The sequence below is a fragment of the Myotis daubentonii genome, chromosome 1, assembly GCF_963259705.1.
Source record: "Myotis daubentonii chromosome 1, mMyoDau2.1, whole genome shotgun sequence".
NCBI classification, from domain to species: Eukaryota; Metazoa; Chordata; class Mammalia; order Chiroptera; family Vespertilionidae; genus Myotis; species Myotis daubentonii.
The window spans coordinates 35,627,289-35,771,467 of NC_081840.1; the positions used below are offsets into that span (position 1 = coordinate 35,627,289).

General features: G+C 39.4%; 4 protein-coding genes across 15 annotated transcripts; 3 read left to right on the forward strand and 1 right to left on the reverse strand.

Moving 5' to 3' along the window:
• The first annotated feature begins 11,806 nt into the window (after positions 1–11,806).
• LOC132229916 (nuclear pore glycoprotein p62-like) lies at positions 11,807–12,273 on the forward strand. The gene is given in 2 exon segments (XM_059686983.1): positions 11,807–12,056; positions 12,059–12,273. Coding segments are annotated over 2 exon segments (354 nt in total). The 3' UTR covers positions 12,163–12,273.
• Positions 12,274–17,793: 5,520 nt separating this feature from the next.
• LOC132233894 (peptidyl-prolyl cis-trans isomerase E-like) lies at positions 17,794–18,783 on the forward strand. The gene has a single exon (XM_059695101.1). The coding sequence runs from the start codon at positions 17,816–17,818 to the stop codon at positions 18,719–18,721; it is 906 nt and encodes a 301-aa protein (XP_059551084.1). The 5' UTR covers positions 17,794–17,815; the 3' UTR covers positions 18,722–18,783.
• Positions 18,784–40,299: 21,516 nt separating this feature from the next.
• AP5M1 (adaptor related protein complex 5 subunit mu 1) lies at positions 40,300–66,910 on the reverse strand. 8 transcript variants are annotated; one of them, XM_059695109.1, is made up of 10 exons: positions 66,769–66,910; positions 62,009–62,654; positions 55,004–55,231; positions 53,547–53,686; positions 52,545–52,630; positions 52,333–52,451; positions 49,348–49,444; positions 47,076–47,154; positions 45,148–45,198; positions 40,303–45,011 (listed from the first exon to the last, which is right to left on the reverse strand). In XM_059695109.1, exons 1-9 carry the CDS (start codon positions 66,840–66,842, stop codon positions 45,171–45,173), a joined length of 1,497 nt encoding a protein of 498 aa, XP_059551092.1. In that variant the 5' UTR covers positions 66,843–66,910; the 3' UTR covers positions 40,303–45,011; positions 45,148–45,170. The 8 variants fall into 8 exon arrangements, 7 of the variants coding, with proteins under 7 accessions (XP_059551092.1, XP_059551091.1, XP_059551090.1 ...); XM_059695108.1 differs by having other exon boundaries at positions 40,303–45,033; XR_009452852.1 differs by lacking the exon at positions 49,348–49,444 and having other exon boundaries at positions 40,300–45,033.
• Positions 66,911–67,385: 475 nt separating this feature from the next.
• EXOC5 (exocyst complex component 5) lies at positions 67,386–108,003 on the forward strand. 5 transcript variants are annotated; one of them, XM_059695102.1, is made up of 18 exons: positions 67,386–67,526; positions 75,968–76,062; positions 76,665–76,812; positions 78,548–78,742; positions 79,547–79,611; positions 82,463–82,491; positions 84,362–84,471; positions 86,084–86,128; positions 86,238–86,378; positions 87,673–87,755; positions 89,210–89,419; positions 90,952–91,099; positions 96,540–96,648; positions 98,637–98,757; positions 100,415–100,501; positions 106,051–106,159; positions 106,357–106,572; positions 107,202–108,003. In XM_059695102.1, exons 1-18 carry the CDS (start codon positions 67,500–67,502, stop codon positions 107,388–107,390), a joined length of 2,127 nt encoding a protein of 708 aa, XP_059551085.1. In that variant the 5' UTR covers positions 67,386–67,499; the 3' UTR covers positions 107,391–108,003. The 5 variants fall into 5 exon arrangements, with proteins under 5 accessions (XP_059551085.1, XP_059551088.1, XP_059551086.1 ...); XM_059695105.1 differs by lacking the exon at positions 106,357–106,572; XM_059695103.1 differs by lacking the exon at positions 86,238–86,378.
• The last annotated feature ends 36,176 nt before the right edge of the window (positions 108,004–144,179 follow it).

The window sequence follows — 144,179 nt, forward strand, 5'->3', positions numbered from 1 at the left end:
GGCACGGTTTTAAGAGGCCTAATGAGGCATCTATAATATGCGAGTAAGTAGTTTGAAAGGTAAATCGAGGAAAGGCATGCAGCGATTCCTGTTCCCAGGGCTCTGGTCAGAAAGCCTGTGTTGTCTGCATCTACTAAGCAGTTCGCTAGTTTGTCCCATTCTATCTAATAATAGACAAACAGCGTAATTGACCGTACCTTCGCTACGCCCCCCATTGGCTAATCAGTGCGATATGCAAATTAACTGCCAACAAAGATGGTGGTTAATTTGCATATGTAGGCTCCAAGCGGCGGAGTGAAGACTGAAGGTGAGCCAGAGCCGCGAAGACGGAAGGCGGCTCCGGCCGGGGCTGCAAAGACGGAGGACGGAAGGCGGCTTGGGCCGAACCGAAGGCCAGGGTCCCGGGTGCCGGAGGAAAACTGGTGCCGGCAGCCAGGAGAAGGGAAGGCCTATTGCACGAATCTCTTCGTGCAACAGGCCTCTAGTCATCCAATAAAAGCTGAAAGATAAAGAAGCAAAAACAAAACAAAACAAAACAAAAAAGCTAAAAACAACAACAACAAAAAAGACCAAGAAAGCAGAAAACTTACCACCACCATAGTTGTTTTTCTTCACATTTTGAATTCTCTCCTTAAACTGCCTTGGTCTTTTTCCAGCTTTCCGAATCCTCAGGTAGTTGCTTTTTATCCTTTGTCCAGAGTTTTTATTTATATTCAGTGGGAGAGATCAAGTTAAACATATAGTGTGATTATATGTATATGTAAAAACATATGATTACTTTTTTTTTTAAAGACCAGAAGGTCAAAATTATTATCTTGGCTCTTTTGGACTGGTGAGATTATGTGTTTTCCCTCTGTTTTCTATTTTCTAAATGTTTCATAGCACACCTTCCTCAACCCTTCAGATTTGATCATTTTTCTTCTGAATCTTTGGTTAGCTGAGTCTTTTCTAAAGGATCATGTCGTTCACAACCATTAAAAACCATTAAACTCTGTACCAGCCAGATTGCTTTCAGCTGCAAGAAACAGAAATTACCAACTCTGTGGCTTAAATAATAATGAAATATATTTCCTCACATAATGAAAAATCCACAGGAAGGTAGCTGCAGGGTTGGTTGACTCTGCAGCTCTATCTTATCACCTGCCATCCTGATGTTCGGCTGTGGCCTCCGACTGGTTTCCTTTGTGGTTGCACAATGGCTACGGCAGCTCCAGGAATCACTTCTAGACACAACATGGAGAGCTTAAAATGAGCCATCTCTTCCTTTGAATTAGTATTTGGTTTGATTGTAAATGACAGAAACTCAAAATAAGAGTAGCTTAAGTGTGGTATATTTTTTGTTCTTCCATACATGTTCTTCATTCCCAAGGTCATTCATGATCTCATGTGGTTATTTCACCTCCAGCTATCACATCCACATTTCACACAGCAGAATAAAGAAGAGGAGAAAGAGAAGGTAAAGGCACTTGTCAGTTATCTAATGAGGAATATTCCAGGGAGTTGATACACTGCATGTCTGCTTTTCTCCTATTGGTCAGAAGTTATCAGGCCTAAATGGGCTACAAAAGAGGCTGAGAAATGTATTCTTCATTCTGGATTATCCATGTACACAGGTGAACTTTCTACTACTATGGACTAAGTGGAGCATAGTGGAGAGCAACAAGCAGTCACTGCCACATTCTTGTTCCTCTCAACAGACTTTCTTGGAAGCCACCACCAGATTTTCCTTCATGTTTTATTGGCCAGAAGAGTATTGCATGCTCATGCCTAAGCCAAAATCCTGGCAAAGGAATGGTACCCCCATAATTAGCTTATGTCAATCAAGATTCACCATCTAGGCTTGGGGTTAGGGCCATCCTTCCGGGAAAAAGGCAGATGGCAAACAGATACCTGAGCAAAGTCAGAGTTCTTAGGAAGGAGGAAGGGGTGCAGGAAAAGGAGGGCCCAGAGTGGAAGTGGTAGGTATACTCTCTCTATGGAGTGCAATAGCGTCCATGTCCCTGATCTCATTTTAGGTGCTATTGAAATGTTTATCTGTTACAGCTCCTGTCACTGTCCCCATTTCTCCACGGCTGCTTATGTTGAGGATGAGAGAAAGGAGTGGAACAAACCCCAATAAAATTCAGTTATGCTAGTGGCTCCCCCAATATGTATACTCCCCTTCTACCTATGAGTGCATTTGAATTAAGTTCTGAATGTTGAAGTTATATTTATTCAGAAGTACAGATCAGCGTCTCCAAAAAAAAAAAAAATATGTGTTCCTATCTTATGGTTGACTAGGAGGATCCCTAAAGAGAATAAAACAGAGCAAATAAATTGGCATTTAGAATTTAGGACATTTTGTTAGTCACCTGCACTCTCAAACATTTTTGGGAGGAAGGAAGCCAACATATAAAAAAGGATGAAAAAATTAGATGGAAGAAAATGGTGATGAATGAAATAGGTGAAAGAGAAACACAGGGCATGTATGTGAGTGGGAGGGAAGAAGCTGTGTGATTTTGTCACAAGTGTGTTGCTATGGTAATGAAGCAAAATTAGGCTGATATTACTCTGTTGGTTTTGTTTTGAATAAGGGTCCAAATATGTGCAAGCAATGATAAATATAACTGCCAGAAAGATGGTGCATTCCATCTGCACCACCCATATATTCTCTTCTTGTAGTCAAATTACCAAAAGAAAATCAGGTTTTTAAAAAATTAATTCAGATAAGATTTAAATGTGCATACAGCCTGGTCATTCAGGTAGATCACTCTCTTTCTTGGACAACTCATACAGTCTATCTCCAGTGTTGCTACCATATAATTCACCATGTAAAGTTTTCCCTTTCTAAACACACTTTCCAGATTACCTTGAGCAGAATTGTGGGGATTCCTAATTGTGGTTGGTTTAAGTCACAGGTGTTTACAAAGTCTTGGTAAACTTACTTCCTCAGATGGTTGTTCATGTTCACTATATGTAGATATCACTAGCTTAACTCTAGGAGTTACTGAACAACCATATTTTTTGTTATCACCATATTCTTCAATGATCTCTGTTGGATTGGGCATTTTAGCAGACAGAATTAAAAGGTTTCAGTCTATTTATTAAAATACAGAATAGAAACTTAACTTGAAATTATTATTTGCTGGATAAATATTTATTGAATACTTACTGGGGGGAAAAAAGTGGAGTAACTCATCAAGTCCAAGAATTACAGATTTCTTTAACAGCATGGAGGAGCATTTTAAAATTGTGGTAACCTTCACTGGCATCTCCTGAATTTTTTAAGGGGAGAGGAGAGGCTGTGGCTCAAGAACTCAACCTTGGGCCACTTTAAAACTACTTGCTTTGGGACGACGCAGAGGTGGTTGTGGACAAGTCAGCTGAGCATCACCTGATCTAAGACATGTCAGGAAGATGTGAATATTCAGGTCTCAGTCCAAGGGAGCACTCAGGAGGGCCATGGCCCTAGGGCTGGTCAGTATCATCTGTGAGTTTCTCGTGATCCTACACAGACCCCCAATCAGACCAAATATGTGACCCTTGTGGTCCAGACTGGATAGGGAAGGAAGTAAAGTTGGGAGGAGGCTGGTACAACACAGAAATGAGCAAGGGACTGCAGGCTGGAGTCCTGGATGAAGGTGAAGATTAGATTAAGTGTGTGTATGAGATTGAGAGTGGTGGAGATAAATGTGGGGTGAGAGAAGGCTGTGATGGGAGAATGGAGTTTCTGAGGTGGAGGAATTCCAGAAGGATACGTTTTCAGGATGTGTTCATGAGAATGAGTTCTTGTTCAGAAGATAATGGATGAAGGGTTGCTAAGGACATTTGTGTCTTTGCATAGCACTGTTACGTACTTTGGGACCCAATCCTTCCATGTAAATGATCCCAGTAGCGGCTGCCAATCAATGCAGACCACCCTCTTGGCCACAGAGTTGGGCATATCATCTAAGCCAATAAGAATTCTTCCACAGGATTTTTCAATACTTCGTTAGGCAAATGGGTGGCAGAGGGAAGAAGGGAGTTCCTCTCTTGGGCACAGAACAGTGAGTATGTGATCCTGGGACATTGCTTCTGTTCACTCCCAAATCTGTGTCTCTGCCTCTAATCTCTCCTTTAGCTTCTAGAATCCCTTTTGACAGCTCCATCTGAATGTCTCATTAACCCACAGCCCAGACAGAATTCTTTTTTCCCAACCCAAATTGATCTCCATCCTTTGGTGTTGTCTGTGGCATCAGCCATCTACACTAGAAGTCATACTTAACATCTCCCTCTTCCTCACCCTCAAACACAATCAATCACTAAAACCTGTTGATTCAACTTTATGAATATTTACAAATTTCTTCCCTTTTCTCTATTTCTACTGCTGTGGCCGTGGTACAGATCTTTACCACAAGCTCTTAACTGGTCTTGCCACCAGTCTTAAAAATCTTCAATCTGTTTCTTCCTGTTCCTACCCGCACTCACCCTGAATAGAATGAGCTTTCTCCTTCAGCACTTCAGGGCTTGCTCCTGCTCTCTCTGCAGTCTTTTCTCTGGACATAGCCCTGCTTTCCAGCCACGCTGAACAGCTTACGGTTGCCTGAACCGTCCATATGTTTTTCCCTGCTCTAGGCTTTAGCTCAAAAGCTGCTTACTTTGCCTCAAATACACGTTTTTCTTCGAGAGCTAACTCCTGTTCATGCTTTCAGATGGGACTTGAGTGTTGCCCCTCCGGGTATCCTTTGGTGACATTTTCACCATTGCCCGCCTGGTTGAGATCATCCTAACATGCTCTCACAGATGTTAGATGAGGACTCGCTGCCCTGTGTTGCGAAAACCAATCTGTGTGTCTCTTCCCCACTAAGCTGCAACTCTTTGAGGGGAAAGCTTGAGTTGTATTCAAGCCTGTTTTCCATTTCTTGGCTGGGAGTCTGACACAAAGTAGACCTTTAATAAATACCTATGGACAAATAAATGAGTGAGTGAGTGAATCCAGGGAAAATACTTTGCTAGCTTTAGTTCTCTGATTCTGCGGACCCATTCTCTTTTTGAGCCATGGTAGTTCTATGAAGCACTGCTAAATCACGTCTTGTCTGAACACTGTATCTTCATTAACATTTATTTATGTTGCCATCGAACTGGAAAAATAGTCCGATGTCTTCATTTGTACAGATGAAGAAACTAAGGCCCAGAAAGGCGCAATGCACTCAAAGGCACACAGCTGGGCCAAGCTGAGAGGCGCCTGGCCCCCCTGTCCTGGACCCAGTACTTCCTTCTCAACAACTAAGCTGCCTGCCTAGAGCAGCTGAAATGTCAAATACTTTTGATCTTGTGTTTTTGAGGAACGTGTTCAGTGCTTGTAGCCTCAGGAAAGGAACACTCCCACCTGCAGACGGTTCTCAGTAGATACTTTGCTCCTGTCTAATTTTATTCCCTATTTCAGGCCAGAGAGTTACACCGAATACCTTACAATGTGGTTGCTCCCGGCCTCCTCCACACACTTTAGAGGAAGGAAACTCAGCTTCTCCTCTTCTCTGTCTGGGAGCCGAACGTGGGCTCTGAGATAGGACTGGCTTGGTTGGGTAACGCACCTCCCTGCTAGGTTTTTAGAGAAACCATTCACAAGTAAGTCACGAAACAAAAGCATTTGGTGCTAGAGGTGGTAGGATGGGTGTTCAGAAAGTGAAGTGCAAAGCTGAGAGATGTTTCCATGATCGTATTTCATGATAACTTAGGCTTCTTTTTCAAACCAAATCTGGTTTTAGTGCTTGCTTCAATTCCCTTCTTGCTTCCATTCTCTGTCTCTGCCCTGTCTGCTAAAATGATCTCTCCTGATTTTTCTTCAGTTTAGTTCTCTGATCACTGTACTTATTGCTTGTGGAATTTTCACACATTTAGCAAGTCAGCTTGACTGAGGTTTTCTTCAGTTATATGACATAACAGTTAACTATTTGAGTCATTTGAATTGCTGGATTCAAAATACTGTTGGGCTTTTTACATTAATTTTTAAATGAAGATGTTTTATAGATGGTTAGTCTGTCAAATTATTGCCTTTTGTAATTTCTAGGATGTTTCTTCTTGCAAGTGATTGTTTTGGATGTTTGCCCTCCCCCAAAAAGAAAATCGACAGAAAAAGCCATAAGCCTGAACACTAAGTGGCAAACTGATGATGAACTTTCCAATTAGCAAGGCTTTTAGAGGTTCTACTTAGAACCATAGATTGCATGCTGTGTGTGTGTGTGTGTGTGTGTGTGTGTGTGTATGCATACATATGTACTCATCCATATGTATTTGTATACACATGTATAAGTATCGCCACCATGCATGCTTGTTGGGGTGTCATATCAAAGCACCCTCAGAAACATCCTGGACTAATGACAGGAACAACTTCAAGCTCTGAGGAAATTCCTAGGAAGCTTTTTTGTGTCAAGTATTTATCACAGAATTTTAGCTTTTTGTAAAAGAGGGCACTCTAAATATTTCCTAATGAAACCTTTGAAACAATGTCCTGTCCACTTACAGTTGAGAAGTAATAAAAATTCTAGGTCATGAACCTGAGCTTTATGATTACACAATAGAGAAGAAACAATTCTGGAACCTGAATTCCATGGCGGCGTTGCCTGCCAGGGGGAGTCTGAGCATCCTCACAGATTCCTGTCCCTCTGCCCATCCTTCCCTGCAGCCTCCAAAAAAGCCTGCCAAGCAGCCGCCAGCTTCCGGTAGGGGTTGCTGTTGTGTAATACAAGGCCCATTGTTCTCACTAGAATTTGGTTATCTTTTCAGATCATTTCCAACCTTTGCCCTTTCCCAGGATTTAATCTGTTTAAATTGATATTGGTTATTTGCTCTTGAGTTTACTGTGAATTTAATCTTACGTTACTGTTTAATACATTAAAGTACTATTTTGGTTGTTGCCGCTGCACTGATTAGCATTAATTTTCCCCAGAATGTGTTCAGAATATCAGTGAGTTTGTTTTGGAGAATGAATGATAATTTCATTGTTTTAAAAACACTAAAGTATTTAATTACTTCATTAAAATGCATGAAGTGAATTTTGATGAGATCAGTTCTGAAATCAACTAAGATTTTCAGAGAAACTACAACACTGGCTTTAATATACAAATTTTGCCTTTAAAATTTTATTTTTCTGCTGGTAGAGAGGCATTATATTTGCATTTTTGAGCCTGAATAATTCTAATTCCATTTTTATTGTACAAACCCAAGAGGAACATTTACTTTGTTTTCACTGATTAGTTATACAATCATTCTTTTCAGATACTGCATGGACCATGAACCATAATATTATATTCCTTGCTAATACATTTTGGCAAAAGTATTTACATGAAAACACAATACATAAATGTAATGACTTTCTCAAATGAGTACATTGTTGCCATGAAGCAATCACCTTTATTTTAATACAAGTAAAATTCATTAAAATTTTCTCAATTAGCAAAGCGACTTTTCCAAATGAGCTAGTGAAGGAAAAACATTGTCTGTTTTATCCTAACCCAGCTGATTTGCCTTTATTAGCAGATGCCTATTTATGGAAGAGAAAAAAAAGAAAAGTGTTTAATTTTAATAAACTTGATGCAATGCTGACTCCTAGGGGATTAGGTATGGTTCTGATATACTTAGTTTCTTTTTGGTTGATTTCAAAGTAAAAGTTAGATTTGAAAGCAAAATCCTTTGAAACAAAGATACTACCTTCAAGACTCTCTCATGTTGAAAGGAGGAACTTGGAGACCCAAATGAATAAATCCTATGAATTGCAAAACTTACTTTTAACAAAAAAATATTTTATTTTTCCCTTTCACTAAAATGCTTAAATCCCATCATAAGTTTAATAACCAGATTCTGGCATTTGACACAGACAGTTGAGTTGAGCCGTGTATCTGTAAGTACAAATGTAGCTTTTAGGGGGAAAATACAATCACCTTTGAATTCACGTTTATGTAGTATAGATTTCAGATTAATTTATCTTAACTGTCCCTTTCTGAAGCAATTTTTTAAAAATTTCTAGTGTTGGTTATTCATTTTACGTGTAGAGTGAAAACATATTCTCCCCAATCCCCTTTATATAGGTTTTAAAAATGACACTAACTATGCACACACTGAATGACTCAGAGTATGGGATTTAAAATCTGTTAGTTATTCCTAATAAAAATGCAAAGACTAAGTAAGAGTGCTAACTATCCTATATATTTGTGGGATTCCTGTTCTTAAAATACTTAATAGCACTGAATCTCCTTTTTGGAAGGAATACCCATTTAGCATTTTTCGGATGGATTATAAAATGTTAGTTAAATAACATTGATAAGGGGGAAAGGTTAAGACAGAAAATTCTAATTTCTAGTCCTGTTTTTCTAGGACAAGGGACAACTAATATAGTCTCTGTCTAGTAGTAAGGTGTTAAAATAGTTTACATTAACCCTGAGATAATATCTTTCTCTTTCCCTGGTATTAAGTTAGGGGAGGAGGGTAAAGTCTTAAAATAATCATAACGATAAATTAGGGGTATGTGACATTGTCTAATACAAGGACAAATACTGGTTATAGGGCTGAGGCAGGGACGAATTAAGGCTCCTTGGAAAAATGGCTGGTTATAGGGCTGAGGAGGCAGGGACGAATTAAGATGAGCCTGGAACATCTGGTCATGCCTGAGAGTAAGGAAGTGCTCAAAAAACAAAAACACAAAAAATTAGGCATGTTAAAGAGAAATAGGAGTCAACCTAAAAGAACTACCAATTGACAAACCTGGGACAATTTGGGTAACAAAATAAATAAAATAGTTATAGATTATAATCCAAAGTATAAAATAAATAGCCAGGAATCCACAATTGAACAAACAAGTAATATATAGGGCAGAAGAGGTAAATCTTTTCTAAGGAAAAATTCACAATAATTTATGTAGCTATTCAGCATTTGAAGGTTTAAAATCTGTTAGTTATCCTATCTAATAATAGACAAGATTGAAATTAACCATACCTCCGCTACGCTTCCCATTGGCTAATCAGCGAGATATGCAAATTAACCACCAATGAAGATGATGGCCGGCAGCCACGCAGCTGAAGTGAGCAGGAGGCTTCCTGCCTGCTGCGGCCAGGCTCTGACCTCCACTCTAAGCAACAAAGTTGCAATTATAGAAGCTAAACAAACCCCAGATACCTGCTTTCAGCAGGCCGTGGCCTCGGAGCTAGAGCGGCAACAAAGTTTCAATTATAGTGTTGGGGTCCAGCCCCAGCAGGTCAAGGGGTTCCCAAAGGTGTGGATAGAGTTGGCGAAGAATGAAGGAATGATACGGAGACAGTGTTCAGTTGATCAGCAGCCTAGCCAGGATGTCTAGCCCGGATCTCCAGCCAAGTTCTGTCTAGGAACTCCAGCCAGGTTCTCCAGATTCTACAGCCAGGTTCGGTCGCCAGGTTCTGTCCTCTATTGTCTTGTTACATCTGTATTTATACCAGTGTGTGCCCGTGGTATCGATGTTGAACAGGTGTCTGTTGTCATCAACTTTGACCTTCCTGTGGACAAGGATGGGAACCCAGACAACAAGACTTACCAGCACCGGATCGGGCGCACTGGCCGCTTTGGCAAGAGGGGCCTGGCAGTGACCATGGTCGACAGCAAGCACAGCATGAACATCCTCAGCAGAATCCAGGAGCATTTTAATAAGAAAATAGAAAGACTGGACACGGATGATTTGGATGAGATTGAGAAAATAGCCCACTGAGAAGCTCCTGCAGGTCCTGTGCAGGAAACCCGTGCTTTCACAGCACAGGCCTGGACGTCACCGAAGGACAAAGGCACAAGTGGACAGGAACCACCTGCCTTATTTTAAACTACATTTGGAGCCGAAGCCGGTTTGGCTCAGTGGACAGAGCGTCGGCCTGCGGACTGAAAGGTCCCCCGGGTTCGATTCCGTTCAAGGGCATGTACCTTGGTTGCGGGCACATCCCCCGTGGGAGACGTGTAGGAGGCAGCTGATCGATGTTTCTCTCTCATCGATGTTTCTAACTATCTCTCTCCCTTCCTCTCTGTAAAAAGTCAATAAAATTTATTTTTAAAAAACAAACAAACAAATAAATAAATAAAATAAACTACGTTTGGCCTTGACAAAAATTATGCAAATGATTGAGAAAGGTAGAGGAAAATTTTGCACTTGAGAAATGTAGTCCTTTTCCCCCATTTTTTTAAGCCAAGGTTTCTCCCATCTTTATTATAGTCATCTGGTTGCTATTGGTATTCACTGGCTCCAGGATTTCATTCCTATTATCTGGCTAGGGATGTTGGGACCTGCATCCAGCCCCTGCAGAAGTGGGAGAGGTAGAGTGTGGGAGAGGCTCACCACGTGGATGGAGTGACGGGAGTGGCAGCAGAGGCCTGTGAGCTGTCCTTGACTGAGACCAGTCACAAATGTCTCCTGTCTTTGGAGCCATCTTCTCCTAAAATCCAGAGACATTCCAGTTAATCTATTTAACCTCTTCTCTCTGTGCCAGAGCATATCCCTGTTTCTCCCTGGGTGAGCATCTTGGATACTTTGTGAACCTGATTGGGAAGAAACATGGATGTCAGTGAATTTTCAGAAGGATTTGTCTGGCAGGGGCTATGATTCCTTTGAGAAACCCGGCCTGACTTCTCTTGCCATTTGCTCTGTCTGCTTGTGCACGCAGTAATCATTCATGGCAGCCAGGAGACACTGGGCAATTGTCTGACACATGCCCGGCCAAGTGAGATGGCTCTGATCCGTGGGGGGTCCACACTATGCCTGGAGGTGAGCAGCACAGTTTGGAAAGGAAGTTATGACCAAGTGAAAACTTGGGATTATTCTGTTCATCTGTAATAGTGGATCTATTGGTCACTTTACTTCATACACAGTGTGAATGTGGATGGATAAACTAGAGCTGTGCCCATCATTCATTATGTTAAGAAATTTTAAAATAATTATGAAACATTTTTCTTATCTTGATTTGTCTTTATTTGTATTGTTCTGGTTATTAGACTGATATGTGCACATTAAAAAATATATTTGGGTGTGTAACTATGAAGTGCAAGTACTCTCTATCCTCACCTCTCTGGGGTCACCATGGCTAGCAGCTTGGTGAACACTCAATATATTGCCTTCTGTTTGCATATATTGACCCACTTTGCTTTTAAAAAATGTGAACATTCTACTCCCACTCTTGGGCAACTCACCATTTCACTTACCAGCATATTTTGTTGATTTTATTTTTTTGTCTTTGTGACTCTCTTACCAGCATATTGTAGACATGTGACATGTCTAGCACATGTAGATCAGTCTCGCTGGTGACAGTGGCATCATTCCAGCATGTATCTGCTTAGCATTTATTTCATGGCTCTTCTAGTGAAGGCATACGGGGGTTCCTCCGCAGGCTAGCCGGCCCCCAGGGCAGAAATCTCCCATGTCCGGCTGTCCCAAACACTGTGGGTCCCCTTTTCCCCTTGTCCTTCTGGCGTGGACAAGGATTTCAGGGATCACGATGCCCTAACTTATGCCCTGAGAGAAACATCTGGTTGAAGGACCATACCTGCAGGTTTCAGAATGAGTCAACACAAACAGTGGCCATTGTTGGAAATTGTTGGAGGGGGATAGGGGGTGTGTTTTTGTACAACTAACTATACTTTACAAGATTGAGAATTCAAGTCTCCATCAATTTCCTGAGTGTTGTCACAAGTTATCCAAGGACGGCTATTAGCAAGGAGGTGGGTATGGTTCAGAGTAGTCAATTGGTGCCACTTCTTGGGATCCATGTCACAGTGGCATCAATAGGACAGATGTGCTTCCCACTCAGCGTCTGCCCAGCTGGCCCACTCACTGGGCAGGGGCATGGGCTCTGGCATGGGATCTGAGTTCGTCAAGGAGCACAACGGGACCGTCTGCCTGCAGCACACCGACCAGGAGCGCGAGAAGACCTACAAGGTGGCCGAGAACATCGACGCACAGCGGAAGCACATGGCCCAGGACCTCAAGGACATCATCGAGCACCTGAACAGGTCCGGGGGCCCCGCCGACACCAGAGACCCGCTACAGCAGATCTGCAAGATCCTCAACGCACACATGGACTCCCTGCAGTGAATCACCAGAACTCGGCCCTGCTGCAGAGGAAGGGGGAGGAGGTGACCAAGGTGTCCGAGGGGCGGCACAAGGAGCAGGAGTGCAGCTTCCGGATCACTTTCCACTGAGCCCTTGGATGGCCGCAGGGCCCGGGTTCCCAGTGTGTTCAGTGGGGGAGTGTGCGGTTACTGTCTAGGTTTTGTGTGCAATGAAATACTGTTTGATTCTCTGTTTCTTTCAAACAGCCTTTTTTTGTACAATAAAGTTTAATCACAATTATAAAAATGTGGCATTGGGTCTTTGCTATTACCATATGTATAATCCAGCCCAACAGGACCGGCCCGCTCCCCCCGCCATCCTGGCCTGGCCCAACCAGAGCTTACAGACACCAGGGTACAAGGGTGACCCACAGGGTCTGGCAGGAACAGAAGATGAGGCAGGGTTCCAGGCACGGAGTCCCCAGGACTGGGAGGCACAAGGCCTCCCTCCCCAGGGGGAGAACATGGCCACTGCCCCTAGAGACTCCTAAACTGGGGAGGGGTGCACACAGGGCACAAAAGGGAAGTCCCCATAAAACAAAGTAAGAGAGCTGTGCAGCCCCCAGGAACAGGATCTATACAGGCTGGCACCCCAGGTTTCCACAGGAAACAGCTGCTGGCAGCTACAAAACATTTACAGCTTCTTCTCCACAAAGAAAAAAATTAGGGGGTGGGCAGCAGGGGTGACAGGGAAGGCAGACGCTTCCTTAAATGTGTCGGGAATATTTCATTTTTCTTACTCAGAATAGCAACACTTCAGGTGACTCGATCTTACACATTTACCTTAATATCATCCCTTTTTATCAGGACATACACTTTGCTAGATTCCCCATGAGTTTCAGGTACAAGAGAGGCTTGAAGGAGCTGCTTGCACTGCTATCCTGCCCAGGGCTACTATCCGATTGATGTCGCTGTGAGTGATTGTGGCTGAAGTGATTTCTCCTCAACCACCTGGCTCACCTGAACAGTGTGAACCAGGTCACAAACCCTGCGTGCTCTCTTGTGCTTAAATAAATTCTGAATATTCTGAACTCTTGGCAGGATGGAATGGGACTGGCCCAGGGTTTGTCCAGAACACCCATCCTCAGCAAGGAAATGGTACCTGTTTCAGGCAGTTTGTGGTTTCCACATTATGCTGTGATGATTGGCTTAGGTTCTATTTCACCAATCAGAACACCGCTGGCTCTGGATTATGGTATTTTGGTAAAAATGCTTTTTTCCTATTGTACCATTGATTGTGTTGGTTCTATTCACTGCCTGCCATGATTTGAAAGCAGTGTTGTGATCTGTCAGCATGTAAGTGCCAGATCAAGGTGGAAACCCATTGCTTCTGTCTCCTGGCCGGTTTGCAAAATGCTCATATTTGTAGACCCGGGGGAAGGTCCCAGGGCTGAAATCCTACCTCTGTAGGTGGAGGGCAGAGAAAGACCCGAGGGAGCGGCAAGCCCTCTAGTGCGGTCATGGGCATGGAAACTTGCCCATGACAGGAAACTTGCCCATGACAGGAAACTTGCAAGGTGCTTCCTGTGACTGCAAGATGAGAGGGATCCCCACACACCTACAGACACCAAAGAATGCCACCGGGTGGAGGGGAGAGAGTCCTGGGACGAGTCCCTGAAGGCCACCCTAGGGGGAATCACATGTGCTGAGCAGATGGGGAACCAGTGCTTACCCGGAGGCTGGGAGGCTGTACTGACTGGTCAGGATGAAAGTTGCTAAGGATTGGTCCCTCCGAGGGCTCACGGGAAGTGATCTCTGCTCTGGCCCGGGCCCAGCTGCCGTCACGTTATGGAGCAGTCTCTCAGCACGCTGTGTCTTGCGTTGTCCCCACGCGATGCAAACATCAGCATTTAGAATGCACAGGTGGCTCCCTAGCCCTCTCCACCTGGGCAGAAAGAACTGCCTTGAACCCTAGTTAAAGCTGAAGAGGACTTGGAGTCCCCGGGTGACTTCCCTAAAGCTCTGCCTGGGATGGGGTTCAACCAGATCCCTCTGTGACTAGCTGGTTATCTCGTGAATGAGCTGTGTTAGGCTCAGTGTAAGGGGGGCTGGCTGAGCTGACAGTGCCGGGATAGTACCTAAACTTCCGTGCTGGAAAGTCACCTGGAGACGTATGGGGATATCTGGGCTGTAAAAACATAGACATAGACTGAAAATAGAGCCCGCACAGTGGTAGCCGTCCTGAAATATTCGCTCTCATTCTTGCCAAGTAGGAGGCATTGGGCACTGTGGCAGATATAATAATAAAGACCCCAACACTGAAAAAAAAAACAAAAAACAAAACAAAACAAAAAAAACATAGACGTAGTCCATGAAATCGCTACCGAGACCCAAGTTACTTTGACGTGCTACATACTAGCCACCCAAGTGAAGCAGCAATTCTCCATAGCCAGCTGTTGCTTTAAATCATCCGTGCACATGCGACTCACGGACCTGAGGTCGGCTTGGTCTGATCAGTTGTTGTCTGTGTTTATTTGCTCAGTTCCTGATTAGCCCAGTGCTGTCCGGTGACCCAGTCCTTGTTCATAGCTCCCAGGCCGAGTGGGGACCCCTAGGGGCCTAGTGCTGGAGACTGACAGCCCAGGCAGCGGTTTTATCGTTCGAGGGAAGTTGGGTCAGTTGGAGGGGTGGGAGGTAAAGGACGGGGACCTATAATGGAAGAGCTGGGGTGAGCACAGGCCCAGCTGGGTTTGAAGCAGCCTATCCCCATGCTTGAAGCCACTTGTCTGCACCCTCAGTCTGAGCAGACATCAGGGTCCGACAGGCTTCTTTCCCGGGCTCTGAAGAGGCTCGGGGTGGGGCGGGGAAGCCGGGACACCACACCGGCGGCGTGTGTGGCCCAGAGGGGAGCCCAGCTGCTCGCTTGCCCTGGCCCCAGTCTCCTGGTGCCCTTGGCTGGCCTCCTCTTGCTGGGGCCACGCTCAGTGGGAAAGCTCAGATGTGCTAAGATGCCCGAGGGCCGGGAGGGGAGCAGAGAGCGACCTGCCATGTGGCCCAGTGTGCAGAGCCGCCAGAGGTTGCCCCACTGAGACTGGGTGACCTCTGAGCATGGAATTTACCCAGAGGGACCTGCCCAACGCAGTGCTGGCTGCCTCCCAGAGCCTTCTCAGTGGGCCAGAGCCCGAGGGCAAATCGGAGCCTGAGGCTCCACCCTGGAGCACCAGCTTCCCCGGCCCCTCATCGTAGGCCATTTAGTTCAACAAGGCTGCTCCTCTGTAGTATCTCCTTCACTAGCCAGGACAGGAGCGCCCCAGCTACGATGGGGGTACGTGAAGTGCGCCCCTTACATCATGAGCAGCCAGAGCCTGCCTCCTCCTGCTGCCCCTGTGTGGCCACACTGCCTCCTTCTCACAACTCAACTTCAGTTCCCCTTTTCCCTGCGAATGGGGGGAGGTCTGCACGCCTTTCCTGGAAGGATCCGTTCAGCTGTGGAGATTAAGGTCCGATGGTCAGGGTGCCAGGATCTCCAGGGTGGGGTCAGGACCCCAATGTTCAACTTCCACAGTCTGCTGCTGTGATGCCCCATGGCCACCAGGTGGTGACAGAGGGCACCCAAAATACACATATTCTGTACCAACTGATGGACGGAGAGGGTGGTGCTGCAGGGCTCAACCACAGTGTCGAACACTTTGGGTGAAGAAAACCACATTGTGGGTGGTCCTGCGGCGGTCGGGAGACTCTTCAGAGATCATGCTGATGAGCAAGGTGCCCGTGCCAGAGCCCATGCCCCTGCCCAGTGAGTGGGCCAGCTGGGCAGATGCTGAGTGGGAAACACATGTGTCCTATTGATGCCACTGTGACATGGATCCCAAGAAGTGGCACCAATTGACTACTCTGAACCATAACCACCTCCTTGCTAATGGCCGTCCTTGGATAACTTGTGACAACACTCAGGAAATTGATGGAGACTTGAATTCTCAATCTTGTAAAGTATAGTTAGTTGTACAAAAACACTCCCCTCTGCTCCCCCCAATTTCCAACAATGGCCACTGTTTGTGTTGACTCATTCTGAAACCTGCAGGTATGGTCCACCAACCAGATATTTCTCTCAGGGCATAAGTTAGGGCATAGTAATCCCTGAAATCCTTGTCCACGCAGAAGGACAAGGGGAAAAGGGGACTCACAGTGTTTGGGACAGCCGGACATGGGAGATTTCTGCCCTGGGAGCCAGCTAGCCTGCGGAGGTGAATCGGATGTCACCCTCATCTTCTTGATGAGTTTCACCTGCTCACGCAGGAAGTGGCTCTCCAGGAAGTCACAGAGACAGGGCTACTGCCGGTGTAATCAGTTAAAAAGAGGTCGTGCTGGAGTATGGTGGGCTTATTCCAACATGGCTGGTGTTGTTTTATAAAAGGGGGGGGGGGTTGGTTCACAGATCCACTCAGGGAGAACATCATGTGAACATGGACCGAGATCGGGGTGATGCCCCAGGAGCTGGGGACACGGAGCCCACTCTTCCTCGCAGCCTGCAGAAGGCGCCAACATGGCTGAGGCCTTGACCCAATGTCCAGCAACAGGCCAGCGCCCTCCTAGGCCAAAACACCTCGCCTCGCACCTTCTGCTCTTGCGGCAATGGCCCTCGTTCACCTTTTTTGAAGTCATTTCTTTTTTTCCTTTTCTTTTTTGATGCGTCACCTTAATCTTTATTCACAACTGCAGAAATGGGAGACTCTAAAGATAGATATTGCTTAAATGATTCACAGACAGAAGTGGTTTAATTTTCATTATTTTTCATTCTTAACACTTCCTTTCCATGACTGATATTAGCTGGGTAGGTCTTTTCAGTGAATCAAAGCAGAGAAATACAGTACCTGCAGTACCTACAGTACAATCAATAGGATAACTTTGTGAAAAATATCTCACAGTTTCCTTCTCTACTTAATATAAGCATGCAAAATGCATGCAAAATGGAGCTGTTGTGTTTAAACTTTATCCTTTATCCCTGCAGACACTGACTTTATAATTCTTACTTCAGCAGACCAAAAAATGACAGCTTTAAGTTACTGACTGAAAAGAAAAAAATGCTCTGCCGGAAGCCGGACCACCCTTGTTGCTTGACACAGTCGCTGCAGGGAAGAAACATCTGCACAGCTTAGGATTCAAGGGACCTCGAGTCTATGGCATACTGTTCTTAGTATGTTTGCTCCCCTTCTTGGCGCTATGTGTGTTAACCAAGTTTACCTCTCCAAGAGAAAGGTTGTTTCCCAGGGTGGGGATTTTTATCAGTAAAACCCCTTAAGTGCCAGGTGGGTAGTTAATCACTTTAACTATGAACAATCACCTTTAAGCTACATAATCTTTACTCCCTGGAATGGAGATAGCAAACGCCCTAACCTTTGGAAAAGAATGGATAGGATTAAGATCAACTGGTATAAATACAGATGTAGCAGGAGAAATAAACACAGAACCTGGCTGGAGATCCTGGCTAGTCTGCTGATCAACTGAACACTGTCTCCGTGTCATTCCTTCTTCGCCGACTCCGTCCACACCTTTGGGAACCCCGGGACCTGCTCGAGTTGAACCCCAGTAATTGGTGACCAATGTGGGGCAAAAACCCAAGACCCTGAGATTAAGAGTCCCATGCTCTACGGTTGAAAGCTGTTTACTACTTGGAATCAGGGAAGTGCCACGGGGCTGTGTGGGCTTTGCTGTATTTAAGAAAAAAATTTTAAAAAAAATAAGCTTAGACCTGGAAAGGGGGAGGGCAGGGCGCCAGCTTCCAGAGGGAGAGCTGGGGAGCAAGATGGCCGCTACCCAGCGTGTGCTGTACGTGGATGGACTTGCAGAGGAGGTGGATGACAAAGTTCTTCATGCAGCTTTTATTCCTTTTGGAGATATCACAGATATTCAGGTTCCTCTGGATTATGACACAGGAAAGCACCGAGGATTTGCTTTTGTTGAATTTGAGTTGGCAGAGGATGCTGCAGCAGCCATCGACAACATGAATGAATCTGAACTCTTTGGACAGACGATTCGCGTCAATTTGGCCAAACCAATGAGGATCAAGGAAGGCTCTTCCAGACCAGTTTGGTCAGATGATGACTGGTTGAAGAAGTTCTCTGGGAAGACTCTGGAAGAGAATAGAGAGGAAGAGGGGTCGGAGCCCCCCAGAGCAGAAGCACAGGGGGGAGAGCTCACTGCCAAAAAGGCCCGGTGGAACCCGCAGGTGTACCTGGACATCAAGATTGGGAACAGGCCAGCCGGCCGCATCCAGATACTCCTGCGCTCAGACGTCGTTCCCATGACGGCAGAGAATTTCCGTTGCCTGTTCACCCACGAGAAGGGCTTTGGCTTCAAGGGGAGCAGCTTCCACCGCATCATCCCCCAGTTCATGTGCCAGGGCGGCGATTTCACCAACCACAATGGCACCGGGGGCAAGTCCATCTACGGGAGGAGGTTCGATGATGAGAACTTCATCCTCAAGCACACAGGACCAGGCCTGCTCTCCATGGCCAACTCCGGCCCGAACACCAACGGCTCCCAGTTCTTCCTGACGTGTGACAAGACGGACTGGCTGGACAGCAAGCATGTGGTGTTTGGGGAGGTCACGGAAGGCCTAGATGTCTTGCGGCAGATCGAGGCGCAGGGCAGCAAGGACGGGAAGCCGAAGGAGAAGGTGATCATCTCCGACTGTGGGGAGTACATGTGAAAGGCGCCTCCTCTGCACCGCCCCGTGCAGCCAGGATCTGGCAGCCCCGGGGACCAGCACCTGTTAACGCCAGAAGACCTACAAGCTGGCTAAGAACATCGACGCACATGGCCCAGGACCTCAAGGACATCATCGAGCACCTGAACAGGTCCGGGGGCCCCGCCGACACCAGAGACCCCCTACAGCAGATCTGCAAGATCCTCAACGCACACATGGACTCCCTGCAGTGAACCGACCAGAACTGGGCCCTGCTGCAGAGGAAGGGGGAGGAGGTGACCAAGGTGTGCGAGGGGCGGCACAAGAAGCAGGAGCGCAGCTTCCGCATCACTTTCCGCTGAGCCCTTGGCTGGCCGCAGGGCCCGGGTTCCAGTGTGTTCAGTGGGGGAGTGTGCGGTTACTGTCTAGCTTTGTTTGCAATGAAATACTGTTTGATTCTCTGTTTCTTTCAAAGAGCTTTTTTTTTTGTACAATAAAGTTTAATCACAATTATAAAAATGTGGCATTGGGTCTTTGCTATTAACATATGTACAATCCAGCCCAACAGGACCAGCCCGCTCCCCCCGCCATCCTGGCCTGGCCCAACCAGAGCTTACACACACCAGGGTAGAAGGGTGACCCACAGGGTCTGGCAGGAACAGAAGATGAGGCAGGGTTCCAGGCACAGAGTCCCCAGGACTGAGAGGTACAGGGCCCCCCTCCCCAGGGGGAGAACATGGCCACTGCCCCTAGAGACTCCTAAACTGGGGAGGGGTGCACGCAGGGCACAAAAGGGAAGTCCCCATAAAACAAAGTAAGAGAGCTGTGCAGCCCCCAGGAACAGGATCTATACAGGCTGGCACCCCAGGTTTCCACAGGAAACAGCTGCTGGCAGCTACAAAACATTTACAGCTTCTTCTCCACAAAGAAAAAAATTAGGGGGTGGGCAGCAGGGGTGACAGGGAAGGCAGACGCTTCCTTAAATGTGTCGGGAATATTTCATTTTTCTTACTCAGAATAGCAACACTTAAGGTGACTCGATCTTACACATTTACCTTAATATCATCCCTTTTTATCAGGACATACACTTTGCTAGATTCCCCATGAGTTTCAGGTACAAGAGAGGCTTGAAGGAGCTGCTTGCACTGCTATCCTGCCCAGGCCTACTATCTGATTGATGTCGCTGTGAGTGATTGTGGCTGAAGTGATTTCTCCTCAACCACCTGGCTCACCTGAACAGTGTGAACCAGGTCACAAACCCTGCGTGCTCTCTTGTGCTTAAATAAATTCTGAATATTCTGAACTCTTGGCAGGATCTTCGTTCCTTTCTCTCTGACTATGGAATGGGACTGGCCCAGGGTTTGTCCAGAACACCCACCCTCAGGAAGGAAATGGTACCTGTTTCAGGCAGTTTGTGGTTTCCACATGATGCTGTGATGATTGGCTTAGGTTCTATTTCACCAATCAGAACACCACTGGCTCTGGATTATGGTATTTTGGTAAAAATGCTTTTTTCCTATTGTACCATTGATTGCATTGGTTCTATTCACTGCCTGCCATGATTTGAAAGCACTGTTGTGATCTGTCAGCATGTAAGTGCCAGATCAAGGTGGAAACCCATTGCTTCTGTCTGCTGGCCGGTTTGCAAAATGTTCATATTTGTAGACCCCGGGGAAAGTCCCAGGGCTGAAATCCTACCTCTGTAGGTGGAGGGCAGAGAAAGACTCGAGGGGGCGGCAGGCCCTCTAGTGCGGTCATGGGCAGTTCATGACAGGAAACTAGCAAGGTGCTTCCTGTGACTGCAAGATGAGAGGGATCCCCACACACTTCCAGACACCAAAGAATGCCACAGGGTGGAGGGGAGAGTCCCAGGACGAGTCCCTGAAGGCCACCCTAGGGGGAATCACATGTGCTGAGCAGATGGGGAACCGGTGCTTACCAGGAGGTTGGGAGGTGGTACTGACTGGTCAGGATGAAAGTTGCTGAGGATCGGTCCCTCCGAGGGCTCACGGGAAGTGATCTCTGCTCTGACCCGGGCCCAGCTGCCAGTTAATTTGCAATTGCCCTGATTAGCCAATGGGAAGGGTAGCGGTCGTACAGCTAATTACCATGTTTCTCTTTTATTAGGATGGTTAACATGATGGATGTGTCTGATCATGTGAAATATAAGCTAGAACTGTGATTCTGACTTAATCTAAACTGGCATCTGATTACTTTTGTCCTGAGGACTCCCTTTGCCTCTCAAATATTTAGGATCCTCAGTTTATTGACTCCCAAGTTTTTTCTTAATTGGCTTCCTCCCTCCACCCCTTTTTGTGTGTGTGATGGAGGAAGGACCTCCCCCAAAAGTTACATGAGAAAGGGTTCATAGGAAGCAAATCTGTGGGATGCTGAATCTCTGAAAATGTCTCACTTACATGATATTTTGACTGAGCCTAGAATTACAGAATGGAAATTATTTTCCCTCAGTTTTATAGGCAATACTCCATTCTCTTCTAGCTTCTTGTGTTCTCCTGAGAAGTTTCATCTGATTCTCAGTCTTGATTGTTTATATCTTATCTATTTTCTTCCATTGGAAACATTGTGAATCTTTCCACTATTCTCTGAGTTCTGAAAGCTCGTATTTATAAGCCTATTATAAGTCCATTTTTATTAATTGTAATGGAGCTTTTCAATGTGGAAAGTCATGTTCTTCACTGAATTTCTCACTTAACATTTTCATGAGTGTTTGTCTTGGTGATTTCTACCTTTCCATTTTCCCTGTCATCCTATTATTCAGGTATTGGATCACCTGTATTTCTCTAATTTTCTTATGACTACTCATATTTTCTATTTGTGTTTTTTAAAAAAATCTAATTTCTGGGAGAGTTTCTCAATTTCTCTTCTAATTCATATATTGAATGTCTAGTATTATACTTTTAATTTCCAATGATTCTTTTTTAAACTTTTCTGAATGTTCCTTTTTAATAGAACCTCCAGTTTCAGGGATACAATATCGTCTCATTTCTCTGAATATTTTAATGATAACTTTAAAAAAGTTTCCGTCTCCTTCTATCGTCTTTGTTTCCTCTAAGGTGCAACTCATCATTTTTTTCCCCCTTTTGTTCATCTTGTCTTTTATGTTGGAGATTTTCCTCAGATATCTAAGGATTCTTATCTGCTTAGTAATAATTAAGTGGATCACTTGCCCAGCTGGTGTTGCTCAATGGTTGAGCATTGACCCATGAACCAGGAGATCATGGTTCCATTCCCAGTCAGGGCATATGCCCAAGTTGCAGGCTCTGTCCTCAGTGTGGGACATGCAGGAGGTAGCTGATCAATGATTCTCTCTCATCATTGATGTTTCTATCCCTCTCTCTGAGATAAAATAAATAAATAAAAAGAAATAGTGGATCACCTAAAAGCTCAGTGCAGTTTCTTTGTTAGCCTGGGAGGCTTGATAATTATGGGTCTCACTGTAGAGTGGGTGGGTGTCTGTCGATGAGAATTTCCACCTCACATCAGTATTCCTAGGTCACTTATCTTGGTGGGGTCACATTTCAAAAGAAGAAATTTTTCCGCTCTTGTGTGGGTGGTATGAACCTCACTATCTGCTTTCTTGGAGCCAAGTTGGGGAAGAGCACTGGCAGTGGTTTCAACATTTAGTATGTGTACATATTTTACTTAATCCTCTTCTTTTCAATATAGTGCCCACACTATTAACTGTTCCTAGAGCCCCCAGGCCAGAGCCCCCTCCCCCCTTTTTTCAGCTTTCTAAGGGAATCAGGCCCCAGTTGTCTGCCAGATAGAAGAAGTGAATGCTGGTTTTTTGCTTTCCCCACCAGAGTCTCTGGTTTATTAAGTAAGATACCTGTTGTCCTGCTTGCCAGCTTCCAACATTTTATTGCTCTCATTTCCTTCGAAACTTGCGCATCTTTAAAATAAAAAAATACCTTTTTGTTTTTTGTTTTATAAGGGTGTCAGAGGAAATGTGTAGGTTTAATCTGTTATCTTTAGGTGGAAGTTCAACATGCTTTTATTGAGCACCTGCCTGGACTAGATTGTGTTGGAACAGTGGGGAATACACAGAAATTCTGTTGTGTAATGTAATTGAATCATTGTCAGGTCTCAGTTATGACCTGAAAATGTAGACCTAACCTTAGGAAGCACTGAGTAATTCAAGATGCTGATTTCCTCATGATTGAGAGCCACATTAAATGTGGGAAGTATGCTGATGGGTGCAATAATTATGACAGAATGAGCAAGAAAACTTTTATATAAATACTTTATGTATTCAGATTTCTACACGCTGTTGTATTTTTTCATTCTTTTTTTTTTATTTTTTATTGTTAGACCAGAGGAAATTAATGAAGAAGGTGGAAAAAAGAATGACTTCACCACCTCCACCCCTGAGCAATGTCCAAGACAGTTTTGGATAAATAATTCCCCAGAATTCAAATATATTAAAATGGAAGCCACACAATCAAATGTCCATAGGAGCCACACTGGTACTATATTCAGTCACAGTACAGAGAAATAATAGTACATAATAAGAATATATGGCAAGAAGCCTTTGGCCTCAGAGTGGGGTGACTGTAGAATGCTTAGGAGCTGTAAAGAGAGTGCCCTGTGGAAGTGAGTCCTTGTTGTAGAACTTCAGCCTGACGTTGCCTTGTGGAAATGAGTAACGCAAGTTTTCCATGGAAACCAGAAACCTATATTTTAATATAACATATGAAAATGAGAAAGTAGAAGATGGGAATTAAAAAATATTAATATGAAATAATCCAATTTAAAGTTTTATTTATTATTATTATTTAATCCTCATCCGAGGATATTTTTTCCATTGATTTTCAGAAAGAATGGGAGAGGGAAAGATAAAAAGAAATATTGATATGAGAGAAGCACATTTATTGGTTGCATCCTGCCCAGGCCGGGGAAGATCCTGCAACCAAGGTACATGCTCTTGACCAGAACTGAACCCGGGACCCTTCCGTCCACAAGCTGATGCTCTACCCATGAAGAAAACCCAGCTAGGACCCCAATTTAAAGTTTTAAAACATTATCTAATAGTTTTAAAAATGTTTAAAAACTGTACAAAGAAAACATATTTGTAACCAAATTGAATTGCAGGTCTTTAATTTACAACCAATGCCATAGTCTTCATTTACCCTGGGTTCATTTTTCAAGATCATATAGAGTTATTCATAATTTTCATGGCAAATGTCATTCCGAAGTGTGACATTAATCTCTGGGGAATTGTTAAAATGTAAAAAAAACAAAAAACAAAAACAAAAGAGAGAGAGAGAGAGAGAGAGAGAGAGATTTACTAAAAAAAAATAATGGGTCTAGAAATTATGTATGCTCTTTGCCGTGGGATGAAACTCTTTCCTCATAGAGTTAACCCAGTTCCTCAAAACCAACCTGCATTTCCAAGGTCCTTCGGATTAAAATGGATCCTGTTATACTATCTAGCTGCTTAAAGGAGTGAAGAAGCTTTCTACCCATTGATACGAGAAGGTTGACAAGGTTCACTGTTAGATGGAAAAAGCAAGGTGGAAAACAATAGGTCTAATGTGATACATTTTGTGTTAAAATAGAGGAACGTAGAGATACCATTTTATAGTAGCTTGTATATGCATGAAGAAAATCTTTAAGGTTACATAAAAAAAAAGAATGTTAATCTACAGGGTGGAAACTGGGCAGATGGGGACAATCTGGAGAGGAAGCTTTCACGATATCTCTTTTATTTCAGGTGTGCTATCACTTTTGTGAAAAATAAAATTTAAAAATATTTTTTATTTCAATCACAAATTCATATCCAATTAACTTACTCTAAAAGGATTGTTTGTTGTCTATGTACTGGGAGAGTCCAGTGGCAAGGTAGCTGGAAAATCATGGCTGGATAAATCAGAACTTGTTTTTGTTCTCTGTCCCTAACTCTCAGCTCCTTGGTTTTGGCTGCAATCTCTCTTGCAGCAGATGGCTGCCCTGCAAGGTTCAGGAAAAATGGCCATAAGATGCATGAGTCATAGGCTTATATTATTCTGATAGCTTGCCAAAGAGGAAGAGAAAGCATCTTTCCTTCTCTGGCAGTGAAGTCCCAAGAAGAACTCTGGACCAACTTGGGTCACATATCCTCCTTGATCCCTGAACCTCACTGTGGCCAGGAGGTAGAATACTCTCATTGGCCAGGCCTAGGTCACATAGGGATGGTGAGGTTGCCCTCACTGAACTACATAGAAAGAGGAGGAATATTCCCCCAAGCCAGAGGTGATAGGCAATGAACACATATCTACACTAATAAAAGAGAAACATGCAAATTGTGTCACTCCGTTACACCCACCAGCCAATCAGAGCGACTATGCAAATTAACCCAACAAAGATGGCGGTTAATTTCCATATGCAGGCACGGAGCAAAGACTGAAGACTGAAGACTGGAGACTGAAGAGGCTTGGCTTCTCCACTGCGGCCAGACCAAAGGCCTGGGTCCCGGGTGCTGGAGGAAAACTGGTGGCGGAAGCCAGGGACGAAGGCCTATTGCATGAATCTCTTCATGCGACGGGCCTCTAGTCTACTATAAAGCCAAATGTGTTTAAAACCAGAAGAAATCTAAATTGCTGTGGCTCAAACCATTATGTCTAGACTTGCTGAAGAACTCGCTGAACCACAAGATGCTAGAGACATTGAAAATGACTGTTAACTTTACAACAGTATATTCTCCATTTAAATGAGTTGCAAAGTTGAAACTGGAATATGACCTCTTTCTCTAAGACCCCGCCTAACTAAAGTTTTTGTTACAAACTGGAAAACACATCAAGCTCCTTTCCTTCACAGACTTTTTATTCCCTTCTGGTATTAGTAGTTTTTGAGTCTAAACTTAAACGATGAGACAAAGGAAAATTTTGGCCAGAGAAGGAGTAATACAAGAAGCTCAGATATCAGAAATGCTGAATTAATCTCCACAAAGCTGCCACATTTTTAGAAAATAAAAACCTCAGCTAAGCTTATCAAAAACTCATCTAATCTGATGACTGAAGGCAAAAGGGTGTCCAGTTAGCCAGTTACCTAACTCATGCATCTTGCAGCTTTTTCAGAACCTTGGGAGAACACACCTGCTTCAAGAGAGAACGAATGTACACTCAAAAATAGCTATACACTACGCATTGCAAGAGGAACCAGGTGAGCTAAGCCACTTGATACCCTCGAAATATCAGTCTCCTCATCTATACATGGAGATGATAAATTTGTTTTGCAAAATTATTGGGAGGTGTATTAGTGCCCTCTTGCTGCTATAACAAATTACCATAAACTCATAGCTTAAAACAACACAAACTTATTTTCTACAGTTCTGGTGGTCAGAAGTTGAAAATGGGTTGTCAGAGCTGCATTCTTTTTGGATTCCCTAGAGGGAGAAGCTATTTTCTTGCCTTTTCCAGCTTTTAGAGGTTGCCCAGATTCCTTGGCTTATGGCCTCATCACTCTGACTTCTGCTTCCTTTGTCTTATCTTCTTTTCTGACTCTAACCTTCCTACCTCCCTCTTATAATGACCCTTGTGATTACATTGGCCCACCTAGATCATTAATAATAATCAAAACCCACACCTGCAAGTTCCCCTTTGCTCTATAAATGAACATGCAGGTTTCAGGGACTAGGACATGGACACCTTTGGGAGGCCATTATTCTGCCTATTACCATGGTATAAAAAGAAGTAATGTCTGTGAAGTTCTTAGCATCGTGCTTGCCACATAAAAGATATTTGACCAATGCCAATGTTCAGTTTGTAAGTTTTAACAATCCAGATACAGAACTATGCATTAAATTCTTAATGTTAGATATCCTAATGGGGGTGGAATACATAATGTAACGTTTGCAATTTTTTTTTTTTTTACATTTATGAGCTCCGTGTACTGAACTTAGAAGATGATTTCTGTCCAAAAATAAAGGACAGTCCTCAAATGGAACAATAACATTTTGAACAGTAAAATAGTCAACAGGCAAGTTCTCTCTAGTTACTCTTGAATGAAGACCAAATACAACACACAGGTTGTGGAGCGTGTTCAGAGCACACGCCAAGTCCTAAAGAGTGTTACATCTTGTAAAAGATGGGAAAGGGGTTATTTCATTGTTATGTGGTAGGAGGTCAATATCTGGCAATACAGGTGTTTGTGCCTTAACAGATCTCCTCATTGGTATTTCCCAGGTTCCCAGGACAACCCAGTATTCCTCTTTTGGGAAGGGTCCTGCTGGCTCCAAATTGTACTCAGCGCAGCCTACTGGCCCTGAATCAGAAAGGTGGGTGCTGAATTTCTATGTTTTTCTCCTGAACTCATTATACCCTATGGACTTCACAATGGCCAAACAAGGCTCCCCATCACTCTGAAGAGGGTGTGTGGTGGCCTTTGAGAGCATCTCCAAAAGATTCATGAAGCTCAGTTCATATCTCAAGAAAGGTAAAGATTAACGCTCTGCTAATCTTAGTGAAAAAATTAACACTGGTGATAGCCAGAGGGGTCAATCTTTGCAGGAATGAAGTTTATATTTGGTATGATGGGCCATCCCTGGTACATGTTCTTTGTGGTTAATAACAGCCTTTGTTTAGTTGTCACTCTCCTAGGAGGGAATGCTAATGTAATACTCACTGGGTTTTCTGCTGCTGAATGGGAATTATCGATAGGTCATAAACTACCACCATATAGGAAAGACAATAAGATTACATATACTCCTACTACCTCCAATTACAGTAAGAGCAACAATTATAAGGTTGTACTCCTAGAGCCACCCTGGGGAGAAAATGAGAGGAAAATGTTCCATTAGCTTAATGAAGAGAGCACAGCAGAGCTACAGTTGCATTTTCTCACTATTAGTACCTATGGTGTGCCCCACACCCGAGATGCAGGGAAACAATTAAACTTTCTGACAATTAGCCCCTACAATATACATTTCCTGAACCTGAAGGACATATTTCAAAGAATTACATTTATAGTTTTTTTTCACCTCTTCCCTATGAAGTTTGAGTGAGTCTTCTGCTTGTGGGAACGGAGGGAGTCGGGACCAAACGTTTATTTTACAGATGACTCTGAAGGATGGTTGGCAGGCTTGCTGGAGAGCAGCACACATGAACTGAACAGCACCGTGTGGAAAAGGGAGGGTTAAGAAGATGCAAGCAGAGGAAAGCTCACACCAGCCTGGGTAGGGAAAAGATGACTTGGATTAATGTGAGTAATCTAGCTTCAGTGTGCCCATGCTGGGAAGGAGATCACAAGAGGGAAAAAAAATACTTGTGAGGGCTCTCCAGCTGCTGAAGAATGAGGTTTGCTTCCTGGAAGGCCTTGTGTTAGCAGTGGCTCTCAACCTTCCTAATGCCGTGACCCTTTAATACAGTTCCTCATGTTGTGACCCCCAACCATAAAATTATTTTCGTTGCTACTTCATAACTGTAATGTTGCTACTGTTATGAATCGTAATGTAAATATCTGATATGCAGGATGTATTTTCATTGTTACAAATTGAACATAATTAAAGCATAGTGATTAGTCACAAAAACAATGTGTAATTATATATGTGTTTTCTGATGGTCTTAGGCGACCCCTGTGAAAGGGTCGTTCGACCGCCAAAGGGGTCACGACCCACAGGTTGAGAACCGCTGTGTTAGAAGGGGATGTCCTGAGATTGGGGGCCCAGTGCTCACAGATTTTGACTCCACACTTAATCTTGTCACATGCCAATCCCTGTTCTACACAATGGAGGTTCCGAACCTCCCTGGGTTACTGGGAGGATGGAAGAGAAAATGGCTAGGGATTAATTGATGAATGGAAAGTGCTTAACAGATGTTAGTTGTTATTATCTTAAGCTCAGAATTTTATGAAGTTGTATGGTGTAAGGAAATATGTGGTCATTTTTATACTCTCAAGATTTCCTTGTGAGGACTAGGATTTAAACTTTATTTGGGTGGTAGACAGTGAAAAGTCACTTGGTTTCGTTTCCATTTAACCAGTAGAGATATTTGTTCAATTTGAAGGTGCCTGAATTGTTCTTCAAATTACTGATAAGTGTTTGGATAAATGTGGACAAATCAAGGGTCTCTCCCCCCTCTTCCCCCCCATTAGTCAGAGCACAGGGGGTTTGGATCAACTCTCCACACACGCAGCCAGATACTACTGACCTTGATCAGGCCAGTTCCCTCCTGTGCGCTAGTCAGCCCAGTACCTCCGGACCGGGACTGGTTCAGCCAGGAACCCTCTCTCTCCATCCTTTGCTGGAGTTCACACCTCCAAGAATTGGGCAACTTCTCAGTATAAACCCTCAAAGCACCCTCAGAGGGGTTTCCTGTATTGCAAACTTCCAACCTCTGACTTTCCATACATTACTGATAGAAAGCCAAAAATGAAAAATGGCAAGTTCAATAGCAGACTGCATCTTACTGAGAAACAGTATTCTCTAGGATAGAGTGTTTCAAGTATTATTTATGCTTAGTGTCTTAATTTTGCTGGTGTGTCAAGAGGTTAGTTGGCAACTGCAATTAGGTTTTAGATGTTTTGTGAAATCACTGCAGCTGTTTTAAAATCACTTAGGTTGAGCCTGGCCGCCGTGGCTCAGTTGGGTGGGTGTCATCCCATGCATCAAGAGGTCGCAGGTTCAATTCCCAGACAGGGCACATTCATGCCTGGGTTGTGGGCTCGATACCCAGTGTGGGGTGTGAAGGAGGCAGCTGATCAATATTCCCCTCTCAAAATTCAATAATAAGAACAATAACATAAAATCATTTCGTTTGTATGAAGATAAGGAGTTTGAGAAGTACAAGCATTTCTCAATTACACCTTCACCTGTTCTTGTGATGCCTGCTGTCCTTGTGACAGAAAAGACCAGGTCACAGCACTTGTTGCTGTTTTCCTGATTAACAGAAGGTTCACTCTTGCCTCTGCCACCCCCCTTTCTGTGACAGCTATGCATTATGTTATAAAAATTGTATCCAGCCGAAACCGGTTTGGCTCAGTGGATAGAGCGTCGGCCTGCGGACTGAAAGGTCCCGGGTTCGATTCCGGTCAAGGGCATGTACCTGGGTTGTGGGCACTTCCCCAATGGGGGATGTGCAGGAGGCACCTGGTCGATGTTTCTCTCTCATCGATGTTTCTAACTCTCTATCTCTCTCTCTTCCTCTCTGTAAAAAAATCAATAAAATGTATTAAAAAAAATTGTATCCACTTCCACCCTCCCAAACTCTTCATCCTCATTCTTCCATTTCTTCTTTTTTCAAACTCCAAAGACTGTATCCCTGCCTGAAAGACTTTTACTGTTATGACTTAGCTAAATTAGCATTTGTAAGTAGAGGCCCAGGATGTCAGATGGTAAGCTGAAGGTTCAACAAAAGACCAAAAGGGAAAGTGAAATAGAGAAATGTATTACTCACAGGTCTTGGAGGAGGTACACAGAATGCCTTGAGGGGCCACAAGGATGGTGGAGGGGGAGAGGAAGGCAGGGTGCAGGTAGAGCAAGCAGCAGAACCTGGAGCTCATCTTTATTTGGGTCCACAGGTGGAGTGTTTTGGGGTTCCCAGGCTAAGACATGATCAGCCCATTGAAACCAAAAAGAGTGGGGTTTGGGTAAGCGCCATGGGGTCACTGAGAGAGTCATATCAAGAATTTAGATTTACTTTGTGACTCTGGGCTGTTATCTAGGGCAAGCACTTAAGGGAGGGGCTAGTGTCAGTTCAAGTCCCCTGCAGGGTGCTTGGCCAGACAAGTGGATGCCGTGGCAGCAATACTATGGAGTAGCTTAGCTAAACACTCAACACCACTTATTATGTCTTTATTTGTTTTTATCTCCCTATACATAGGATGATCTCCATGGGAACAGTTTTATTTTATTCATTGTTGAATTCCCAGTCCCTAATAATGCCAAACACAGCAGCTGCTTAATTGATAGGTTAAATTAAAGAAGAATCTGTGGATAGAATTTATCAAAATCTTTGTGTGTGTGTGTGTGACCCAATCAAGAAAATCCTATAAGGGAAAGATTTTTATACTTCCACAACTTTCCTTCCTAACCATGAGCTTTGAAATCATTGTCACGCCATAATTTTTTTCTATTATTAATAATTTGTATCCTCTCTTTCCCAAAATTACATGGCTACACATGATAAAATTTAGTTTATGTAACATTTGGTATGTCTATCTATCATCTATCTATCTATCTATCTATCTATCTATCTATCTATCTATCTATCATCTATCATCTATCTGAAGCAAAGAAGGTGAAAGGGACCTTAGAGATCATCCAAGCATCTTGCCTTGTTCCCACATGCTTCAGCTGAGGAAATTGACAATAAACAATGTAGTTGTGCCCAGCTACTGTAGCTCAGTGGTTGAACGTCAGCCTATGAACCAGGAGGTCAAGGTTTGATGCCTGGGTTGCGGGCTTGATCCCCAGTGTGGGACATGCAGGAGGCAGCCAATTAATGATACCCTTTCATCATTGATGTTTCTCTCTCTCTCCCTCTCCCTTCTTCTCTGAAGTCAATAAAATATATATTAAAAAATAATGTAGTTGTGATTGCATAGCTACCAATGCTGCCTGAATCTTGGGGTTTTTGCTTTATTTTATGATAGAAAGGACTTCTGACTTTATAAAAAAGATCTGAAAAGGTGTCCTCATCAGGATAGAAGCTCCTATAAGCTCAGGAGCCCTAACGCCCCCTTTGTAACCATAAGTAGTCGTTTGGGCTAAGTCACTTTATCAGGGTGGACCACACGAGTAAGGAGTCCTTGATGTAGTATAATGGGAGGTAGTATGGTGGCCCTAATATCCAAAATATAGAATACTCCCAAAGTCAGAAATTGCACCACTGGTCTTTGTGCTAAGCTTTACTCACTGCAATCTTACTTGAAAAGCAAATCCTCTGAGTAGTGAGACACACAGATTCCTACCACTTTAGTGGGGACACAAACTTTAAAGTGATCTCAGAAATCTAGGACTACAGGAGCACTGAGATTCTAGGTTGGGGAGGAACAGGGTGAAAACCTAGGAATATGCTCAAAGGAAAACAAAAAGCCGGAGGGTCAACTGCCCATTTACAGCCAGCTCTGAATTTCCTTTCCAATCGAATGTTCTGTTTTTTCAAAAGGTCTTTATAGTGTAAATAGTGGGGGTATAGGGCAGAACTAATCATGGTGTGTAATAGCACTGGGATGCAGGGGCAGGGTTATTTAACAATTGCTAATTTTATTAATGGAGAGCACCCTCGGAGCTCCTCGCTAAGTGGACCTTGATGGACAGGTAAAGTGAGCTTTGAGATCGGTGAGGGACCACTCTGGATACCTGGCACAAAACAAACCAGGTTTTGTGGGTAGAGATGAAATTAGTAGGAAGCCCTGTGTTGCAGGCAGGGTGGTCCTTCCTGACGTAGGCAATAAGGAGATGCACTGTTTGGAGAGAGGCTAAGCAAAAAATGAAACGGACCCAAAAACGAAGTGGTCTGCTTTTCATTCTTGTCATGTGCCAAGAATTCTAAACAATGTTAGTTATGAAACAATCCTCTTCCAAATGATCTCTTAGTCTAAATTCTAATCGATTGCTGTGGCTATTGTTGAGTTGAAGTAAAATACATGAAAGTTTCATATTAGCACATTTTGATAACTTATCCTTTTATTAACCTTGCATCTTGCATGTAAGTTAATTTGGAGAATTCCCATTTACACCATTAGCCCCTGCATTGAACTTGGCTGCCCCCATTTCTTTTCAGAGTAATAACGACGGCCGATTGTTGACACTTGCTTGCTTTGAAGCCATTTCTATCTCCAAACTTTGTGGTACTACATAAGTCTATGTTTAAAGGGTATATTTGAAATTAACAATTTAGCACAGTGATGTGAAAGATGAAGAAATAAAATTGAGTTACTTTGGTCATCTGGGCAGATTTTATTACAGTAGTGAAATAGCATGCTAACTTTGAGGTGTGATGTTTTCATTTGAGAAGTGTAAATTTTATTTCAAAACTCAGATCTAAATTTGAGGTTTTATTGTTAATTATTTGTTTTAAACTAACAAGTAATATTTTGCTTTAAACTAAAGAGGATATTCAGTCAGGGATATGATTTAATTGTCTAAATTGTACCTTTTGCAGATGTTTTAGTTTTATTAAAGTTTACTTATCATTTACTGTAATGTTATTATGCATTACTGTGACAGACCAATATATAGGTATAAATTCATCCCCTTTTCAAAATATATTCATGTAATTTAAAAGTATTAGTATATTATTTATTTGAGCTATTTTGAAATTATTATTTTATTTTACATTTTTACTGGCATGATTATGATATATATATGCATATATCATATGTATATATATACACACACATATGGTATATATATTACACACACATATACACATATACATTTAATAAAAGAAAATTTTCACTATCTGCACGCCTTTCCTGGTTACCATTCTAATTCGTTTCATGATTATTACTGAAAATGTTGTCATATGGAGGTGATGAGTGTTAAAAAATAATCCACTCTGGGTGTCAAATACTCTAGGTATGCTACAAATGTCCACTACACCGAGATCTTCTCCTAGGATCTGTGTAACTTGTTGCAGCATTGCAAACATACCTGCACTTTGGTTGATTTTTCTAGTGATTACTAAGCCAGTGATGGGCTATATAAAAACAATTTTAGTTCCATTTTTAACTGCATCAGCAGATAAGAATTCTTATTATTGTAATTATTTTGCCTTTATTGGTTAAATTAACATTCAGCTTTTGGGGTTGCTGTGCAATATCCGATATTATTTTACCTACTGTGTGTTCCAAGCAGTCTTGTCACAGTAACAGCATGCTAGCATGAAAAGCCTTATACCAAATAGGTAAATACATGTCTCTTGTGGATTAAAAGGGGGTAATTATGTCAGCCTTACTGCGTTTGTGAGCGAATGGCTAAAAATAATAGAAGTAAAAATGTCAGGAAATATTTAACATTGAATACAAATAATCACAAGACTGTCATAAGCATGAGAATGTCCTATTAAACACAATTTTTAGTTTCTCTTGATAGAGTATTCAAATTAGAATATAGAAACACATACACAAATAATCTTTTATTTTCCTTTCATTTTAAGCAGTCCCAACCCTGTATACTACAGGTACAATTGCTATAATTTTCTTGTCAAAGTAGATCTTTGCTACAAAGGACCCCCAAATTATTATTTTTATTTTAAAATTTATCTTTATGCTTTATACAAACAGAACCCAAATAAATCCTGATATTGAAAATATTTGGCTTCCTAGAAACATGTAGGATTATGCTGTATGAGGTGTGCTTATTATCGAGAATAATTTGAAAACAAACACACCAGACCTTGCAACTGAGCTTCAAAGTATTCCCTTTGTTAACCACACACTTACTTCATGACTCGGTCATCGTGTCAAATCTCTCTTTGTGAATGACCTGCAAGCCATGTGGCATCTTCCAAATATTTGATTTCTTAAAATTGAGTTCCATGAACATAAGATGATTGATTAAGCTAAGTAAAGTAGTTTTCATTTAAAAAGAAGAGGCAATCATAAGGTTAATTTTCTTCTGTAGCTTCTAAGTTAGCTTGGAAGGCTTAGGCAAAGGAAAGTCCCCTAAATATTTTCTAGCTATGATGGCTTCACAAGTCATCTCTTGTAATTTGAAAGACAATCTATTTGATTACATGAACTGGTAGAATTGTTAATGATGTTAGTGTCATTTACAAAAAAATAGTCAAATGGATTCGAATGGCTTTTGATATAAAGCAATGATTGGTAGAATAACGAAATTAGTTGTGTTTGAGGGAGAATAAAATGCTTAAAGTTAGAAGTCATCAGGAAAGACTGAGAAACAGCGATCAGGCTATCAATCCCCAGAAGGAAAGTAGGGGAGGGCGGGGGTAAGGGGAAGAGATCAACAGAAGGACTTGTATACACGTATATAAGCCAAACCAATGGACATGGACAACGGGGGGATGGGAGCATGAGTTTGTGTGTGTGGGGGGAGGTTGGGGGTTAATGGGGGGGATGAGGACACATTTGTAATACCTTAACTAATAATAATAAAAAAAAATAAAAAATAAAATAAAAAAAAAACAATATTTAAAAAAAAAAAGTCATCAGGAAACTGACAATCAGTTTCAGAATCATAGTAAATTTTCTCCAATCTTTGTCTCTTAAATTTTTCCTATCACATTTATCAGTGGTGGACTAATAACACTACTTTGCATATAGAATGATTTTTAACCTTATTCCAAAAATAATTTGAGGAAGCTAACAATAAAAGATATAATAGTATATAACATTAACAAAGATCAATATAACAGGATAGTATAGGACAATAGAATACAATAGGACAAGAAATTGAAGCAAAGGGAAAATAAAGAGAATAGTAAAATGAATACAATACAAAGATAATAACAAAACATGTATATAAAAATGTTCTGGAAAAGGTCAAATTTTCAGCTCTCAGCTTTTAGTTACCAAAACAGAGAAGAAAATGACCCATTTTAAGAATATACATGTGTGAGTGCATTTTCTCCGAGTGTGTGTGTGTGTGTGTGTGTGTGTGTGTGTGTGAGAGAGAGAGAGAGAGAGAGAAAGAGAGAGAGAGAGAGAGAGAGAGAGAGAGAGAGAGAGAGAGAGAGAGAGAGAAAGAGAGAGAGAGAGAGAGAGAGAGAGAGAGAGAGAGAGAGAGAGAGAGAGAGAGAAGAGAGAGAGAGAAGCAGGGGGGCTGATTAGTGTAACTAGATAAAAATCTAAATCCGACTTTGCCATTAACACAAACTTTTAGTTTCTCTGTGTTGTAGTAAATGTGGGGATTTAATACTTCTCTTTTCCTCATTTTGCTAGCACATTACAGAAAAATGGAGTGTAAATAATTGGGACCTACTTCCAGTTCCTACTCTTTTAAGGAAATAGAAACAGCTGATATTATATTCGAGGGAGAGTCGAAGGGAATGAAGAAGGATTCCTATGTCCCATTCACTTTATATGTGCGGTGTCAGTTAATTCATACACCAGTCTTATGGAGTCAGATTCCTATTTTACAAATGAGGATGCGGGGTCCAAGGCTTACTTAACCAGAAGTAGCATTTTAACTGTATCTAACCCCAAGTCCAGGGTATATTTTCCACTAATGGCACTGCTTATTAACCCTTCCCAGGGCTTTACTGAAAAACTGTCTTAAGTAGCATAATAAGGTTATCTCTATTTCAGATGCTCTAGTCTAAGCATCAATCTTTGACTTTCAAAAAGCCCAGGATAACTTTTGTGCACTTATTTGAGTTTCAACCTTTCTGTTAGCCATATAGCACCTGAACTATTTACTATTTTATTTTACATGTATTCATTTTTAAATGAGGAAACTTTATGTCACTATTAAAAATTTTAATCCAGTGTGTTTGCTAGAAATAAAATGAAGTATAAAGAGAAGTAACTATTAATAGATATGACTCCATGCAGCCCTTAGGAATCTCTCCGGCACCACCAACTGGGCATGTTCAGAACTGGGAAGTTAGTAAGCTCCTCCCCTCCTTGGGTGTAGGGGCGTGGTCTTCAGCATGAGTGCATAGGGTCAGAGGGGCTCTGGCTCTCTGGTAGGTGAAGGAATATGCCCACTGCTGTTAGAAAACTGCAGTTACAACCTAGAGTACTTTATTCAATAAAGTTAGTTTTGGCAAAAGGGCTGGTAGAGTGAAAAACAAAATGTCCCTATCCTATGAGAAGAGAACAAATTATTTTCAGATCTTTTTAGCATTGCTAAGATTTAAGTGCCCTTGTTCTGAAACTTCAGATTTCTAGGAAGGTAAATTTGACAATTCAAATAACGTTTCATTAAATCAATAAATCAAGTAATCTGACATTTAAAAATACGTTGTCAACTAAATCAATATTTTCTATTATTCTTAGAAAAAATATTTTAAGAAAACCCAAGGGATAAATGGCTGGGACTTAAGGCATTTCTACTATCTTTCAGATTATAAATTCTGGAAAAGCAAGCACCCAATCTTTACATTTTTTTCCCCTAGAGCTTAATACAGTATATTACATAGTATATTACATAACAAATGTGTGTGTCAGAATATTCTGTATTCATTCCCTTACCAGACATCAAATTCAGGCTTAATCTGGTTTATTTTATGAAGAAATGACTTCCACTCATAGTAATTAGTTATGAATGGCACAGACCATATCTTGGACAATATAAAGAAAAGCTTTCCACTAGGGCGGGGGGATAAAATGGGTACATATGTAATACCCTTTGTAATACTTTAAGCAAAAAAAAAAAAAAAAAAAAAAAAAAAAAATATTTTTTTTTAGAACTAATATTCTTTGTTCCTGAAAAGACTAAATAAAATGTATATAAATTGTCTTTAAAAAAAAAAGAAAAAAAAAGAAAGAAAAGCTTTCCAGAAGTTAATTGAGCTCTATTAGTAGTTGGTGGGTTATTACTGCATTTGTTCTATGTTCCTGTGGATGAATTTCAGTTTTGTTCAATCCCATTTTTGACAGAATATGACTATTTTTTTCAAACCTTATTTGAATTTTGAGTAAATATCTTTCCATGGATAATGATGAATTGTTAAACTTGAGCAAACCTTTATAGAACACTCACACCCACTTAATTCTATGGATGTTTTAACTTCAAGCAATAGAGCAGGCATTTTTGCAATATAATGCATAGCTGAACATTGAAAACAAAGGTCAGATGGACAAGTCATATAATTTTGATAATTTGAGGGCATAACCGTAATTATAGACAGAACAATTGCATGTAAAGGCCATCCTTAAAACTCTGATATAGAAGGGAATGAGTATTGATTGACTACCTATGCAGTTAGAACTTGCTACCATTTTAATGCTCACAATAATCCTATGAAGCTAGGAGGAAAGTGAAGACCAAAGAGGGTAACTGACCAGGAACCACCCAGCTTGTAAATGGCAGAGCTGGGATTTGAAATCAGGCCTGTATGAGTTGAAAGATTGCATATTTCCTCTATACCATTCTGCCTTTATGGTTAATGAAAATGTACAAAATAATCACAATTCTTGGATACTGGCTTCTATTCCATAGGTACACAGAAATCACTGAGAAGCGGTGGCGTTATGGGGTGAGGGGAGTCGTATCAGGTCATATTATGTTGAACAAAATCAGGATCCACTTGGGTGAACAGTGGAGAGCTCACAAAGCCATTGGAGAGTGAGTTCCAGGAGGGAATTTCTAAGATGGGAGGACCAAATGCTTCAAAGTTCACTGAAGCAGAATTGCAAAGATGTGACTTATGATGGGCAGCCACTGCAGGTCTCAGTTGCTGCTGGTCTAACAGGTTGAGCCAAAGCTCTGCAGTGTCTGAAGAGGAGTGTCATAGCGCCACATTCTCTGAATAGTGCCAGAGATGGCAATCACTGGGCAGAAATCACTTGTGCTTCCTGTGGACTGAACTACTGTTTGCACAATGGACTTCTTTATACACGTGCAAAACAATCACTCAAGCATCACTGATTTGCTTTAGGTGGAAAACAACCTACTTTGTTTCATATTTAATATTTTGCTACTTTACTGAATTAAGACTAAGCTTCTTTTGTGTTCTCAGGGCACTGAGAATACAACCATGCAAAGATGAATGTCACCCTCAAGTCAAAATATTGGCATGTGAAGTGTTGGAAAGTTTAATATAGTGTTCTAGAGATTGCATTTGTCTTGTTATACACACACGTACATGTGTGTGTCTGTCTATCTATCTATCTATCTATCTATCTATCTATCTATCTATCTATCTATATTCAACTGATTCAAGGGTAAGAATGTGTTCCAAGGTAGAAATTCTACCATAGGTAAACTATCCTAAACAAAAATTTAGCTTATCAATTGATTAAGTATAATATAATTAAACAGATTATGTAACAGTTCATTTATATAGTTTCCTCATAATCCTATTTATACATCATATTTTCCTCACTGGTAATACAGAGGTAAATCTCATACTAGCACATGTGAACATGCATCTATAATTAGGGACCAAGGGAAGTAGAAGGGGGAGAGCGAGTGGGGAGGTACATTTTGTATGTAGGAGTGCCTTCATATTTCTGTGTATACTAGGCTGGAAATTAAATATGGTAACTACTTTCCTTAGAAATTTATTTTTGTAAGTTCCCAAATCTCAAACTTTTGGAAGAAAAAATATTCTCCTGCATGCTTACTCTTACCATATAATATGTTCAGGTTCCTGGGATTCTGCTTGTCGATAGACCTACAGAGATATGTTGCCCCTAGGATGCCCTTCTTTCCGTTGTCTGCCTGGAGAACCTCAACCACCACTTATTTGGACAATTTCTGTATTAGCAATATCTAGACGTCTCCTGTATTACAGTGTTAATACATTCCAGGAGTTACACCATTCAAAATCAGGTAGAATTGTTTTGTCTATCTAGTTCTGGAGTAGCATATAATAGACGCACAATAAAAGTTTAACATTAATTACCTTTTTTTGACCAAACTAGAGGCCCGATGCACAAAATTCATGCAAGAGTAGGCTTTAGCAGCAGCAGCAGTTACATCGATCCCTCCCTCACAGCTGCGGCCGCTGCCTTGATCCCACGGCTGCAGCCCCGGCTTCATCTGGAAGGACATCCACAAGGTCCTTCGACTGATCTAATTAGCATATTACCCTTTTATTATTATAGATTAGGGTTTCCCTCTTTTTTTTTAAAAAAAATGTATTTTTGTTGATTTCAGAGAGGAAGGGAGATAGAAACATCAATGATGAGACTCATTCATTGGCTGCCTCCTGTACAACCCCCTACTGGGGATTGAGCCCACAACCTAGGAATGTGCTCTTGACTGGAATTGAACCAGGGGCCCTTGAGTCTGCAGACTGACTCTCTATCCACTGAGCCAAGGAAGCCAGGGCAGGGTTTCCATTTCAACTAGATTACTCAGCAGTTTTTAATTCCAAGTCATGCCTTGTTTGTGTTTAGGCCTTTAAAATTAAATAAGATGGCATGTGCTATTTTAATATGTACAAGGGAAATACATATTATGGGCAAGAAGCCACTGATATTCATATTAGTTAAAAAGTCCTCTTGCTACGATTAGTTAACAAGTGATAAGCATCACTAACCACTTCTGGTTACTTCCTTAGCAAAGCAGAATTAGTGGCTTGCCATTTGGTTTAGATTAAAAAAATTTTTTTTTTACATTATGGACAAAGATTGAAGTTCCTTAGGAAAATATTAAATAAGATATTTAAATATAAACTGATACACAGGTAATTCATAACTTTAAAAACCATTTTTATAAATTCTTCCAAATTTAATTAATATGATCCTCTGTAAATATATTATTGTAATGGTTAATAATAAAGTATCTGGCTAAAAGGTTCTCAGGAGCCTATTGCATGGGCTAATCATCTTTGCTGTGATAAGAATTTTAGGCTGAAATATGTAAGATTGTGATTTTACTGTTGGTGAATCTCAAATTAGTTCTTCAAAAATTAGTCAGTCCAAAAGAGATTACAGAATACTGAATTGTTGTATTCAATAACACCTGCTAGGAGACCAGGTTAAAAAAATAAAAAAAAGGGACCAAGTAAAAATGGTACTTTAATTCCTGTTAAATTCTATACTTCTATAACATGAGTTAATTTAAATTGTTCATTTTAGATATGTGAAAGCTTAAATTCTTTCTGAATTTTTAATTAACTTTCCCATTTTATAATACTTATTAAAGTGTTAGAAGTCCGATTGGCATGCATGGTTTCAACCGTTGTCTATTCTCGTTAGTTTTTATGAAGTAGCTTAAAATAATTGCTCACAAATGCTCTCTCAATTATCAAGCTGTTTCTCCAATGAACATATTATATATTCAATTACACACTCACTTCAGCAATTTCACAATTGTTTTCATATTTGCTTAATTTTCAGTTTATTATTTCTTATGCACTGTAGTTTCTAGGGGAAAAGTTACATAAAGCATTTGGAAATCCTTGGATTGCTTCTCGACCTTTTGGCTAAGAGCAGGTGTGGAGATAAACAGAAGGTATATTTAATGAGTTGTTTTTTTTTTAATGAGATACATTTGCTGGAGACAGAAATCTTTAAATAAGAAAGTATTAAGTTTGATATTTATGCATTTTGAAGACAATCGACAAACACTTAAGTTAAATGTTACTTATTCTTTTAAAATGTACAAATTATTTTTATCATCACTCACGCAATATTATAGCAGGGAGAACAGTAGGTTGAAGTTGCAACGAATATTCTTTCAACACTTCAATAAATACAATGTAAACATTCACTTTAATAATGTTTCCTTTGTTAACACCAAACTGCACTTTTCTTTGCCTCTGGCTGAGCCATGACTAGCTGAGTAGCAACAGCAGAGTGCTGAAAGAATTTTTCAATAGCAATTTGCTTGTTCTAATTTACTTTTCAAGGTTGATGATCAGGATCACTATGTTCTTGCAAAAAGATCTATTTCTATTAATGTGACCCAATCATTCTTCTTGTTCTCACCATATTTAGTTCCCCTGGCAGCTTTAAGTGAATCAGATGTAAAGCTTTTTTAGTTTGAACACAATCATCACTCATCAACAAGATTAAGAAATAGAACTCATGTAATTTAAAAATTTTACACAATGCATATTGAAAAAGTAAAGCTTATTTCAAATGTATAAATAGTCTAATTATGTAATGGGAATTAATCAAGTTATTCTCTACATCTTCAATAAATTTCAAAATAGCTAAATTTTCCCAATCTCCTTTCTGTGAGGGACTTTGTATTAGTTCCAATGTGTATAGTTCCAATATTCAAAGAGCCCTAGCTAAGTGATTTGTAAAATTCAATGATATTACTTCACACTAAATAAAACAGGCCAGGAAAAGAAACTCTTCCTTCAATCACCGGAAAATCAACAAAGTTAACAATATAAATAAAATGGATCACATTTATGCAGGCTGTGCTTCTAAAAGGGAAAAATCACCGGTTTAAAAATAAATATTGCCATTAATTATCTCTTTATAACCTGCAGAGGGCACTCAAGTCCCTTGAGAGAAAAAGTAAAAATTTTAAGAGGGAAAACAATATTCTTTTACAAAACTATCATTTAAAAAGACATTTAAAGGAAACACACACTTTGACTTTACATGTTGACGGATTATTAAAATATACAAATTTTCACATATCCAATTGGAGAAGAAATTCATCAGGTGGTTTCCATCCCAGGGCATCCGTCAATCTGTAAATGCTAAATGCTGTGCATCATATATTAGCACTACACTGCCAACAATTGTGCAGATTAGCCAGGGTCTTAGAGAAATCAACCTTGACCTCAGAGCAGCCTGCTTACAAGACAATAAACTAGTCATAGAGATATGGCCTTGCACTGCTGCAGGCTATATGTGGATAATATTATCATACCTCTAAAACAGTTGATGAAAAAAATTAGAAGCTAGCTGAAGCTCATAAAAGTTTTAATCATTTTGTAACAGTGATCTCATGAGTTCTTTGGAAATTTTTATGTTAATGAACCTCTTCATTACTATTAACTAACACTGTGTTTGGAGGAAAGATATTTGAATATTTGAATTATTTCCTCTGACATGACACTTAACATATGTACTATATATATTACATATACATACATGTACATATGATTTATACAGATTCTGATACATATTTCAAAATATATTGCAACATTTCATTAAAAATATTTACTGCATAGTTAATTATTAAAAATACTAGTTTTCTTAGCAACATAGCCAGGGGGTCCTGCCTTTCATCTTATATTTTTTCTGATCCTCAATTCTGTGATTAAGTAACCGGCTATCAAAAGATATTTCGAAAGTTTGGTTACTAAATTGAAACAGGAGAGGCTGATACCCAGGGAAGTTAGAGGTACTTCTTTGAGTCATTGTTTCAATTTAGAAATTGGGTCACAGAGACTTTGGAACAAAATAATGTATAATTATGTAAATACATAACTTGTATTGCAAACTGCTACTAGGATAATGAACAATTATAAAGCACTTAAAATGCTCTGTCTATAATAACATTAATCACTAATAATAACTTACTATTTAAAAACAAACTTTTGTTAAAGATTGTTTCTTTTTTAAGGGTCTTAAACTATATGCGGAATAGATCCGCACATTTGATATCTTGCAAGATAAATTTTGACAATGGTAAATTTTTAAAGATGAATTTTTTTGAGAAACCGTAGCACAAAATGTATCTTAAAATGTTATTCTTAAAATACTGTGCAAGATTCCAAAGAATATTTCAAAGAAAGTTATGGAAGAAGAAGTACACAGCTAAATGGAAAGGAAGGCAGAAAAATAGTAAACAATGCTGTGGAAAATGGTTAGTTTGATAATTTAAAATAATTACGTAGAAGTATTCTTGTAATGGCATCATTTACCTTTCTTTATGAACAAAAATCTTCATTCTGAAAGTGAACGCAATTATTCTTATGATGGGAACATAAGTTGTTTTCCTCAAGAAAGGACAAAGTTAACAAATAAAGCCTTGAAATCAGAAGTCTTAAGATGAATACTTGCGTATTACATGTTTCCGCAATTGGATTTACTACATAGCATGACCTTTTTAAATGGGAGGAGGGTGGGAAGAAACCATGCAATTTAATAAAACTGAAGCATTTTTCAACCTAAATTGTAGTGACTGCTTTGATTTTTGGGCTATCTCAGGGTCAATGAGTATATTCTCTAGTACATGAAACAAAACTAGAAGATATACTTAGAATGTAGTCTTTCTTCTTTTTTCAAAGCCTATGTTTCCTAAAAATCATTGTTAGACAAAGCAAAAAAGAAATGTTTGTTCTATTACGTAAGAAATAAACTTCATTTGGTATTCAATTGACTTTCTAACTTAGCAGACAGGACTTTACATCTTCAAATACTGAAAATAAATTGCATTCTTGGCCCTTGCTTTAAAAGGTTAGAGAGAATAAACGCACACCCTGGTAGTGTTCTAGTGATCTCCCTAATCTCAGTTGCACTTTGTCAGAACGAGGTAACTGGTAGTTAAGTGAAATACCCTAGATCAAAGGGGGATTAATCACCAACTGAATCCTTGCTGAATAAACCTGTCATTCAAGAAAATTATTTCCACTGAACTTAGCAGAGGATTGAAGGTATTTGCATAACAGGGACCAACGTACTTCAGCCAGGTTAAAAGGTTCAGAATTTATCCTATGTTTAGCTTTTTGCCTCCTTTTCCTTTCAGCAGCGTGGTACAATGGTTTCTAATCTGATAATACAGCCAACTATCTAAATGATGTCAGAACAGGAAAGTATTGCAAAGTTTGGATGAGGGATGGATCAATTTCACTTTCAGTAACTCCTAAATCTGATTTGTTGGAATTTAAGATGTAATCCTAAAAAAGTCCCTTAAACCTGAGGACTGTTTATTAACATCCCTTTCCTGACCTTTGTCTTAGAAACAACCGTTCTGCTGTAGCAGCAGTCCCTGCAGAGGCTCTGGATGCAAACTCGACCTCCCTCCCTCCCAGGGGTGGTGTAGGAGTCTATGAATGGCTATGAAGTGGTTTGAAATACTATAATAAAAAAAAGGAGAATATTAGCTGTTGTTATGTACAAAATTGTGTTTCGAGAGACCTTAAATTATACAATACATAAAATTTCAACTCAAATACTTGGTTGGTGTAAAACAGAATTTTATAAGACAGACTAATGTTTAATCAAGAAAACATTTTTAAACAAATAATTCTCTTAAGAACTTCTGACAGGGCTATTTACTTCAAACCTGATATTTAAATCAATTATTTTAAGAAAGTTAAAAAATGCCCACCTCTGTAAGGGCTTAAAAAAGTTTAAAAAATAGTGTTTAGAAAAGAAGGATTTCACCAAAATCATGAACCATTTTTTCTGGAGCACATTTTCAGAAATTTAACACTTTTTGTACCATTTGGATCTACTGAAGAATAATCACCTATATGATAGATAACAGATTTCATAATCATATTTTGCACTAAAAAGGAATTTAGCAATTTTGCATCTAGAGTAGGTCTGATACCATCCAAATCTTTGGAAATAGGTGCTCATATTCACTGCAAACGCAAAGCATCTTTCAAGTTAAAAAATGCAAAGAATAGTTATCAAAGAAAATGAATAAAATCCATAGTGAGATAATTTTTTAGAAAATGATTGAAGTTTTAACCCAAGAAAGGACTCTTAAGAGTGTCTTATAGCTTAGAATAAGAACATGTCAATCACGATTAAGCTTCTGGATCGGAATCCCTTTGAAATGCAGCTGTTTCTTCTTTAATTGTGGCAGCGGAGTCTGAAGAAAAGAAAGGTCCAGCCTTAAAGATGAGTAAGGAATACAAAATAGCTCAGGATTAGTTGTGGAGTTCAAAGGTCGCTAATTACACTAAGGAGTTCCCAGACACAGGGAAAACATTAAACAGGTCACCTACCAAACGGGAAGCAGACTTTGTCTTCAGAAATTATCCCGAAGTGACAGGTTTCTAGACAAAATCAAAAGCATCACAATGTGTCCAGCTGATCTCAACGGGAAGAAAACAAGAGCTGGTTTTAGTTTTGTAGCATTATGTTAGAATGGAATGGCAACAGATGGCCTTAGGTTGCCCATGGCCCCACACTTTTCCAGTCCGCCCTAGATTTTCCTCAAGTTTCTAGAAATGTCAAACCAGATTCACTGGTTTTCTGATTGCTTACAGTTTTCCCGAGGGGATTATTATACTGAATCTCTGCCTATTGACTAGATAAACGACTCATGCCTATTTTAGTATTCTTTGCTGAACATTTATACAATCAAGATGTTCAAATGGCTCCATTAATATTAACATAAATTAAATATAAGCTTTCCTTGAGTTAAAGAGGGATCAAATGACGAAAGGGGAGTCTTTTTTTTATTCTTTCAAAAGGAAGGTTTTTACTACTATGATTAAGCTAGACTAATAAGGTAAAGTTCTGATCAGGCAGTTATTCTATTTCCTGTGTTACTAGGATAATTTTGAACAGAGAACATTATGCCACAATAATGCCTTGCAAAAAATAAGAGTTTATAATGAGTAGGATTGACCTTAATTAAAAAATCACATTTCAAATCCTAAATTTATATGCAATATCCCTTCAAACTATCACAATTCCCTTTCAAGGAGTTAGCAGCTTTTTCTAAGCTTTTCCTTAAGAGACTCATTAAAAAATAGAAACTAAGATATAATTTAATTGAATACTAATCTGTAATGTGTATTTTTTCATAACACTTCTAATTCTGTTCCATGAAAAGAAACTTGACATGGATTAAGATTTGAGGATCTTGAGATTTTATCTTTTCTTGAATGGTCACTTAAAATCCAACTTGACAATGAACTGCTTTGAAAACAGAATGAGACATATAATTGTCAAGACAGGTAAAGAATAAAGAGTATGACTAGATGATTCCTGAGGAAACTAAGATAATGCTAATAAGAGAGTGATAATGACAAATTTAAAGAAAATATGCTAGATGAATTTTTACCTGAATTTATTCATTAATGAATTTAATAATAATAAAATATGAAAAAGGCAATACAATACCTAAATTTATCTTTAAAAATTTGGCTGCACACATTAAGTGATCACAAAACACCATGCTCATCTTCTGAAGATATACCACCCCTCTTACTATTCTTATTGACACCCTAAAGCAAATTGTTATTGTGGCAGATAATAAGCTTACCTGAAAAGTAACTCCAGAACAGAGATAAACACCGTAACTAGAATTATGCAGATTCTTTATAAGTCAATTGGGTAGTTCTGATTAAGAACAGTTTACCAGTTAAAGAATTTTGCTTTGTTTTCATTGGCTGTTTTTTTTTTCCTCTCAAGAGATTTACAGTTGTTTCTAATGTGGTCTCTGGCATTCTGTAACAACACAATGTACTAGCTAGAAGCTTGGTACTCAGGTTCGGGACACCAATCCATCAAGAGTGGCTGCCTGCAGGTCTGAACTGAAGAGGAACCTGAGCCTGTATCCAGGAAGCTCAGTGGAGTAAAAGGGCTGCAATCGATTAGCCACGTCTGCCGTAGGTACAGGAAGGAACATGTGGCAGGGTAACTCAGGACTAGAATCACTACTGGTTTATGCTCTGAATCATAGTTGAGAAAAATCAAAGAATAACAAAATTGGAGACATTAGTCTTGAAAGTGTTTTTTTTTTTTTTTTTTTTTGCCAAACTATGTCAGACTAAAAACATCAAACAAGAGCATTTTTATAATTAAATCATTTAATGTTTTCTCATTCATGGGTTATATGCATACACATTAAAAATAAAAGACTATGATTTAATTTAGACTATGTTACTATTGTATAAGCCTTATTTAAACATGAGATAATTACAGTAATAATGATCCATATGTTACTGGAGCAGGAGCTTTAGAATTCCAGATGTAATAGTCAGAAGAAATTAGTTTCCGGTCTGAAAAATAAAAGAAATAAATGGTCAATGTTAATAAATTGTATTAACAAAAATTCAGTAAGAGACAGATATTTTAAAGTTGTGGAATACAATTATTTAAAGGAAGGCAATACTTTGAAATATCCATTTTAATTTGACTTTTTCAAGGCATTATTATAACTCTTACCATTTCAAAAATTTGGTTTCACTAAAACATTTAAATAATCCATGTTTAAGTTTATTTTTGTCAAATTTATGCCAAAATCCCTCATTTATGTCAAATCGGCTATTTCCCCTCCTCACATTTTCCCTAAATTTTGTTTCTATGGATCATTACTTCAAGCACAAAAACAGTAAAAAATATTTACATTGGTTTCCCTTTTGTAACCTCTTTACCAAGGTCCTGATTTTGACCTTACAATTATTCTCTACCCAATGAAAGTTTCAGAGATAGAACTTTCTAAAAATGTTTTTAAAAGATTGCTTCAGTGGTTTCTTTTTTTTTTTTAATTTTATTATTATTTTTTTTATTGCTTAAAGTATTACAAAGAGTATTACATATGTCCCCTCCCCCCAACCCCCCTGACATTCCCCCGGTCTCCCCTACCCCCCAGTGGCTTGTGTCCATTGGTTATGCTTATATGCATGCATACAAGTCCTTCGGTTGATCTCTGACCCCACCTCTCGGCTTCAGTGGTTTCTCATAGTTCTGATCAAATCTAAGCTTTTTGCTTTAATAGCTTTATAACTTTGGACAAATGACAGCTCTTTTTGAAGTAACGTTTTTTGCTATGTAAAATTAAGATAATGTTCATTTGGAGCTAGACACCTGTAAATTCTTATCACACACATCACTAAATATCTAATTCTGCCTTTTCTACCTTTCTTCTTCATGCCCGTCTTCATAGTGAAAAGGATATAGTTAGGATATATTACCTTATCTTTCTATTTATTTATTTTTTCCCAGTTCGGGAACTTAGTGACACTGAGAGGCAACATAGCATATTGGGTAAGCGGCCAGGCTTCAGAGCTAGACTATGTGGGTTTGATGCCTAGATCTGCCATTTACTAGTTATGTGACTCTAATCTCTCTGTTCCGTCAACATCCTCCTCTGTAAAATGGAAATAACACATAATAGGATTATATAAAAATCAATGAGTTAACACATAAAATACTTAGAATTGTTCCTGGCATACAATAAGCAATACATGTTAGCCCTTATAATTATTATTATTATTTTTTATATTTTATTGATTTTTTACAGAGAGGAAGGGAGAGGGACAGAGAGCTAGAAACATTGATGAGAGAGAAACATCAATCAGCTGCCTCCTGCACACTCCCCACTGGGGATGTGCCCGCAACCAAGGTACATGCCCTTGACCGGAATCGAACCTGGGACCCTTGAGTCCGCAGGCCAACACTCTATCCATTGAGCCAAACCGGCCAGGGCAGCCCTTATTATTTAAGTTAACATTTTGCATTCTGTATTCCATAGATACATTCTAAAATATTGATCTGTTTGAATTTAGACGAAACCATTGGTTTGTCCAAACTGACATAACTATATTATGCCTTCACACACACACACACACACACACACACACACACACACACACACACACACCATTATGAAGACCATTCTACATATAATCATCTCTTTAAAAAACTGCCCCCAAAAAATGGTGCAGGAGAAAATAGGAAAAACCTTAAGAAGGTAAAGAATATGACATTCTAATTACATTACACAGAACTTATTATTGTCCTTAACAAGTAATTGCTTAGAATCCTGAAGTAAATAATACTATTATTTCCATTTTACAGATGCGGAAACTAAAACTTTGAAAAGTTAACTTGCCTAAAATTACACAGATAACAAACTGTCTGAGCTAGACTTAAACCCTTGTCTGTCCAACATCAAAGCCCCTATGAATAACCCCTGAATAAAAGTGTATATTATAAACAGAGCAAAATAAATCCAATTTTAAAGTCCATCTCTACACCAATTCTTGCCCATCCAGATAATTTCATAAACAGAAGAAGGCAGAGGACAATATAAAGTACACAAACTCTTACACAGAATAGGATCAGGCCAGAATTTTATAAATTGGGATTATTCCCTGATCTTTTTCAGTTACATTTTACTTTTACCTTAGGTAATAACTGTATAACATCATTTTAATTCCCTCAAGTTAGTATGAATCTATACAACTTACGTGTGCTTATTTTTGGTTTTCCTGTTGCAAAAACTTGAACTGAATGCTGATCCGCGTAACACCCAGTAAGTGTGTAATCTAAGATCCTAAAATGAAGCTAGACAAAGAAGAAAAATGTACCAAATTGAGGTGATTCTTTGGTAAAAATGAAAGATCACATTATTTTCCTTGACGCAATTTTGGGAATTCACAAAGTTCACAAATTTTAAATCACAAATATTGAAGCTGAATATTGTATGTGTGTGTGTGTGCGCATATGTATACATACATATACACACACCATTTCCCCTTTGCATTAGGGTCATTTCCTTGTAAGGCTGGCATCATGAAGTCCTTCACATATACCGGGCACTTCACTAATATGAACTCTGATCCTTACTGCAAGGTATCCTTATTGTATAAATGAGAGAACTGAAGTTCAGAGATGAAAGCAATTAAAATCCCAGCATGTAAGTAGTGGAGCTGGCACTTGAACTCAGACCTGATTACCAAGCTAATGCTCCTTCCCCTATGGTGTCTGGTGTTCTGGATATTCTCTTCTACCTCTAAGGCTATGTGGTTGTGATATATTTAGATCATAATTCTTCTACAGGCAGAAACATAGATATTCTACCAAACCACAAAAATACAATTACGAAAAGAAAAACACCAGCTTATTCTGGGGTTCAGAAGAAATGAGATGCTCTACTTAATTTTCCAGAAAAATGAACTTTATCTTTTATATAACTAAACTTAGGAATCACCCCTTCTCTCACCTATAAAACCTTTCTAAAATGTAATCCACAGGTCTCGGATTTAATTGATAATATTGTGTCATCAGTAAAAATGCCAATTATTATGTGGGATTCTAACAGCAAGGGCCATTAGTACCTTCTCTGAAAGCATAGCCCTGGGTGCCTGAGTCACAATGATATTCACATTAACCATGAAGGTTCTATATCTTACATAGCTCCAGTCCGGTTCTCTTCATCTTTGCTGCTAAAAGTTCATGATTTTTGCAACACCCTGATAACATTTTTTATACTTTTTCTTTCTTCTATCTCTCCCTTCCTTGCAAATTTCTCCCACTTCCTAACTTTCTCATTTTGATTACAAAACTAACTGATCACTTGCATAGAATGTAATTTCCAGATCTTTGCAATGTCTTTCCTGTTGCAACTCAAATTATCTCAACAATAAAGGGCTTTTAATTGCTTGTTTAGCATAATTCTGGATGCTGAAAGTTATGACACGGTTGATTTCCAAAAAGCTAGATATTATAAAAATAAGTCTATTTAGTGAACACAAATATGTAGTACATGCTTTCAATTAAACTACATCTGGTTAGGTGACTGAAATGAATAGAAAAGTCATTAATCCCTACCTTTGAAAGACATACAATGTAGTAACCAACATCCCACATTTTTTCTGAAAAATATCTGGAAGCAGAAATATTTATAATAATCCTTGAAACAAAGCTTGTGGACATAGTTGAAATTAAGAGAGAAGAAATAAATGTCACAAGTGTACTTCTGACTTCAGAAGTACTAATGCTTTTATGTATGGATTTCAATCTCTCTTCTTTGATACTATTCTATTTAGATTTTGCTGTTACTTTTGATCACCTCTCCAATTTCCTTCATTGGTTCTTCCGAATCTTTCTCCTTATTTTCTCTCTCTCTTTTTTAAAAAATCTTATTTCCACTGACTCGACTATTTCTTTTCCATGGATAACTCCTAAATCCTATATATAGTTGAGCTCCCTCCTGAGAATCCTGCTCCAAGTTTTTAGCTACCTTCTGGGTAGCTAAACACTTACACTGGGATACATTGCTATCACCAGCAACATTCATGATATGAAGCCCGCTCCCTCTCAACTTTCTCCACATCAGTATTTTCTTCTAACTACTATATTGATCCATTTATCAAATATTTATTGTGGCAGGTATTGGACTAGATGCTGGTAGTAAAACAATGAATGAATGAGACTCACATGGACTCCACTCTCTTGGAGCCTCAAGTCTTGTTTAAATTACATACGTTTTTAATAATACCATCTTTGACTTTCAAGTGCTTATTGTCTCTATATTTAATTAGTGACCAATGCTTTATGTTTATTACAACTCCTACAGCAGTCTCTTCCTTTTATTCTCATCCTTTCTCTTTCTGTGACACTACAGGAGCTCAGCATCATTAACTTACACCTTTCATCTGGAATACTAATAGAGCTAAAAAATAGTTTGTCTATGGTTATTTTTTTCTCTCACCTTCTTCACATACATTCCAGCTTAATCTTTATAAAGTATCACTTTCTGAAAGACCACTCACTCCCCTACTCAAAAAAATTATAACATTTTCTAATAAAGGAATAAAAATTAGATTGAAACCCTCTACAATCCACACCTAAACCATGTATCCAGCCTTATGTGCTACTATTGTTCCTGGCACTGGTTCCTAAGCGTGCTTTGTTATCCTTCAATCTTCTATGTTATCGCTTTAATTCATACAAACGTTAGTCTTCATGGCTTCACATTCATGCTTATCTGGGCCTCAGAGTTTTGCTTAAATTCCATTTCTACTGCAATGCTTTCCTTGACCACATTGGTCAGAAGTGCTCACTTTGTCTTTGAAATACCAAAAGCAGTTAGCACTGATCAATTGTTGACATGGATTATTGAAAATAACTCTAGGGGAAAAGGACTACATTTTACATTTTTGGTATACAAATTTCACATGTGATAATGATAGCTGGGCAGAAATAGATTAAGGTGAGGTGTTTACGTCATACTTATCTGCTTCACCTTAAAAGTTTTACAGTATTAAGTGAAAAAGAAAGTTACTAACACTAAACAAAAATAATCTCACAAAAATAAAAAAGGAACAGCACAGACAAAAAAACCCAGAGTTTTAAAAAATTACTAGAAAACATTAAAAATCAATTACGTATATGTAATTTAGAAACAAAGGAAAGGTTTCTAAGGGAGTGAGTTATTCAAATACATTTACCTTTAAATATGCTGTACCCCCAATGCAAATGTGGTCAAATGGCTGCTTCTCATGGCTCTTGGCTCCAAAAGTTACAGTTCCAGAAAGACTAATTTCCATTGATTTTGGGAACTTCTGTCCTAAAAACAAAAATTTACCAATCAAATAGCCTAAATCAAGTAGATTCTAAAGCAAATGAATGAAAAATAATCAATAAACAAAACCTGGCTCACCAATAATCCAGATCAATAAGCTTTTCTCTCGAAATACTTCGAGCTGGCCAAAACTAACTTTGTATTCCACATGTGTGATTGGACCTCTTTAAAAAAGGACACAATACAAAGAAAAAAAAAAGTCACAGATAGAACAATTTTAAGAAATCTAAGTCAAATCTTGCTACTGTTACTTAATACAAGGGAAGCATAAAAGCATTTCTATATTCAAGTTGGCAGAATAGAGTAGAACAAATGATATTATATCTCAAAAAATGCCAGAAGCACAATAAACATTTTGGTGATGACATATATTTCATTATTCTAAAGATAAATATAAAATCATATAGAATATATTACTAGTCACAAAGATTGACATAACATTAAAACTATAATTTTAATATACATTTAGATACACTTTGCAAAGAACTATGCTGCAGAACGAGTTTAAAAGTAGAATGATGAGGAAGTACAGTTGACCCTTGATTAACATAGGTCCCTACACAGTTCAAACCTGTGTTGTCCACAGGTCAACCTTTTCAATCTTATAGTTGGGAATCCGTAGGTGTGGAGGGTCAAGTGTTGATAAGTTTTTGAGGAGCCAAAAGTTATACATGGGTTTTCCACTGCGCAGGGTTGGTGGCCCAACCCTCAATTGTATATGAGTCAACTGTAATCTTATGATATGATTGATTTAATTCACCAGATAGTTGATTGCAAGGCATGACTTATATAGAGTAGAGAGAAATTGCTAGAAATAAAGCCAGGAGTGAAACAATCTCTGAGAAAGCTATGCTGGCTTATGTTTATATTTATTAGCATGTTTAACCAGAAAAATAAAGACACATTTAAAGGTAGAGATTATTTCTATCACTATGCTTTGGTTCAGAATCAGCATTCATTTGAATAGTATTAAAAAAATCTTATAAGTAAGGTTAAAAACAAAGACAGGTAATTCACTGTAGGGCAGTGGAAATGTACTAGGAAGGCAGAAATCATGGCATCATGTTATTTTATTCCTACCTATTGTAAAATGGTATATGAGCTTCACAGAATTCAAAATTATTTTTCACACTTTCATGAAGTTTTAAATTAACTGTTATTTTTAGTTGTACTTCTTCCTCTTTCATTTGATAAAAGCCTAAAATTGGTGGGACAGGAACCTGGAAATAAACATATACAAACTTTTACATAATTGTCAGGTTAATGTGTCTAAAATATCAATGGCAATTGAGAAAAAAGTCTTGCAGTAATATACTCATTATTTAAAGATACATCTTTAATGACTAGTGGGTTACTCCAAGTTGCTTGGATAATAATAGATGAAGCTACATTCATTGTAAAGGCAAAGATTCTTCCATCTCTTTTTGTTTCCAGAGATGAGAAAGGTGCCTGACAAAGGCGTGCAATTCATTTTTACATTCTTTTTCCTACTCTTGCTCACCCAGGTTCCCCTCTTTCGGGTTCTCTACGACCTGCCATTTAGGACAGGCAGTGCCACTCTGCCCACAGTTCCTGTTGCCCCATTTGTATACTGTGACACCACACCCCACATCCAGCTCAGCAGTAGCTTACTAAATTGGTTATCAATAACTGATTGAAAGTGAGACAATCTGTAAGCTGGGGTGAGCCCATCAATATTTCTAGTACATCTGAAGAAATAGGAAGGACCTACTTTTACAGTACACATTCTAGTACTGGAGGACATATGCAAGCTGAGAAAGCTAGGTGGAAGAGGAGACTGAGAAGAAGAGATGCACAGTGTAGACCTTGAGTATAGAGTGCTTTTAATTTTAATTTCTGATTCTAGTTTCAGTAAAGCCTGGGTCTACTTCCTATCCTTGAATGACAATGAGATTGCCTCTTGTCTTCTCAAAGTAAATTCAGTTTACTGAAGCTAGCTTGAGTAGGCTTTTCTAAACCACTGATTCACAATTACAAGAAACAAATGGTAAAGTAGGTTTTGGAGTCTGGAAAATTTGGGTTCAAATCTAAGCTCTGCTACTTATCAGTTATATGACCTTCAACAAGCCATTGACCTTCTCTGAGACTCTCCTCTTCTGTAAAGTGGCGATAAAAATACAAGGGTTTTGAAAGTGTTAGAGAACATACATGTAAAGTGCCTAGGACAATGTCTGACACAGCAGTTTTTCAATAAGCAATAAACAGCTACTAATAATATTATATATTTGTAACCACAGCTGCCTAGGATTAAAGGCATTTTTACATGTTCATGGTTCAAACCATAATTATACCAAGATCTTCCCTATGACCATAAACTCCTTATTTGGGAACATTAAAAAAAATTCCATGACTTTGAAAACATTAAGTGCTGTTACAGACACCAGAGATGATAAACATTTTATTCAAAGAACTGAATCTTCATTTTCATTCATCTGGTAAATAACTCATGAAAAGTTCTCCTTTGGACCAAATGTATGAATGATCTGCAAAGTCTCAACTTTTTCAAGGTTGTTTACCTGGGAAGTGTAGTAGCACAAGTTGAATGATTCTAAAGGTGGAGTGAATGGAAATTTGTAAGGTCCACTAAATGCAGAATCATCCATTGCATCAATGCTACTAGAAGTCAGAATGGCAGAGTCAAGAGAAGTCACACAAGGATGGACTAGAATATCCTGAAGTGGAGATCCATTGGTGGGGAGACTCAAGCTGATGGTAACATTTGGCATGATTCCTTCTAAATCACACTGTAATACAAAAGGAAAATTATTACCAAGATCTTAGAAGCAAACATCTTCCGGGCAAGGCTTTTCAGAATTTATCTGAGTCATTTTCCACAACTTACTTACTTTTCTCTTAAGACATTGTTCTCTTTGCTGTCTGTTCTCCTTAATAGTGTTATCATGCTCTCAGACACCCAAGCCAGAGACTAGGAGAACCTTCCTGGAATCCTCTGCTTACATTTTCAACCCTTAAAAAGCTATATTAAACCCAGTGACTTCTCTCCATTCTTGTTGCAAACACATTGGTATAGGACCTTGCAATTTTGGTCATAGTCTTCTAAATGTATTTAGATTTGTTTTCCTCTAATCAATCCACCCTCCATTAGTGTTGTTATCTTAATGAAACATAATTTTAATTATACTGTATCCATGCTCAAAACCTTTCAGTAGTTGCCTCTCAGTTTTGTATTACTTTGAAAGCCTTTCATTGTTTGGCTTCCACCTACATCTTCAATCATTTTCTACCCTGCAACTAATGCTGCAGACATGATGAATACAAGGGAATTTCCTTGAATAAGTCATATATTCATAATACGTCATAATATCCTATACCTCCATGCTTTTTATGTGCTATTCCCTCCAGCTACAATCTTTTCTCTTTGTAACCTCAGTTCATGTGATACTTTGTGTGAGGCTTTACATTCTGTATTGTCAGCTCCACAGCCTACCTCTGCAATATAGAGAAGCCCAAGATCTTTTTTCCTATGTGTTATTGGTTAGTTTGCCAATGAGAGGTAATGAGAGACTTGGAAGGTAGAGGGGAAAGGGAAGTCACTATTCTAGGAAGGTCATGGAAGCTAGATTCGACAGCTTCACAGACCTCTGTTTTCTTTACATCCTTAGTGTCTAGCACATTGCTACGCACATGAGACACCAAAAAAAAAAAAAATGTTTGCTGAATGGATATAGTTTTCTAATTATGGAGCCTACGTTTGTTTTCCATTTTAATCTGAAATATTTCACCTTTTTCGTTTTATCTATTGACATATATATATATATATATATATATATAAATTGAAGAATATATGTGCTATAAATGTAAGTACTTAGAGACTAGGCAGGCATATAAACAGCACCATGCATAACTACTGTCTTATAAAGGTCTTTCAGTGACAGTTACAATAATATCAATCACATTTGAAAATAAAAATGCCATATACTCTTACTATAAAACTGAAAAATATTTTAGTGTTTTAACTTCTACACCATGTCATTTCATCTCCATATATAAATTAGCAAGAAAAAAGGTTTTGTTTTTTGACAGATATTTATAAAAATAACAAAATATGCAAATATTAATAGCAAATACTATTATAATTTTAAAGCAGTCAATTTATATTTCTTTAATTAGCTTCTAACATTCTTACAGGGATCAAGAAAATGCAGCCATTATGGAAACCACCAACAAATTATCTGCTTCCTAAGCATTTAAAATACCAGATCACCAGTCATTTACTATAGAATGAGGACATCCATTTTAGAAGAAATTTATGTACTACTCTTTAAACCAATCTGGCATATGTAAATGTGGACTTTTAACTAGAAATTATAAAACAGAAGAGTCTAGGAACTTACTTGATTTTAAAAATAAAAAAAAATTTAAGAATTAAGATTTTTCCAAAGACATGGAAAATTAGTGGTAAAGTGGGGGCTAGAACTTTAGTCCACTGGTTTTTGGTTATCTACTAGTACAGTGGGGCCTTGACTTACGAGTGTCCCGACTAACGAGTTTTTTGAGATACGAGCCGTCTCTCGGCCGATATTTTGCTTTGAGTTGCGAGCTAAAATTCGGGTTATGAGCCAGCTTCGGATACCCCACTGCTAGTTGGCGCAGCAAATGTCACAGTGAACGCCACAACATCAGCACAGCATCACGTGTCTCACTCGTTCACTTTATGATTTGACATATGAGTAATTTGAGTTACGAGCTCCATCACGGAACGATCGTAAGTCAAGGCCCCACTGTACTGAGATAAAATGAGGATAATTACTTCCATTTACAATAGGCTTCACAATAAAACTTTGTATCCTAAGCTTCTGAAGTACTTAAAAAATGTTTGGCTAACAGATATACTATTTACATACAAGTTTAAAGAAACATTTAATATGTGGGTTAAAGTAGAGCCCTACTCTTTTTACTTTTAGAAGAAAGTTTTTTGAAGAAGAAAGTTTTCCATAACTTGTATCAGACAAAAAAATAGAAATCGACCCAAAATTCCAATACACAATAAACTAGGGTCAGCTTATTAATGAGCTGAGACATTTAAACACCATAGTATTAATTAGTAGTAAATTATATATAACACTAGAGGCCCAATGCACAAAATTCATGCAAGGGGCTCTGCCCTCACAGCCCCAGTTTCATGTGGAAGGTCATCCAGAAGGTCACCTGGACAGTTGTTCTGCTGTTTGGTCTAATTAGTATATTAGCTCTTTATTAAATAGGACTAGAGGCCCGGTGCACGAAATTTGTGCACGGGGTCGGGGAGGAATCCCTCAGCCTGACCTGCACCCTCTCCAATCCGGGAGCTGCAGTCTGGCCTCCCTCTGTAGGAGGCGACCGGGCTGATCAGGGGAAGGCGCCGCCCCCATCACCCCACTGCTGCTGCCACTGCTGGCCGCCGCAGCCACCAAGGTGTTTTCATCAACATGGACTCCAGTCCCTTCACCACAAAAAAATGACAACTTTCTTTAGGCATTTTCAAGATGTCTCTTTCATAGGATATGACATTTCTTTCTTTCTTTTATCCTCATCTGAGGATATTTTTCCATTTATTTTCGAGAGCGTAGAAGAGGGAAAGGCCTCACCACGCATGCAGTCTCCTCCCGCCCACCTGCTCGTGCAGCCTCCTCCTGAGCGGTCATGATGTTACAGTGTCCCGGACAATTTGCATATTACCTCTATGTATACACTAGAGGCCCAATGCACAAAATTCGTGCAAGAGTAGGCCTTCCTTCCCCCGGGTGCCGGCATTGGTTTCCCTTTATCACCCGGGACCCAGGCTTCCTTCGCAGCCCCGGCTTTGTCTGGAAGGTCGTCCAGTCTAATTAGCATTTATTATTACGCTTTTATTATTATAGATAAATAGTTACTACAGGCCCAGCACACAATTGAAATCGCGCGAGGAGGCACTCCGGAGGGTGCCGGGACCTGTGTCTGACCCTCGTAGCACCGGCCACCATGTTGTGTCAGCTGGGGTGGGGGTGTGCTCCAAGCTGCGAGGCCATTCGGAGCAGGCCCCGGTCGCTGCATTGTATCTGCTGGGGTGGGGGCAGGCGCTCCTATGTGTTGTGTCTCAGCTCCAGCCCGCCCCCAGACCCAGCCTCTACATGTGTTGTGTCTCCACTCTGGCCCGCCCCCAACCCCAGCCTCCCCACGGCCACTGGGGTGGGGGCAGAACACAGTCCCCTCCCACCCATCTGTGCACGCAGCTCCTCCTGAGCGGTCATGATGCTTGACTAATTAGCATATTCCCTATTTAACAGGTAGATTCCCTATTTATTGTCACAGAAATATAAGAAAAAAGACTTCAACTGTGTTAAGACTTACAAATAACATAACCCACGAACACCTCAACATTGGAGCTATTTATACTTCTGATAAACTTAATAACTGCTGTGTATTTTTGATCATGATGAAAGTGAGTTTAAAAACATATATTCATAAATCACTTTAAGGTTAAAAGGAAAAAAAGGAAGACCCAATTTGTCCCAGGACCGTTCTACTTCTCTATTCTTAAAATCTACTTTTAGCTATAGGATTTGTACATAACCATTCAATATTAAGTTTGATATATAAAAAAGTTTATATTCGTAAGTACAGAGAATAAAGGAAAATAGAAAAATAAAGGTATCTGAGAATATTAATATCCACTTGTAAAAATTGTACTTGGAGGTTTTTATTTTAGATCATTATTCAACATGGTACTGATCACTGCTATCTATTATTACTTCTGTTGACTTTTCCTACTTTCTAACCAGAGAACCCCCATATTAACTCATTGACTTGTTTAAATAAATTAAGAGCCTTTCAAAATAGCTTTAGATATTAAATTCAAGGTTTGTCAATTTCACCTCTTCTAGGGAAAATGGTAAACAGATATGGTGGTTTTAAAATATTTTCACAAATTATTTGACTCTTTTTAAAAGGTGAAGCCTAATTCCAGTCCCCTTGAATGCAGACCAGATTTAGTGACCTGTTACTAAACAACCGAAAATGGTGGAAGTGAAGCTATCTAACCTCTCAGCTTTGGTAATAAAAAATATAGCTTCTACTTGTGCCCCGTGTCTGTCTCTTGTCTAATCATTTGATCTACAGAAAACTAGTCACTAAGTTGTGAGGACATTCTTAAGCACCATGTTGAAAAGTCCACATGGACAGGAACTAAGACCTCCCACCATTAGCCAGTCATGTGAGTGAGCTACCTTGCAAGTAGGTCTTCCAGCCCCAATCAAACCTTCAGGTGACTACTGCTCCAGCTGACATCTAGACTGTAATCTCATGAGAGACTCCACACCAGAAGTTCCAACTAAGTTGCTCCTGAAATCCTGATCCACAGAAATGATAATAAATGTTCTTTGTTGGGAAAATGGGGCAATTCATTACTGTAGCAAGATATAACTAAATAAGGAATGCAAAAAGATAATTTTACCAAATATGATATGAATTTAACATCTAGTGACTGCTGTTTATGATAAAAAAATCAACAATCTATAATCATCCTATCTAATAAAAGAGAAACATGGTAATTAGCGTACGACCGCTACCATTCCCATTGGCTAATCAGGGCAATATGCAAATTAACTGCAAGGCAAGATGGCGGCCGGCAACCAGGCAGCTTAAAGCGAACATGAGGCTTGCTTGCTTCAGTGACGGAGGACTCTGACGTTCCCTGCCTGCCGCTGCCAGCCTCTGAGCTGCAACTCTAAGCAACTATGTTACAAATACAGAAGCTAAACAAAACCCCAGAAACCTGCTTTAGTCCGTCCGGCTTCAGCCAGCAGGATCGCAACATTGTTTCAAATACAGAAGGTAAACAAAGGCCAGAAACCTGCTTTCAGCAGCGGAGGCCTAAGAGCTGGAGCCAAGCCTCAAAGCTAAAGCTGACCCAGAATAAAAAAGTAAAAGAAAAAAAGGAGCGGTTGGGAGCTTCAGTCACCCACCAGCCTGAAAACAGCCCTCAGCCCCTCACCCAGTCTGGCCAGGCACCCCAGCGGGGACCCCCACCCTGAAGGGTGTGTGACCAGCTGCAAACAGCCATCATCCCCTCACCCAGGCTGGCCAGGCACCCCAGTGGTGACCCCCACCCTGATCCGGGACACCCTTCAGGGCAAACCAGCCAGCCCCCACCCATGCACCAGGACTCTATTCTATATAGTAAAAGGGTAATATGCCTCCCAGCACCGGGATCAGCGGAGCCGCGAGGTCTCCCGGCACCGGGATCAGCATGACAGGGGGCAGCGCCCAAACCCCCTGATCGCCCTGCAGCTCTGTGTGTGACCGGGGGGGGGGGGGGGGGGTGGCGGGGGGGGGGGGGCGGCCACAACCTCCCTATCTACCCTGCTCTGTTCGTGACAGGGGAAGGTGCCCCAACCCCTGATCAGCCCTGCTCTGTGCCTGATAGGGGGAGCTTCCCAACCCCCTGATCACCCTGCTGTGTGTGTGACGGGGTAGAGCCATAACCTCCCCATTGGCCCTGCCCTGAGTGTGAGTGTGGTGGTGCCCCAAACCCCTGATAGGCCCTGCTCTGTGGGTGATAGAGGGCGGCACCCCAACCCCCACCCCACGGGCCCTGCTCTGTGTGTGATGGGGTAGAGCCATAATCTCCCCATTGGCCCTGCCCTGAGTGTGACAGTGGCAGCGCCCCAACCCCTGATCGGCCCTGCTCTGTGGGTGATAGAGGGTGGCGCCCCAACCCCCTGATCAGCCCTGCTCTGTGTGTGACAGGGGGCAGTGCCCCAACTCCCCTATCGGCCCTACTCTGTGCGTGACAGGGGGGAGCTCCCCAACTCCCTGATGGGCCCTGCTCTGTGTGTGACAGGGGGCAGCGCCCCAACCCCCTGATTGGCCCTGCTCTGTGCGTGACAGGTACGGAGCCCCAAACCCCCTGATGGGCCCTGCTCTGTGAGTGACAGGGGGCAGCGCCCCAACCCCCTGATTGGCCCTGCTCTGTGCGTGACAGGGCGTGGCACCGCAACCTCCCCATCGACCCTGCCTTGAGTGTGACAGGGGGCGGTGCCCCAACCCCCCAATCGGCCCTACCCTGAGCGTGACTGAGGGTGGCATTGCAACCTCCCAATCCGCCCTGCTCTGTGCATGACAGGGGGCAGAGCCCCTACTCCCCAATTGGCCCTGCTCTGAGCCCGACCAGGGGCTGCACCTAGGGATTGGGCCTGCCCTCTGGCACCCGGGAGCAGGCCTAAGCCAGCAGGGCGTTATCTCCAGAGGGGTCCCAGACTGCGAGAGGGCACAGGCCGGGCTGAGGGACCAAATTTTTGTGCACTGGGCCTCTAGTCTATAATAATGGCATAATATGCTAATTAGACCGGACAGCCAAATGACTTTCCGGATGAAGCTGGGGCTACAAGGGCCAAGGGAGCAGCTGCAAGGGCCAAGCCCCTTGCACAAATTTCGTGCATTGGGCCTCTAGTGTCATGTAACAATGTAAACTAAAATTAGTAAATTTTACTTTTCTCTATAGGTGTAAATGGTATAAAACAAGTTCCAGAGAAAAATCTCACCTTGCAAGTGACAGTTCCAACTACTTGCCATGTATCTGCTATATCCTGTTTATCATATTGCATAGATTTTACTTTTTCAGTGATAGAAATAGAAACTTGTGGTTTTCCTTTGTATGTTCCAGCTTTCCAGGCTGGCTGCTTTTGTGGATGAGTCACAGAAGCAAAACTGATACTATCCAATGAATTCTGTAAGTTGGCATCTAGTAAAGTTCCAAATGGACAAGCCTGTAGAAGCAAGTCAGGCAATTGGCTCAGTTTTGTATTTAGCTCAGTATCAATTTTTTGACTTGAGTAAAGAAAATCCTGTATCCCAAAAAGAAGTTCAAAGCCTTGTGAAATTGCACTAATGCTAATTAGTGCTGGACGAGGGGATAAAGTTTGTTCAACTAGTGGAACACAAGCATATACTATGCCATTCTTCAGAAAAGCAACAACTGGCCAGAGTTCTTCACCTCCTACTTTAAGTGCGTACACAGATGTTTTATTGATGTGAGAACAGCTATCACGACTCTCCATGAAGTCTCTATCTTCATCCAATAATCTAAGTTCAAAGAGTAATGATTTAAGAAAGGGACCATCTTCAGGGATAGGCACATAGCTTGTTCCATTGAAGACTTTGGCTCGTTTTTCAACAGTTGGATACCGTCTGCAGTATGGAAACAAAAACATTAAAAATTATTCTTCCAAGTAAAATAAAAATGGAAGAATCCAAAAGCAAAACACAAACTAAAAACTGAAGGTAAATAGTAATAACAAAATACAAAGTAACACATACATACACACCCACGAAAACCATAACCAAAAATAATTTATATTGCTTGTTAAGTTCTGATTGTAGTAACTAACTGTTGCATAGTTGGTATATTATCTCAAATGATAAAGTATCATTATCTACTGCTAAACATAATTTAATAATTTTTATTAAATAGGTAGAGAATATAGTTCTAATTTGAAATCCTAGTTTCTTGGCCATTGAAATTCCCACTTGGTAGGCAAGGAATGTATACCTGGACACATTTTAGGTGTCAATAAGAACTTTACTTTCTGATACCGTCATAGTAGAGTAGGATCAAAAGAAGTGGTTTGATTTAACCCTCTACAATTTTTAGTTCATTAGTTGAGATGATACAATTACAAGAGGATTGTTCTATTCTATTTAACCTATAGTGAATAACTGGTACCCCAAGTTTTCTTGCCAACCCCTAAAAAAATATATGAGCATTTTAGTAATAATGGTTTACCTCTCTGGCCCTTGAAGATAGTATGAGGTAATAAAAAAAAAATCTGAATAATCCTTTATGATTTGCATGCTTTAGGCTGAATGGTAAGTCACCAATTCATCCCTTTTTTGGGGGAATCAGAATAGAAGGTGCTTCTGTTCATTTATAGAAATGTTAGATCATATTTTCTTAGTTCAAAAAATATGTGCTTTCCCTAGTCCTTACCTTCCCACAATCCAAACAAAATCAACCTCTTGGTTATTAAATTCTGTGTAAATTACCTAACTTACCCAAGTCTTTTTTCTTATTAGTAAAATAAAGAGGTGGCTAAAGAACATACCAGTAATTCTCATCAAGGATCAAGAACATACCTTGGCCAAAATAATTTTTTTTCACTAAATGTACTAATAAAACATTGATGTTTACTAATATTGTTTAAAAAGAAAAACAATGTATTCAAATTTATCAGTGTATTGGTGATCCTTATTCATTTACATTCTGATGCATTTTCTTGGTTGAGAAAGGGAAAGAATCAGTTAGCATTCCAGTAATGTAGTTGTAGGTGGATGCCTTTTCTTTCTCCGAGTCTCTGGATAAGAACAGTTGAGAACTTTGGACTAAATTCTACCACTACACATAATTTAATAGTTAATTAAACTATTAGAACAGTGTCTTACAATCTAGTTACTTAAAGGATAATCAAAGTTCTTAAATGCAAGAATCTAATGACTGAATGTAAACTAAGAAGTTAATCTGGGACTTTTACAATGCTTCAATGCATGCTCAATAAATATTTTTGTTGGATGATTCAGCTTGCCATTTTGGATTTATTCTAGGCCTTTTCTAAAATAGGACTCACACCTTGAGTGGCCCTACAACTGAGGTACAATAACTACCTCAGCCAGACTTAACCTGATACTATTACTAGTATCTATCCGGGCAGCAAACTTCTAAAACAGAATCTAAATCAAGTTGCTTTTGTGGGGAAAAAGTAGTTAGGCACAGGAAAGATCATTTCTTTTTTTAAGTATTAAATTATGGCCATTATTGTTTGGTATATATGTGGGTAATATGCTAGAGCATATCTGTTTAGCCCTACCACTGGTCCCAACAAGTCAGAAAACTGAAATAATAAAACTTAACTAATTCGGTCAACAATACAGAATAAGTGACAAATGAATTATTTGAACCGAACTTGCTGCTTCCATAAAGATGTTGAAGCGCTCAACCAAACATATCTGAATTTTTCTTCTGAAATATTCTGAGTTCAGCGGAAAAAAATTCTAAAAACAAACATGACTTCTTCAAGGAAGTTATTTTTGTAAGCAGGTAAAAATCTTACCTCTATGAGATATTGAGATAAGCTACAAAGCCATAGTTACAAATACAGTATGGTATTGGTACAATAACAGACAAATAACAGAACTGAGACAGACCAATGGTTATATGGGAAACATAATAAACTATCAAATAGCTCCACAAATCAATGGAGAGAATATGTATTGTTTGGAAGACAATGTTGGAAAACTGGCCCACTGTATAGAGAAAAACAAAATGGGATTCCTATATTAACACCATATCCAAAGATGAAAGATGGATAGATTAAAGATGTAAATTTAACAAATAAAATGATAAAGAGAAGATAATGTACAGAGATAGCCTGCGAAGTACTATTTTGCTTGCAATAAACAGTGATTTCTGTTTAATCAAGGACAGCATTAAGTTCATTAGCAATAAGTGAAGAGAAAATATCTGTAATAGCTAAAATAATGACATAAGACTATATTTCAAGAATACACAATTAACTCCTGCACATTAACAGAAAAAACCCAGCAAGTCTCAAAGAAAAAAAATGAACAAAGGATATCTATAGGCAAGTCACAGAAGAGGAAACCGAAAGGGTTAACAATCATGCTACACAGAGAAAATCAAATGAAAATAAAATACTATTGTGGCAAAAACTGATTAGGAAAGAAAGGAGATACAGGAACCTTCACTCACGGCTAGTGAGAGGGTAGACTGGAGAAAGTATTATGAAGAGTCAATCATTTGGCAATATTTAGTCAAATCAGCATAGATATGCCCCATACACATTTTGAGACTATCTACTACAGCACTGTTCTAATGACAGAGTTGGAGGCAACCTGGGATACATCACTCCTGAAGAGGATTGGTAAATATTAAAGGTGTAAACCATGGATTACTACAGAGCAAGTAGAAATAATGATTTAGACCTGCACTGTCCAATATAGTAGCCATTAGCCATATGTGATTAAACATAAAGTTAAACAATATTGAATTCCTCAGTTGCAATAACCACATTTCAAAAGCTGCATGTGGTTAGCACAGATTTAGAACATTTCCCATGTCCATCACTGCAGAAAATTCTATTGAACAGTGCTGCTCTAGATGAATACAAAATAATGCTGAGAAATCTGAATGGGAATGAAGTCGAAGGAACAATGATGTAATTTGAAAAATGAATACACAAACACACAAATACAAAGATAGCAACAAAGATATGTTACCTATGAGGCAAGAAGAATGGCAGAAATAAAGATACCCAAGAGAATATATAAATAAAACGAGGAGTACTTTGGATAGAACAATGAGGCTGATAAACCACACTAGCGAATATTATTATCACCCTTACTTGAGGTAAAACAACAAAAAGTCTGTATTGGGGGCAAATGGTAAACTCCAACTTGATGCCCTTAGTAACAAAAATTATTTAGGTTGCAAAGCGGGAATTTTTCATGTCCACATTGCCAACCACTTTTCATTTAAAATTACACTCATCTTTATTTGCTTCAATCTCACTCAGCTCTGCTACTTCACTACAGAGCTTTCCTCAGAGAAGAATGAATTTGTTGGCAATACATAAACTGTCAATAGCCACTGAGAATAAAAGGTGAAACAGATTATTCAATTGCCACCCATATTTTATGAAGTTATTATATAGTACCCTTCACAGTTATTTTGATACACGTGGCAAATTTTAGAAATAAAACCGGATCAGCTTACACCATCTAAGAAAAAGTGAATACAATGTAATTTGGTCCTTCTTCAATTTTCTTCAACCATTAGGAGTTAAACTATCTGAAATTTTCTAGGAATGAAACATGCTAAGATGAAAATAACAGTCTAATACTGCTCAGCAAGGATTTTCCAGAAGAATGAGTTAAAATCTCATTGACTGATTTTTAGTAGTGAAAGAAAAAAATTTAAACACGTGTAGTGCTCAGTAAGTTTCTTTCCGTTCATCTCTGTATCAATACTAAAGCAGGTGCAGTAATTTTAGACGTAGTACTTCTAAATAACACTACCAGAAAACACACAATACTTAATATGTGCCAGGCAGCAACTCATTTAATTCTCACAACACGATGAGTTAGTTATTAAAAGACTCATTGAACAGGTGAAATAGAGGTTACGTAACTCGCACTAGGTTTCGGATCAGCGATACACTGCATCACAACACTGTGCTCCATGACCCATTCCTCGGACGGATCATCCCGGAGGATTCAGCCTTGCATTTACCTGGAGAATCTGACCGTGCCACCAAGTGGAGTTCCGGGTTCGTGGCTGATGAGCCACACTGCTCGCTGAGCCATGCTAAGCCACTAGTGCTTCAATGCACCCCGAAGGCCGCCACGGAGGAAGAGCACAGACCGTCTTTCTCGGATGGATTCTTAACAGAAGCCCGAGGTTCATTCATCCGAGCTGCCTTCTGCCCCACCACGAACAGGTGTGGCTCAGAGGGAAGCTAGCGCCTTCAGAAGTGACGAAAGCCTCTGAGTCCGTCCTGGCCAACACAGGCCACAAAAGACTTCAGCGAATCCGTACCTGGAATCTCGAGAACTTATGCTTCCCCAGCAACCCTAGCACTTGCTTCCTCTACGTCCCACTTCCGGGATGGTGGCCCACCAGGATCAAGATTCCTCACTCGCCCAGCGACGCGCCTCTCCGCGGTTCGCCGGCTGCGCGCCCCTCCCGACTGCCGAGCCGGCGCGCGCAGCTCCACTTCCGGCGTCGAGGCGGTGACAATGGGAGCGGCGCGGGCGGCGCCAGGAGGCAGCTGACAGGCGTCTGCGGCTTCGCTTCATGGCCGCTCTCCCGCCCTGCCTGGGCTCGGAGGGGAGCTGGGGAGCCCGTGGCGGCCGGGAGCCGGAGCTGGCGAGCGGAGCGGGAACCTGTGCGCGGCGCCGCTGAGGCGCAGCATGTGAGCGGAGACGGCGTCCAGCGCGAGGCGAGCCTCTCAGCCGGCCGGGATGGCTACGACGGCCGAGCTCTTCGAGGTGGGTCCCGGCGGGTCTTCGGGGAGTGGGAGGCCCGGGGTTCACGCAGCGAGGTAGGCGGACTGAGGAGCGGGTGTCCGCCCGCGGCCCGGAGCAGCCCTCGGAAGAAAGGTGCACAGCGGAGGGGTGGGGTGACGGCTCCGGTGTCCGCGCAGGCGGAGCATGAAATGGGGGCGGGTTGGGTGGGGTGGCGGGCGGGGAGGGGAGCCTGGAGTCCTGAAGCGGGAGAGAGGAAGCCTGGGAGGCCGGGGCGTGGGGAGACGAATGCGGGAGGGATGAGCGGTGGGGAGGGCTGGCTCGGGCGCGGAGAGGGGAGTCCGGAGCCCCAGGCTGGGGCCGGCCCCTCGCGTCGCTGGGCCCCTCGTGTGATTTTCTCGGGGCCGCCGGCGATCGGAACGCCTCGGGGCTGCCCCTGGTTTGTGATCACCCCGTTAGTGACCGGAAGCGGCGCTCACCTGCCAGCCCGTTCACCCTTACACTGGAAAAGGCCGGCCGACGTATTGTTTTAGGATAATAAAGGCCCGTTTGGTCCGCTGCACGGAAGAGGGGCAGAACTAAAAGGAACATTTGTGTGCCCGCCTTCCCGCGGAGACGGCGAGCTCTCCAAGGGGTTCCCTGGGAGTTTCCAGTCTCCAGGACGTTAAGTGTAATTTCGGGAAATCCAGTGTGAGAAGCTGCGCGGTGTGAGATGACAGGATGGGAAAGTTCTAATGGGACCCCAAAACAATGACACGTGAAAAGAACGGATCTCCTTTTGTGAAAGAAATGAAAACAGATATGAAGAAAGAGGAAGGAAAGACCCCTTTTGTGTGTGCTTGTGTTTCATGTTGAGCAACTAAGGAAGTAATAAGTGAGAAGACTGCAGTCGGCAATAGAGAATTTCTGTCTGAGTGACAATTGGATCCTTTTTCTGCTTAAGATTCAGCAGGTTTTTTGGTGTATTTTTTTTGTGTTTGTTTTTGGCTTAAAGTGTAAATGCCGCAGTGTTTATAACTAGGAACTTTTCACATTTGTTACTGTTCCAGTATTTCGGGTTTCTGTCAGCTTTTGGATAGATAATGCTTTTGAGAGGAATAAGGTGCCATTGTTACAATAAATTGTAATAAAATAAGGTGTGAGTGAAGGATTTATAGTTACAAGGAAGAATTTGGAAATGCTAATTGCATTTCTTCAGATTTAAGTGATGAGAGAGAGAGCACATTACTCCAATTCCATCTGTTTATCGATTGACACGGGCAGGGGGATACTCTTTTTGCTACAAGCTTTTATTGTGTGTTGTTGGGAAAGGTATTAAAGGAGTTCTGTAGTTCCTTGTTTTATTTCTTTACATCTTATAAAGGTAGAAAACTATGTATGAAGTTGAGATCTTTAATTTACTTAATAAAATACTGGACTCGCTAGCTTTTAATAGAAAAGTTATTTTGTCATACAGTTCATAAGGCATTAGTCTTTGAGTTAATGGATATTGCTTGACATTCCTAATTATGTCTCTTTTTTCTTTAAACGTTTGACCAGGAGTTCTTATAACTTACTTGAAGTGTATTTGATTTCTACTCCCATTGGTGGGAAGGGGAGGAAGTAGAAAAATACATATTTTGCTTTCTAGGGTCCACCATGTAGTAAAGTAGTTAAACCAAATTAGGGTTTAACTTCACTCAGTGACTCCAGTTATGTGACAGCTGGTAATATTTACTTACTGATAGAGCAGCGATTTTCAACCAGCGTGCCTCTGGCTGCAGTAACTTAAAAATATATATTTTTGTTGATTTCAGAGAGAAAGGGACAGGGAGAGAGAGATAGAATCGTCAGTGATGAGAATCATTGATTGGCTGCCTCCTGCACGCCCCCCACTGGTTATCTAGCCCACAACCCTGCCATGTGGGAATCCTGGTTCATAGGTTGATATGCTCAACCACTGAGCCACAACAGTAAGGCTGCTGCAAGAATTTTTAAAATAAGCAATACTTGACTAGTCAGGGGCACTGACCTCTTTTCCCAGGCTTAGATTGTCAAATAAAAAAATGACAACCAACACAACAGCTATCCACTGTGAATGAATCAAAATTATACCTGTTTTTCTGTCAGATCAGTAAAAAATATAACAATTTTTTGTTTTCCACAGAATTTTAGTAATTATGTGTGCTGTGAGATGGAAAAGGTTGAAAACCACTGCTGATAGAGACAGACTAGTTCTGTGGCCAGAGGGTTCATAGAGCAATCTTAAACATGCTTATGGATCTTAACTCATGTGAATTTCTTTTTCCTGACCATATGTAGCTTGTTGTATCATCAATATGAAAAGCATTATTACATTAATAGTTACAATGAAATTTTAATAGTATGATTAAGAAAAATATTTACCTTTTCAGTCCTGCAACAGGCTCTACTCTTGAATAAGTTCTCATCCCTAAGTGAAAATTGGTCTCTTCGCTTTAGAGGGAGGAGAGGGATTTAAAAAAAACCCACACAAACCTTAGTCATTGCTGTTATTTCCTGTTCCTACTTCCATAGGATCTAGGTTGTAGGACAAGTCAGGGAATGTTTTTTTCTCTTCCCTTTCTTAGTCACAGCTGGGGAACTGTGAGAAGCAGAGGTCAGGACGTAGTCAAGGATATTTTGTTTTTATGCATCCTGGTTTTAGGATGTAGTCAAGGATACTTTGTTTTTATGCATCCTGGTTTTAATGCACTATTAAGTTGAATTTTGCATTCATTTTTCCATGTTGAAAGAGGTCAAATCAATGCAAAATTATGCTTTGAATTCGTGAAATTCCATGTGTTACTTCTACTTCTTTTAAAATATTATTGATCCCATGAGACTTCTTTTTTAAATTATTTATTTATTTTTTTTTACAAAAACACCTTCACACAACAAAATCAACTATAGGATATTTCCTTGGTTGACAGAAATGATTAGTAATAGATTATTCAGTTATTTTAATAGTGAGTATCCTGGAAATACTATTTCCTTCTTAGTTTCAGCCCTTGTTGACAACTCTTTCTAAAAGGATCTATGTGTGTGTTTCTAAATGATCACCTCAGGATGGACATTCTGACTAGGAATTCCTATGTGGTTTGGAGTAATTATTCCTCCACATATAAAGAAGTAGCTGGGGTAGTAAGTTCTGCTGTTGCAAATATTCTTCTCTTACTGTACTACTGAGGATATTATACTCCCTTCTCACTTGCTATTTTTTTCTCTTGTTATTCTGGAGTCTTCTCTTTGGGCAAGTTATCTTAATGGGAGAGTTTTTTGTTAATGAGGGTCAATTACCCATTTATTCAACAAATATTTACTGAGGATCTATTAAGTTCAAGATAAGGTGCCAAGAGTAATGAAGCTGCATGCCATAGAAATATTAATCTTGCTCAGTGCACTGTAAAAAAAACAACAAAAAAACAAAAAACAAAACACACACACACACACACACACAAAAAAAACCCACCCAAATGGTTCACAGGCCAAATAGGGTTTGGAAATGGGCATACTTTGTTTTGTTAGAGATGTACAATATACCTTAGTATGTTAGAACTTCTGAGATGTTCATTTTTAAGCTTTTTTGACCATGAAACGTTTATTTTGTAGTGTTTATTAATTTTGTGAATTCCATGTACATACTTCGGAAAATGTTGAATTCTATATAGAACCTGCCCTTATTGTTAAGTAGAGGGAGGGGAAAAATACATACATAACTACACTAGAGGCCTGATGCATGAAATTCCTGCAAGGGCCTTGGCCCCTGCTGCAGTGGCGGCCGCCCACTACAGCTTTGTCTCGAAGGACAGACATCCAGAAGGACGTGTGGTCTAATCAGCATATTACACTTTTATTATTATAGATACTCTTGAAATAAAGTTATAAATGGGGTCAGGCCTAGATAAAGTGATATAGGAGTTGAGAGGGTGGGAAAATGACCTCTAGAAATGTGAAAGGATTAGGAGGTGTCATTTGAATGATATACAGAGGATAAGTTTTGAATTTGTGGAACTGGGTGGAGGAATTTTCTAATAAAGTAGACAGTAAAATCCAAGCCATAAAGGGAGGTAAGTGTAGACCCTGGGGACAGGGGAAGAGTTCATTTTGGCTGGAGTGTAACATGCATGAAGAAGAGGAATGACATGCAAGGAAAATTGGGGGTTAATTGCATGATTAAGGAATTAGTTGTTGTTTTTTCTTTATTGTAAATGTTGATGCCTTGGTAATAGTATTTGAGATCATGTAATTTGACTGTGGTGACAATGGCTCTTTGACTTCCGGGTTGGAATTTGAATAGCCAAGAACACATTTTTTACGCACAAATTTATGTCTCTTAGATTTTCAAACTAAGTAACTTAAACATATTTATGGAAAGATCTCTTGTTAATGTGATAAATATATATTGATGAATGTGAGATATACAAGTAAGGACCACTCCTTTACCTTTAAGGTGCTGAAATGCTGCTTGTTTCAGCCATATTAGCTGTTAAATAAATGTTTAAAGGTTTTAAGAGATGTGGCCAGGAGCCGAGTACAGAGACAAAAATATGTATTTCTTATATCACATCATCACAGGGAGATATTTGTTAAGAAACAATACAGTGCAGTGGGAATACAGAATCTTTTCCTTGGATAATTAGGAGAGGTTTCATATAGTAATCACGTAAATTGCATATTGATAGATGAGTGGAAACTTTTTGGAAATGGGCATTCCAAGGCAGAGGTGGAAGATGACTACAACTTGTAAGGCGAGGTGTATTCAGAGTACTGAGGAGAGATAGAATCTGTATTTGCATGTTTTAGGTGTGGAAGTGGTGGCTCACAACAAGGCATTGAGATCTCAGGGGCCGTTGGGGGGAACTTTGAGAAGGCTTTATAAAGTCCATGCTTAAGGGAGTTGACATGCCTTTTTTGGGAGAGAGGGGGAGTGGAGAGACAGATATGGGTGGTTGTAACACATTGTACTGGATCTATTTTGGTAAAGATGTTCTGAGAAAATATAAAGGTTTAGTTGGGTATCTCAGAAACAATGTTAAATTAAAGATTCATGTTCCTGTTCAAGGGCTTGATGTCTTAATTTTTAACAGAAATTACTACAAATCCCATGTTTTTCTTAAATTCGGTAGCATATGTAAGGAGCATGAAATAAAATCAGTTTAATAGAGCAATCAATAACCAATTACTTAAAGTTGAATTTAATATGATAGTATCCTTAGCCTGTGGTTGTATACTTCAGTTTTTGTTTTGGCAATTTTTGCTTTTAATTGCTACTATAGTAAAATAGAAGGTGAAGATATACCTTCATTTGGTTTATGAAATTCTAAGAGATTTCTCTTTTGACAATCCTCTTGGGAAGACTTGGTCATTTGGAGGTCTTAGAATTTGTTAATTTGTCGTTTTCTCATTGTAAATGCCTTTGTAGCAAGGTTGAGTATAAGAAAGCAAGTTATTGAGATTCATTTAGTTTTATAAGCAGGAAGATTTATTTTTGTTTTGTTTTTTGCTTTTTTGTAACTTCAATTACATTAAGCTCAGTAGCTGATTTATCTTAAACTTTTGTGGTAATTTGATTGCCTCTGAAGATGAAACCTGTGCGTTGTTTCCAGGACACTGTTCTCTCCTAATTTTTCCTCTTCCTGCACTGTTCCCTCCTATTTGTTTTTTGTTTGTTGGATCTTTTCCCTCTTTCTTTCTCCAAATGTTATCATGTTTCTCTTCGTTCTGATCTCATCCAATTCAGAGGTTTTAAATAATACCTTTAAAATTATATCTAGCTTCAGTTTCGTCCCTGTAATACAAACTTATTTTTCTGACTTGTATATCTAACTAGAGGCCTGGTGCACAAAATTCGTGCACTCACGGGGATTCCGGGGTCCCTCAGCTGGGCCTGCGCCCTCTCGCAGTTTGGGAGCCCTTGGGGGATGTCCAACTGACGGCTTAGGCCCGCTCCCCACTGATGCCTAAGCCATCAGTCACACATCCTTTTAGCACTGCCACAGAGGAAGGAGAGGCTCTTGCCACCACTGCTGTGCTCACCAGCCATGAGCCCGGCTTCTGGATGAGTTGGTGCTCCCTCTATGAGAGCGCACTGACCACCAGGCGGAAGCTCCTGCATTGAGTGTCTGCCCCCTGGTGGTCAGTGCATGTCATAGTGACTGGTTGTTCCACCATTTGGTCGATTTGCATATTAGCCTTTTATTATATAGGTTTGTCTCTGTACTGGTGCTCCAGCTATGTCTTCAGTAGGCTGTTCCAGTGTTTTGTAAGACTGGCAGCTACTGGGTTGTGTGGTATATAATGTGATCAGTGGATCCTATAGTCACCTCCTTTGCTGTAAAATGGATCCCTTGGTCTGATGTGATATGCAGGATCTCATGCCAGGGGAACAAACACTCCCTCTGTGAGAGACAAACCCAACTAGGAATGTTTTCAATTTTGGCAGAATGAATTACTTTTCCACAATGGAAAGGGTACAATGTGGCTGATTAGTCTACTTGTAGGATGGGGCTGTTTTAGGGCTTAGAGTTGGTCTCTGTCACTGTTAGGTTAGCTCTCTCGCTTTGATAGTAGCTGAATCAGCCTTGGTGAGTAGGACCTCATGCTGTTGGGGTCATGTTATGTCTGTATTATGTTTGCTCTGTTCAGTGTGCTAATGCTGGGCAAAAGCTGGCTGATGTGAACTGGTAGAGGCATTTTGTCTTCATTGATTAATTCTTTTTCCATGGTGGATGTCTGTCTTTTAGGGGTGTTAACATGTGTCACCAAGATTTTATTTCTTCATGCCCACTCCCAAATATCCATCCACATGACTCTGCCCAAGACTTCTTATCTTCATGTACTAATCTTTGTCCTCTGATAGCCAGGCTTTTTGCTGTTGTCTGTGAGTCCCTGTATATTCTAATCTTAGGTCAGTTCTCTTGTCCACCGAAGAGAACAATCAGGTATGTTTCCCTAACCTTTGCCTATTGGGAAGATATTTTTCTTGCCACTGAATTTCATGGCTTTCCCTGAATGAGGCTGTAATTGCAGCTGCTGTTCATTTTTAGCAGACATATCTGCCTAGCCAATTCTCCATGAACCAAACTCAGTGACTTAATGAATATCCTATTTCCATCTCCCAACTACCTACTGAGTTATAACAACTCACTCAGCAATTTTAACACTGAAGTTTGTGCATGCATTTTTATTTACTTACCACATACTACCGTTGCTTTTTCCTATTGTTAGACTGTGAGTTTCTCAGTTTGTATTTATACATCTTTATAATCCAAAGCCTAACAGAGTGCTTGACACTGGAAATGGTATTGTTCAGTTAATGTTTATCAATGAAAATGTTTTTTAACTATGATTAAAAAATGGAAAATTTTATAGATAAAACAGTTTAAAATGGAATCACTAGCAAGTGCTACCAGCTTAAATTATATGCTAAGTGGGAGACAATATATGATATTTATTTGCAAGAGGGTAGTGTGGAAAATATGTAAATAATTGTGTACTAGTCTAAAAAATGCATTATCAGCTGATGGTGAAAATTTGAATATTTATTTATTTTAAATATATTTTTATTGATTTCAGAGATAAAGGGAGAGAGAGAGAGATAAATCAATGATGAGAGAGAATCATATCGGCTGCCTCCTGTACACCCCCTACTGGGTATCGAGCCCACAACCTGACATATGCCTTTGACAGAAATCGAACCTGGGACCCTTCAGTCTGCAGGCTGGCACTCTATCCACTGAGCCGACTAGGGATGAATATTTATTTATTTTTGGATTGGCCCTTCTAATATTTTTTTGTTTTCTAACTAATGTTTTTTACCTGAGAAAATTTAGAAAATACTTTTATCTTGTTTTTTCCAACAGATATTGTGAGCATTTTCCTCATTTTATTTAAATTTTTTATAACATGATTTTAATAGGAACATAGTTTTTCATCTTACAAGTTTACCATAACTTTTCAATGATGATTTTGTTGAATATTTATGTAGACAATTTTACCCAGCAAACATCCTGTAAAAAGTTTTTATTTGCTTTTCCCTTAAAATTTTAAAAGTAGAATTACTGGGTTAAAGGGTAAGAACGTTTGTAATATTGTTGATATTACCAAACTATTACCTATTGCCTCCAAAAATATTGTACCTGTTAACATTTCTAATAGTAATGAGAGTATGAATGTCAGTTTACCCTCCCCTGCATTACATATTATAATTTTTAAAAACTTTGTCACTTTGTGAGATAAAAAATAGTGAAAATTTGACTATTTGTGCAATTGCATGTTTTTTATGTTTCTTGACCATTTGTATTTCTTCAATAAATTGTTCACTTTTCTGTTGGGATGTTTTAACTGGTATTAGTAATTTAATTTCATTTGAAGTTCTCACATCGTAGAACCTGTTTCATTTTTGTAGGTGTTTTTAAGTTATCTTCTATGAAAAAATTTAAAAGAACATTTATTTTATAAACTAGGAACCTTTTGTGGCAGATGAGTATATTGAACGTCTTGTATGGAGAACCCCAGGAGGAGGCTCTAGAGGAGGATCTGAAGCTTTTGATCCTAAAAGGTGAAGTGAAAATTTTTTTTTCATAGACCCAACCTAGTACAAATTTGTGTTTGAAATAGATGTGACTATTGGAATATCTTTTAACATTCATGTAAAGGGATTTTAGTTAACAATTGGTCATTAAAAGACACAAGCATTAGAAGTTTGGTTGATTTTTCACCCCTTTACATTCCTTTTATTTTAGAGAAGGACTTTAACTAGTATGAGGGAAGGGGTTTTGTTACATTATAAGAACTTAATATTTTCTCCAATTACTAATAAACTAGAAAGAGTTGGCAATAAAAACATGTTAAATGTGTTGTTTTAAGTATAGTTGTAAATTGGGGAACAGAAAGTCACTGAACTCTAGAATGCACAATATGATTTTTATGTAGTATATTTACCTATTGACTGTTTCTTTGAAATTGGTTTCTATTTTGGAGGTTAATGGAGATTTTAGGTGAGGTTTTCTTTCATGTCAGATAATTTCTAACAAGATACTATAGAGAAGATTAACATGATCATCTTTAGTTCAATTCAAGTTTATTAATACCTTACAGTTCTAAATGAAGTTCCTAAAATTAATCATAGGATTGATACATATTCTTATTTTCCTTTATTAGGTTATTAGAAGAATTTGTAAATCATATTCAAGAACTCCAGATAATGGATGAAAGGATTCAAAGGAAAGTGGAGAAACTAGAGCAACAGTGTCAGAAAGAAGCTAAGGAATTTGCCAAGAAGGTACAAGAGCTTCAGAAAAGCAATCAGGTAAATATTTAGCTAAGCAATGAATAATTTATATAGACTATATCTTTATTTCCTTTCAGCTTTTAGTTCTTAATAAAAATCTAGTCAAATGATATTAACTGTTGAGGCTTCTCTCTAGTTCTCCCATATCATGGGATAAAATGTTAATGAATTGTTATCAAACACTCCTGGCAGTGGCTTACATTTGGGATCACAGTGATCCCTTCTTAGGATGGGGTGCTGTCCAGTGTAGTGTGGTCTTTGCTTCTCCTCTAACAATCCAACTTTTCAAGAATGTTGCTTCAGCAGACCTATATCTTTAAGGGCTTATTGTTAGCTTGGATATTTAGGTAGTCACTTGCATTTTCATTTAATCATAACACAAAGTAATATCAGAAAATTATTGCCTGGATAAGGTTTTTCCCCAGAGGAAACCTGGTCTGGGAAGTTTCACAAAAATCATGAGTTATGTGCCCTAATAAGAATTACAACGTAATTGGAAAAATGGGTGCAGAATTCTTCCTCAATTCATTTTGGAGTAAAAAATAATAAACTGGCCTTGGGGCTAAGTAGGTCAAGCTTCTTAGCCATTCTTTAGCTCCAGACTGAATCTGGAACCTCCAAACCCCTTGCACAGCCTGATCTAGACTTGATTGCCCTTTGTGAGTGTGTAAGTGTGTAAGTTTAAGGAACAATGTTTAGCTCTGCTGCTTCCCAGGGACTATTTTTTTTTTCTGCATTAGGGATTAGCAAACTGATCTCTGCTCAGATTTCATTTATTTAGATTCCGTTATTTAAGCATCTATGGCTGTGAGAAAATATTTAATGAAGTCAATAATTTATATAAGATAGAAAATATATTTTTAAGTAGTTAAATTGATAGATTTCAGGTACTTCTAATGCAATTTTCCCTTGATAATAGTAATTAAATATTAATAGTTTAACAAGTTCTGAAGCCAACTTTCTCTACCAAGTATTAGCTGTGTCACTTCAAGCAACTCAAGCTTTTCTGTGCCTCAGTTTTTTCATCTGCATATAAAATAGATTGTTGTAAAGATTACATACATAAATACATTAATATGCTTAGAATAGTGTCTAGCATAGAGGATATCCTTAGTATATATAAATTATCAGCAATTTTATTATTGGCAATTCTAAGGCATTCATAGTGCATAATTTTTATCTACCAGAAGATAATCAGTATACTGTGGGAAAGGGATATTCTAGGAAGTAATATACATTTGCCTCAGTAGAATAATTGTAATCTTTTCTGTTTTCAAAGCTGAGCAAAAAAAAAAAAAAAAAATTTTTACCTTAAAATATTATCATTGCTCTTTAAATATTTAAATGTTTTTTAAATATTTTTTTAAATCAGTGTCTTTTACTTCTAACATGTTTTTAACTCTTTTTAATGTAGTAGCAAGTGAGTTGTTCAGATGACTGGTCTTTTTGATACTTAGTTCATTGTTATCAGAGCCATTATTTATGAGTAAGTGGTACTGGGAAACTTTGTTATACAGAATGAATAGTAACTAGTCTTGCTGTTTTATTGATTAGTAAGTGTATTCATGATAAAATATAATTTTAATAGTTAAAAATATAAAATTATCTTTAGTTACCTCAGTTTGAGAGTAGTGATGAGTTAGTAGTTTAGTTTTGATGCGAATTATAAGTTAATCTGGGTGCTGTCATTGTATTATAAGTAAAAACTGCATTTTGTCATTGTATTTTATGCTTATGCATATTTTTTTTTCAGGTTGCCTTCCAACATTTCCAAGAACTGGATGAGCACATTAGCTATGTAGCAACCAAGGTCTGTCACCTTGGAGACCAGTTGGAAGGGGTAAACACCCCCAGACAACGGGCAGTAGAGGCTCAGAAATTGATGAAATACTTTAATGAGTTTCTAGATGGAGAACTGAAATCTGATGTTTTTACAAATTCTGAAAAGGTGAGCACGATTGAAGGATAAAAGCAAATTATAGCATTAATAACAATGTCCTAATTATTAACTACAGTTACTACTTTCTAGAGAAGAACTTCAAATCACTGAGTAGCTGACTTATTGTTCTGATGTGTAAATTAGTACACTAGCTTACAGATTGCTGATGAAGTCTTCTAATTTTTAAATGGATTGGTTGGCTTTTTTTTTTTTTTTCCATGAAATTATGTGTGGTTTAGAAATGCCAAGGTGACTATATTAATGAGTGTTTCTTTTTTGTAATTGACTTTTAATATTAGCAGAATTTCTGTAGGTTTGGAATAGTTACATTTCATTGGATGAGGGTGGTCTGATCTAATCATTGAAAAGTTGAGGTGGCATTTTTGTTGTTTTATTCACTTAAAGTGGGATATATGCAGCAGAATAATCTGAATTATTTTCATATATCTTGTTTACCCTTTTTGGATTCATAAACTCAGAAGAAACTTACACTTCTGCTTTCCGTAAGTAATTAGTTGAATTTTTTCAGAGTAAATGAACTATAGGTTTCATTGGGAAGGTGATTGTGGCATTATGAAATGGTAAGATTTCAGTGCCAGAAAGACAAATGTGTATGTTTTATTGACTTATTGGTGATACCCCAAATATATTCCTGTTGCTCAAAAAGTTTTATTTGTTGAGAATTTTAAAAGAAAATTGTTTGGGTGAGGGTCTGTGGGCATACATAGGGGAATATTACTATTTTCAAATAGAAACATTTTTGACATATATATAAGGGTTTTAAAAAAATTATTGCTTTTATTTTTTTAATAGATAAAGGAAGCAGCAGACATCATTCAGAAGTTGCACCTAATCGCCCAAGAGTTACCTTTTGATAGGCAAGTTTATTTCTCAAGAGCTAATTTAGATATATGGTGTAATTTATAGAATAAACTTGTATTTTTTCCGGTATGATTTTGCTCATTAATTCAACAAGAGTGAATTGAGTACCTCCTTTGTATAAGGTACAAAATGTAATAGTTGAATGAAAAAATATGGTCTCAGTCTCTAAATTTAATAATATACCTTGAAATAATTTCAGTTCCTTGTTTTCCCCTGGGGAAAAAATGATGAAGAAGAATTTTGAAATTTACTGAAGTGAGATTTAAAATTTTCATTTTTTGGACTTTCATAATCTAGATGGGAGGAGACTGAGAGTATTTAAACATGGAACCACCCAGCTGCTTTTTCCTATCTCTAGATGAGAGTTCTTAAGTTTTTAAAGATCTGAGACAATGAAAAGCTGATGAAAGCTATAAAGTTTCTTCCAAAATGTCAGTTTCACACAGATTGTTATATACAATTTTATGAAGTTTTTATACTCATTAGCTTATCCGCAGTCTCTGGAGAATTCAGGTTAAGAACCCCTGCTTTAGTTGAAAGGCTTAAGGCCATCTAAATCGAGTATTAATGGTTTTATCCCAAAATTAACTTTACTGAGATGGAAATTTTTGCATGATTTCCTTTGTCCTTGGAATATCAGACACTTTAATAAAATATTGGTAGTAGTAGTTCCTGCATGTGAATATCTGAAAGAAATATGTTTTCCCATATAATAGTCAATATATCTTTATTCTTTTGGTAATACTTGGAAGATCCTCTGGTACAGGTAGAATATAAATGTATTGCTATACTTAAAGCTTGACCATATATTGCAAACATAGAGAGTTCCCTACCCACAAAATACCTTATTTTATTCTCAACTATGTCCTCATAAAGGATTAGCAGTAATGGTCATCTGTCACTTAGATATTATTAATAATCTCATTCTTGCCCAGCATGAGAGTAATGATTTTTAAAGTGACCCACAAAAATCTCTCTTTTAACTTTATCTCATTTCATTCTTGTGCCATTTACTTAAATGGGTAAAATGTGAAGCTCACAATAGGTGCATAATAATTGTTGGCTACCTCTCCCATCCCCTCTCTATCCTCTCTATTATATGTTTCTATAAAACATGGCATATACTCATCTCTTCCATTTCTCAATTTATACAATTGCATACTTCTCTTACAGTATTGTTTTAGCCTCTCTGCCAGTTCTTGGAGTTGAATATATATCCTAATCAGATATAATTTTTTTTCACAAAGATTCACAACACCTTACACGCACTGTGTGATCTGACATGACTTTGATACAGTCATGCCTCACATAACGTCGTTTTGGCCTTCCACAGACTGCATATATGATCCCATAAGATAATAATGGAGCTGAAAAATTCCTATCATCTAGAGCAGCCATGGGCAAACTACGGCCCGCGGGCCGGATCCAGCCCGTTTGAAATGAATAAAACTATTGAAAAAAAAGACCGTACCCTTTTATGTAATGATGTTTACTTTGAATTTATATTAGTTCACACAGACACTCCACCCATGCTTTTGTTCTGGCCCTCCGGTCCAATTTAAGAACCCATTGTGGCCCTCGAGTCAGAAAGTTTGCCCACCCCTGATAGAGACATTGGCCATTGTGATGTTGTAGTGCTATGCATTATTCATGTGTTTGTGGGGATGCTGATGTAAACAAACCTATTTTGCTGCCAGTCATATAAAAGTGTAGCACATACAATTATGCAAAATACATAATACTTGCTAATTATAATAAACAACTATGTTACTAGTTTATGTATTGTACTCTTTCTGCTTATAAAAACATTTTTCTGTAAAACAGTATGCCTGGTTACACTAGCAGTGGCCTCTTGTGTCTCAGGTTTATTGGGTCTCTTGATGGCATCATTTTCTCCTGTGGTTGATTTAATCTTGTGTTTTGTATGGTAACGTGCTGTATAGGCTTGTAGTTTAGGAGTAATAGGCTTTATACAATATAGCATTGGTGTGTAGTAGGCCATACCATCTTCGTTTGTATAAGTGTACTGTATGATGTTCACACAATAGTGAAATTGCCTAATGACCCATTTTTCAGAACGTATTCCTATTATTGAGTGGCATAGGCTGTATATCAATTTTGTATAACTTTAAATTTTTATTACTTTCTTCATCTGTCTTTGGCATCTGTTTTGCCAGTCACTTTTCTCTGTCTTCACACTGATTGTGTAGGAACTTTCGGCATCCATTTTCCATGATGTGTATTTCCCCTGATATTTAAGATTTGAGAAAAATTCTAGTGTATGGTATGTGTGATATTTTAGTTTCTGAATTTGCAAAGATTGATTACTAGGCACAATGCTTGGTCCTTTTTCTGGCTTCTACACTAGTTTTAAAATAACTCATTTGTATGTACTTTTTATTTTTATTTTAAATAACGATAATTGAACTTTTGAAAAAAAAATCCCAACAGAGGGAGGAATATACAAATAGCAAGTGAATTTAAAATGCCAGAGAATATGACTAGGGGCAGTCGCTCAGTGATGGGGCTGGCTGGATTGTTAATGCCTCATACAATTCTTCGTTGTTTGACAATTGGTTATTCAATGTGGGTTTCTTAAGTGAGAACCAGACACTCCATCTGAATATCCCAAATTTAGTTTTGTCACCTGGCATGCTTCCTGTCAGTACTGTCTCCTTTTGACTTTATCTTTTTCTCTCTTCCCTATTTTATGATGATCTTTAGTACAGAGGACTCACATATATCCCCAAACATAGTTTCCCCTTTTATTAATATTTTATAATAGCACCATTGCTATGGTATATTTGTCACAACTAATGAACTTCATCATTGGTTTTTATCTTTCAGATTTTCAGATGTAAAATCCAAAATTGCAAGTAAGTGGGGTTCTGTTTATTTAACTGTTTTGAACAAGCAATGAATTACTTGGGTAAAAGAAAAAAAAATAGTAAGAGAGATAGTGGATCATGTCATCCTTCCATCCTATCCTTGGCTTTGATTGCTTTTCCTTGAAACAAACATTAGCAATTTCTTGGGTATTCCTCCAGAGTATTCTATAGATAAATAAGCCTAGGATATAAATCATGTATATATGTGTAAAATTTAGTTCTATCATCCTCATTTATTTTTTTTTAAATATATTTTATTGATTTTATACAGAGAGGAAGGGAGAGAGATAGTTAGAAACACGATGAGAGAGAAACATCGATCAGCCGCCTCCTGCACATCTCCCACTGGGGATGTGCCCACAACCCAGGTACATGCCCTTGACCGGAATCAAACCTGGGACCTTTCAGTCCGCAGGCCGACGCTCTATCCACCAAGCCAAACCGATTTCGGCATCCTCATTTATTTTAAAATAATTAGTAGCATTCTATATAAATAGTTTTTACCTTCTGTTTTTAATTTAACAATGTATCTTCGAGATTATTCATACAGATATCTCTAGAGTAGGTCCTTTTTTAAAAAACAAACGAAGTTTATAATTTCTTACATAACTAGTTTGATTTTTGCCAATCTTTGGATTATATTTTAGGCAGCTCATTCTAGGTTTCTAGAAAAGCCACTGTATTTCAGGTTCCTGTGGTAGCCCGATTACTGTTTGCAAGGCCATTTTGTATAGAAGGTTCAAAGAAGTTCTATTTGGACTTCCTGCCCTGTTTTTGATCACTATAGATTAGTCAAAAGTTCAGTTACTCATTCAGAACTATAATAGCCTCAAGAATATCGTGAATCAAATATCACATATTATCTTAAGGTAGAAATTGGTGTTGAATCCACCATTTTGTTCAAGGCAAAGGCATCTGAACTCAAAAATTTCTGTAGTCCTCATTCTTTCTGCACTTCCAAGTTTAAGATTTTTCGTTTCTCCTGATCTCAGAGATGCCATCGGGAAGATTTCCCCTGTCAGTTGCTTTTAAAGTAATAGTGGTAAATAGCAGTCAGACTGTGGGAGTTCAGCTGTTTTATTTGGGGAGAAAGGAAAGATGTTTTTGTCTTGAAAATATAGATTTATATATCACAATATATTGTGGTGTCTAGATTCATTGTAATATCTTACTGTTTTGTAATTTTTCAAAAGAGGGCTAGATCCATATTCATTATATTTATTAACTAGAGGCCCCATGCATGAAAATTTATGCACTGGAGGGGGTGGTCCCTCAGCCCGGTCTGCCCCCTCTCAGTCTGGGAGCGCTCAGGAGTGGGAGGCGACCTGGCGATCAGGGGAAGGCGATGCCTCCATCACACCTCTGCTGCTGCCACTGCTGGCAGCACAAGCCTCAGCTGGCCCTGGTTACCCGAGCCTCAGGTGGCCCTGGGCAGCTGGGCAGCTGCCACCCGAGACTTGCCTGTGCCTCAGGCCGGTCCTGGTTGGCTGGGCAGCTGCCATCCGAGGCTTGCCTGTGCCTCGGGCCAGCCCTTGGGTTGCTGGGGGGCTGAGGGGACGGGGGAACTCTGGAGGCAGGCACATGGCAAGGTCCCAGCGAGGCTGAGGGGACTGGGCACCGCCATCTTTGAGGGCGTGGTAGTCAATTAGCATATTCCCTCATTGGCTGTGGGTGCTGCCATCTTTGAGAGCAGGGCAGTCAGTTAGCATATTCCCTCTTCTTTGGTTGTGGGCACCGCCATCTTTGCAACAGCATTAGGGTCAATTAGCATATTCCCTCTTTATTAGATAGGATAGTTCATATACTAGCAAATAGCTTGCATACCTTGTTTATCTCATTGACTTCTTTTTATTTTTAGGCAAATACCATGATTTAGAATGCCAGCTGATTCAGGAGTTTACTAGTGCTCAAAAAAAAGGTGAAATCTCCAGAATGAGAGAAGTAGCAGCAGTTTTACTTCATTTTAAGGTAAGTAGCAAAAATTATAAGTGAAAATTAGTCTTCAAGGCTGGAGATTATATAAATTCTGTATATTATAGTCTCTGATTTTCCCGATTGTATGACTATCAGGATGATAATTTTTGTTTTGAATAATCTTACTGTACATTTTATATCTTTCTCTATAAGATATGTTAAATTTTAGGTGTTTAATATTATTTAAATAGGGATTTTATATTCTATAACATTGATATTTTATCAAACACCAATATGTATATTTGATATCATATGTCAAGCTATATATGAATTTTTATATAGTTTGCCATAGAAAGTCATATTTTTTTGCCTTCTTAATTTATAATGTATTGTTCTTTTCAGTCAAGCATGTTATGAAATAGGTCAAAAGCAAGAAGACTTGATCTTAAGTATCTAGTGGAATGTAGGAACCACAGAGTGGGTGAATGTGACTCATAAAAGACAAGTTAAATCCCGAGGATCTCAGATGTAATACAAGGAATATTCTATTCTAGAACTGTCTTCTTGGAATTTGAACTACAAAGATAATCTTTGTATGAGAATACATTTCTGTAAACATAATGCTTAAAGGAACAGTGTTTCCTTTAGTCTGTTTCTTTATATTTATATCAGACTAGAAGCCCAATGCACAAAAATTCATGCAAGAGTAGGCCTTCCTTCCTCTGCTGCCAGCACCAGCTTCCCTCCAGCACCCAGGACCCAGGCTTCCCTCCTTTGCCCACCGGCAAGCACCTGGGATGCGGGTTGGCTTCCCTCCGGCTTGGCTTCGTCAGGAAGGACATCCGGAATGACATCCAGTCTAATTAGCATATTACCCTTTTATTATTGTAGATTAGGGAAATATAAGCCATTTGTTGAACTTTTCATTTAAGTACCATATTTAAGTATTAAGAATGGCTCTTGAGCCCTAGCTGGTTTAGCTTAGTGGATAGAATGTTGGACTGTGGACTGGAAGTTCCCAGGTTGGATTCCGGTCAGAGGCACATGCTAGGGTTGTGGGCTCAATCCCCAGTAGGAGGCATGCAGGAGGCAGCTGATCAATGATTCTCTCTCATCATTGATGTTTCTATCTCACTCTCCCTTCCTTTCTGAAATCAATTAAAAAAAAATATGTATTAAAAAAAAAAAGAATGGCTCTTGAGACATTATACTTCATATTGCTTACCTTACTTTTTTTAATTAGCTTAATATGACAAATTATTTTATTTTAACACATTCTATTTAAATGGATTCAATTTTTAAAATAAATTTCCAGAATGTCAGTTAAATGCAGCTCTGTCCATATTCTTGCAAGGGAAAGCAAATGCTTTGAATCCAAAAGAGGAAAGAAGGAAATATATATTTCTAAAACCTTTTCTCAATATCTTGAATCTGTTTGTGTGCATGCACATGTTTTAGAGTTGAAGGAGATGACTTGATGATGATTGGGTAAAATGACTATAAAGAACTCAGTTATACCTAATTTTTCTTTGAAGTCCAGCAACTATTGGCCATTCATGGGGACACAGACATAGCTTTATTACATTACATAGGTATACTTTTTTTAATTGAGATTATTATTACAATTTAACAGAACAGTGATAATGTATTTCTTTCTTCTTCTTAGGGTTACTCCCATTGTGTTGATGTTTATATAAAGCAGTGCCAGGAGGTAATATAACAGTACACTTTTTGTATTTCATTTCATTTTATGCTAATTTGTGTTTTAAAAACCATTTAAACATTATGTATTCACTATGTAAAATGCCTCTGCTATTTAGGGTGCTTACATGAGAAATGATATATTTGAAGATGCAGCAATACTCTGTCAACGGGTGAACAAACAAGTTGGAGATATCTTTAGTAATCCAGAAACAGTACTAGCTAAACTTATTCAAAACGTATTTGAAATCAAACTACAGGTAATTTTAAATAATGACTATGTAGTTTTTAAAGCAATATTTGATTTTTTTCTCTGTGTCTTAAAAGTTTTTTTAAATACTAGTTTACTGTTTAATGACCATAGGAATAGAAATCTACTTATTCACTGAAGGGGGAAAGGAGTGATAGTGTCATGCTTTTTAAAACATGTTTTGTTGCCCTAGCTGGTTTGGCTCAGTGGATAGAGTGTCGGCCTGCAACTGAGGTTCACAGGTTCGATTCCTGTCGAGAGCATGTACCTCAGTTGCAGACTCCTGGCCCTGAGTTGGGGCGCACATGGGAGGCAACCAATTGATGTGTCTCTCTACATCAGTGTTTTTCTCTGTCTCTCCCCCTCCCTTTCACTCTCTAAAAAATCAATGGAAAAGATCCTCTGGTGAGGATTAACAACAAAAACAAAAAAAAAGAAAAACATGTTATGTTGAAAAAGTATGCTAATCACTAAGTGTCATAAGAACACATGTTTGAATTTTGATACTACTACTACCAGTAGTAGTAGTATCAATTGTAGTAACAGGTTATAGTATGGTAGCCTCAAATTTTTATTTTTATTGGGTCTTCACCTTGACCAATAGATGGCATTTGTGAAACTGAATAAGAATTACAAATGCAGTCTGTAGAATTTTTTATAATATGGTACTAACATGAAAAAGAAAAAACAGGAATTTAATTTATAGCCTATACTCTCATAGCATTATATTTTAAGGCAACATTTCCTAAACTGTATTTATCACTGGATTAAAATACATTAAATATTTTTGTTTTTAAAACACAACTTAGGGCTTTTAAATACCCTTTGAAAGTAGTAATATGTTGTATTTCTCTAGAAATGGGGGTGAAATATACAGCATTTCCCAGGTTTAGAGTAATGCCTATTAATCTTTCAAGGGACAATAATGTTACCAAGACCACAGTTCTTAAATGCTGCTTTAAGAAAATGCTTATATTGGTGTAGACTGGGGTTTTGTTTGTTGTTGTTGTTGTAAATGTACTTTATGAGTCAGGATAGGCCATTTTCAAGGAAAAAGATATTTTGAAATTCTTAATGCTTATTCCTATGACTGATGTAGATGGACTAGTAAACATAGCGGTAAAATTTTAAACCTATTTTTGTTATTGGTATATTTTCTATACATTGCCTTTTCCATTGAATTGTAAGTCAGAAAAATTTAAGGATGTGGAATTAATTTCAGAAAAATATATCTTGAGTATGTAATTTAATATTTACTTAATTGACAAAATGTTGACTTTTTTTTTTTTTTTTTTTTTTTTTAGAGTTTTGTGAAAGACCAGTTAGAAGAATGTAGGAAGTCTGATGCAGAGCAGTACCTCAAAAATCTCTATGACTTATATACAAGGTATATTTTTAATTATTATAAAATCATAACAGATCTTAGATTTTAATGTTTTTTTGGAAAATGGGTAAGTATTCAAGTATTTTTGAATAATAGTTTGCCAGATAACAGTCTTTTAGCATTAAATACTTGGCTTATAAACTAGTATTGTACAAGAGTAGCATTCTTAGTACATTAATTTAGGAGTATTATGCTTTATATTAATGTATCAATGACACATAAAGCTTTTGTTTACATTGTTTAAAACTAAGACTTGAAAATTTTGTTTCCGATTTTAATTGTAAGCTAGTTCACTGTTCTTTAATTTTTCCTCCAAGAACTAGTATAATTATATTTATCTGCAGTTGCAATTTTAGAAATTGAGGAAGTGACAAATTCTTTTTTTTAATCTTTATTGTTGAAAATATTACATATGTCCCTTCTTTATTCCCATTGACCCCCTTCAGCCCACTAGTGCCTGACAAATTCTTTTAAAAATGACAATTTCAGCCTTAAGTCTAATGTGAGAATCTGTTTTTGGTAAAAGACAGTGTTAAACTTAGAAATATTATATCAGAAGTTTCATATGTAGTTTTTACCCAATCCTATGGCTATTGTTCAGTGTCATCATTTTGAGAGGAAAATTTTGAAAAATAACCATAATCTGTAAGTTCTTATCTACACTAATAAAAGGGTAATATGCTAATTAGACCAGGTTGACTGGACATCTTCTGGTTGTCCTGCCTTCCTTCCGGACAAAGCCACGGTTGGCGGGGTTGAGGCAGAGGCGGTTAGGGGCAATCAGGCAGGCAGAGGGGTTAGTAGTGATCAGGCAGGCAAGCAGATGAATGGTTAAGAGCCAGCGGTCCCAGATTGCGAGAGGGATGTCTGACTGCCGGTTTAGGCCCAATCCCGTAGACATCCCCCGAGGGGTCCCGGATTGGAGAGGGTGCAAGCTGAGCTGAGGGACTCCTCCCCCCCCCCCTCTCCCCTGTGCATGAATTTTATGCACTGGTCCTCTAGTAAATAATAACATTATTATGAGCCTGTCTTCAACAATGGGAAACAGAAAATTAGAGAGAAGTCCACATGTACAAAGACCAAAAGGAATGAACAGAGAGTAGACCCCTCAGTATTCTGACTTGTGTACCATGTCATGAATAGCATTAGACCATACTTGAAGAATTTCTGCCACTTTTTGCCATTTCTAGATTGGTTGGTTGCCTCAGTTTCCTCTCCTAAGCCATCCCTAGCCGTTTATGGCAGTTTCAAAACCATAATGTTCATAGTATTCATTCTACTTTAAATATAATCCTAAATAAGCTGCTCTCTGCATCCTAATAAGTACCTTCCCAAACTTTAAGAAATGGTGGTTTAACATAAGCTATTAAATTCACATTGTAAAAATATATATTTGTTAGTATTGTTACTATACCTAAAACATATATTAATCTTTTTTCCCCCTCTTCCATGAAAAGAACCACAAATCTTTCCAGCAAGTTGATGGAGTTTAACTTAGGTACTGATAAACAGACTTTCTTGTCTAAGCTTATCAAGTCCATTTTCATTTCCTACTTGGAGAACTATATTGAGGTGGAGACTGGATATTTGAAAAGCAGAAGTGCTATGATCCTACAGCGCTATTATGATTCAAAAAACCATCAAAAGAGATCCATTGGCACAGGAGGGTGAGTGTTTATGATAAATTTTATATAATAAGACTAAAGATATAAAGAACTTTATTATATTTGGACAAAGTTGTCAAATATTGAGTTATTGGAATTTTCTATGAAGAACTCTTTTAATCCAATTTGTTTATAATATTGATCAAATCCTGTCCCTTGAACCACATGTTAAACATGACCTAACATAATATAATTAAAATGTAAAGCAGAATACCAGTCCTATAAAGAGCTCTATAGATTCTTTTTTAGTTTCAAACTCATTAAAGTACTTCAGGTTATTAACTAGGAAGCACATTATTTTTTTGTTGATTATTACAGGTGTGAAAAAACCCCCAGCCAATAGACAGTTCACAGTTTAGGTACCCTAAGCTTTTTACTGACTTATACATAAAATTATTTAATTAATACCTTAAAACTTGTGATTATTCACATACTACAAGATAGTGATTTTCTGAAAGAATTGGTGGCACCTCAGTAATCCAGATCTCAACTATCTAGAACCCAGTTGATTCTAGGATGAAGCAGAATGACTTCTGTGGAGCCATATAACCAGGGTCCAGGGTCCACATATATACATTCAAGTCAGTATTTTATTTCCCAGTTTGTTGTATATTAAATAATGATCAGGGGGAGGTTACAATTAGGAATAAAAATTGACAGCTGAGAGGCAGTAGCAAGTAAAGAAAAAAAAAAAAAACCAAAGAACAATCAAACATTTTTAAGTAAATTAGTTCACAGTAGTCTGGAGCTACATATTTTAAGATTAAAAAAAAAAAAATCTAACCTAATGATACCATGTTCTAACCTAATAATAAACGTTCAGAGTGACCCTTTAGTCATTAAGGAAAGCTAAATTATGTTGAATATATCTTGTTTAATAATAATGAAGAAATTTTTATTGGGATTGTTATAACCATTATATTTAAATTGTTTAATATATTTTAAAAACATTACATTTTAAAGATTATTTTAAGCAGGACCGTTTAGTTATCTGGAATACTAACTTATTTGGAGTAGCCCACTTCCTAAAAAATACAACAAGGACTTCTTGGCTATCAAGTTAGAATTGTAGAGCTGAAAGAGCCTTTGGAGATCATAACTCTGAATCCCCTAATTTTTCACGTGAAAGTCGTCTGTTTAGAGCAGTGGTTCTCAACCTTCTGGCCCTTTAAATACAGTTCCTCATGTTGTGACCCAACCATAAAATTATTTTCGTTGCTACTTCAAAACTGTAATGTTGCTACTGTTATGAATCATAATGTAAATATCTGATATGCAGGATGGTCTTAGGCGACCCCTGTGAAAGGGTCGTTCGACCGCCAAAGGGGTCGCAACCCACAGATTGAGAACCGCTGGTTTAGAGATTTAAGGCTGACTTCTCTTTTCAGAAATAATTATTGCAATTAGAACTTTTAGATCTGGCTATTGGTCCATATTTTTATTGTTGTTGATGTATACTAACTTTGAGAGTACTTGAAATGAAATTCTATGTATAGTGAAGTGTTCTTTTTTAATTGGTTAATATGATGCTCTAGTATTCAAGATTTGAAAGAGAGAATTAGACAACGTACCAACTTACCTTTGGGGCCAAGTATCGATACTCATGGGGAAACCTTTCTATCCCAAGAAGTGGTGGTTAATCTTTTACAAGAAACCAAACAAGCCTTTGAAAGATGTCATAGGGTAAGAGTAATTGTAAATTTATTTTATTTATACATAGTTGTGTATTTTAAGTTTTGCCTCATTTATACTAAAATATAAATCTGCTGTCTGGTTAGGAACAACTATTTTTTTGTAATAAAAATATATAGGATTTTTGTTTTAGAGAACAAAATTACTTTAAAATTATTTAGAAGTACATTTGTAAAAATGTTACGGTATGACACACCTAGGTGGGTGATGGGTATATTTGGTACAGTAATATATTTAATTTTCTGAATACTGGAAATATGTTAAAATATTTATAAATATAGTTCAACATTTATCTCAGATTGTCCAACATGTAGCTCTCAACATTATACAGGGTGGGGCAAAAGTAGGTTTACGGTTGTGAGTAAATGAAAGTTTATTCTTGTGTTAATATTTATTAATTATTGTATTATTTTCCATATAAACAACTATAAACCTACTTTCTCCATACCCCATATTTATTGTTTGAATCATAGCAACTCTAAATTATCACCTTCTGCCTGGAAAGTCACAAGATTAAAATTCAGTTCAATTCAGTGCAACCCAATCCAACAAATTATGCGTTTACTTTGTGCCAGCTGCTGTGTTAGACATTGAGGATATAAATATTAGATACATACACTACTTTTGAATAGTATGGAGAAAGAGAGTCAACATGTAAAGAATTGATGCAAGGTTTGTCTGCACTGTTGTGACCAAAGAGGAAGCAACCAGTTATGCCTGGTTAAGGAATTGAAAAAAAGTATATCAGGAAAGGTTTCAAAAAGGAGGCATTTGAGACCTAGATCTTCAAAGCTAAATAGGTCATCTTTAGGAAGATGCTGCTAGCAGGCTGTTTCAGGTAGAGAGAATAATATATGTACAAAAACATATACAAAGATCAATTATGCAGCATGAAATGCTTGAAATAAAAATGTACATGAAGAGAGGAGGTTGAAAAGATAGAGAAGAACTCTCTGTATACCATACTTACAAATTTGAACTTGACCTTGTAAATGATGATGGCAGCTTTAAAGGATATAAAAAAGGGCAGTGTAATATAATAAGCAAGCAGGTTGGTTTTTATTTCCTTTTTAAAAAATAACTTTAAGCCCTAGCCGGTTTGGCTCAGTGGATAGAGCATCGGCCTGTGGACTGAAGGGTCCCCGGTTCGATTCCAGTCAAGGGCACATACCTCAGTTGCAGGCTTCTCCCCAGCCTGGGCCCTGGTTGCAGGAGGCAACCAATCGATGTGTTTCTTTCACATTGATGTTTCTATCTGACTTTCCCGCTCTCTGAAAATCAATGGAAAAATACCCTCGGGTGAGGATTAAAAAACAACTTTGACATTCAATAAATTGCATATATTTAAAAAATTAAGTAAATTTGATAAATTATGTATACAGTTGGAAGCTATAACTAGTCAAAATAATGAAAAGATTCATTACATCAAAAAGTTCACTCTTGCCCTTTTCCACTTATGTATGCATTGATTGCTTCTCATGTGCCCCGACTGGGGATCAAACCCACAACCTTGGCTCATCAGTATGATCTCTAACCGGTTGAGCCACTCGGCCAGGGACTCTTGCCCTTTTATCATCTCCTTTTTCCCTACCTCCACTTCTATCGTCAGGCAACCCCTGATCTATTATATGTCACTACAGATTAGTTTTTTAAAAGAGGGGACATTTGAGGACTAAGTCTTAAAAGCTAAAAAGGATGTCTTCAAGAAGATTAATTTTATAGAATTTTTTATAAATGGAATTATAGTATAGTATATAGATATGTTTCTGCCTCCTTTCACTCAGTATAATTATATTGAGACTCATCCATGTTTTGTGTATGTATTAGTATGTTCCTTTTCATTTCTGGGTAGTATTTTATTGCATGTATGTACCTAATTTGTTTATTAATTTACCTATTGATGGAAGTTAAGATTGGTTCCAGTGTTTGACTATGATGAATGAAGTTGCTATGAACATTCATGTAATATGTCTTTACGTGGTCAATGCTTCCATTGCTCTTGGGTATGTACTTAGTAACGATATGGTAATAGTCATCAAGATACTGCCTGTTTTCCAAAGTTATTGTTTCATTTGACATTCCTACCAGTAGTGTGTGAGTGTTCCATTTTTTCCATATGATGTGATCTCCAGTATTTGGTATGATGAGTCTTTTTAATTTTAGACAATTTAATAGGGCGTGTAGTCATACCTCATTATGGTTTTATTTTTGAATTTCCTAATAACTAATGATGTTGAGTATCTTTTCATGTGTCTGCATTCCACGTTGGATGGGACAAAAAAAAGCTTTACAGTTGTTCATATGGAAAATAATAAATAATACAAGAATAAACTCTGTGCTCACAACTGTAAACCTACACTTGCCAAACCCTGTATATATATATTTTTTTAATTAAATCTTTATTGTTCAGATTATTACATTTGTTCCTCTTTTTACCCCCTATAACTCCCCTCCACCCAGTTCCCACCCTACCCTCCTCCCTCACTCCCCACCCACTGTCCTCATCCATAGGTGCACGATTTTTGTCCAGTCTCTTCCTGCATCCCCCACACCCCTTTCCCCCCCAAGAATAGTCAGTCCACTCCCTTTCTATGCCCCTGATTCTATTATAATCACCAGTTCATTCTGTTCATCAGATTATTCACTTGATTTTCAGATTCACTTGTTGACAGATGTGTATTTGTTGTTCAAAATTTGTATCTTTACCTTTCTTCTTCCTCTTCTTAAAGGATACCTTTCAGCATTTCATATAATACTGGTTTGGTGGTGATGAACTCCTTTAACATTTTCTTATCTGTGAAGCTCTTTATCTGGCCTTCAATTCTGAATGATAGCTTTGCTGGATAAAGTAATCTTGGTTGTAGGTTCTTGGTATTAATCACTTTGAATATTTCTTGCCACTCCCTTCTGGCCTGCAAAGTTTCTGTTGAGAAATCAGCTGACATTTGTATGGGTACTCCCTTGTAGGTAACTGAGTTTCTTTCTCTTGCTGCTTTTAAGATTCTCTCTTTGTCTTTTGCTCTTGGCATTTTAATTATGATGTGTCTTGGTGTGGTCCTCTTTGGATTCCTTTTGTTGGGGTTTCTCTGCGCTTCCTGGACTTGTAAGTGTATTTCTTCCACCAGGTAGGGGACGTTTTCTGTCATTATTTCTTCAAATAGGTTTTCAATATCTTGCTCTCTCCTTCTGGCACCCCTATAATTCAGATGTTGGTGCGCTTGAAGCTGTCCCAGAGGCTCCTTATGCTATCTTCCTATTTTTGGATTCTTTTTTCATTTTGCTTTTCTGGTTGGGTGTTTTTTGCTTCTTCGTATTTCAAATCGTTGTCTTGATTCTTGCAATCCTCTAGTCTGCTGTTGGGAGTCTGTGTAATATTCTTTATTTCAGTCAGTGTATGCTTAATTTCTAGTTGGTTCTTTATCACAACATCAAGGGTCTCATTAGATTTCTTGTAGATCTCATTAAGTTTATCGGCAGTTTCTAGAAAATTATTGAAAGACCTTAAAAGTGTGGTTTTGAACTCTATATCCAGTCGTTTGCTTTCCTCCATTTCTGTCATTTGTGTCCTTTTTCTTTGTCTCCGCATTTTTATGCTTCCCTGTGTTGATACAGTGGTTTTCTGTGCTAAATGTCCTCTAGGGCCCAGTGGTTCAGCCTCCCCAATTACATGAGGAGGACACTCTTGGTGCACCCCCTTGTGGTCTTTGTGCACAGTCTTATTGTAGTTAAGCCTTGATTGTTGTAGGTATCACTGGGAGGAATTGGCCTCCAGGCCAGTTGGCTATGAGAATCAGCTGTGTCTGCAGTGGGAGAACTTCTGTGCTGGAGACACCCTCCGGGGCAAGACTTGCTTCAATGGGGCTTTGGTGCTCACTGAGTCTGCCCCCTGAGTGTGTCCTTTATGTTTCCACTGAGCTGCAAACTGGATGGTCCCACTCTGACCTCTGGGCTTCCTGGCTCCTGGATCTCTAGGGAGGTGCTAATCTAGCCTTTGCCTGAGGCTATCCTGCAAAAGCCTCCCTGGAGGGCTTGGGTGGGGCGGGTCCCAGGGGGATCAACAGGGCGGGGCTAGCAGGTATGGCTGCTCTCAGTCTTGCCCTCAGAGGCTTTGCTTCTCAATGTCCCGGTGATTGCTGCAAGCCCCTCAGAGAGAAAGCTGCCCTCGAGTTCTGACCGCTGCCAGACAGTCCCGCTTCTCCCGTATGAGTCTGGGTCCCTAGAGACTCGCCCGGAACTGGAGCTCAGAGCCTGAGACTCCCTCCCGATTGAAAACGACAACCGCACCCTCAGCTGCCAGCCCACTCCGCAGGCACCTCCGCACCTTAGTATTTTACTTCCGCACTGCGCCTCCTCTGAGTCTCGGTATGCTTTTCTCTTTCCTTCTAGTTGTAGAATTTCCACTCAGCCAGCCTTCCTGTGGTTCTGGGTGATGTCTGTTCCATCTTTTAGTTGTATTTTTGAAGTGGTTGTGCGAGGCAGCAATCTCCGGTGTTTACCTATGCCGCCATCTTGCTTTCTCTCTATATATATTTTTGATGTATTTTTGTACATTTGTAAAATTAGGTTGTCTGAATTTAAGAGGTAATTTTCTAACTTTTTAAGAGATATTTTATTTTCTCAGCATAACTACTAATAATTCTTTTACTGAATAGTTAATCAACACCAGCATCAATATCAAAATGAACTTATATTATTGTGGGTTTACTATGTGCTAAATATTATGTTAAAAGTACTTTATGGTACATGCATTTTCATATTTTATTCTCACCTCAAGACTAGGATGTAAGTATGATTGATATTATTCCCACCTTGCAAATGAAGAAGTTGAGGCTTTGTAGGGTTAAATAACATCTGAAGGGTTCACTCAACTAGGAAGTGATGAAGCTAGGATTTCAGCCTTTCATACTTTATAGTGCATCAGTTTATTGATTTCCCTATCCCATCCCCCAATAAAGAGTACTTTTTGTTTTGAGTATTGGTGGCTCAAACTTTTTTGACCATACCCCCCAGTAAGAAATGCACTTTACATGGCAGCTCAGCATATGTACTATATGTGTGCGTGTGTGTGCATGTGTGTATTTCATGAAACTATATTTGGTTTTACTGTGTGCATCAAGAGGGATTTTATTATATTTTATTTTCTATTGGTTCTCTCTCCCTTCTCGTCTCTTATCACAATCCACTAATGGGATTGCAATCCAGGTCAGCAGAACATTATTGATCTAGTCTAAGCCAGGAGAGTTGTAGGCAAATATGGAGCATTGTATGTATGTGAGAGAGGCACTGGAAGTGGGAAAGAAGAGGTGTAAGTTATTATTTTGATACCTGAATACTGATTACATCTTATACAAAGTTGATTGCTGAAATAAAAATGTTGCCTTTTTTTAAAAGTAGACTTGAGGAGTGATGTATTTGTTTTTTGTTTTTAAAGCTCTCTGATCCTTCTGATTTACCAAGGAATGCCTTTAGAATTTTTACCATTCTTGTGGAATTTTTATGTATTGAGCATATTGATTATGCTTTGGAAACAGGACTTGCTGGTAAGTATATTTGTGCTATAATTTGTATCAAATTCCTTTGATCCTGCTAGGTTAAATTATATGCATGTTTTACATATATTCGGCTCTATGTCGAATTTAGTTCACTGCCATGAGTAATGCTTTTTGAGCTATAATGCAAGGATTTGTCAGATGCTGAAAGCTATACAAAGACACAATTCTTTCATATTGCTCACATCAAGCAGGACAGGGTAAAATTCCAGAAGTGAAATGACCAAAGTGTGTTACAAATTCTTAAGAATTCTATACATGTAAACTGTTTTCCTAAAGGCTTTTTATTTCACTAATTTACACTGCTCCTGGCATGTATGACTGTGCCAGTTTTTCTGCACATCATTAAATACTTTTATTGAAAACTTTAATAATTTAGTGGTTAAAATATGTATACATACCTTAATTTTCATGTCTTTCATGAATAGCAAGGATTAGTATTTCCTACTTGTGTATTGATTTTACTTTTTTCTCTTGTAAGTTTATGTTGGAGCCTTTAATTTTCTTATCAGTGGGTGATTTTGTCTTTTGTGGGAAAATAAAGCACCTTTGATTTTCATTTTTAAAACTTCGAAAAAATCATCATCATATAAAGAACTCTAGGTATTTTTATTTCCTCATTTCCTATGAATATTTTTCCTCATCCTTTATGTCTTTTATTTATTTATTTTTCCATCAGATAATTTTTCCCCAAAGCTTCATTTGCTCTTAGATAATACAGTATATTTTGGATTTGACTTTTTTTTTTTTAATTGAATGTATTGGGGTGACATTGGTTAGTAAAATTATATAGGTTTCAGGTATACAATTCCATAGTACATCATCCGTATATTGTATTGTGTGTTCACTACCCCAAGTCAGTCTCTGCCCATCACCACTTATCTCCCCTATAACCTCTTTTATCCATCTTCCCTCTCCTCCCAGCCCCCCCCCCCCCCCCCCCCCCGCTTCTTCCCCTCTGGTAATCACCATACTACTGTCTGTGTCTGTGAACTTCTTTTTTTTCTCTTTGCTTAATCCCTTCACCTTTTTCACCCAGCCCCCAATCCCCTTCCCCTCTGGCAGCTGTCAGTCTGTTCCCTAGAAACTTAAGTATCCAGGGTTAGAGAGGGACCTTAGAGTTTATCTATTACTATTACTCTTTTATAAAAAAGGGGGAATTGAAATTTGGAACAGTCAGCTGTCCTTTGGGGGGCCATAATGTGGAGTAGCCTGAATACTGTTCTGAAAATTAATAATTTATTTTGGCCATAGCTGGTTTGTCTTAGTGGATAGAGCATCGGCCTGAAAGGTCCCAGGTTCGATTCCGGTCAAGGGCACATGCCCAGGTTGTGGGCCCGATCCCCAGTAAGGGGCTGTGCAGGAGGCAGCCGATCAGTGATTCTCATTATTGATATTTCTGTCTCTGTCTCCCTCTCCCTTCCTCTCTGAAGTCAATAAAAAATATATTTTAAATAAGAATTTATTCTGTAAACAGTGAGGAGAATATTTTTGAGGCAGTAGTGGAGAATATGGTGAGTGAAATGAGTAAGTTTAAATATGTTGCTATTGCATAAAAAATAAACAGATTTGAACCATGAAGCTAGTTTTAAAATTATTTTAACTGTTATCAGAGGTAAAAAGACCTGTCTATAAGAAAAATGGCAGAAGTGTGTTCATGACTCAAGTGATTCATTGGGCACAAGAGAGTGGAAAAAGGAAGAAACATGTATAGTTTAAGATGATGCATTGATTGATTTATCTCAGCAAATAATGAAGACTGTAGATGGTGAATTATTGGGCATAAAAACTTTGGATTAATTTTGTTATGGTTATTAAGTTTAATTTTACTTTTCTGTGAACAAAAATCGTTGATTTATTAAGACAGTAATTACTTTTATTCATATTGTACATACAAAAACCACATTCATTTTTCTTTTGCCAAGATGAACTTCTTAAAATATGATTCTAACATATATACACATGCCTTCCAACTTTAGGAATTCCTTCTTCAGATTCTCGGAACGCAAATCTCTATTTTTTGGATGTTGTGCATCAGGCCAATACGATTTTTCATCTTTTTGACAAGCAGTTTAATGACCACCTTATGCCACTAATAAGGTTAGTCAAATTTTCTTTGGTATTTCAGTAAATATAATATTCTGAAAAATTTTTTAAATATTAAAATACATGTTCATAGTAACATCAAATGGAAAGGTGTGAAATTAAAAGTAAAGGTCTTTTGCCTTCTTCCTTGTCTCCTATTTTCTGTGGTATTCATTTTGATTTATTTGAAAAGACTGAATCTCATGTCATAAACCTATATCTGATGTGAAAGAAGATCTCTAGCTTGTACCCAATTGTAATATAAAGACATACAACAGAAATTTTATGAGAGTAATAGGATAGATTTTGATGAGGCATTAAGTAAAATTTGGTTTATATCTTCCTATCTATTTATGTGAATTTTTAAAGCACATGAGGATTAAATTAAACATTGTATATGTTAACATGCTTTATAAAATTATATGTGTACTTGATTATTAAAGAGGAAAACTATTAATATAAAGGATAAAATTCCAGGCATTTTGCTGTAAACATTGATATGCCAAGACATTAGTAGAGAAACAATCCCAAAGATATAAATCACTTGTGATCTTTGAATTACACTTTGAAAGGAAATTTACTTATTCTCATAGCAGAGAATTCACATAACTACTAGGGAAGCATATTTCCTATTATTTTGGGTTATTTTGATATTTAGGTAGCATTCAGAAGGCAGATATTACTGTCAAGTTTTTGTTTTGTTTTTAATATAAGAAAGCTAAATACAGCTGTTGGTCTCCAAATTTTAATTAGTATAATTTACTAGGTTCTTAAGACTCTGGTAATAGTCTGTAACTTTTCGTACAATTGTAACATTTACTTAATAAACAAGAAAACCAAATAATTACAAAATTTCAAAATCACATTTTTATATTCTTAAGGGATGGCTTCTCAGAGCTGAAAGTAACAAATCTAAATATTGCTTTTCTCTATTAACTTACTATTATAATGAATACTAAATACAGTTGACCCTTGAACAATGTGCGGGTTAGGGATGCCAACCCCCTAACTTCTCCCTCAGCAAAAAATCTGTGTATAACTATTGACTCCCCAAAAACTTAACTATACTAATAGTCTGTTGACTGGAAACCTTACTGATAAAATAAATAGTAGATCAGCACACATTTTTTACATTATATGTATTATATGCTGTATTCTTACATTACAGTAAGCTAGAGAAAAGAAAATGTTATTAACAAATTATAACGGCCTGGCTGGGCATGGCTCAGTGGTTGAGCATCGACCTATGAACCAAGAGGTCATGGTTCGATTACTGGTCAGGGCACATGCCAGGTTGCAGGTTTGATCACCAGTAGGGAGCATGTAGGAGGCAGCCGATCAATGATTGATGTTTCTATCTCTCCCTCTCCTTTCCTCTCTGAAATTAATAAAAATATATATTGTGTGTGTGTGTTTTTTTAAGAAAATCATAAGAGAAAATACATATACAGTATTTATTGAAAAAAAATCCATGTCTTAGTGCACCCACACAATTCAAACCCATGTTGTGCAAAATCAACTATAATTACTTTACTACTTATGCAACTTTTGGATTTGAGAGCATATTAAAACATGTATGTGTATAAATGTATATAACAATACACATATGAATATGAAAAACTTCGAATTGTAAGGCTACTAATGTGATCTTTTTTCTTTAAACATTCAATAGCTCTTCTCCTAAGTTATCTGAATGCCTTCAGAAGAAAAAAGAAATAATTGAACAGATGGAGATGAAATTGGATACCGGTATTGATAGGCAAGTTGTTAGTTTTACTTTTTCTCTTACATTTCTAAAAATTATAAAAACACCATTATCTATATTATAAAAGGCCAGTGGCCGGAACGACCAAACGACTGGTCACCAGGAGGTGTATGGAGCACCTCTTGGTCCCTCCCCATGGCCCATGAGCTGCTCGCAGCTGTGGGGCAGGGCTCGCGGCTCATGTGGCATGGTGGGGCTTGCGGCTTGCGCGTGGCAGTGGCTCGCGGCAGCGAGCTACTCACGTGTTGTGGGCCTGGAGTCCCACCATCACTGCGGGTCTGGGTCTCGCGTGACTTCGCACGCTGCGTCTCTAGTAGTAGTATAAAAATGGTTTTCAGAAAAGAAAAAAGTCTTGTCTTATTTTACCATCCTGCTATACAATTTGACTTTATTTTTACATGTTGCTTTTATCCTTCTTAGAATATTATTTTTATTCCTTAAGTTTATTATTTCTGGAAGCCAGTATATTTATATTTACTTTTAAACCAAATTCAGTTAAAAATCTTTTTGTAACACACCCCCCGCACACACATGCTCTCTCTCACTCCTTCCTTCTTTCTCTAATATATAACAGGATTTTATTTTCACTTAGAATTTTCAGGCTTTTATATGAAATGCTTTAAGTAAATATACTACTGATTTTCTAAAGGTAACTTCCACTAAGTGAATGCAAACTCTACATTCAAAATATTTTTATAATGTTTATTGTAGTTAATTACCTGTTCTTAGTATAGTGCAGTGGGTCTTTTTTTTTCTTTTGAGATCATGGTGGGCATATATTTATTGATGATTATAATAGCTACTATGTATCAAGCATTTGCTTTGTGCCAGGCACAGTGAAAGAATCTCTATATTATTTCATGTATTAGGTAGGAAATATTTTTCTGTTTTACAGATGAGGAAATGGAGGCTTAAAGAAATTACGTAATTTGCTCAAGATTACTCAGTTAATGTTGGTAGAGCTGGGACTCAAATTCTTAAGCCCATTGTACTAGGTGTGGGCATATCTTTCTTTTTTACTGTAATTCTACTCCTCTCTCTCCTATTCAGGAAAGTATGTTTGAATGCAAATCTAGTTACTGTGCTGTTATAAAGAAAACCTGGAATCCACTTTATTATAAAGTAAATAATTTTTGCTTTATTAGTACTAATAAACTTGCGACTCACTTCCCAGTTTTCTTCTAAGATCAAGAACTACCATAGAATATGTGACAATAAGGGGAAAAAATAAAATTGAAGAATAAAACGAAAAACAGGATGTTACAGAATTAACTACTGAGACTGGTTTACTGAAGAATTAGAAGAATCCTAGACGCTGGTCTCTCCCTTTGTTTTTAGTCAGGACCACATGAGATTATACATACATAAAACTTCTTTTAATGAAATTATGATATATACATTATGTACATGATAATCATTACTTAAAGAACGTATGTGTTTTTATAATCTAAATCCCTCATGCTAACTTGTTTCTTGCTTTGCCTTAAGACTACCTGAAAATCATGTTTCAGAGGTGGGGAAGTTGAATATGTTAAGCCTTCAAAAGTATAGGAAGTACAAATTTCCTAGTTGTCTTCTTCATATATATTAGGTCATTTATTTTTATCTTACATGTAAGCCTCAGTTTCAGAGTATTTACATTAGTTGTCTAATTGAAGGCACAGTAGTCTGTGGTGGTCTTTTGAATGTGAACTTCAGTTCTCCTTTACCCATGTATGGTGAGGCCAAGAGGTGTGCTCATCATTCATCTACATCCCTGCTGATATTTTCAGACCAATATGTATGTACTGTTAGGCTCTTTGCCTTTGAAGCTCACATCATCTCCCCCCCAACACACACCTTTTTTGTTGTTGTTAATCCTCACTTGAGGATATTTTTTCCATTGAGTTTAGAGTGGGTGGGAGGGGGCGGGAAAGAAAGAGAGAGAAACATCGATGTGACAGAGACATATCAATTGGTTGCCTCCCCTACCCCGACCAGGGCCGGGGATAGAATCTGCAACCCAGGTATGTGCCCTTAACTGGAAATCAAACCCCCTGTTCTTTGGCTGACACTCTAACCATTGAGCAACATCAGTCAGGGATCCCCCCCCACCCGCCCCTTTTTTTTTTTTTTTTTTGCTGTTCTCTCTCATTTATATCAGTTTCCTAAATTTGTTGAGGCTTTGGGCATCTGATTCACAATTTTTCTTTAAATCTTAAGTCTTAGGTTATTTCGACCTCCATGTGTGTGACACAGTCATTTTCTTAATAATCTCCACATTAGCTATCCATTTTTATATCCTGTTCAACCTTGTTATCACTGGTAACAAAAACCTTGAATCTGAGTAATCCCACTCAGTGCTCACAACCTCCTCTTCTTCCAACCTGCTTTCTGACCTCAGAGGGAACTCTAGCCCTTAATATTGTCATCATTTGCTAGTCTCTCATTCTTTTCCTAGCTTTTCTTGATTCATTATTATGCTTAGATTGCTTGATTCATCCTTGAATTACTCTCATAATTACCCTAAAATTCATTTTATTTAACCATAACTATCTTAAATATTCTAAACTCTGGATCAGTGCAGTCTTTTTTTTATTCTCATAACTAGGTGACTGATTACTATTGGAGAATATCACATAACTCAAACATTATTGGGGTTCTTATAAACCCATGCTAGGTGTTCAGTGTTACTTTTCTCCAGCCTCCTGCTTGTCTTCAGACTATGAAACTCATGTTCTTCTCACCTGTTCTTCCAAATGCAGCCATTCTTCTTAAGCCCTCTATCTTTCCCCTTTTCTAAGCATTATTTATATATACTTGTTAAGGAAGTATGTATATACAGGCTTCTAAGATTTTAAAGATTTAAATGAAGTACTGGGTAAATGAATCTTTACCTCATTTTGAGCAGGAAGCTAATAAAACCGAGAGTTCTTTGACATCAAGAGAAATCCAAAATCAATCAATAGTAAAATAGTTATTTGTTTTTTTAAATATATTTTTATTGATTTCATAGAGCAAGGGAGAGAGACAGAAACATCAATGATGAAAGAGAATCACTGATGGGCTGCCTCCTGCATTCCCCCTACTGGGGACCGAGCCCCCAACTCAGGCATTTGCTCTGACCAGGAATCAGACTGTGACCTCCTGGTTCATAGGTCGATGCTCAACCACTTAGCCATGCTAGCCAGGCAGTAAAATAGTTTTCTGGTGATATTAAGTAACTTTAATTTAGCCCTGGCCAGGGTTTCTCAGTAGTCAGAGCATCAGCCTGCTCACAGAAGAGTATTGGGTTCAATTCCCAGTCAAAGATTTGTATCTGGGTTGCAGGTTCATCCCCGCCCCAGTTAGGGCCAGTCCGAGTGGCAACCAATTGATGCTTCTGTCTCCCCCTCCCTCCATCCCTTCCATTCTCTCTAAAAAGCAATGGAGCCTGGCCAGTCAACATGGTGGACTTGATCCCTGGTGGGGGGCATGCAGGGGGCAGTTGATCAATGATTCTTTCTTATCATTGACTAGTGGCTCAGTGTACGAAATTTGTGCACATTAAAAGGGGATCAATTAGAGGAAATATTTTAATATTGCTATTTGCCTTTTCTCTATAATAGAAGTGTCAGAGATGAAAGAAAATTAGTAAAATGTATATGAAAAAATTCTCCTGTCAGAGTCTGGGGTGCACCATGGGACCCAGAGTCAAGTCCCCACCCACCCACATGTGCCTCAAAATTGTGTCAGACCCAAACCCAGACTCGGCTGGGCCCTCCATCCCCATTGGGCTAGATCCAGACCTGGCTGGTCCCACCCTTGTCAAGCCCTGCCGGACGAGGGGCGATAAATATTTTAATATTGCTATTTGCCATTTCTCTATAATAGAAGTGTCAGAGATGAAAGAACATTAGTAAAATGTATATGAAAATCTTCCTCCTGTCAGAGTCTGGGGTGCACCATGGGACCCAGAGTCAAGTCCCCGCCCACCAACATGTGCCTGAAAATCGCACAAGACCCAGACCCAGACCCGGACCTGGCTTGCCACCCTGCATTGGGCTAGATTCAGAACCGGCCGGTCCCACCCTTGTCAAGCCTCGTCGGGCGGGGGGCGCAGCCTCAGGTCCCCTGGCCCGGCGCCAGGGCGGGGGGCACGGCCTGAGGTCCCCCAGGCCGGGGTGGGGGGTACACCTTGAGGTCCCCCGTCAAGCCCTGCTGGGCAGGGGATCCAGCCTCAGGTCCCTAGGCCTGGCACTGGAAGGGGGGTGCAGCCTTAGGTCCCTAGGCCTGGCGCTGGAAGTGGGGTGCAGCCTCAGGTCCCTAGGCCTGGCACTGGAAGGGGGCGCAGCCTCAGGTTCCTAGGCCCGGCGCTGGAAGGGGGGCACAGCCTCAGGTCCCTTGCCAAGCCCTACTGGGAGGAGAGGCACAGCTTCAGGTCTCCTGGCCTGGGACAAGAGGAGCAGCCTGAGGTCCCCTGGCTCAGCACTGGGGTTGGGGGGACACCTTGAGGTCCTCCGTCAAGCCCCGCTGGGCGGGGTACATGGCCTCAGGTCCCGTGGCCCGGCGCCAGGATGGGGTTTGTGGCCTCAGGTCCCCTGTCAAGCCCCGCTGGGCGGGTGGGCATGGCCTGAGGTCTCCCAGCCTGGTGCCGGGGTGAGGGGAGCAGCCTGAGGTCCCCCGTCAAGCCCTGCTGGGCAGAGTGCGTGACCTAAGTCCCCTATTAAGCCCTGCCAGGTGGGGGCACGGCCTGAGATCCCCTGGCCTGGCGCCAGGATGTGAGGCGCGGCCACTGGTCCCCTGTCGAGCCCCACGGGGGCGGGGGGGGGGGGGGGTGAGGGGAGGGGGTTGCGTTTGGGAAGAGGGCGGCGCAGCCTCAGGTCCCTGCTGATTGCTTGTTAAGGCTTGTTACGGGAACTCAGCCTCCACTGTGGGTGGAGCCATCTTGTGTTACGGAAACCCCACCCCTCCACCTCCGCTGTGGGTGCCGCCATCTTTGTGGTGGACTGATGATCAATTTGCATATTCCCTCTTTATTATATAGGATGTTTCTATCTCTCCTTCATTCCTCTCTGTAGTCAAAAAGATCTTTAATAATAAAAGCATAATGTGCTAATTAGACCAGACAGCCAAATGACCTTCCAGATGTCCCTCTGGACGAAGATGCTGTGGCGGGGGCCAGGGCAGAAGCAATTAGGGGCGATCAGGCAGGCAGAGTGCTTAGGGGTGATCAGGCAGACAGGCGAGCGGTTAGGAGCCAGTGGTCCCAGATTACGAGAGAGATGTCCGCCTGCCAGTTTAGGCCCGATCCTGCAGGGATCGGGCCTAAACCCACAGTCGGACATACCCCAAGGGGTCCCAGATTGCAAGAGGGTGCAGGCCGGGCTGAGGGACACAACCCCCCCCTCCCCGGCACAAATTTTGTGCACCGGGCCTCTAGTCTGTATATAAAAGAAAAGCAATGGAAAGGTTATCCTCAAATTAGGATTAACCAACAAAAAAAAGGAAATTTTAATTTAACTTAGTATAAATAATATAAATAAGTTAAACAGATCAAATACATGCTGTTCTCAATTCTCTAGGACATTAAATTGTATGATTGGACAAATGAAGCATATTTTGGCTGCAGAACAAAAGAAAACAGATTTTAAGCCTGAAGATGAAAACAATGTTTTGATTCAGTATACTAATGTGAGTAAAATTATTTGATATGTTAGTAAGAATATCTGCTTTCTTAATACTTGTGTTAACATTTTCATTGGTGTATCTAACTATATTCTATAGTCTGTTTCTTTTTATACTTAGATTTTAATGAGAAACTATATGTATTTTCTCCTTAGCTAACATGATACACATTTCTGTGTAATAATTGTAGAAAAATTTTACAGGCCTGTGTTAAAGTCTGTGCTTATGTAAGGAAACAAGTAGAGAAGATTAAAAATTCCATGGATGGGAAGAATGTGGATACGGTTTTGATGGAATTTGGAGTACGTTTTCATCGACTTATTTATGAGCATCTTCAACAATATTCCTACAGTTGTATGGGTGGCATGTTAGCAATTTGTGATGTAGCTGAATATAGGAAGTGTGCCAAAGACTTTAAGGTATGTATTCATAAATATCAAACTTGTAAATTGGCTCATGAACATATGTCAGACCATTAAAAATCTGTACTGACTTACATTTGTGTAAAGTTTATAACTTTTGTTGATACTATAATGACATATAACATTTCCTAACTGAAAAAAGTACTCTAATTATATTCCCAATATTAATACATTTTGCTTCATGCTTTATTTTAGACAAAGTCGTATTTCTATTCCACAGTCCAAATGACCTTATTGACTTCCATTACTTATGCTGTGTATGTCACACATCAGCAGAATATATTCCCTCTTCATGTGTATCTCCCTGAAGTCACTTTTTCTTAAGGTTTAAATTAAGAAAAGTGCTAAATAATGATAATTAGTTCTAGTTCACAAAAGTATAAATGATTGTTACTATTGAAGAAAGTTGACAAGATATGTATCTTTTCAGAAAGATTATAGCTAAGTTTATGTGATGATTGAAATATTTGAGTTTTAACACTTCAGGAGCTTTTAAAAATTCTAATATATTAAACTGTCCCACATTAGTAAGTTCTGATTAACAGTTATACGTGAGAAGAATTTACAGAATAATTGTAAAACTGGAAATTATTTTAATGTTTTTTTCTTCTCTTGTCTCAATTTAGATCCCACTGGTGTTACAGCTTTTTGATACTCTGCATGCACTTTGCAATCTCCTGGTAGTTGCCCCAGATAATTTGAAGCAAGTCTGTTCAGGTGAACAACTTGCTAATCTGGACAAGAACATTCTTCACTCCTTCGTACAACTTCGTGCTGACTATAGATCTGCCCGCCTTGCTCGACATTTCAGCTGAGGTTGAATTTATAAGGGAAACGTGTTGTACTTCAGCGGGCCTTGGTTGATAGAAAGAAAGCACAGGAAATTTCTTATGTTATAGCCAACACTTTATGGAAAAATGACTGTTTGGAAAAACAGCAACCATACCGTGGAGATTTTTTTTTTTTTTTTTAATTTGGACTACTAGCCATATTTTATTTTATTTTTTCCCCTTAAGTTGATTTTTAGTACTGTCCTTGAACATACAAGTTTCATATTCTGTGAAACTACATGTCATGGTTTTCATCCTGGAAAATCTTAGTGTCAGAAGGCAAATGAGATGTTACCAGTGATCCAATTCATGTTCTTTAACATAGTCCACTGGAAAATTTCACCATCCTATTTTATCAATTTTAATGACCTTTTCCACACTGATGATTGTTGATCAAGTTATTTTAGGTATTCCTAGAGAACTTTTTGCCTCAAAAGGTTAGCAATTGAGCATAATTTCTGTAAATGATTGATTGGATTTTTCTGAGGTACAACTGTAATACTATTTCAAGGAAAAAGTTTTACACTAAACTAAAACGATGAGATGTTTTATGTAGATATTAGGTATGGATCAGAATATATCTGCCTCCTGGGTGAAACACACCACAACTTAAAGTTTACTATTTATTTGGTAGACAGATTTTAAGTCATTGCTAGTAAATTAATAAAACTACCTTATTTTATATTTCACTTAAGATAAGGTGGAGGACCTTAACATAAGGACCATATTTATTCATTATTTTAATATTATAAGGGAAGTAAAAAAGTGAGGTATAATCTAAATGGTATATATGAGAAATATTGACAATATTTAGCAACAATGCAATTCTTTAATATTTCGATCTTAATGCTAAATTGGAATAAGATGGGATGGGTAAATATGCAGATAATCTTCTATTTTAAGAGGAATTGGGAATTGATAGATAACATATACCCTAAGTCTGGAGGTGAGCTTTGCAAAAGTTAGTTGCTTTTCAAATCAATAACTTCTGTTATCTTTTTCAAGGCATTTCTGAACCAATTCCTAGTGAATGTAGTTAATTGAATTGGCTTAATATGGTGACTTAATAAATCACTTATAAAATTTTAAACATCCAGTGGAAATTTAGAAAGGCCATTACTCTATAAACTTGCTCTGTGAGAATGCATTCTTAACTACATGTAATTTCAGCTTCCATTGTATTCATAGCCTTATAGGAACAGATAAACTTTAATGTTCAATTCATTCTTGGTATTTTTTCTCTAACTAGGCTTTTTTGGCCTAATTTTGGAAAACTTCTTTTAAGAATGTTTCTGAATGGTCATCCACTTTACCTGAACTTTCAGGTCTAGAGCTAGCTACTGTTTAAGTTATTGTTGACTGAATTTCCTTCTTTTTCTGTTTAGCCCAGTGTTATCAAGGTAAACAAGAGAAATGAAGTACGCCATTTCTTATTAAAGCATTTAAGAAAATTGTGGCAGCTTTAGAAGGCTGTCTAGTTTTCTGTTCTTTAGCCAAGGGAGAGCCAGAACAGGTTTTGGATACTAGAGAAAGTTATATGCTTGTACTATTGCCATTTTTAGAAAGCTCTGATGTGAATTCAAATTATACCTCTGTTACTTAAAGCCAACAATTTTAAAGCAGTAGTTTTACTGGCCATTTGAACTCTTTGTATACAGTGTCAATTTGTAAAAAATGGGGAGGAGGGACCTCAAATAAAACATGGGAGAACATTTTAAGACTTCCAAATCAGAGAAGTGCTTCAAATTATTTTGTTTGGATTAATTTTTTAAATGTACAGCATATACTTGTTGCATAGATATTTTGTTTATTATTTCCATGCTTGAGTTCTCTGCAGTATTTTCCATTATGTCCATTGACAGGGCAGTGACAAAACTCAAAAGTGAATACTTAATTTAGAAGTGTTAACATTAATGCTCAATAAACAAATTCCCTGCAATTGTTTTTTTTATTTCACTTCATATTTTACATTTAAGAACACCCATACTGAATTTCATAAATTATTTTTATTTAAATTTTTAAGATGTTCCTTAGTTTTCATATCATAGGTCTTCTCACTTTCTTTTTCAATAGGGAAATACTTCACTATATAATCAAGATTAGAAATTTCACCTGAACAGATTAAGAAAAATTTTTTTTGTTGTGCAAAGCAACGTGCATTCTTCATATTCCAATTTTTAAAATATTTTTATATTCACAGCCACTATAAAATTTTGCCCAAAATTTATGCTCAAAAGAGATGATTATTGAGTAAAATGTACATGGTAAAATTTCAGATAGCAATAATGGAACTTTGTATATTAGTAACGTTAGCCAACGTTTGACTAAGGATAATCTTTGCAATTTTCTGCAGTTTCACATGAATTAACAGGCAATATTTAGGTAATATTTTGAAGTTGAAAATATACTCTAAAACATTGAAAATTAATTATTTTTCTAAGACTTGAGTATATTATGTTTGTATAAAATGGTACAGAAAGTGAAATACAGAACACAAGCTTAGGAAGGAAGTCTAGCCTAGTCGGTGTGACTCAATTGTTTGAGTGCTGTCCCACATATCAAGGGGTCAATGTTCTATTCCTGGTCAGGGCACATGCCCAGATTGCGGGCTTGATCCCCAGTATGGGGTGTGCAGGAGGCAGTCAATTGATTTTTTTTTCTCTCTCTCTCCTAAATCAGTAAAAACATATTTAAGCCCTAACTGGTTTGGCTCGGTGAATAGAGCATTGGCCTGTGTACTGAAGGGTCCTGGGTTTGATTCCCGTCAAGGGCACATGCCCAGGTTGCCGGCTCAATCCCCAGTAGGGGGTGTGCAGGAGGCAGCCCATCAGTGATTCTCATCACTGATGTTCCTATCTCTCCCCTCTCCCTTCCTCTCTGAAATCAATACAAATATATTAAAATTATATATATATATAAAATAAAAGATCAGACTTTCACCAAAAAGAAAAGCTGCTAAGTATCTTAATTTATGATATATTTTAAGCCATTTTCCTTTTAAATATTTTATTATCTGGCTCTTAGTGAAATAATTTAATTATCAGCCAGTAGATTGATTCAAAGTGGAGAATGTACTGCTCCCTTAAAGTGCCTTTTTCTTATCTGTGACGAATATTTACATGTATCCAGATAAAGAGATACATGTACTGTATTTGGTTCCTGAAATACCACAAAAGCCCCAAAGGTGGTCATGTTTATAAGCCAGTGCCTGAGGCATGCTTGAATTGTATGTGAGAGTAATTAATTAAGGTTCATTCAGTGCATAATTTGTTAGTGACTTAAAAAGTTCATATCTGGTAGTTATACTTTTTTTAATGCAAAAATATTCTGCATATTTCCCATAAACTGCCCATTCACTCACAAATGTGAGATGCTTTCTAGTAGCATACTGAGTTCTGATTTCTAATGGAGAATTTCATAGCAAACATTCTGTGCTTTCATCCACTTAGTTTAATTATATTCGGTTCCTGCAGTACTTTTTTTTTCTGCTTGAAAAACTCTGTCCTGAAATACAAGTGTGCTTAGTTTAGAGTAAAATACCAGCCCATATTGTTAGAGTAAATAATTCTACATTAAAAGCAGCAATTTTTAAATTAATAAAGATAACTACAGCTACATTTATTGATTTAAGTCCTATGCACTATGCTAAGCCCTTTGCATATATTATCTTCTTTGATTTCAAAGCAGCCCTTGGGGTTGGGTACTTTTATATCCATTTGACAGATGCAACACCTAAGGCACAAAAAGGTGAAGTAGACGTGTTAAAGGTGTATAGCTAGTAATAAGCTGAAATTGGAACATCTTTCTTGCTCACTCTATGTTCTGTATACAATTCTGTTTAACATTAAATAGGTCCTTTTTTATAGGCTCAATAGTTTTGGTTAATCTGATTTTCTTTTCATCAAATGTTTATTTCTCATTGTAATGTTTAGATTATGAAGTGGACATACAGTATATCCAATTTAGTATTGGGTTTTTTAAATGCTAGGCAGATAACTGGGGGCTTAACAAGATTGGTCATAGTTTTTAAATTTTTTAAAATTTTATAAGTGGTCATGAAATTTTAATTGAATATTAATTTTGTACCTAGTAGAAATAGTTCCATAAAAAAACTATCTTTAGTGAGTATTATTTTACATAATCACTACTGTTTCTGCTTCATAATTTTGTACTAGAAAGAGTATTTTGTATCATATCTTGTAACATGGGAGTAAATGACACCTCTTTGGAAGATATGACGAAATCAGGACTTCTGCCTTCAAAAACAAGACTCTTTTAGTGTCATAAGTTTGCCAGTTCTGTTAGTTAGTGCATTGGTAGTTTTTAAATGGCTAATGCTGGAATTAAAATGTAAAGGAAAATGTACTCAGTTTATTAAGACTAGGTAGTCATTTTTATGTATCAAAAATTGCATGTTTAATCTTTTTAAAAATTGCCTTAACTCTTAACTTTTACTTCTGCCACTGATCAGTTTTTTGTTTTGTTTTTTCTAAATTTAGGGGAGAAACAGCCCCTCAAGAGCATATGAGAGAGAAACCTGATATATTAGAGTAAGAATTTTAATTGGAGATTTGGAGCAGCTAGGCAGATAACCATGGGCTTTTAACAAGATTGGTATTTTTAAACTAGGTCCTGTATACTTTAACACTGTATGATTAATGTCACTTTTGGGGGGAGAGACAAGTAATTAACAACACTTGCTCATTTTCTAAGTGGTTTAGAAGGCTGCAGTCTGCCACATCATACAAAGCCAATTTAAATATGAATGTATCACATCATACTCCAACAGCAAACAACCTCAGAGGAAAGTCATTTGTTCAGAAGGCATAGATTTGTGCTAGACAGCAGTGATGCATTACAAATATATAATTATTTGCACTAATATTTGAGCAGGTGGAATGGATTAGAACATGGTCAACATTATGCTGCTGATAACATGTATTTTTCTATATTAATATGTACTGTGCAACATGTATTAAATTTGTCAATAATTCATTTTAGCCAAGATACTAATATTTATATTACCGTGTTGAAGAGACAGTATCCAACTGAGCCATTTTTAATTTAAAAGTCTGAAACGAATTAAGTTTACTTTCAAAAACCACTTAAGTTATAATCACTGGAAGGTCAGTACAACAGAATTATCAGTGTCTAGTAGTGACTAGTAGGAAGGTGCATAGAGGGTTAAGAATAGGAGTAAAAATCTGGAATAAGTTAAGTTTCACTTGTAGCTCAGATGAATGACTTACTCTTGTTTTCAGCATTGGCAATTTTAAGTGAAGGAAAATGTTTATCCCTTCCAGAGTATCTTCATATTAATAAACTAAGCGTGAAGATTGGATGGAGCCAACACCAAGGAATTAATTTCCAATGGTGGCTGTCAAATTTTTTAGATTAAACTTGGAGACTTAGGAAGCGTTCTCGATGCCCCTGTTATCTTAAATTGGCTGATGCTTTTGAAAGACCATCCCTTTTTACCTGCCTATCATTTTAACCTTTATACTGTGGGTAAATTTGAACTCTGGTGTTTTGTTATGGCAGTTCTGTTAAATCTGTAGCCTTTTGCTATAGAGAATATTATCCAAATAGGATCTGGAAAATGCTGACCTAAAGAAAACTGTGAAACTACCTCTAAGTATATTGTTTGCAGATGCGGTGTACTATTTAGAGGATTCACATGGAGTTACCGGTATGTGAAAAACTTTATATGGAACAATACTAAGTGCCTCTATATTAGGATTCTCCAGTGGGATGTATTTTTAATTTTTGCCACATGGGGGAGATGTTATTTTTATAGTAATACCTATATTTTTGTTTGATTTTAAAAATAGAACTCACATAGCTTCTCTCTACTGAACAGCACCTATGAACATGTCACTATCCTAACAGAATTCGTGTGTACGTGTGTGCACTTGTGTGCACGTGCTGATGTTTAAATGAAATTCTGAAAGCTATTTGTGAGAAAAATTTTGGGCAACTTAATGACAAAACTAAAACAGTTTTGAAGAACATATGTACACAGTGGACACAGGAGTTGGACAAAGTCCATTGTAATTAAAGTTACGTTTTTTTAGAGTTATATATCTCATGAATTCCTTTATCAACTCTTAAGAATCTGTAGATTGGTTCTCTGCATTCTGCTTTTTAAAGAAAAAATTTGAAACAGTCTCAAATTTACAGAAAGGTGGTAAATACAATACAAATAAAAATGTTCCACTTTGAGAGTACGTTGCTGTCACGGTGCCATAACACCCTTTGGTACTTCTTTATTCCCAGGAAAAAGGAATTCTATATAACCACAATACAACCATAAAAACCAGGAAGTTAACATTTCTCCCATGTAATCCTCAGACACCATTCAAATTTCACTAATTGTCCCAATAATGTTTTGTAATGATTCAGTTCAGAATCATCTGTCACCTTAGGTTGTAGGCTCTTTTGTTTCTTTCACTCTGGAACAGTTCCTTGTCTTTCCTTGACTTTAGTTACCCTGGCACTTTTGTAGGCCAGTTATTTTGTAAAATGTCTGTCCCTAAATTTGGGTTTACTACTGATTAGATTCCAGTTGTGCTTTTTTGGCAGGGATATTACAGAAGCAAATTTGTGCTCTCATTGCATTGTCAGGTAGTACACAATTTCAATTTTCCTCATTTCTGATGATGATCATCTTGACCAGTTGGTTAAGGTACTACCTATCAGGCTCCTTCTCTGTAATGTAAATGTACTATTTTTCCCTCTGTAATTTTTTTTGGGGGGAGGGGTAGTTTTAAGCCATCTATATATATAAAAGTCTAAACAACCATTAGGACTGAATGACTGGTCGACCAGTCACTATGATGTGCACTGACCATCAGGGGGCAGACTCTCAATGTAGGAGTCGCTCCCTTGTGGTCAGTGAGCTCCCACAGCCAACCTCCCATGGTCCCTTTCCCCTTGCCGACTGGCCCTGATCGCTCTGATCGGAACCTCCTGCAGCCACTCCCCCACACATCATCCGGCCAACCTCCTGCGGCCCTAATCAGGACCAGGCGAGATGCCCCAATTGACCCCAATCACCCGCCAGGCTGAGGGACCCCACTCGTGCACGAATTCGTGCACTGGGCCTCTAACATATACTGTATAATAAAAGGCTAATATGCAAATAGACTGAACAGCGAAACAATCGAACAGCTGGTTGCTATGACATGTGCTGACCACCAGAGGGTGTGTGTGGAACATGGCGGGCATTGGCTGCGGCGGGATGGTGGACCAGGTGAGCGGGAGTGCCAGACCAAGGCGGGGCACTGGTCACTGTCATTGGGGCAAGCCTCTGGTGGTTACTGAAAATTTTTTGCTCCCACACACCATGGTCTTGCCCGGTGCTTGCACCTGCAGCTGGCACTGGAGTCTCCTCTTGCACCCGCTGCCCGTGCCCGGTGCCGGTCCCGATCATTGGCACCATCAGCGGGTGTGAGTGGCGGCTGCTGGTCCTGACCGCCCCTGAGGGCTTCTCCACCTCCCTCTTGCTCCTGAGGGGTGATCGGGGCAGCAGCCGCCACTCATACCCACTGATGGCACCGGCCCCGCTCGCACCCACTGCTGGCAGCTGCCCCAGTCACTCCATGCCGTCAGCAGGTGTAAGTGGGGCCAGCGCCGTCAATGCATGGGAGCTGTGGCCACAGGAGTGAGGCTGCCAGCAGACAGAGGACGTGGGGCCATGGTGCAGAGGATGGGCCGAGACCCACCCCTGTGCCTACTGCAGCCTCGCGGCCCACAGATCCTTTCAAGGTGCACGAATTCGTGCACTGGGCCCCTAAAATCTTATCTAATAATAGACAAACATGGTAATTGACCATACCTTCGCTACACCTTCCATTGGCTAATCAGCGTGATATGCAAATTATCCACCAACAAAGTTGGCGGTTAATTTCCATACGTAGGCATGAAGTGGCGGAGCAAAGACTGAAGGCAGCTTCGGCCAGAGCAGCAAAGACTGAAGGCGGCTCTGGCCGGAGCGAAGGCCTGGGTCCCGGGTGCTGGAGGAAAACCGGCGCCGGCAGCCAGGGTAAGGGAAGGCCTATTGCACAAATCTTTTCGTGCAACAGGCCTTTAGTATATATATAATTTGAAGATATATATAGTGGGGCCTTGACTTACGAGTGTCCCGACTAACAAGTTTTTTGAGATACGAGCTGTCTCTCGGCCGATTTTTTGCTTTGAGTTGCGAGCTAAAATTCGGGTTATGAGCCAGCTTCAGATACCCCACCGCTAGTTGGCACAGCGAACGTCACAGTGAACGCCACAACATCAGCCCAGCATCACGTGTCTCACTCGTTCACCTTATGATTTAACATACGAGTAATCCGTCATGGAACAAATTAAACTCGTAAGTCAAGGCCCCACTGTATATATCTTGCTCCTAATCAAAATTTCATTTATTAACATTAGCAGAGATTTGTGGTTTTCTAGACATTGGATTATCTGTTATTTCTTTTGACTCTTAAATTATCCCACATTTGGCCAGTGGGAGCTCCTTCCAGTTGGCTTCTGTGTCATTTTGACATGTTGTCAACATTTTATTAAGCTCTTTTGTGCACACAGGATTTCCAAACTCGTCTTGTACTTGCCTTGTCCAGCTCTGGAATCAGCCATTTTTACACCTTTTAGTGAAAATTGCTATTTATTTTTTTTTTATTTTTTTTAAATTAAATCTTTATTGTTCAGATTATTACATTTGTTCCTCTTTTTTTCCCCCCCATAACTCCCCTCCTCCCAGTTCCCACCCCACCCTCTGCCCTCACTCCCCACCCACTGTCCTCATCCATAGGTGCACGATTTTTGTCCAGTCTCTTCCCACATCTCCCACACCCCTTTCCCCCCCAAGAATAGTCAGTCCATTCCCTTTCTATGTCCCTGATTCTATTATAATCAACAGTTCATTCTGTTCATCAGATTATTTATTCACTTGATTCTTAGATTCACTTGTTGATAGATGCATATTTGTTGTTCATAATTTGTATCTTTACCTTTTTCTTCCTCTTCCTCTTCTTAAAGGATACCTTTTAGCATTTCATATAATCCTGGTTTGGTGGTGATGAACTCCTTTAGCTTTTCCTTATCTGTGAAGCTCTTTATCTGACCTTCAATTCTGAATGATAGCTTTGCTGGATAAAGTAATCTTGGTTGTAGGTTCTTGGTATTCATCACTTTGAATATTTCTTGCCACTCCCTTCTGGCCTGCAAAGTTTCTGTTGAGAAATCAGCTGACAGTCGTATGGGTATTCCCTTGTAGGTAACTGAGTTTCTTTCTCTTGCTGTTTTTAAGATTCTCTCTTTATCTTTTGCTCTTGGCATTTTAATTATGATGTGTCTTGGTGTGGTCCTCTTTGGATTCCTTTTGTTTGGGGTTCTCCGCGCTTCTTGGACCTGTAAGTCCATTTCTTTCACCAGGTGGGGGAAGTTTTCTGTCATTATTTCTTCAAATAGGTTTTCAATATCTTGCTCTCTCTCATCTTCTGGCACCCCTATAATTCTGATGTTGGTACGCTTGAAGCTGTCCCAGAGGCTCCTTACACTATCCTCGCATTTTTGGATTCTTTTTTCATTTTGCTTTTCCGGTTGGATGTTTTTTGCTTCCTCGCATTTCAAATCATTGACTTGATTCTTGCACTCCTCTGGTCTGCTGTCGGGCGTCTGTATAATATTCGTTATTTCAGTCCGTGTATGCTTAATTTCTAGTTGGTTCCCCAATATAAGATCGAGGGTCTTATTAGTTTTCGTGTAGATCTCATTAAGTTTATCGGCAGCTTCTAAACAGTTCTTGAGAGACCTTAAAAGTGTGGTTCTGAACTCTATATCTTCCATTGACAATTTTGTCCTGTTTCTTTGTCTCCGCATTTTGTCATGCTTCCTTGGTGCACCCCCTAGTGGTCTTTGTTCGCAGTCTTATAGTTAAATCTTGATTGTTGTAGCTAATTCCAGGGAGGGTTTGACCTCCAGGCCAAGTGGCTATGAGAATCAGCTGTGTCAGCAGTGAGAGAACTTCTGTCCTCTAGGGAGGTGCTAATCTAGCCTTTGCCTGAGGCTATCTGGCAAATGCCTCTGTGCAGGGCTTGGGCGGGGCGGGTCGCACAGGATCAACAGGGTGGGCCAGAGAGAGCAGTTATGGCAGCTCTCAGTCCTGTCCCCAGGGGCTCTCCCTCTCTGAGTCCCAGCACCCGCTGCAAAGCTGGGAGAGAAAGCTGCACTCGCTCTGACCGAAGCCAGACAGTCCCGCTTCTCCCGTTTGAGTCTGGGTCCCTAAAGACTCGCCCGGATCTGGAGCTCAGAGTCTGCGACTCCCTCCCGGTTGAAAACGCCAACCGCGTCCTCCGCCGCCAGCCCGCTCCGCGCACTCCGCACCTCAGAATTTGACTTCAGCACTGCGCCTCCTCTGAGTGTCCGTGTGCGTTTCTCTTTCCTCCTAGTTGTAGGACTTCCACTCAGCCAGCGTTCCTGTGGTTCTGGGTGATGTCCGTTCCGTGTTTTAGTTTCACTTTTGAAGTAGTTGTTCAAAGCAGCAAACTCCGGCGTTAACCTATGCCGCCATCTTGGTTCTCTCCCGAAAATTGCTATTTAGAAGCCATGATTTGTGCATGAGATGTGCTTGTGATTGGGATGTCACTGCCCTCACTCCTCCTCGGTGGACAGTGCTGGAGGGCTTTGTGTGTGTACAGCACACACGTACATATTTTAAATGTGTACACACACACACACATTCCTTTCTTTGTGTGGTACCTTTCTCACCCCACTTGAACTCCAACGGGTTTTTTTCCTCTCCACTCAAGGAGGGTTTGATCACCCTATTGAGCCCCCAAAGCTTTGGCTTTAGGATAAAGCTAGAATGAAAAGAGTCATTACAGAAAATGTAAAGATTTTTAAATTCTGAATAAAAATTACTCATAATTCCATTATTCAGAAACAACTATTTTTGGTGCACTGGTATTTTTCTTTTACTGTGGTGAGCAAATTAGTAAAGCTGAATTGAGAAGGTTAAAGTGTTCATGCCCAAAACATGGAATTTATATTTTGAAGGAATTAAATTTCAAATGTATACAATATGTTGTTCAATAATGTATCTTCTTGCTACACTGAGTAGTTGCTAATTAATGATAGAGAACATCAGAGAAACTGATTGTGTGAATGGAAATCTGACCACTAAGGATTGAATACCAAGAGGGTATTTTTACTAATAAAGTTCAAAGAAAATATCATTATTCAATTGTTTTATAAGCCATAGATAAAAATACAATTAAGATCAACTTTATGTGAGAAAGGAGTCCATATCTGGATTGTATTAATGCATGTAAACTTTATGAACTAGAAGTCTACATGGACAAATTACTCAACTCTCAGTTTTCTTATTAGGTCTCAATGATCATTGTTAAGGCTAAAATTCTATAATTTTATGCAGGCTTTCTGTTAATAACTTATGAGATGTCAGAAACAGATTAAGTGAAGAAGTCATATCTGAACCAACTGAGACTATCTGAGAGTCAAATCCTCCCACAACACTACCAGCATGCAGTGACCATATACCATTGTGATTAAGAGCTAAGGTTCATGAATCAAACAAATGGCAGATGTATGCATCTTGGCTTTGTTACTTACTAATTATATGACTTTGTGCAACTGTTGTAAAGTGAGGAAAAAAGACCTTTGTGGTCATTTATCATCCTTACCACTTTTATTATTTTTTGAAGGTGCTTCTGTTCCCATGTGGGATCACTTCATTCAGTCATTCTTCATCTGACAAACATTGAAATTCTTTTTTTTAAATTTATTTATTGATTAAGGTATTACATACGTGTCCTTATTTCCCCACTCATAAAATTCTTTTTTTTTTTTTTCAGACACTGAATTAGAAGGTAGGAATATTAGGGTAAATAGAAAGATCCTGCCTTCGAGAGTCTAGCCTAGTGAGAGAGTTAATGCATGCAACAGATTATAATACTCTCTAATAAGTGCTATAATAGCATGGATCCAGGTGCTCTAAGAGGCCAGAGAGTTATTAAATTTGTGGGCTAGTTAGAGTTGAGATAGGTAAAGCTGTTAAAGTTACCTCTTATTAAACAACTACTAAATGTCAGGCATCTTGCTAAGAACATATTACACTTAATTCTCACACTGGGACTTAGGTACTATTATCCCCATTTTGCAACTGAAGGAACTGAGGCAGAGAGACATTAGATAACCATAGGTTTAGGGGGAATATCAGTGAGTGAGGGAAGAACATCTATTTTCTTACTAGGAGAAGTTGGTTAAGGTCATGTAAAAATTTTAAACTATTTTGCCTGGCTGGTGTGGCTCTGGTTGAGTGTTGACCTATGAACCAGGACATCACGGTTCCATTCCTAGTCAGGGCACATGCCTGGGTTGTGGGCTCAATCCCTAATAGGGGCCATGCAGGAAGCAGCAGCCAATCAATGATTCTCTCATTATTGATGTTCCTATCTCTCCCTGTCCCTTCCTCTCTGAAATAATAAAGACATGCCTTAAAAAACTTTAATCTGCATTTTTCTCAAAAGTACTAGAAATGTGGCAGAAGAAAAAAATCTATGTTCCAGTCCATGTCTTTGTAACATAGGGGAGTGGTTTTGAAATTTAAATAATACATTATTTGATAGATGTATAATAATTTTTTTTAAAAGCACAAAAGAAAAAAAACTTTCTAGCATTTTAGTGTATGGATATAATGTGTAGACTCAAAAGGAATGACAGCTGGAGTCAGTCCTTCAGAAAGTTTAAATCGGGAAGTATATAGGTGACTTCCTGTAGTCGGACTGTTTACAAGCTAGGAATGCTTTACATCTTGATTCCCACTTCGGAGCCAGAATATTCCACTTTAATTCTGAGGATGTCAGGTAGCTACTTCTTGGAAGACACCGTAGATCTTGAGATACTAAAGATCTGTAACATAGTTCTTAGCTATTATACTTAACTGTAATCCCACAGAAAACATGTTTATCTCAGCAAGGTTAACAAAAATGACTACTTGACAATAGTATGTGGAAAAGTGTAATTGCAAATTATGGATATACCACAATTTTCTTATATTTGATGGATCTCAGGTGCTTGAAAGCATATTTTTTGGGTCTTTTAGAAGTTTGACATAACTAGGTTGTCTAAAGCAAGCTACCAGTTAACAAAGGGTTAGCAAAATTCTCTAGAGGTAATTTATTTCTAAATCTGAAAGGAAAAATAAACCATATTGTCATTCTTATATTTCAGCTGCCTTTATTCTGCTTCAGCAATTTTATTAACAATGAAAATTATTTTTGATCAAAAGAACATTTTTACAATATTGAATATTAGAAATTTATGGATACAAATGTCATTAAAATTCTGGAAAATTTTAATTTTAATACAAGTTTTACTTTCATCAGTAAAGAGGTCTTTAAAATATATTTTAATAATTTGATTTTTCTATAAAGATTATATAAAAGTAAATGGTAGTCACACATAACCCCAGGATGCATGTTTACTTAAAGTGCACATAGAAATTTACAAAATTGATTATGTACTAGACTGTAATGTCTTAACAGTTATAAAAAACTTGAAATTATTCAGAGTATGTGCTGTGATTACAGTGGAAGTGTGCTAGAAATAAAAGTTTACTAAAACCTTTTCTTATGCTTGGAAATGAAATAATTTCTAAGTAACTCAGCAGTAAAAAAATTACTATAAAAGTTAGAAAAGATTTGAACTGAATGGTAAAAATACAGCTTATCAGAACTTGTGGGAGCCAGCTTAAGTAATGCATAGAGAAAAATTTAAAGCTTAAGTGAATTTATTGGAAAAGAAACAAAGGTGAAAACAATTATTTAAATATCCATTTTAAAAGGTTAGAATAAAATATCAAAATAAACACACATAGGAAAGAAGGAAAATAGAGTAAAATATAAAACATACAAGAGAAATGATTAGTAAAAACTTTTATATCCCACATATGAGTGAAGTTATAAGGTTCTTGACTTTTTCTGAGTTAGTTTGCTTAGCACTATATTCTCAAGATCCATCCCTGTGTTGCAAATGGCAGTTTTATCTTTTCAACAAATGAACAATCGACAAAACTCATAGACACAGACAACAGTATGGTGGTTACCAGTGGGAAGGGGGTGGGAGAGTAAAGGGTAAAGAGGGTCAAATATATGGTGACCGAAGATTTTATTTTGGGTGGTAAGCACAATGTGATATACAAATGATGTACCATACATAGAGTCGTACACTGGCAACCTATATAATTTTATTAAAAAATGCCACCCCAATAAATAATTAAAAAGTTGTTTTTCTGAAAAGACTAATGAAAACTGATAAACCTCTGCAAGAGCTGATCAGAAAAAAAGAGAAAACACAACCAACCAATATCAGAGAAGAGGGAAACCTATGTACATGTTCTTCAGACATTAAAAGGAAAGCAAAAGGTTAATATGACCAGAACTATTTGCCAATAAACTTTAAAAATTAGATTAAGTGGTTATACTTCAAAAAAAATTTTTTAAAAAAACAGAATAACAATCATATAAAATAGAAAACATTAACAATTTTATGTATATTAAAATAGTGAATCCTTAAAGACTTTGCTGTGAAGAAAACTTGGGCTCAGATGACTTTCTTGATTCCTGTAAACATTAAAGGAAGAAGTAATACCAATTTTTCACAAACAATAGAAAAGGAGGAAGAAATTCCCAACACTTACGATCCCAACATAGCCTTGATGCTAAAGCAAAGATATAAGGATGGAAAATTATAGAGTAATCTCTCATAAGCCTAGATGCTAAAGTCCTAAATATTAAAAATCCAAACTCAGTGATATATATAAAAAGGGAACTATATCACAACCATATTAGGCTTGTATTAAGAATGCAAAATTGATAAAATATTTGAAAATCAGTGCAATTTACCATATAAACAAGGGAAAAATCTCAAGCAGAAAAATGTTAAATTCAATATCCATTGTTAATATCACTGCAAATTAGGAATCAAAAGGAATTTTCTTAATCTGACCATATAAAAAATTATACAGGTAAGCAAAAGTAGATTTACAGTTGTAATATAACTAATGAAATAAACTCATGTACTCACAATTGTAAACCTACTTTTGCCCTCCCCTCTATACAGCAAACTGGTGAAATACTGAAAGTAATATTCCTGAGATCAGCAATGAGGGAAAGATGCTTGCTATGACTACTTCTGTTTAATATTATAATGGAGATTCTACTCAACACAATAATGCAAGAAAAAGAATTGTTAAGGCAAATAGGAAGAAATAAAACTCATTAGGAGATGATGTGATTATGTACTTAGAAAGTCTAAAGATTCTACAGATAAGTTATAAGTGACTTTAGCAAGGTTGTTGGATTCAAAAATCAATATACTGCAAATTATACAAATTAGTCTTTATAGCAATAAATTTGAAAATATTTTAAATGATACCTATTACAAAAACATCAAATACCTAAGAATAAAGCTAGTTAAAGACATGCAAAACATGTATGAATAAGACTAAAACATTAAGAGAAAGGTATTGAAATGCTGTATTTATGGATCAGAAGACTCAATATCATAATTCAATTTTCCACAAAGTAATCTACAGATTTAATAAAATCCTAATAAAAATTTCAGCTGGCTTGTGGAAATTGACAGACTGATTCTAAAATTCATATTAAAATGCCAAGGTCCAATAACAGTCAAGATATTCTTAGAGAAGAAAAAGTTGGAGAACTTGCATCACTAGATACCAACACTTATTAAAAAGTTACCATAATTAAGACAGAGTGACATTGACAAAAGAATAGAGAAGTAGACCAATTGAGCTGAATAGATGGTTTAGAAATAGACTGACACATATATGGATACTTGATTTGTGGTAATATTAGTGCTGAGGAGTATCCTATATAATAAAACGGTAATATGCAACTTGACCCTAATGGTGAAACGACTGGTCACTATGATGCGCACTGACCACCAGGGGCAGACGCTCAACACAGGAGCTGCCCCTGGTAGTCAGTGAGCTCTCACAGGGGGAGCTCCACTCAGTCACAAGCCCAGCTAATGGCTGCAAGCACAGGGGTAGTGGTGAGAGCTGTCAGTTGGACATCCCCAGGGGGCTCCCGAGCTGCCAGGGGGATGTCTGACTGCCAGCGTAGGCCCGATCCTCTGGGGAGCAGGCCTAACCTGGCAGGTGGACATCCTCTGAGGGGTCCCAGACTGCGGGAAGGTGCAGGCCGGGCTGAGGGGCGTCCCCCCCACCCCCGAGTGCATGAATTTTCATGCACCAGGGCCTCTAGTATGTGTATATGAATCGTGATTCCTCCTACTTAATACCATATACAAAAATAAATTCTAAAAGGACTATGCAGCCAAATGTGAAAGATAAAGCTCTTAGAAAATAGTAGGTAAAAATCTTCATGATTGTATAGGCAAAAATATCTTTGCAAATAACAAAAAGAATTCTAAATTGGATTACATCAAAATTAGAAACTTCCAATCATACTAAGACATGAAAATGATTGGACTTTGCAGTTAGGAGTGAGAGAGTTAGAATAGAAATCCTCTGAATCTCTGGGGTCTAGAGGTTTGAGAACTAGATTTAAAGAGATCAAGATTCTTGAAGAAATTGTTGGTGGGAGTTGAAAAGGCAAAAGAGTAAGAAAAATATTTGCACAATGCATAAATTTAAAATATTCATAGTTAACATATATAAGAAATATCTACAACATTAAGAAAAAGACATTCCAGTAGGAAATGGGCAAGAGATTTGAAACACAGTTTACAAAAGAGGTTACCCAATGCTCAGTAGGGATATGAAAACGTCCTCAACCATATTGGTTGTCAGGGAATTGCAAATTAAAACCACAATAAGACACCATTACACATTCCCAGAATGGCAAAAATTAAGAAACTTTGACAATTCCATGTGTTGGCAAAAGTGAGGCAGGTGGAATTCACATACACTTGTAGTGGGAACAGATATATTGCTCTTTGGATAATTATTTGCTATTTTATACTGCATGTGCATACCCAGCGATTCCACTCTTCTTCTTTGAGAAGGACAGGAGGGTAGTGTCTCAAGAGCATAGCTTCTGGGGTGCTGTTTACTTTCCTGGCTACAGTTACATGAGTGTGTTCACTTTGTAATAATTTATAGAGAAGTGCATTTATAATTTGTGCACTTTTCTGAATTTAAGTTATATTTTAATAAAGAGGGTATTTGAAAGAAAGAAATTAAATGTAACAGAACTACTTCAGTCGTATATTCATAGCCTTTAATGGTGCTGTTAAAACATACTATAGAATTCAGAGGCACATTTTCTAGAACTTTCTGGATTGTGCTGTTTAATGAATAATTAACATGATCTGACCTCAAAGGATAAGACCCCACTATAGTAATTTTTGTGTAGATGGATTAAAACGTGTATATATGATATTTTTTCTCTTTTGTCATTTCTAAAATAATGTATTAGTATACATGTTATAAATACTTCAAACATTACAGAACTAAGCAATGTGGTAAAACTGAAATATGTAGTGTTGTGTACTCCTGCTTTAGTGGCTTGGTCTACAAAAAGTCAGTTTTTAAAAATTATTAAAATGTTACATCTCCAGTCTAATATCTTGAATTCCCCCCAATTAAGGTCCTAGTGGTTAATAAAGCTTTCCTGCATGCTTAGGGATAACCAAAAGACAGCTCCAAAAGTGATTTATTCTGCCATTGGCTGTGATTTTTCTCAGGTTCAAGAGCCTGAAATTCAATATCAGGGACCCTGTGGAGTTTCTATCAGGCTCCCAGATACTGAGGCCAATTTAACGCCCATCAACAAAACTCTCCAAGAACTTTCATGCTCCAAATCCAGACTCAAAGAGGCTCTTTCTGCCCCACCCCCACACTCTTGATTCCAAAGCCCATTTAGTTTTCTGCTTGAAAATGATTGAGAGAGAGAGTGGAAGGCTAGTTATAGTAGAGTGGATTTCTCAAAGCCCAAATTAGTTTATCTTAATAACACCACATGGGAACACTGAGAGTCCTATCTAAATCTACTTTTAGGAAAAGCATTTCTCCATTGCTTCTTGAGCTCAGCACAGTCAACACCATATCTAGTTACTAAGCAGAACTAGTGATGATAGTTAACACTCATGGAGCTTTTACTTTGTGCCGGATGTTATTTTAATAATACATTCAATCTACGCAAGAACTCTATGAGGTATAGTAACATTGTCATCACTTTTGATGGAGGAAAGAGTTGAGTCATGGAGAAACCCAATGTAAATCCACCCAGGTAGGGGCAAGTAGAGACAGGATTGAGCATGGGCAGTTAGACATTAGTACCTGTACTCTTAACCACCATGTTACATTTCTTGAAAAATCAGCTGCTGATATTGTAACATCTGGATTTGGACTTATGATGACTTCACATGTTTCTCCAAGATCAACTGATGAACTCTTAATTTCGTGTAACAAAAGATCCTATTATTGAAAATTCTCCCCAAACAGAGGGTGCACCTCAGAATATAGTGGATTTATCTACTACCAGAAATCCAAACTACCCAGCAACACCTCCCACACCCAAGCCAGATCACTTCACAAAACAAACCAGAACAGTGAAAAAGTGAAAAATCCCAATACTGCTTAGAGCCCAACTCTGTTAAAAGTCATACCGTGGATTTTGATTGGTGTAACTTCTCAGACTTGTTCTTACATTTAAAGAAATCCATACTTTTCATACTTTAATATGCAGCAAGTTGATATTGTTGTGGCTCTTCATAGCATGAGCAGAGGGTGGGGGTACCTGAGCCAGCAGAAAGAATTGAGGGAGCGAGCCTTTCCTTTGTTATTTAGAGCCAGTGGGTAAGAATTAGTAGGCCAGCTGGTAATGTTGCCTAAATGTGGGGCAAGGCCACACCCAAAGCTTAGTTCAGATTCAAAGATGGGCAATATAACCAACTTGGGACCATTTTAAGGTTATTTTTACCCAATTAACCTGCAAATGAACAGCAACACAAGCATGTGAGTGAAGGACCCCCCTGCTCTTCATTGACGTTCAGAAGTCAACGCAGCATATGTCCAGTGAGGAGTCACCACAAAACTCTACCTCAGCGATTTTCAACCTTTTTCATCTCACGGCACATACAAACTAATGACTAAAATTCTGCTGCACACCAAAAAATATATTTTTTGTTGATCTGACAAAAAGTAGGTATAATTTTGATTCATTCATACCAGACCGCTATTGTGTTGAGTGTTGTCATTTTTAAAAATTTGACAATCTAAGGGAAAAGAGGAAAATAGGTATTGCATATTTTCAAAATTCTTGCTGCACACAGCTTGAAAATCACTGCTCTACCTCATAGAGTTTTATTAGTCTAGGATAGAGGCCCTATTAGCACTTGAGGGTCCATTTTATCATTCAATTCAATAAATATTTACTGAACACCTACAATGTTACAGGCATGTTAGAGGCACATGGAATGATACATCGGTGAACAAAATCCCAGTCGGGGTTGAGCTTCCATTCTAGCAGTAGAAGCCAGTCAATGCACTTAACAAATAAATTCTGCAGTACGTGAGAAAATAAGTGCTTTGGGGGAAAAGGAGATCAGGATGTAGAGAAAAAGAAGAGATGGCAGGGATCATTTTCATTTTAAATATGGAGACGGGGATGGCGGGGTTGGCTTTGTATGTGTGCAATCTCTGCAGTTGCACAAGGCCCATGCTCAGAAGGGACCACACTTGGTTTAATACTCCACTGATATCTTGGAATTCTTAATGATTTCATCTTTAAACTTATGTTTAAGTGAAGTGTGATGGGATAATGGAGTATGTGTATAAGCAGAAGAGGTATACACAATTTGCATATCTGCCATTTCTGTGGTGAGACTAATAGAAACTGCATTGCATTGGTATATTAATTTGGGGAGAATTGGAATTTTTAGAATATTAAGTTCTTTCCATCCAGGAAGATGGTATACATCTCTATCTGGTTTTATGTCCTTCAGTGATGTTATATAAAGGGTGGGGCAAAAGTAGGTTTATAGTTGTTTGTATGGAAAATAATACAATAATCTCTATATATAAAAAGCCAGCGACCAGAACACCATAATGACCAGAATGACCAGTTGCTATGATGCTTATTGTGGCCAGCAAACCAGCCCAATTGGGGGGTGGAGCTGGCCCGCCAACCTCCTGCGGCCCCTCCCCCCAGCTGGCCCAACCCTGATTGGCCTGCAGCCCCTCCCCCTGGCCAGCCCTGCCCCTGATAGCCCCCCTAATAAGGGGTGGGGACATCTGGCCAACCTCCTGCAGCCCCTCCCCCCAGCTGGCCCCACCCCTGATGGGTCCCCATCACCTCAACTGGCCCATGGCACCTCCTCCCAGCCAGCTCTGCCCCCTATTGCCCCCCCACACACATACACACCAATCGGGAAAGGGCTGGCCGGCCGGCCAACCTCCCATGGCCCCTCCCCTAGCTGCTGACACCCAATTGGCCCCCCTCACCCCATTTGGGGGTGGGGTCGGCCAGCCTGCCACCCACAGTCCCTCCCCATGGTTGGCCCCATCTCCAATCGCCCCCCCCCCACTCAAATTGGGGGCAGGACCCACCAACCAATCACCCGCGGCCCCTCCCCACAGATGACCTGGCCCTGATCAGGCCCCTATCATGGTGGGCTGGCCGGCCAACCTCCTGCCATCTTCTCCTCCCAACAGGCCGGGCCCCGATCCGCCCTGATTGGGTCGGGGCCAGCTGCACCCCACCCGTGCATGAATTCGTGCACTAGGCCTCTATTTAATAAATAATAATATAAGAATAAACTTGTGTACTCACAACTGTAAGCCTACTTTTGCCTACCCTGTAGATATTTTCTATTTAGGGTTTGCACATTTCTTTCTTATTTATTTGAATTAAAATTATATTTGAATGTATTCTTAGGACTTTTCTGGAGGTACAGCAAGGCATGTTTTTTTGGTATTACTTTTTGTCCTTTGACTTTTAATCAGAATAATTGGAAAAGTTTTGGAGAAACATACAACTACAAACAAAATAGTTTATTGTTTTCTGCCACACTGTATTTCTAGCTGTCTTTTGCTTGTGAGTGTATTCTTCTCACTTAAACCCATTTAAATAGGATAAATAATCCCTTTCAGGGGAAAACAGAGAGATCAGTGAGTCTCAAAGTCAGTGTAGTAGTGGACCAGACAAGGCCTGCCCTGGCCATGAGAACAGGCTGCTCTGTGTGGTTACTTGTTGGGGTAGCCATGGTTGTCAACAAGACCAAAGAGAAGTAGCTCTAGAGGTCAATGACCCCATGACCTCTTAGGTGGGGTCTACATATTTACCTTTGTCACCGATGGTCAATGTGGACTGAATGCATAAGCAGGGACCACAGGGGCTGATGTGATGTGTGGTCCAGGCCTGATTTGTGCAGACCAGGGAAATGGAGCTCATCCCACATCAATAAGGCTGTAAATCTTATAAATCACAACAGACACATTTAGTCAGCAGAAACATTTTCCTCAGCTGTGTAGAATGTGCAAATGCAGAGATTTTTACCTACCAGCTAGGTAAAAATTAAGAGCAAAGTCTGAAAAACAGCAACTGCATCATGACAGAAATAGGAGGGCATTCTAGACTACAATTAAGGGGGCACAGATATTTGGTATGCTGCTATAGCCTGGCAGCATATTACTGGAGACACTGTCACTCACAGAAGGCAAACAGCCCAGCAAGACAAGCATGGCTCCCAGAGGAGACAAGGCAGAGAGGAGGTACAAGACCAGGTCTGAGACTGCTTCTACCCTCTTTGGACTATAGGCAAATCCCTAGCCGTGGAGAAAATACATGGCGTATAGTGAATTAGTGGTGCCCAAATGAACCAGTTTAGTGGACCCGCATGCCATTTACTCATAGAGATGTAGTTTCTTAGCAATTCATTCCTTTGTTTATAATAGCCAAGGAGATCTTCATTTAGGTATTAAAACACAATAGAAACAAATTTAGCACCCAGCTAAATTTCAAGCCATGATATTGGTTTCTACCAGAACATTTCATTGTCAGTCCCCTGTTTCGTACACCCCTGCAATTTTGAGGTTACCGGAAAGTAGCATGGAAACTGTTGCTTGGACCAAGAATGGCAGCACTATAATTCTCGAGCATTCATTTTTCCAGCTGAGCATTGTGTGAACCACAGGCAGGGAAAGAGTTAAGTATGTCAAACTATATATGCAATAAGAAAGAGGGAGAAAGAAATGTTACTAGCATATTTTAAAACAAAAGACATGGAAATGGCAGCTCTTCTGAGTAGGAAAAAAATTTCCTTTTCATACATACTGACAGCCAGAGGGGGTTATTATTGAGAATATGAGTAAAGTTACTGCCAGCTTCTGCTGGTACTCATGTTTAAAAAGAAACTATGGAAACCAGGAGAAGGAATATTAATTAAGTTCAAATTTGGAATGTCTTTGCCAGGAGCGGATGAATGAATTCAATGAAGCAACCTGTTGGGTTGTAATTCAGTGTTTTGTTAGCAATTTAATAAAATGCTGAACTTTTCATAAATTAATACTTTGTTCTAATAATCTTATTAAAAGGTTATTTCTTGATAAGATTAGTGCTGGAATGTGATTTTGTTTTAAATTTAAAGAACTAGTATATATTTTTTACGATTTTAAATAACCACACGAGCGATCATTACTAAAAAATGTTTAATACATTTACATGTTAAAAATAAAAGGCACAAAATAATATAGATAAAGAAATGTCTCTCCCATTTTAGACTCTCAGTCTCCCCTCCCCCCTAAATGGAGAAACCTGTTATTAGTTTCTTGTGTAGATTTTAGAGATTATTATTTGGACATCTCTTTCATACAAATTCACAAAATCTGTTGCTTGTTAGACCTGTTATAATACTTCTTTAAAAGTTCCCTTTTATAAATTTATATACAAATATATATTTTTATTTTAAAAAATATTTTTATTGAATTCAAAGAGGAAGGGAGAGAGAGAGACAGAGAGAGAGAGAGAGAGAGAGAGAGAGAGAGAGACAGAGAGAGAGACAGAGAGAGAGACATCAATGAGAGAATAACTGATTGGCTGCCTCCTGCACGCCCCACACTGGGTATTGAGACCGCAACCCGGCCATATGCCCTGACCGGGAATAGAACTGTGACCTCCTGGTTCATAGGTCGATGCTCAACTACTGACCCATGCTGGCCAGGCTATAAATATATATTTTAATTGAATTGAAAATATAAATATATATTTTAATTGAATATATTCAAGGCCCTTTGATGATTACATCTTTGGGCTATTATTCACTAAGAACGCATGCCTTAGAAAAGAATGTTTTCTAGTAGTGAAAGTAATATGGATGTCTAGAGAGGGTAATGCTAATGAGAGAATACAAAATGGGAAAATTATTCACCTGAGTAAAACTGGAGAGGTTACAAGTAAAGCTTCACTGGTTGTTGCAGGATTTAAAAGGAGTTTCCACTTTACAATGGCCGTCTTAGTTCTGAGACTAATTTGCTTCTTTCTGGTGGGGAGGAAAGCAGTGTTGAGAAAACACTGACTAAACTGAAAATCAGCTCCATTTAAATGTGAAGCTGCGTTCTAAAAACAAGCATCGTCTGCGAAGGGCTCTGAACCCTAAGCTGCAAGCCTTGCTGAGTTTTATTCCAAACAGTCAACAGCAGATGGTAACAATGCACTTCTCATAGATGGTAGGAGGGAGGCAGTCTTGTTTCAAGTAATGCTATTTCTGGGCGATAATCCAAAATGCACAGTAGTCAGAAGTTAAAAGGAAGCTCTTGCTTTTAGGTTTTTAAAATATATCCCTTAATCCTGGGTGATGATTGACAATCATGATTTATGAGGGGCCTCTCTTTAATCTGGCAAGTTTGATGTTATTTGCGTATCTAGTAGGGCTTTTATTCAACTAAAACTAAGTGGAAGTCTGTGCAATTGATGCTGCATTTCAGAATTGATTCCTGGCCTGGTACTCTATTTACAGATTAGTAAGTACTCAGGATCTGTCCTCCTCCTCTTCTTTTCAAAATTTAAAGGCTCTAAAAGGCACATGTACAATGAAAATGTTTCTTACTGTGTACGACTATGACCAGGGGATGACTTTTTTCCTCTATAATTTAATTTATTGAGGAAAGGAGGAGTTTATAAAATTGTAATTGTCCTGATTTGATTCTTAAAAGATAATGTTAGCTATTGGTATTTGCAATGATCTACATGTCAGTTCTGGCTTCATGTGGGTCGTTATAATTTTAGTGAATCACCTCCAACCCCCCTCCTCCTGTTACAAGTTTTCAAGTGAAGCTTTGGTCAGAAATAGATCAGTAATTCAGCCATTGTATGCCTGTTGTTTTACCAGCTGTGACAACAAATTGATTTAAAAGCAGGCATTATTAAAATAAAATTAATTAAATCATAAACTCTAAAACAAGATGCAACTAAGAAAAGAAAATGCACAGGAATGAAAGTTACCAGATGCATTTTACAATAGTCAGAGTCATGTTTTTTGAGGAGGCACTTAGGCACTGGCATTAATGTCACCAATACAGTTGCAATTTAACACAGCAAAATGGGCTTATGAGAGGTGATAAAGAGCTATATGTGAAGAGCAAGTAATTTAATGTTTGACCTATGTTCTCATTATTATGTATTTAACTAGAGGCCCAGTGCACAAATTCATGCATGGGTGGGGTCTGGCCAGCCTGGCCCCAATTAGGGGGGATCAGGGCCAGGTCTGTTGGGAGGAGAGGAGGAGGTGGTGGGAGGTTGGCCAGCTGACCTGCCATGATTGGCCCAATCAGGGCCAGGTCGGCTGGGAGGAGGGGCCGCAGTGATTGGCCAGTGGGTCCTGCCCCTGACTGGGGTGGGAGGGGCAATTGGGGGTGGGGCTGGCCATGGGGAGGGGCTGTGGGTGGTGGGCTGGCTGGCCCTGCCCCCAAATGGAGTATGGGGAGCCGATGGGGGGTCAGCGGCTGGGGGAGGGGCCATGGGAGGTTGGCCAGCCAGCCACACCCCCAATTGGTGTGTGTGGGGTGATCAGGGCAGAGCTGGCTGGGGAAAGGGGCCACAGGCTGATCAGGGTGGTGGGGGCCCATCAGGGGTGGGGCAAGTCTGGGGGAGGGGCTGCAGGTGGTTGGCCAGCTGGCCCTGCCCCTGATAGAGGTGGGGGGGCGGTCTGGGGTGGGGCAGGGCAGGGGGAGGGGCTGCAGGAGGTTGGCCTGCCAGCCCCACTCCCTATTGGGGTGGGGAGAGAAATCAGGGGTGGGGCTGGCCAGAGGGAGGAGCTGCAGGAGGTTGGCTGGCTGGCCCTGCCCCCTATTGTGATGGGGAGGTATGATGAAGGGCGGGGCCGTCTGGGGGAAGGGCCATAGGCGGGGGTTGGCTGGACAGCCCCACACCCCAATTGGGCCTGTTCACTGTCTGCAGTGGGCGTCATAGCGACTGGTCATTCTGGTTGTTACAGCGTTCTGGTTGCTGGCATTTTATATATATACTAGAGGCCTGGTGCACAAAAATTTGTGCACTCGGGGGAAGGGGGGGTCCCTCAGACCGGCCTGTGCCCTCTTGCAGTCTGGGACCCCTCGGGAGATAACGACCTGCTGGCTTAGGCCTGCTCCCGGGTGGCAGAGGGCAGGCCCAATCCCTAGGTGCAGCCCCTGGTCGGGCTCAGAGCAGGGCCGATTGGGGAGTTGGGGCGCCTTTCCCTGTCATGCACAGAGCAGGGCAGATTGGGAGGTTGCGATGCCACCCTTAGTCACGCTCAGGGTAGGGCCGATTGGGGGGTTGGGGCACCGCCCTGTCACACTCAAGGCAGGGTCGATGGGGAGGTTGCGGCGCCACCCCCTGTCATGCACAGAGCAGGGCCCATCAGGGGGGTTGGGGCTCCATACCCTGTCATGCACAGAGCAGGGTCGATCAGGGGGTTGGGGAGCTCCCCCTGTCATGCACAGAGCAGGGCCGATCAGGGGGTTGAGGAGCTCCCCCCTGTCATTCACAGAGTAGGGCCGATAGGGGAGTTGGGGCACCACCCCCTGTCACACTCAGGGCAGGGTGGATCAGGGGGTTGGGGCGCCGCCACTGTCACACTCAGGGCAGGGCAGATGGGGAGGTTATGGCTCTACCCCATCACACACAGAGCAGGGCCTGTGTGTGTGGGAGGGGGTGGGGGGGTGGGGCGCCGCCCTCTATCACCCACAGAGCAGGGCCGATCAGGTGGTTGGGGCGCCGCCACTGTCACACTCAGGGCAGGGCCGATGGGGAGGTTATGACTCTACCCCGTCACACACAGAGCAGGGCCCATGGGGGGTGGGGGGGAGGGTGGGGCCCCATCCCCTGTCACACACAGAGCTGCAGGGCGATCAGGGGGTTTGGGCGCTGCCCCCTGTCACGCTGATCCCGGTGCCGGGAGGCATATTATCCTTTTACTATATAGAATAGAGGCCTGGTGCATGGGTGGGGGCCAGCTGGTTTGCCCTGAAGGGTGTCCTGGATCAGGGTGGGGGTCCCCACTGGGGTGCCTGGCCAGCCTGGCTGAGGGGATGATGGCTGTTTGCAGCTGGTCACACACCCTTCAGGGTGGGGGTCCCCACTGGGGTGCCTGGCCAGTCTGGCTGAGGGGCTGAGGGCTGTTTTCAGGCTGATGGGTGACTGAAGTTCCCAACCGCTCCGTTTTTTCTTTCTTTCTTTTTTTTTTTATTCTGGGCTGTCTGTATTTGATACAATGTTGTGGTCCGGCTGGCTGAAGCTCCGCTGAGTAAAGCAGGTTTCTGGTTTTTTTTTTAGCTGCTTTATTCGCAACATAGTTGCTGAGAGTTGCAACTGAGAGGCCGGCAAGTCAGGCGGGGAACGTTGGAGTTCTCCGTCACTGAAGCAAGCAAGCCTCCCTGTTCGCATCAGCTGCCTGGCTGCTGGCCGCCATCTTGGCTGCCAGTTAATTTGCATATCTCAGCACTACTCTGTGAGTGACAGGGGGATTAGCCAATGGGAAGGGTAGCGGAGTGACACTAATTACCATGTTTCTCTTTTATTAGTGTAGACTAGAGGCCTGGTGCACAAAAATTTGTGCATGGGGGCGGGGGGGGCGGTGTCCCTCAGCTGGGCCTGTGCCCTCTCACAGTCTGGGACCCCTCGGGGGATGACCACCTGCTGGTTTATGCCCGCTCCCCGGGGGATTGGGCCTAAGCTGGCAATCACACATCCCTCTGGCAGCCCAGCAGACCTCGGGGATGTCCATTTGCCAGTGGAGAGCAAGCCTAAGCTGTAGTCTGACATCCGTAGCACTGCTGAGGAGGCAGGAGAGGCTCCCACCACCACCGCTGTACTGGCAGCCATCAGCCTGGCTTGTGGCTGAGCAGAGCTCCCCCTGTGGGAGCGCACTGACCACCAGGGGGCAGCTCCTACATTGAGCGTCTGCCCCCTGGTGGTCAGTGTGTATCATAGTGACCAGTCATTCCCAGTCTTTCTGCTGTTAGGGTCAGTTTGCATATTACTCTTTTATTATATAGGATAGATTATCTAACTTTGGGAAATATCTTAAGAAGTAAAACATTCATTTAAAAATCTTGGAAAATCCCAGTTTTTATAGATAATCACAGTCAAGTGCAGTTGTCAGTCCCCCTTCCACCCTTATCTTATTGGATTGCAAAGATCTGAGGGCTAAAATATACTTCCCAGAGACTTCATGGCTGCTGGGAGCACGAGGCACTGAGACTTTCTTGCAGCCTCTGCAGTGGGGGCGAGTGGCACCAAGTGCTACAGGTTAGGTCTGTGTTTTGTAGCTGCATTCACAGAGCTTTCTTCTTACAGAAACCCCAGTGGTGGAATCCTGTGTTTAGAATATACTCTAACCCAGTGGTCGGCAAACTCACCAGTCAACAGAGCCAAGTATCAACAGCACAACGACTGAAATTTCTTTTGAGAGCCAAATTTTTTAAACTTAAACTATATAGGTAGGTACATTGTTATTAATTAGGGTACTCCTAAGGCTTAGGGAGAGCCACACTCAAGGGGCCAAAGAGCCGCATATGGCTCACGAGCCGCAGTTTGCCGACCACAGGTCTAACCTAATAAGTGAATGTTGATAATACCTCTTTCTGTTAACATTTCAAAATCCCATTTTTGCTGCAAATCATGTGTTTGATATTTAAAGGTTAATAAAAAATAGTATGCAAATTCATATTGGAATATCCATTGCAAACAGCTATTAAACCCAAATTTCCTTTTTGCCTTTGGACTTGCAGTTTCTTGTCAGTGAATGATTGAGTGATTGTGAAAATGGAAACACTACTTTCCTTCAGCTTTGCTGAATTTATAAGAATTGCATAGGTAACTCATCAAGTCTTAATGAGGATTTTCTGAAAAGGATAGTAGGTAAACCTACGTCTACAGGCTCAAAAATTAAATACCAACCCCTCAGAATGCCAAATCCAGGGAAAAGTCAAGGGCCTTGCTCTCCCATCAGTGATGGCCATGGTCCCAGAAACCTATCCTGTCATGTGGCTTTCCGTCTGCCTGGCATGCCCGTGCCCTCCCTACCTCCCACCCTCATGTCACTGGCTGCACTCTTTCTTTGAAATGCTGCTCGAATGTCTCTTGTGCCATGAAACCCTTGCCTCCTGCCTTTAGCACAGTCCCTGGCCCCTCCTCTCTGCACTGCCAGGGTGCTTCCCACACACACCTTCACAATAGCTCTCATCGCTAGTTATTTATTGTCTATCTCCCCTTACCTGTGAGCTCCCACCACCTAGCACAACGTTAAAAAATGATGTGTTGACTGATTGAATTACTAAATAGATGAATAAACAAACAATGATGGGTGAATTTGCTCATGAGATAAAGGTGTCCAGCACTCAGCCTACCAGCTAGCTAATACGCCTCATAGCAAAAAGTCTCTGATGTTCATTCCTCTTACTGGATAGTTATTGTGTTCAGCACTTTAAATGAATTACTCATTTATGGTGATATGCTTTATCCATATTTTACTGAGGAGAAAAATCTGAGGCTTAAAAGGAATAAATCACTTGTTCAAAGGCAAACAACCAGTAGTTCGCAAGGTGGGGGCTCACATTGATGTTATCCTTCCAAAGCCTATGTGCTTACCCTTATCAATACTGTCTTTTTCTGCAATTGGCAGTCAATACTTGTTGAGTGAATAAATGCATGGATGAATGAATGAATGAATGAATGAATGAGTATCTCTGTATGAGAGGACTTTTGGTAAAAAGTAAAAAGTTATAATAAGACTTAGTGCCAGAAATAGAATTAAGTGCTCAATAAATGGCAGTGCTATTGGCTTTGTTATTTATCATGCAGAATACATGGAAACAACCAACCCAAATAGCAGCAGTGGAATCTGACATGGAATGAGGGCTGGATTCACATATGTGAGCAATGTGGATGTTGAAAATACTTGTTCAACATGTGTGTAGTCAGGAGGGGTCAACACTGGCAACAATGCTTTTCTTTTACTTTCTTCTGAAAGGTCACCTAGTTCAGTAGAAATGGGGCTATGCTACATTTTGCCTTTAAATTAGGAGGTATGCATAGAGACCTGAGTTCCCTGGCGGGACATTCTGTGGTATTTTTATCACTTCCAATGTATTGATACCACAGGCATTTGTCTGGTTGGTTCACCCCATAATCTGGCTCTGTACAAAGATTGAAGTTATTATGACAAGTGCCAAAAGAGATCACAAATTCCAGGTGATCCACATGGCTCAGGAATTCTCAACCTTAGTTTTGAATCAGCTCATTTGTGGAGTTTTAAAGATCTTAAAATTTCTGATTAAGGAGACCTGGAGAGAGTTGTGGTTGGCATATATATTTTTAGGAAGTTCAGCTTATGTTCAGAACTAATGAGGCATATATGCAGTGTCTGGCATATAAATATAAATATAAGTATAAATATAAATCCTATATAATAAAAACCCAGTGACTGAACGGTGGAATGACCAGAATGACCAGAATGACTGGTCGACCAGTCGCTATGATGCGCACTGACCACTAGGGGGCAGACGCTCAATGCAGGAGGTGGGTGGTCAGTGTGCTCCCACAGGGGGAGCGCTGCTCGGCTGACTGGGATGAGCGGAGCTCCCACAGTGGGCCAATGCCCACAGGCCATGCCCCCCACCCCGCAGTGCACGAATCCTGTGCACTGGGCCTCTAGTATAAATATAAAAATAAATATAAATATAAAAATAAGTATAAATATACTTCCTTACCCTGAACCCTCCTAAACATGATTGCAGACAGAAAAAGGGAGCTGGGGTTTATTTCCAGCCTTATCTGAGGGAGAAGGGACTCTGACTGTGGATATGCTAATTGGTTACACAGATGGAGTTCCGTAGTTCACACATTTGGCTTTTCTTTGGAATCACCCCAAGGGAATTAAAAAAAAAATAACCTGAGTTCATTGGCAACACATTTCTGTACTATTATTAGAACTCCTAATATGTTGATGCCGTGGGTTCCCATCCCTAGGGGCACTGATCTGATTGCTCTAGGGTGTGGCCTAGGTATCAGGATTTTTTAAAGGTCCCACATAATCTAATGTGCAGAAGGCTTGAAAAACCATTGGTCCAGCGGTTCTCAACCTGTGGGTCGCGACCCCTTTGGCGGTCGAACGACCCTTTCACAGGAGTCGCCTAAGACCATCCTGCATATCAGATATTTACATTACGATTCATAACAGTAGCAACATTACAGTTATGAAGTAGCAACGAAAATAATTTTATGGTTGGGTCACAACATGAGGAACTGTATTTAAAGAGCCAGAAGGTTGAGAACCACTGCATTGGTCTAATTGAAGAGACTACCGCAGATGTCTGACTCTCTGGCAATGTCCTATCAACAAAGGTATCCTCTTGGGCGGATTCTTCTGCCAATACCAAAGTCTAACTCTTAGAAAGCAGGTCTTTGTTTCAAAGGCAAAGAGGCAAAGAGGCAGTGAGTATGGCTAAAATGTAGGAATCTAGTTTTCTAGAATTTCTAGGTAGGATCTCAGGGAGCATTTTGTGGAGGCCCTTCTTTGTTTTATACTTCTGCTCTCCCTTTATTCTCACTAAGAAAGCTCTTGCCCTGAATTTGATTTCCTAAGCTAAGGTGGAGGCTGGCCAGCAGGCGTAGTCCATTTGGCAATCAAAGCTCTCAATAAAAATGGTTACATTGGGTTATGACTTGTGGGGTAGGTTAGTACATGAGCCACCTCATAAAGGTCCAATTATCCACCAGTGCAATGATAAAACTGTGGTGCAGAGCCCACAAAGCTGAGAACCAGACCCTGCTTTCTCCATGATCCTACCAAACTGCCAGCCTATGAGTCCTGGCCAGAGTCAGCTAGCTTTAATCCATCTCTTTATAGGAAGACCCAGAAACCGTCATCACAGCACTTACTTATCATGTTAACTAACAGGGGCCCCTTACTCCCTTAGCTGATGGAAATCCTGGGCAGATATTTGAATCAGGCCTGAGAGGAAAATAAGCTGACAGCCTGGAAAAAAACAGAAATAACTGAAGGATCCAAGTGTAGGAACATGAGCACCAGTCGAAAGTGTGTTGTATCTAAGAGGCAAACCATGAGATAGAATAATCCTCATGAGATAGAATAATCCTAAGCCAAAGGCACGTCTGTAGGACTCTCCAGTTACTAGTCCCACAAAGCTGACAGTGGAGATGAAAACCATAGGCTATCCACCCAAATAGGGGCGATTTCAACACAGGGTTCCTCTCTTCTCCCTCCAGTTCTCCCTCTGCTCTGTGTCTCATAAGGCTTCATTATGATAATATCCCCAGAAAGGGTACTATAATAAGCCTTCTCATGAATGCATAGGCCATGAGTCTCACCCTGGCTACATGTTAGAATCACATGATGAATTTTTTTAAACACTAAAGCCAGAGCTCCATTGTCAAAGATTCTGTTTCAATTGGTCTAGGAAAGGGCCCAGGCATTAGTATATATATGTTTAATAACATAAAAGGTGATTTTAATGTGTAGCTAATGTTGAAAACCATTGGTCCAGAATGTGAGAATTTTGATCACATCCTTTCTGGAGGGCAGGTTTTGATTGGAAAGGAGAAAAACCTGAGTCTTTGAGTGAAGGGAGGTAGAAGTACCAGGGGTTTTTATAGGATGATGGGGAGAGTGGGGATTAGGGTTGAGGAGGTGGTGGTGCTGAAAATAAACTTCTATTTGTCAGTTTTGCCTAGGGCTGGCTCTGACCCAGGACATGAGCGAGATAAGAAGCGAGGAGGAGAATGAGCTTACGAGAAAAGTGCATCTTCATGAATACTTATTTAAAAACCGTCTCAACAAGCATTCTCAACATCACTGGGTTTCAGAAATTGACCACCTCTAACAAAGGCACTTCTAGTTCCTGTAGTACCGATTCTTCCTGGAAAATCCTAAAATAAAAACTAGTGCAAAATTGAGTATTAAAATAGGCCTATGGGAGTAGTGGTGAGTGAGGTGTCTGCTTAAGGATCCTTTTAATAGTTTATGTAAGAACTTTGAAGTGTGCCCTCAGGGAAATGTCTTATTTTATTATTGTGAAACTGCTGTGTAAAAGTCTCTAAAAAAAATTCCAAACTTGATCTTGCTTTTGTTTGCCTCTCTATCATTTGCTGGCCAGACAGCTTGCCCCTTGTCTGCTCACTTGTCACTTTGCTTGGCATGAAGAATTTTAATTAGTTTTGTGGGTTGTCCTACTCATTTTTGTTCAGAACATTTTCCAGGGCTGCTGCTGTATGTGTGTTCCATGGCCTCTGAGAGGCAGTGTGGTATCATGCATTGAGCTTGAGTGGCCTGGGTTTGAATCTCAGGTCTTTGACCTTGGGCAGACCGTATTGATTTCCACCTGTAAAATGGGATGAATGATAAGAACCAAATGACAATACATGTGAAAATTAATTTGTAAACGATAACCTGCTGTGCGAAGGATCTCCCCCCACTCCCCGTACCCCCTCCCTGGGCCCATTCCACAGGGAAGGCTTGTTAAATCTCTTCAGCATAGTGTAAACAGGCTGGGTTATTTGGGGCTATTTGAAAGTCACCTGCTCTTGGTCTATGGATTATTTAAGAACAAAGGTGCTGAGATCACCCTCTGGCCTGCCTGAAGCCTTGGCTCAAGAGCCATCGTCACCGCCTCTGGGTGCATCACTCATCGGGTGCTCTGCCCCAGAATCTGGCACCAGAGAGACGTTCAGGGACTGCTGGTTGGCGGATCTGACCTTGGGGAGGGCTCTAGATGAAGCCACTTCAGTTTGTGATAATCAGAGTGAGCCATGTGGCTCTGAGGATATTGGACTCGAATTTCCTCTCAAGATCACCATTTTAGCTTTGGGTCCATCAGTCTCTCAGTCCTGAAAGACCCCCTTCTTGGTCCTATTCCCTGGGCATGTGAGAGTCTCCTAAATCATCAATCCACTGCAATCTCTGAGTAGGACTTGTGCGATGGAATCTGCTATGCAAATACAATCAGTAGGAAACATAGGGGTTTGTTTATCCTTTCCTGGTCTAAGATAGTCCTTGATTCTCCAAGTGTTATCCCCAGACCAGCAGCTGCAGCATCACCAAGGGGACCTGTTAAAAATGCAAACAAATCATCAGCTCCACCCCAGGCCTTCTGAATTAGAAACCTGGGGGTGGGCCCAGCAATCTGGGTCTTAACAAGCCCTCGGGTGATTCTGATGCTCATTAAAGTTTAAGAACCACTGATCTGAAAGAACGTGTATACGTAAATGCATAACCCACGGTCACAGATAATAGTGTGGTGAAGGCCTGGGATGGGGCCCGGGGAGAGCGAAAAGGGTCAATGGGAGAAAAAGGGAACAAATGTGATACTTTCAACAATAAAAATTTAAAAAAAAAAAAGAACCACTGATATGGAAATCAGCTGCCTAAGAAGCTGTGACCACCTGTGTTCTCTCCTGGGTTCATTACCAGTAGGAGTGGTGATCTTCAGGGGCTCCTTTTAGGAACACTCATTGTAGTCACCCAATGAAGGAGCCATTATGAATGGCCCTCACCGGCTGCCATTGGGCTCCCCGTCCAGCTGGCTGCACTCTCAGACCTTGGCTTCATCGACTTCCTCGGTTCAGGGCCTTTTACTTTCAGATCTAACAATTTTGGAAAGCGAGGCCTACACTTTTTCTTCCTGGGTAAGTGTGCATTTTGTTATCTGACCTCAAGAAATAGCATGAAATTAACTTATTTCCCCTACCCTTGGTTAAAAGAAATGTAATTTTGTTCTGTGGCTCTTCACACGTTTGGTAATATCTGACCATAAATAGTTTTAGGACTAGAGAGGGTCAAGCAAATAAAACTGCCTTGCCCATAGGCTGGGGGGGGGGGGGGGGGGGCGGGGCGGGGGGGAATTCTGCCCAACAAATTTAAATTGCCTTTCCTTTGATCATAATGCATATTGGTGGCCTGAAGGAGGATAGTGCCAGTGTGCTGAAGGCTAAAATTTCCATTTCTATCACTTTTGCTCTACCCACTGGAGTGGCTATCTGAGGGACTGCTGGTCATACTCCCTCTCTAAGTAGGATTCTGTGTCAGTGTCTGCTTTCAAAATGTGCTGGAGATCTGTGTAAAAATGGCACTTTTTACTAATAGCCAGTAATATATATTTTCTTGTTTTGCATATTAATATCTGAGTAGTCACATTAGGAAGACATGGGGGAAATACTTTCTTACCTTATTATTGTTCTTGGGCCCTAAAAGATTGATTCTAATTGATAAGGCAGAGAAACATTCAGACCCTACAAGTCCAAAGGCGGTTTCTGACTGTTATTTGTAAGATTCAATGAGAATGGTTCCATGCTAAGCAAGATCCCCTCTTCATTTGGTTACAACTCAAGATTCTGCTGTGTGGCAACGAGCTCTTCACCAAAGCTTACCAGTACGGCCAAAGGGCTGGGTCTTTTTATTTCCTCACCACCAAGTACTTCAGCTGAACCTCAGTGATATTTGGCTTTTCACCCCATTTTAAGCCAATTTTGTCAGCATTACTCATCTCATGGGACAAGTGGGGGCTGAAAAAATAAATAGGCTGAAATGCAAGTGACAGAATTATAAGGAAATGGTCAGGGCGACCCTATACTTAGCTGCTGGGTCCTGGGTAAAAATGAACCACCCCCAGCCATCCCTTTCCCAACCTGGGTTGGCACAACCTGTAGTGACTTTTCCCTCTGGCTTATGTGTCAATGTGGGTAATTCTGAGTTTGGTGGCTGTCTGGTACTGACAAGACAATGACCGTAATTCCAACAATCTCCCAGATAATTACCTCTGTTTGCATTGGTCCAATGGTGGGAGATTGGGCTGGGAGGATATGGGAACATGGGGACCCCTCAGCTTCCCTGCTTCCCATGCTTTCCCCTAAAACATCGCCCCATCTCCATAGAAGTTAGAACCAGCACCACTGGAGAATGAGGGCTGGGGGAAGACAGGAGTCAATTGCTAGCCTTGGTAATCTACACTAATTGGTGTTTTCTGTATTAACATGGTCAGCACTCTTGAGGTAAGAAAATGTTCACTTTATGTCTGATGAATTGAATTGAAAACAAAGACCCCCCTGGGAGAAAGTGCTAATTTTTATTAAAACTTTAACTTTTTCAGAATTAATCTTTATCTTCTACTGCATTTTATTTCTGCAGCCTGGCATTTTGGTACTTTAGAGCCTCCTTTCATAGTCTACATTTTTCAGGTGAGGAACCTGAGGCCCAGAGGAGGCCTGAGATCACACAACTAGACAGAAGTAGAGACGAGACCCACATCCCTGCTTGTGATTTCCAGCCAAATCCTTTCTCTCTCTCCCTTGAAGCAATGAGTATTCGACAGTATGTTAGTTACGTGACTGAGACGCTGCGGACGATATTCTCCTTCCCCTCAACCAGGCGGGTAAGCCAAACAACAGGCTAGCATTCAGCAAGACAGAAACACCTCTTTAAAACAGAGTCAAATGAACAAAATGAGAATCAGACTCAAAAGAGATGAGATTTTGGTGCATGTACCCAAGGTTTTGGGAGATGGTTTCATGCATGACCATGAGCCCAGTCCACGCTTTAGAGTATCAGCCTCCCAAACTCCGCTTCCTCAACACCAGAGCAGGGTGGGCTTGAGGAGCGCCCTTCAGCCTCTCGTAAGTTCACAGGTAAATACGTACATTTCATTTAGTTCATTGTGCACGTTTTGGAATTATTTTCTGTGCCTAGAAGAGCTTTTAGAAGGGCAGAAACCACCAACTTACATCCCCATCTCATTATTGCACACAATGATATTTAAATGAGTAATTATTTAACTTAGTTGAAAGCGGTGCTGTTGTTTTTTTCCCCTCTAAGGAAAAATAAATAGTTATCACTCTTTCTTTCCCCAACTCTTTTCACCTTCAAGGAATTGAAGATTTTATATTAACCCCATGTGCTGCTCCCCCCCCCGCCCCACCGCCTGTTATTCTTCATTATATAAATCAACCAGGCAACTATGTACTCTTGCTAGTCTGAGACTATGGGAATGAAGGATGATGATTTTATTTTATAACTTGAGTACCCCCTGGAGAAAGTAACTGGCGAAATGTCTTGGTATTTTCAGTTCAAGTTTTAGTTTTCCATAATTGACTGTGAAGTGTATGGATTTAAAAATCAGATAGCTAATTGGAACAGTCTGTCCTGGTTTCTGGACCTCAGAGGTGGTATAGCCTTCAACTAGATCTACCAAGAGGCTTCTTTTTGGTGGTAAAATCT

Coding starts and splice junctions, on each gene's coding strand:
- AP5M1 (XM_059695107.1), bottom strand. CDS start 66,842: ATGGCTCAGCGAGCAGTGTGGCTCATCAGCCACGAACCCGGAACTCCA. Junction 62,655..66,768: donor GGCACGGTCAGATTCTCCAG/GTAAATGCAAGG, acceptor TCCATACTGCAG/ACGGTATCCAACTGTTGAAA. Junction 55,232..62,008: donor TTGGAACTGTCACTTGCAAG/GTGAGATTTTTC, acceptor TTTGTATTACAG/TGTGATTTAGAAGGAATCAT.
- EXOC5 (XM_059695102.1), top strand. CDS start 67,500: ATGGCTACGACGGCCGAGCTCTTCGAG. Junction 79,612..82,462: donor CAAGAGTTACCTTTTGATAG/GCAAGTTTATTT, acceptor TTTATCTTTCAG/ATTTTCAGATGTAAAATCCA. Junction 82,492..84,361: donor TGTAAAATCCAAAATTGCAA/GTAAGTGGGGTT, acceptor TTTTATTTTTAG/GCAAATACCATGATTTAGAA.
- LOC132233894 (XM_059695101.1), top strand. CDS start 17,816: ATGGCCGCTACCCAGCGTGTGCTGTACGTGGATGGACTTGCAGAGGAG.